The 144,179-nt window shown below is 39.0% G+C and overlaps 1 protein-coding gene across 4 annotated transcripts; it reads left to right on the forward strand.

The window, feature by feature from the left end:
- Positions 1-12,363: 12,363 nt before the first annotated feature.
- On the forward strand, positions 12,364-99,875 carry TRIQK (triple QxxK/R motif containing). 4 transcript variants are annotated; one of them, XM_042785871.1, is made up of 4 exons: positions 12,364-12,411; positions 30,645-30,725; positions 62,062-62,147; positions 98,592-99,875. In XM_042785871.1, exons 2-4 carry the CDS (start codon positions 30,665-30,667, stop codon positions 98,787-98,789), a joined length of 345 nt encoding a protein of 114 aa, XP_042641805.1. In that variant the 5' UTR covers positions 12,364-12,411; positions 30,645-30,664; the 3' UTR covers positions 98,790-99,875. The 4 variants fall into 4 exon arrangements, with proteins under 4 accessions (XP_042641805.1, XP_042641806.1, XP_032843770.1 ...); XM_042785872.1 differs by lacking the exon at positions 98,592-99,875 and adding an exon at positions 72,079-82,037; XM_032987879.2 differs by lacking the exon at positions 12,364-12,411 and adding an exon at positions 14,860-15,077.
- The last annotated feature ends 44,304 nt before the right edge of the window (positions 99,876-144,179 follow it).

Here is a 144,179-nt window from a genome sequence, read left to right on the forward strand (position 1 = left end):
TATACTAACGGTGGAAATTCCCTTTTTAGGTAATTTTAACTTATATTTAGATCATTCTGATACAAATCTCATTAAAAAAAAAAAAAATTAGAATCCATGCAGCCATTAAAGCAGGACAGCATTAAGAAGAGCCATGATATGCAGCAGCTATGATAAAACATTACAGTGCGAAGTTGCGTCATTTTGGTTCAGTATTTTCTCAGTTAACTGGAGCAGTGCCTGACAATTATTTGTAAGATTTGAGGAGGTCCAGCTTGTTACTGCTCTACTCTTATTCTACCCGTGCAAAACAAAGAAGAGAACAGAGATACTCTCTATGAATGCTGTCCACCATTATGAGTTTAAGTGTCCAAACCCTGGGTCCGATAACATTTAGATACAGTTTTCATAGGGGAGAATTAAACTCACAAAGCCATATAGCAGTCAAGGGGAATTAAGGAACTAATTACCTTATGCCTTTGGACTTCAGGCCAGCCAGGAAATACAGGTTATGTCTGTACTTGGTTAAGTGGTTTAAAAGTGCTGACAGAGAAATCACCCACACTATCCTTGAATTCAGGCTGTGTAAAAATCCCATCTGCTTCTCCTAGCAGGTGATGCCAGGATCTTTCTAGGAAGGATCCTTCTGCCTTGTGTCAATCATTACCAAAGGGAAAAGGTGTTTGGGGCGGGGGTGGGGGGGGATGAGGGGAGAACAGCTCTGCTAGGCACTGCGTGCCAGCCGCACAGAGAGGGAGCTGCTGCCCATGCAGCTGCAGAGCGCTCGCCACTACCACCACCATCTTCCCTCCCCACAGCAAAAAGGAACCAGCAGTAAATATGGTCCAGAGGACAGCCCGGAGGTTGCTCCAGCACTTCCGTGTCCTGGAGCCATGATGCATCCCATCAATTAGGAAAAAGCTGTCAAACTAAAAGACCTGCTTTCTAATTGTAAATTTGTTATTAAGCTAATTAGGAAACTTTGGCAGTCCATTTCTGTCTGTGGCAAGAAATGGTAAAGCATGACTTTCCTAATAACAAAACAACAGAGCACGCATTAAAGATATTAAGAAATAGATGGTGAACCAAAAAAGTAACTATTATTGAAGACACACTTCTGCTGAGGTTTTGCAGGGAATGACAGCAGGCCACACATGCTTTAAGTTTTTTGCCAAAGCTCCAGCCAGAAGTATAAACTTATTTTAATAAAAAATGAGAACAAAAAGTTTGGCAGGTAGTAAATAACATTGACAATGGAATTAATGTAGTGATAAGAATCTGTTGTTAATCTGGAACCATTCAACCATTTTTAAATGAAGCCAAACAAAGAATTACAAGTGATACCTACAAAGGTGGGAGGCTTTATCCTAAAAAACAATGATTTGAAACTGTTATGGTCACTAATTCTAAATGATTCAATCCAGTCTGCCAAAACTAAACTTTGACAAAGCACATGTTCAGTTGTTGGATATAAAATCATGCAATACAATAACGGTCAGGGTCAATGACATGCTTTAATTCTGAACTTGCCACTGATGGGATCATTTTTGGAATAACTCATGCACTTCTATGATCTGTATTTTTAAAAGCATTTTGAAAAATTAGATAGACCGCAGAAGACATCTGTAAAAATTATGTGAGAGCTGAAGGAAATGATTAACAGTAAGAAATACCAGTAGAACTTCCCAAATCTCACTAAGTAGAGTTTATTAAAAGGAGGGTTAGATTGTGGTCTGATTGCAGTGTATTGCACCTTCACAGTGAAAAGGTGCTAAAGACATCTTTGATTATAGATAAAGACAGAACAAGAGTCAAGAGCTGAAAGAGGAAATCAAACAGACTCAAATGAGAAATTAGGAACAACACTCTTTGGCTGTTATTTATTGTTTTTTTTGATCTTAATTATGAAGGTGATTAATTGTGGGAACAAATTGTAGCAGAAAAATTGATGCTTCTCCATCTCTGGTTTTCTATAACTTCTTTGCAGAGTGTACAATGTGTTTTCTTTGGAGTCATGTCCCTATGCTCAGCAAACCTCAGCACAACAGTGAGTGGACAAATTTTAATAGCACAGGTTATACATACCATGAGATCAGATGATCTAACCTTCCCTTTTTATGGTAAACTATGAATCGAGGGAACAAAAGCACTGTTGTACAGGTGTCCACGATGAACTATACTTTCTCTGAAATACGTGTAACCTGTCATGATGAGTGAGACAACACTGCAGGAGCCATACTTACTTCAGTCTGAATCATGTAATCATTTAATTGAATAATCTTGTTACCCATCTATGAAATATATGTAATATATAAAAGTCTAACACTGCCCACTTAAAACAACCATTAACTGAGAAGAAATCTTTCTAAGTAGCCTTAACTACTAACTATAATATAAATGCTACTCTGATGGCAGTAACCTTAAAATAACACAAACTCTTTTTTTAAAAATAGATAAATATCATATTTATCCACTTGAGATGCCAATCTATAGCTATACTGAGTTTTACCATAGAGTAAGGTGTGGAGTTTATGGCTATATTGCAAATGTACTGTCAGGAAGGAGCAAAAGCAGAGCCCCTCCACAAGGCAGGTTGGCCAGGAGCTGCCAGCGGCCACAGGGCAGGCATTGCCCTCACTCACAGGACCCAAACACATAGCGTCTGTACGTGACAAGCAAAGTCAGGGAGATAAGTGGGTCCACTGACCTTTCCAGATAAGGCAAAGCAAGGAAGCAGGTCCAGGGTCTAGCAAGGATCTCTGTTTTAAACCTGCAGCCTGATTTTTTAATTTGGTACTCTCTTTTATTTTTGGGAAGCAAATAATTGCTCCTTATTTACACCCTCTGTAAGTAATGACTTTGTGTCCCTTTCTCATGTTATCTCTTTTCCAGAATGAAGAGCTTTATTCAGTTTGATATTTCTCTTGTACAGTAGCCAAATCTTATCATCCTTGCTACCTAACTCTGTAAAGTCTTCTGGTTTTATGTGTCTCACCTTCCTGAGTCAGGGTGACGAGGTGCAGTATTCAAGATACAAACACGTTGTTGCATACTGTGGTATAATGAGGACTTCTGTTGTTGTTCTCTGTTCTTTTCTAAGCAACTCTGATTATTCTGTTCTGATTTTTTGACCTGTGCTAAGCACTAAGGTGATATTTTCAGAAAACTATGGCAGTACAATGAACTCTTCCAGAGGCTAATCCTGGGCACTTGCATTTTATCACCTGTGCTACTAAACAGCTACAACAGTCACCAACACAGTAATGGCCTATGCCAGTCAGCTCGCTCCCAAACCATTCCCAAATATGGTTCAAGTTTCTTGAAGCATGAGTCATCATCCATCAGGGAATTATTACTAACGGGTAGTCTGCGTGCAGCCACACTGTTCTAGAGGGTTAGAGGGAATAATATTATGGGCATGTGCCATGACCTCCATGTCAAAGAACAGTCCTGGGTAAATCTAAGGCACAAGTATGTTTAGGTGACAAAAGGAAGACTAGGGAAAATGTGGGTCCATTGCCCAGTGAGATGGCAACCCTGGTTACACAGGACACGGAATCATACAATGGTTAGGGTTGGAAGTCACCTTAAAGACCATCTAGTTCCAATGCCCCGGCCATGGGCAGGGACACCTTCCACCAGACCAGGTTGCTCAAAGCCCCGTCCAGCCTGGCCTTGAACCCTTCCAGGGAGGGGGCAGCCACAGCTGCTTTGGGCACCCTGGGCCAGTGTCTCACCACCCTCACAGGAAAGATTTTCTCCCTTATATCTAATCTAAATCTACCCTCTTTCAGGTTAAAACCATTACACCTTGTCTTATCACTATACTCCCTGATAAAGTCCCTCCCCATCTTCCCTGTAGCCCCCTCTAAGTACTGGAAGGCTGCTAGAAGGTCTCCCCAGAGCCTTCTCTTCTCCAGGCTGAACAACCCAAGTTGCAAGCTTCCATTCTTCTGTATTATTGGTCTCTCTCCCTTCCATGTGAGCCAGTGGGGGAGTTTTTGGCTGTCTGGCTGTGGGTCTGCTCCAGACTGCACTTGGAACCAGCTATCTAACTCTTCCTCAGCTTCCCTGATGCTATTCAGCCTTCTCACTGTCTCCTGCAGCTCAGCTGCCCACTGCAGGCGGTCCTCCTGGGCACACCTTTTGCAGGCAGGTCTGCTGCCTGTCCCTGCCCCAGGAGAAGGGTCTGGGCACTTGCTGCAGCCTGAGGCCTTCACTGCTGCCTCTGCCTTCAGCATCTCCGTCTGGGTGGAGGCATCAGCCACCGCTGGGGTAGATGGTGCAGACCGCCCAGCCGGAGCTGCGGCCTTTGCTCTCAGACACGTGCCTGGTGTCCTACTTCGATGGTCAGGGAGGAGGACTGCCCTTGGCCTGTGCAGATGGTCACAGAATGGTGCCCGGCTGCTGGGTTACGTGTACTTCAAGCATCTCCACTCGGCCAGCGGAATGCCCCTCCTTCGAAGAGGCGTCCTCCCATGCCCCCTCCCACACGCATGAACTGCGGCACGAACCGCCATGTCGTGCCCCAGCTGACATGCCACACCATTTTCCCGCCCTGTTGGCAGCTCTCCCGGTGGCTGGTGCTCCCTGGGGCTGCCTGGTGTTGGGAGTGGGTGGTGGCTGCCGTTACTCCTGACCCTGTCCACACTTCATCAGCCACTCTCTCTCAGGAGAGCTGCAAACTCCTGCCACGTCGCTGCACTCCCGTGGGGTTTCTCTGGCTCAGGAATCCCCTCCCTGGTACACCATGATCTCCTGCTCTGCTGAGGAATGTGCCTGTACCAGAGCTGATCACCTTGGCAAGTGATGAGGTGGTAAAGATTGTAAAGGCTGAGGTACTGAAGGACTTCTTCGCCTCAGCCTTTACTATCAAGATGGGCCTTCAGATTCCCAGGTCCCAGAGGGAAATGCTGGTGTGAAGATGTACCCTTGATGGAGGAGAATCAACTCAGGGAATACTTAGCAACGTGGATGTACGTACATCCATGGGCCCTGATGGGATGCACCCACAAGTATTGAGGGAGAAATCATTGCAAGGCCACTCTTGATAGTCTTTGATCAATTATGGTGTCCTGGTCTGGGCTGGAATAGTGCCTGGGAGAAATGCCTGAAGACTGCAGGAAAGCAACTGTCACTCATATCTTCAAGAAGGGTAAGAAGGAGGACACAAGGAACTACAGGCCAGCCAGCCTCACCTCAATCCCTGGGGAGGTGATGGAGCAGCTAATCCTGGAAACCATTTCCAGGCACATTAACAACAACAAAATCAACAGTAGTCAGAATGGCTTCACAAAGGGGAAGTCCAATTTGATAAACTGCTACGATGAAATGACTGGCCTGGTAGACAAGGGGAGAGCAGTGGATATTGTCTACCTGTACTTCAGTAAGGCCTTTAACATGGTCTCCCAGAAGATCCTGACAGGAAACCTGTTGATGGATGACCAGCAAGGTGGGTTGAAAACTGGCTGAACGGCTGGGACCAGAGGGTGATCATCAGAGGCACGGAGTATCGTTGGAGTCCAGTAACTAGCGGTGTAGCCCAGGGGTCAATACTGTGTTCAGTCCAGTTTTACATCTTCATTAATGACCTGGGTGATGGGGCACAGTGTACCCTCAGCAAGTTTGAAGGTGATGGTGTTCTTGTCCATCATTTGTCTGGATAGTTATTTTTCCCACAGTATATGTGCAGTTCTTATTGCTGCATTTCATCAGTCATTTTAAAATGCAGTCCCTCAATATCATGGTATGTTTCTGCTAATCTTTGAAGCCAGTTTTACTTTTCATTGCTTTTAATTATTTTGTATAATCAGAAAACCTTGTTGCTTTAGTATTGAGTAATTTAGGACTGTATTGACCATTATGGATTCCAGACAGATCATTGTGAATATGCCACTATCCCATTGGTACAAAACCAGAGCTATTATTTCTAGTTATTTGTTTTTTGGCTTTAAACAAGAGAAGCAACTTCCCTTTTATCCTATAGCAACTCAGCTGTTTTGGCTTTCTAGTTATAATATTTTGACCAGTCATCCAGTGTCACATTTTTAGGTGACTCTTTCAAAGAACACTAACAGATGCAGGAGGCATGACCTGCAAAAATTATGGGGTATCTGCCCCCATATGTGGCATCCATCCAGTTTTATTTGCTATTGTAGTTTCAACTGTTTTCCCTGGTGCAGAAGGCAGATGTGCTGGTCTGTAGTTTTCCAGCTCCTCCCAGCTGCTCTTTGTGCCTCACCTACCCATCTGTAAAACTGTGATGCTGCTACCTCTTTATCTTATAGGCATGCAATGAAGATTAATTAATTTTTGTTTCTGAATCACTCAAATATAAGTGATATGAATGACTATAAGGCATCTAAACTATTGAGAGAAGTCTACTAAGTAGCAGGTAAAAAAGGGAGAGCACACAATAAACAGCAAGAAGAAACAAAATACTGAACTACTTATTATTTGTAGTGTGCTGAGTAGAAGCATAGAGTGCAAAGCTGAGAGGGATGATTATCACCCCCTAGTTTGTTTTACAGCTTCTCGAAAGCCAGGAGACATCCTCACTGAAAAAGGTCTCCTCTTCTGGGAGCCAAAAAATCACCTATTCAGTAAAACAATGGAGAATCCAGTATAATGCTTTAGAAAAAGTGTATGTCTTCTTTCTATTCTCTCTTTGTTGAGCTTGAACTCCCAGTTACTAGCTCTTTTTATATATATGTTCTTTCTAATGGTTTATAAAGGAGTTCTTTGTTACCAGATTTTGATTGCTCATATAGCTTTTCATAGATGGTGATCAGAGCATCCAGTAAATTAAGCAGATTGAGGTTCATGCGGCTGGGGTCTTACAGAATCCCTTTGGCTGGATATGCAAAGGGACTTAGGCATCTAACTGCTGATTTAGGTGACATTCACATAAAGTCCAACATTTACTTGTCACTAGACTCTCAAGACAGTTGTTGCATCATCATGCCAGTTTCATTAGCATTATAGCATTTGGTCTGGTGGTATTTCTCAGATCACACCGTACACAGTTTTCCAAGGACAAGACTCTTCATGGAGAATAAATTCCTGTTTTACTTTGCAGTCTAGAGGAAAGGGTATTCAACTGGTGGGAATTGTTTTCAACCCCTCCTGCTAATTGATTCAAAATGAAAACTAGATTTCAGGTCCCACACTTGCTAGAAGAGGGCCCTAAGAATTCTGCTGTTGGGTAATGGGGTCTATGAGAAAAAGCTCACTGTTTCTCCTACTGATGTGTTCAACTCTGTATTAGCTCATGGAATAGTGGTGTAGAAAGGGGGACAGTGCATAATTCAGTTAAAGCACACATCTGGGATAGAAGTTCAAGTCCAGAGTTCGCTGAATGCTTTATCATTTGTCCAAAATGGAGAAGATTTCTGAGGGAAACTGAGGGGAACTTTATCAACCTAGTAATTTGGGGCACTATCCTACAACATGGATAACTTGGCTCCCAAATTATATTACAAATAATTTATAAAATTGTAAATAGGTTTTCATTTCCCAGAAGACCACACTAATATTTGGAGGCAGGGGATTTATTTATTCTGGCATGGCAAAACCCACATTCGTTCCTGGAAGCTGAGGTTTTTCTTTGATGCTATAATAGATAACTTTATGTTGATACTTAACAGGTATTTTTTTAAAATGAACCAAAATAGCATCACAGTAATTTTCAAAATATGTGATTTTACCCAATATGAGATGCATCATTGTAATTATCTAATTGAATCAGTAAATATGAAAATCTTCTCCCAGAACACAGACGGCAGTTGTTCAGGTGTAAGAACTGTATGCATTACATAGAACTGAATTTCCAAGGACCGTATTAGAAAAAATATCATATATTATAACATTATGAATTTTCAGTTGGAATCGGGATATGGACACATATATATATATAAAATTATTATTAAGATATGTGTGTATGTTAGAGTGTCCAAATTCAGTTCATAAAAACAGACAATCTCTACCATATAGGAAACCTGTTAATATTGTAGAATATAGATAAAAGGGTTTTTTTTATTCAACAAAGTCCCCAAACAAACCACAGCTTACCTCTGTCTTGTATTAGGGCCTTTTCCAAAGACCTTTGAAATTTCCAATTGACTCAACAGGCTTTGGATCTGGCCCTAACAGAGTAAAACCTTTGTTGAATGTTTATAGATAACCACTTAGTCAGTGCTGGATTAAGAAGAGAAAAAGGAAATAAATTAAATGCATCTTCCAGTGACATAAGCCTCATGAAGAATTAACTAGGATAAGCACTTATTCTAGTTGGTGCACTGTCGATCTGAACAATGCAGGCAAAAATAATAATTAAAACATAACTTCATGCTGAGATGAAACTTTCAAGAGTGTCTACTGTGTTAAGCTTATGATTTTTCTGGTTTTGTATTTGCAAGCATAATTATGTCCCAGAGGCAACAGGAGCTAGTGCTTGTCAGTCCCTATTTCCCCCTCCGACAGGAGATTAATTTCTTTACACAGAAATCCAAAAGTTGATGCCAGAGCAATAATAATAATAATAATAATAATGTAAACAAGTATTTTATTCTTTTAATCTGGAATGCATAATTTAATGGCATAGTTGTATAAATAATGAAAATACCACATCTACTTTAGACAATTAAGGGTAAACTGAAGGTAACATTTAATGTAGTATTGATTGACTGTATCAACAAAATGATGGCAGACATCTGTATGGATGATAGCAGTTAGGAAAATGCTACCAAGTCTATCAATACAGATTAAGTAGGGGTGGCGTGGAGCAGACTTGATGGCTCAGAGTACTGGTAATGGAATATGGAGCCTTTCACCTCCAGCACACTGACTCGGGCCAGCCTAGGTCAGTCTGTGACTGAAAGTCATTACCGTCAGATGGTTCTTCAGTGAAATGAGTTTGTCCTAATGGCAGGCTGCCTGTGTCACAAAATGCACCATCTATCATGACTGACCACGTGTTGAGATTTTCAGCTGGAAGGAGAGAGGATGGGCTCCACGTCCCTTCTACCCTCCATGGGGAGCAGGGGTAAGGACAGTTGTCTGGGGCTGCTCTGCTACAGGCGATGAGGAAGAGGTTTGGGGAATATCTGATTTTAGGGACAGTAGTGCTAAATATTAATCAAGCAAAGAGCAAGAGGAAGGTACCTGTACTAAAGATGTAAGACAAGACATGAACCAACAGACAGAAATAGTAAATACGGGAGAAGCACGATAGGAGTAGGCTCAGCACACCAGTGACATCCAGTTACAGTAGCTATCCTGCCATACTTGCCTTTTGGATAGATTTGAGTGTTAACAGTGTTACAAGGGGAAGGAAAAACAGGGTCTGTTAAAAAAAAAAAAAAAAAAGAAAAAAAAAAGAAAAAAAAAGAAAAAAAAAAAAGAATAAAAGTGCAGTGGAAGCCAGTATCCTAGGTTAGTCAGAGGCGAGAAGCAACATACTAAAGCTAAGGGAAAACAAGACAGGATAGGAGTAAAAGATTTCAAAATGAAGGCAAAGTCTGTAGAGAACCCATGTACAGATGGGAGACGCTGGAGAGATGCAAAGTGAGCAATGACATGGACAAAGGGATGAGCTAAGGGGATTATTTCTTTCCGCAGCAGTTCTGGTTGGATATGAGCAGAGCAAGGCTATCTGTCAAAGCCACCAGAAATTACATTGTTAGGAATGACAGGTGCATAAAGAGAGTTTTAGCTTTGTGGTTGGAAGGAGAATACTGTACTCTTTAGAAGTTCTGGAGTAAGGTATTACCTGAAAGATTTAATGATAGCACTGAATATTAGCACTGATTAAATAGCTGTTTTACTGGCAACATTCAGGTTACAGTTCTGGATGAGAGATGGGGCAAAACTCTTACCCATAGTGATGTCAAAATCAATAGAACAAAAATAATTAACATTCTTTCACGTCTTTGACATTAACCTGGTGGCTAGACATACATGAGATGACACCAGGTTAGACAGTAGACAAGTTGTTGCATTTTGGGGAGTTAGTTTTCTGTATGTTAATTTAATCTGTGCTGTCAACTTGGAACAAAGAAGTTGAGCATCATTTTCCAATCCTTTATCTACTGAACTCTAAAAGGTCAAGGACTGCACCTGAGAGCTCTGAAAAAGATAAATAAGAAAAGGAAGACTATTTTCTGTAGGCTTAAGTTCCATTAAAAAATTTTCCACAAATGCTAAAGTTGAAAACCACCGCATAGGAGGAGAACAAAAAGGGACAGATTCTTTCAAACTGTCCAAGTAAACTGAAGATCTTGTGAAGAAACAAAAAATAGGAGAAAACCCAGGAAAATGCAGTCACTAAAAACAACAGCCGATACATTTTCTTCAAAATTTTGTGAGATAATATAAAACCATGTAAGTTCAAAAAACACTTTTGGATTTTTAAATTCATATGCTCAAGGGATATGGCACCAAACCGATGGGTGTGGCAAGATCAATAAGATACTATTCTCTGATTGATATACATTTCAGTAATAGTTAGGTATTTAGTAATTGTATCCCGTGGGTATTTATACCTGTAAGAGACAGATTATAAATATCCTATGACACATATACTCCACCCAGGCTGCTTCTTATCCTACAAAACACAGTAAGACTGTCAGTAGTACTTTCTATCATCTAAATGTCAACTGCCCTTCTGACCATTCCACCAGCATTCATGTTTTCTCTGCAGAAGAAACCTCGCAATGTGAAACAAACTTTTTCCATAAAATGAAGATCAAGAATGAAGAAATTAAAGACAAACTAAAAATGGTGAAAATTTCTCAGTGGCTGTAAAGCTCCTTTTCATAACATCATAATTCCTTATGACTTCTTTATGGATTCAGTATCGAGGCTGCTGGGCATGCACAGGTTTATTACTTAGAAGAGTAACTTGGTGGTGAAATGAATACCGTGATTAGGTGAAATTAGGTGAAACTGAACTAGAACTAGATGTATTTTGCTACAAGGACTCACAAGGGCAAACTCCTCAGCAGTGGTCCAGATAACATGAAATCCTGTAGCTGGGTACACGGATTCTGATATTGCTTCATGTTTATTTATTTTGGTTGTGACTATGTGGTCAAAATCAGGTGGGAGCAGCTATTTGAATGTGATTGCTGTTTTGCACATAATACTATATTCAAATATCCATGAGCATAATCATGACTTTAGTTTAACTGAATTAAATAAAGTTTTAAAATTTTTTATATGCACATGGTTCCTGGCTTACTATTAGGAGCCTGAATGAAATAAAATATTGTTGAAAATTCTGAACACACAGAAGTTAGAAAAATCAGAGGTGGTGCCCAGAGTGGGGGTGACACCCCCTGCCCCACAGGGGCAAGATAACTGGAGGAGAAAATCTAAGGTTGTGTCCAGTGAGCTGCCATGTTCAAAAACCCCTAGTGTGAAATTTCTTGGCAGAAAATGTACAAAAAAAAGCTTTGTGTCTCATCAGTTGAAATAAGGACAGGCTGAATTTCTAAGAAAGCTGTTTCATTTCAGCCATCCATTAAGCTTGTTACAGAAATGACTGGAGAAAACTGTGGTTTGGTATGCATACCAGAAACTGATTAATCAACTTTTCTGTAGGCTTTCTTCACTCTGTATGCGTGTCATCTAGAAAGATGGGAAAGTTCAGCTGGGTACAGCTTTCACTTCCCAAGCTGCAGAGGTAAACAAATGCAAATATTTCTTTTTTGTGTATCTTTCCTTACAGGGGAGTGTTATACTTGGTTATCAACTGCCATTTTGCAGGAAGCAAAGCATGCACTTGCAATACTAATCAGTAAGATGTTCCGAGAGCGAGTGGCTCCTTGCACTGAAGCAAATTATCTGTTGAAAAGCATGTAGCATCATCTCAAGGTGGTGAAAAATTACCTGACAGGGTTAACAATTTCCCATGTGTTTTCAGGATCTTAAATGCAAGTTCCCACTGAAACGGGATTGTGACGGTGATGATGTGAAAGTGGCTAATTCCTTTTTCATTCTACATGTCCGGAGCAACAATTCTGACAGAGGTAGGCAAAAAAGTGGTAAAAACAGAGCGGAGGGGTGTGAAAGGGGCATGCCAAAATACGCCCCGACTGAACTGTCAGCCTCTCCCCAGAGCATCTCCCCCGGCAAACCCAGAGAAACACCCGAGAGGCGCGGGCAGGCGGGAGCGGTGCCGGAGGCTGGGGCCGAGGCCGCGGGCGGGCGGGGGCCGGGCAGCGCTGCCGCTGCCGCGGGGCCGGGGCAGTTTCCCACCGCGGCGGGCCCGGCGCCCCGGCCCCGCGCAGGCCGCTGCCCGGCAGGGCGGGCGGGAGCGGGAGGCGGGGCGGAGGGGACGCTCGGGCGGGAGGCGGCGGCAGCCCCGCCAGCACAGGAAGTCGCCCCGCCGAGAGAGGAGGCAGGAGGCGGAGCGCTGCCGCTCGGCCCCAGGTACCGCGCCGCTTCCCGGGGTGGGCGACGGGCCGGGGCCGGGCGGCACCGCCAGGCCCTGCGGTCGTCACGGCAACCGCCCCTCCCGCCCCCGCCTCCGCTCGGGGCGGCGGGGGGCGCGCCGCGCTGCCCCGCCGCTCCTCCGGCGCCGCCATTGGCCTGCGGGCAGGCAGCGTCCGCACTGGCGGCTCGCTCGGCCGGCCCGCTGGCCGCCGCGGGCTTCCGCTGCCATTGGCCGGGAGAAAGCGCTCGCCTCCGCGATTGGCCGGGCCGCGCTGCCAATCGGGGCGGCGCCGCGGGCGCCCGGGTGCCGCCCTCGGAACGTGGGCTGAGGGGCCGGGAGGGGTCAGCGGCTGCGGTCGGCGCCGCCATGTTGGGTGTGGGCGGGAGAGGGCCCCGCTCTCTTTCCCCCGGCAGCGGGCGTGCTGCGCGGGGGGTGAGAGCGGGCGGCTCTCCTCAGGATTGGGGCTGCCACCGCCGTTGCTTGGCCTGCTTCCCTCGTGTCCGCAGGTGCTGCCGCCAGGCTGGGCCCCTCCCCAGGCTGCAGCTGCTGGTCGATTTGGAGCGAGACAAACCCCTTACCAGGCGTTCTTCTCGCTGAGGGCTGTGTTCGAGACCTGGCCCGGGGGCTGTCAGGTTGGCTGAGCTAACAGAGGCCTGCGATGCCTCAGTGTGAGGACACCCCACGGCTTTCCCTCATGAGCTCAACTCCTTGTGTGCTGCCTGCCCGCGCAGTGTGGTTGGGCTTGTGTGTGTGTCTGTGAAGCCCCGTCTCTGGGTTTTCCGGGTGTCTGGGAGCTGGACAAGCAGCTGCTCTATGTGCGTGCGTGTACCTGTGTAGGCTGACCCCCCACATGCAGTGAGACCAGGACGTGTTAGAGCTGCTGCATGTGTGATGTGTAACAGGGCTGTATGTGGTCTGCAGGCTGTGTGTATGCAGTAAATCTGATAAAACGGGCTTGTTGAGCTGGCTGTGTTTACCTTGCAGGCATGATGTGTTCCGGGTACATTGGACTCCTTTGTGTTTTCTGCAGAGTGCACTGGTCATGCTTAGCCTGGAAAATCCTGGACAGAAATATGAGAGCTGCAACATTCCTAAATGTGAAGTGTTGGCAGGGGTTTCTGCCAGCATATTCGTGTGGCTTTCAAACTGTTCTGCCTTACATTAGCCTACATAATTACAAGGACAGAGCGTAGTACCAGAAAGCCCCTTTAAAAGAGTTTATGGTATAACTGAGCTCTATGTACAGCACACACATTCATGCACCGTAATTCAATTACATGTCACATAGGGCTCAAGTTTTTTGCTTCTGGGGACCAGGCTCATCCCTAAAGAGCTAATCAGAATGGAAGGGTACCTGTTACTGAAGACACATTGACTTTTTTCCAGCCTTTGCTACTGATGTGTGACTTACATAGTGGAAAGCTGTAGAAAGTTATGTTTAAGGGATACACAAAAATCTCTAGGTATGGGGAAAATTGAACCATTTCTGAAGTAGTGCTATTTGGCATGTGTTCCTTGGCTGAATCACTTCACCTCTTGGTACAAAATGGGCTAGGGACAAATTTTGTTGTTTGGAAAATAGCTTGTCTGCTCACTAAGGAAAAATTCGGCAGATGCGTTTGTTGACACGATTATCTTTGATCATGAATTAGTACAATTTACCCTTCTAGGACTTGTTTTCTGTCTTCATGGAAGCCGTGAAGATGTAAGCCTACTTCAGGTCAGTACTGTAAGTGTGAGCATAGAGAAAACAAAGAAATAGTGTTGTCTTTGAAATAAATTAATCACACCAATAAAAACAGTTGATAGTTGATACATTGTTTTAGGGAAGGGTAATTGCTCTTTCCTGTTTTCTTGCTTCAATATGTAAAATCTTTTTTGTAATTTATAATCTATAATTTTAGAATTTATGGATAGTGTTCTAGCTGAACCTGTTTGAGCAGGGGTAGATGAGTCCAAGTAGATGACCTCAAGAGGTCCCTTCCAACATCAACAATCCTGTAATTCTGTGAATTTGGTTTATTAATTTAACCAAGCAGAGATTACAGCAGTGTTCTACAATTGACTTCTTAGTATGTCTAAAATAGTATATTGTATCTGCAAAAGCAATATAGAAAATACCTAGTTGTTTCAGCACAGATGTGGGAGCTCTTTAAATATCTAGGCTTTAAAAGATGATTTCAAAGCAGATGACTAAAACAGAGATTCCTATTAGCATTGGTAAAACGCCTCTTATAATTAACTTTAAATCTTGTATCGGTATACATACGAACACATATATGTGTTTCTGTTAAGTTCCATAAAAACAGGACTGTTCCTTCCATTTCAGATGCAAGCAGCTAAGTTCCTGAATTCAATTACTGCATCACATTGAATGAACAGGACTTTTCCATACATCTTTTCTTAAAAACAGACTTTAGCAAAAGGTAATATGCAACAAGATACATACTTTTCTTTGTAAAATCAAGAATAAAGGCAGTGCTTTTATTACTTCCCCCCCCCCCCCCCCCCCCCCGTAAACTTGAACTATACAGTGTAAGTTTATCTGCATTGGAAGATTCTGTATGTACTTCTGCCAGTTCCCTAGCTTCATACCTCTTACTGTTACACTCTGCAGCCCCTTCAGAAAAGGAAGACAGTTTGTGTGCCAGCTTTATAGCAGGTACGGGAAATTCCTCTAACTTATTATTGGTCACAAATGCAGAAGGAAGACTAGTTGTGTAAACTAATACATTAACCTGTGGTGCTGCTCAGTGTATATCAAGGATTTACTTCGTTCAGATACTTCAGCCATATCCTGCAGCCTGGTCTTAAAGTATGGCTGAAGCTCATTGTGCTTCGTGGCAGTAGCTCCAGGAAACATCCAGTTTTAGTAGACTAGAAAAGTGAAATAGAAAACAACACGAGGGGGGTTTTTTGCAGTGCAGTGAAGACATTTTCCTTGGATTTTTCTGTGAAATTGTTTTCTTGAGACTGTAAATTAGTTTTTATTTGTTACATAGTTTTACAAATCTTTTAAGAGAAGCCAAGTACCATCAAGATTAGGTACAGTTAATCGCAGTTGGAATTTTAGTGTTTCCATGAGATTTTTCTCATAATTACGAAGTTCTTGGTTTTGTTTTTCTTTGGGATATTTCCATATAAATCTAAATTTTTCATTAGGCAAGACAAACTGAATTACAGATTAGGATATGATACTTTGAAAAGTCCTTATATGTTGCTAAGGCAGGCTAATGCTACAAAATGGGGTTACATGTAAAAAAAGCCTAAACCAGTTTAATATCTTGGAGAGCTGAATCACTCTAAGTACTTATTCTCTATAAGTAAATTGTTATGTTTATGTGTTATTAGATACATAAAGAGAATGAAACATAGGTGGTTGTAAGATGTAGACAAAATAGCTGATGACTTCCATTTACAGTAGAAGTCTCCCGCAATCCTCTGACTCTCTTAGGATACTACTGTTGCAATAGTGTTACTCCTGGGAAACAGGACTCTGAAAGTATGTTTTCCAACAAAAACTCCGCTTTAAATTTTTCTGATCTTGTAGATTTTTTTTTCATTTGCTTGCAGTTTTACTGAGGAAAAAATGCAAAGAGATTTACACAATGCATACAAGCTGATCATTTTTTAAAATAAAATATGAAGTGCTTTTCAGTGAATGGCTATCCTCATTTCAAATGAAGTCTGCAATGATTAAATATTAAAATGATCGATGGTTTAAATTAATACTAAAACTTTTCTGGAGATTATTACAAAGATTAACATTTTTAATGTTTTAATACTTCCATAGTTTATCAATCACAGGCACAATGAAACTGTTTTTAGTTACCAAGCTGATGATCTCATATATCATTGCAGTATTATGCACAACATAAACATCATGGTGTTGTTGGTAAAGGAGATGAAGAAACACAATTTATGTTACAGCTCTTTAATAATCACTTTTACTTTTGAGGCATTTTTTGACAACCAGAATAAAAAGGTAAGATTTTTTTTTTTTTTTCCCTTTGGGAGGAAGATAAGAAGGAAAGATATGGTGTTTGCCATTTGGGAAGGAACACGGTTTCATGTAATGACAAACATAGATGGTCACTAGTAGTACAACAGAAGAAGAAACAGCACTTGGATGTGTTTTCCAAGTAGAACTTGCATTACTGTGGCTTTAATATCCCCAAATTATCGGCAACAGACTATGATTCCTGATGCATTTTTATTCACTAGAATTATGTTTGAAGGTCATGGGAAAATGTCTAGGCACCCAGTGCTTTTATACCACTAGCTGCACATAGATACCCCCGTAATTCAGTGGGTTGAGTAAACATTTACTCCAGGCATTCTTGACGTGGACAGTCCTAAACCCTTTGTTTCCCACTTCTGTGTTTTTTTAGTAGCAAGGCTAAAAATCAGCATTAAGTGATTTTCAAGTTCGATTTCGCCTCTCTAACCACATATTGCAGTGATACAGTGGAGCTTTATACAGTACAGTTTATTGTGTCTCAGGGCTTTTTGCAGTGTTAAATATGATATTTCATACATCAACAAAATATTGTTTATTCATGTGTTGGGATTGTTCTTGGCATCATCCTTCATCCAATATGTTTTACCATCAAAAACAAGAGAGAGATTGAAAAGCACGGCGTGATGAATTAGCTGATGTAAACCCAATAGCAGGTGTGAAAAAGGATGGAAGATAGTCAGGAGAGGAAGAGTGTAATAGAAATCCAGGAATAGATGTTGAACTGGTGAAGTGAATAAATGGGGAAAAACACTTCTGACAGCAGAAGCTTACAGTGGAGAAGTCACACCAGAAAGGGCAAGTACGAGAGAGGGAAAGAGCAAAGGTTAGCACTAGGTTAATATTGAGAATGGTATTGGGAAGTTAAAATCCAGAGAGCAAACTGAAGCACACCATTTGTATACAAGTTTTGTGTCAACCACTAATGCTGTTACTTCTTAAGTAAGACAACAAAATAAAAGATGAGGTTACATTGCCTGTAGTTTTCTTCAGCCAGAATACCAAGTTTTTCCTCATGTATTTCCACTGAAAATAAATAAATAATGGAACAAAATAACCTTTTGTGTTATGAACTGTTTTTTATATTGGGGAAACAGATTGGGTTGGAAATGTAGTAGATTTCAAAGTTTCAATTGTTTTCTCTCCGGCTGTGCTGTGTGGTGTAAATGAAGAAAAGGTTAAGTTTACCCGTGATAATTCCCTCTCACATTTACATTATCAATCAGCCTTTGTAGCTTTTTGTGCTTTTATCTATTGTGTTTTCATTGTAATCTTTACATATGAAGTTCTCAGTTCTACAAACTCTTATGCTCAAATTTATTCACGAATGGCTGTGACAGATGTGCTCTGGAAGTCTTAGATGCTGTGGTTTAAGATGCTGCCAGCTGGTTGCCTTCTCCCCACCCCTCACATTGCAGGCTGTATGGAAGAGCCAGCAATGCCTGCACCTCAGTTTGCTTCCCTCACCTTAGCTCACGTTTATTTTTGGGTGGCTTGTGCTGATGCATAGGCTGGGAATAGGATCCCAGGGGCAGAACGTACCCCCTCTTGTTGCCTTTTTTTTACAGGCTGCTCGCCCTTGGCAGAGGTGTGATTAAACACCTGGGGTCAGCAACATCTTAAAGCCTCTTTAGATACCCAAAGCTTTTTTATGAGACTCCCTGTCTGTTTCAAGTTGAACATGTTTTAAACTTCCTATTTTGAATTAGGTATGTTTTCAAATTGATAATGTACCACGTCAGCGTGGAGGACATTTCAGTATTTGGCTTTACCATATCATCATCTCTACTTAAACTCTCACCTCATGGTTTTGTCTATTCTTAAAGGTGATCGTGCCTAAAAGCTCATATTAAAAAGCATAGATCTTTCTTTCACGTAGTATGTAAGCCATAGAAATTGTCCAGTAGGCGGTTTTAGTGTTGCACTCATTGTGTGTGGAGCTGATTATGCTGCCTCCAATTAAGATAACATCACTTAACTTTACTGCTAGACAAGTTTTGTATTACTTACCTTCTTGCCAAAAGGAAAGTTAACCTGAAGCAGTGTATTACTTGTTTGTTTTTTTTTTTTTTTTGTGTCTTGGCTGTCAAATAAAGTATATTATTTGTATAGCTAACATTTAAATTTGATTAGGTCCTTGATTTACTATTACTCAACTAAAATTAATTTAAAAATTAGGACTGTGCAGTAATAATAAAATGGTTAAGGAGCTGGTGAGCTGCCAGCACTCAGAAGTAATGGCTGGAGGCCACTGTCATTGGATGAGACCTTGTGGGGACTTTCCCCAGCATTTTTCTTGGGTGTGATGCTTTTCCCTGTTTTAGTCAGTTGTCCGTGTGTAAACATAAAAGCAATAATGACAGGGGATGGTTCAGTGATTGCTGGATTAGTGAAGAAGGGATGAAATTTAAAGCATGGTCGAGATCATGGTAACATGAGTCTGTTAAAATGCACTTTGTCTGAAGATGTGTTGAAGAAGGAGGAATGCTGGATGTGTATGCAGAATGGAATATTTTTATCTTGTAAAGCTGTGACTGTAGGAAGACTTGGGGTTTGTGAGGGAGCTCCTGTAGCCAAAGGGGTTTCAAGTGCAGGGCAGTGTCAGGAAGGTCTGGTGCTGCCTGGTAGGGGTGGGAGGGAGGGAGGAGGGTGGTTTACATCCCTGTAATAAGACCAGTGCCAGGATGTTGCATCTAGTTCTGTTTCTATGAAAAACATGTCCTGAAAAATTTGAAAGCATCATGAAGGTCCTGGAAGACACAGATGTACTTCTGTTAATGGTACTACCTTTGGTAGGTGGGCTTGAGAGTGGGTTCAAGCTTACAGTGGTGTTTCTGACCACACGTCTACCTTAGCTATCTACCAGTACCTATCTACCCCACCTGGCTGCTGCAGAGGCCCTCCTACATACATGGTGTTAAGTGTCCTAGGCAAGGCTGTGCTGCATCTGTGTGAATTTCTCATTTCTTCCCACTACAGAAGGCGTGAAAAGCATACTTTTTTGTTGTTATATATATACATCATGGAAAACTTTCTATAATATGTTTTTTCAACTTTAGACTTCGGCTTGATTAAACATAAGTATGGTTTTAATGAAACCACAAAGAATTGCAGCAGCTAATAGTTTCTTGTGATATTTTTTGTTTTTTTGGTTTTGTTTTGGTTTTTTGTTTTTTTTTTTTTTTTTGATTCTGCAATCATAAAGTGATCAGAGCAAGGATGGATATTGCTTTCTTTGGAACTTTTTTACACATGCTATTTCATTTGTGAATCTTTCTGTAATTTGGGGCAAAAGGATTAACAAAGCATTCTTAGATTGCTGATTATTTTTTTCTTCTGAAAGATAGGATGATTTGAAAGCCTGGATTATTTTGGTATCTTTCTGGGTATACAAAGCAGCAGACCAACAGGCTACATAGGAAGAGGGTATGCTGGGAAAATGATTATTATAGAGCCAAAACCTATTTAAAAAAGCTTCAAACTTTTTTCATTTTAAGTACACCAGTGGGGTTAAATAATATTAGTAACTTCTGTTAGAGTAACAGATCGTAATAATTTAAAACAAAAGGTCCCAGCGCACTTGCTAATATCCTTTATGGCTTCAGTAAAATACATCTGAAATGATTTACAAAGCAAAGCTTCTGGATGAATTCTTCCAGTTCTACATGGGAAGAGAGCCTGTTTATCTTCATGCATGTTTATATAGGCCTACGGAAATTATGATCTAAATGTGGGTACCATACTAAAACATAGCCATATATGCAGAGTAAAGAATTTGGAGCACTTGCGTTCTGTCATTTATTGCACACAAATAATGTATATTGTATAGGATCATCTCAATTCTGTATCCTGACCATAGAAGGACTCTATAGAATATGTACTGTGCCTTGAGACCTTCAAGGGGAGGGAATAATGTGTGTAGGAAAAAGCTCAGCGCAGTGGCTCTCTGACCAAACTTGCCTGTTTTTGAACCTTAAGAGAAGCACTATCAGAACTGGAAATAATGAAGAGCTGGAAAGGTGTTTCCCCTCTACTATATTGGTATAAGTTTTGATTAACTCACCTTATTTAAAAAAATAAATAAATTTAAAAATCACTGTGGGAACAACTGGGATGGCTGTAAAGCTGAGTGCATGGGGTAGAATAGTTTGGAAGTTAAAAGCAGAAGCAACTTAGCTGAAGTCCTTTTCAGCATTGACCCAGCTCTTCTTAAACTTCTTAAGCTTGAGAGGGTTGTACAGCTTTTGGTACAATAGTGCCCAGACTGAGCAATTGTAGCAAGAAGAGAACAGACCTGCAGTTTCTTGTGGTGTTGGTGTTGAATGTTTGTTCTTATGAAAACCAGTCTGAACTCATTTTACTGTATGCTCTAGCAGTTATTTTTTCTTGTTTGCAGTCTACAAGGCTAGATTTCAGGCAGTATATCCCCCGCCTGCTAATAAAACTTTATGGCAGTGCTGGAGCATGCATTCTTCTTTGACTCTAGCCAAGGGCGTGTGCAAACCCCCAGTGCTTAGAGAGATGCACTCAGGAAATTAGAGCAAGTGGAGGGGGTTGTCATCTGCCATTTTCTCTTAGGCTAGGGTTTCTGAAGAAATGCTCACAAGCTGATAGCTATTCATTAAATGATCTCTTTTAGGAGTCTCATAACTATTCCATTCCCAAGTAGTTTGAGGTGTAGGAATCTCTCATCGGAGGTATCTTTTAGGCCAGAGAAGGCCAGCCTTTTGCATGTTAGAACCCAAGATCTTAAAAATGTGCTGTCTCCAAAAGCAGCGACCCATGAAAGAGGGTTCAATTTTGTATTTCATTCATATTTTTACCGTAAATAGAATTTGTCTCGTACTGCATGACTTGAAACATCCAAGGGAGTATTTTTTTTTCAATGTGTTAGTCTCAGTTGGTGTCATCCTTTGCTTTGGCATTCTTCTGGACAGTGAACCCTGCAGGAAAATTTCTTCTTGTGACATACGGGCACTGTTCAGGATATAGATGGGGGCACAGTCTCCTCCCATCCTGTGGTTTTATGGGGAAAACCATGTAAGGAGCCCAAGCAGATGTTTGCACAAATGGTTGCATATGGGACCTTCCGATATTCATGTGACTTTCTGCTATTTCAGCTGATACATTTCTGCTGTTTGACATTTTTTCTTTTTGCTGCCTTTTCTTCCCAGCCGTACTCTGCACTTGTATCCTCTGCTTTAAAATGAGGCAAGTAAACAGTTTACCACATTTTCTGATGCCTATCAAAGCTTAATTTTTCATTTTGTGCATATAAATCCTGATTTTGATCCATTCCTTTAATGCGATTTTTGTTCAAGATTCAGATTTTTGATAGACATCAATGGTCTTATGTTTCTTTTTTGCCCAAATAGAACATAAAGCTCCTCAAGTGATGGTATCGTGTACACTATTACTTTATTCTTTATCTTAAAAATCATTGCCTCTAATGGGATCTCTAGGTAGGTTTCAGGAGAGCCAAGTCTTGAGCAATTTAGATACAATCTGCAGAGAGTGTGCTTGGCCTGTTGTTTTGAACTACTTGGAAACTACTGAGCTGATGTTATTTAAGCCGTATTAAACTCTTCACCCAATTACAGCCTAATCCTTCAAAACCAGTAGAGTAGGACTTGGTTTTGAAAATGCTGCTGCTAACATCTATGGGTCTGTTCACTAAGCCTGACTATTAATCTTGTTATTAAGCGCTGTAGGGCTGACCTTTATATTTGATATGTTAACGCTAAGTTGCCTATAGGTTTTTGCCTCAGACAATTTTAAAGAAAAATACAAAAAATTATGTAACGTGTTAAGGCTAAGGAAATGCATGTCAGCTTTATCTTCTGGTCTTTATAGGGAAGAGTAATAGGTTATTCTGTCTTTATTCAGTTACTGAAAAATAGAGGAAAACCTAAATGCCAAAACCACCAAATTAAAACTTTACACTTAGTGTTTCTTTTGCCTGGCGAATAGAATACTTATTTTTTTTTAAGCTAAGTTGCTTTCCTTGAATGTCTAATACAGCATGTGAGATGACAAAAGTGGCATAAAACTATTTTTCTTGATTCCTAGATCAGTCTATTTAATACTTACTGAGCTGCTGTAGTTTCAGAGAAAGAAAAAAGCACATTCATTCTGAACGCTGGATGGAAAGATTACCTTTTAAGTCCTTTCAAACACCAGGTTCAGTAATGGAACTAATAATTCAGATTTGCTGAAGTGTTACGATTAGCTCTACGTGTACTGAAGTGTTATTTGCTGCTGTCATTTGTATCCTGCTTTCAACTTTTGCACGCTTGCTCAAGGTAAAAAGTGAGGCAATCATTAGGCTATAAACATGGTGACCAGTTTTAGCAATTACTATAACTTGAAGTCATGTGTGATGTTACATCATATTATACTACAGTGAAATATATAACAGAAGGGCACATTTGTCTGCCTCCCAGCTTTGTGCCTGTGTGGCTTATTTGTGGCTGTTTTCTCTTCTGGTTTTCAGTTGATTGTCAAGCAGGAACGAACTAGCTGCTGCTGAGAGCTATTGTCTTCTCGAATGGTAGACAAATTTCAATGCAAATGGGCTCAGAATAGATGGGATATCAATATTAGAATTAATGGGGAAAAAAATTAGCTGAAACTTAGCCTAACATACTTTAAAAAACATTTTTTTTAAAAAACAGAGAGGAAAGGAAAAATTGCACCAGTTTCAAATTGTCTGGTTTTCATCTATGACTTCAAAGAAGCTATTTCAATTTTGAAATAATTCATTCAGAAATTTTTTAGTTTTAATAGTCCAAGATAATGTAAGCAGAAAAAAAGGCACAATAGAAACAAATAATCAGTATGGAATTATTTATTGTTCCAAAATCTTTTGTGTGTGAATAACTTTAAAAGTTACAAGATTTATTCTCACTGAAGGCCATTATCCCATTCTGCAATATTGAAAATGTTATGAAACAGACTTTCTGTCCTCTGGATGGTTGTGAAGTGTAGCTTAAGGTGGATGTGCTAAAGGAAAGTATAAATACTCCCTAAATATTTCTTCTCACGTAAGGAAGAAGTTCATTTCCATCAAAAATGAGCCTAAGCTTAAAATCTACAAATGAGGACTTAACAAGTGTAAAGCACCCGGGCTTATAGCAAGCTGTGGCTTGTGGCAGCCCCAGTGTAAAGGAATAACGGCTGGAAAAATGGAATTTTTGTCACTTCCCAAAACTAAAGAGGGGGGAGAGTAGAGGTGTTATTTTTCTGATTTAAAGAAGGGAAAGAAGTTGCTCTTCCCTTGCTGTAACACCTACTAGGGCAAAACAAAGTTTCTGAGGTTTTGGAATAAGACCTCTGAAATCGCATAGAGCTCTATAAATTCAAGAATTGTAACTTCATAACATATTAGAAGTGAAATGCTTAGGCAGACTTAGCTGATTTTGAAATTTAAGGTCTGTGACCTCTAGTTTTATACCTGTTATTTAAATTATTCCCTACTTCATCAAAGGAAATGAATGCTGAAGGTGTATGCGGTGGGGATCAAAGAGGGAATAAAACTGCCTGGATTTAACTGAACCGCAAACTGTTTGCTGCTGACACTTCAATTACTGAGATGGAACAAATAATTGTTTCTCGTCATTGCTCTTGACTCAATGAACTTTTAGCCTGTGAGGCAGAGAGCACGTCCTTTGTCTCTGTCTTGTTGCAGTGGTGGTGGTGTTCTCCGTGCTCACCCTCAGCCCGCAGAGGTGGCTGTACAGCACCTGCGGTCGCTCCTGTGGAGGATGGATCCAGCCTTGGTGGATTTGCCTCTGGGCATCGGGGTGGACGGGATCCCCGTTCTCTTCCCACCCTTTTTAGCTATGTTTTCTACCATAGTCTATTCCCCACGCCCCCCCCCCCCCCCCCCCCAAAGTTTAAACAGATTCTGTTATTTTGAAGAATGTTATTCTGAAATACTGCATATGGTGTCATTTATCGTGTAATTTTCTCTTTAGCAGAGATTACTCTTTCCTCTAGGAAATACTACATTTTGAACTGTCTGGCAAGGCAGAATCAAACCACATGTATGCTTTTTTCCTTTGTGAACTTCTTTAAGGATATTTTCCTGACGCACCAATGTCATATATTCGTAAAAATGAAAAAAAAAAAGTTTGTCTTTGAACGTTTGGAATTTTAAATTTGTTCAGCTGAAGATCTGTCTCCATATTAAAATGAATATATGTTTCACAGATGGCATAGCTCTACTCATCTCTGAAGTGAGTAGGGAATTTGTTTCTGAGGACAAATAGCAAATCCTAATACTGAAAAAGTAAATGTAAGGTGCATAGAATCGCTACAAATAAAAATACCCTTCTCCAAAATGTCACACTGTTTTTATAACAAGTATAACTTCAATTGCTAAACAGATATCTTCTGTGTAAGTAATGTTTCTATAAGTGAGTTTTGGCCTTGTACATTTTGATTCTTCTTCCCGTGGAAGTTGTAACAAGCTCTACTGGGAATGGAAGGAACCTTTGACATTTCTAATAGCCTCTTTTTGCTTAAAAAACCCCAATATTACATAAGTGTGAAGTCTTTTAAAAAAAATCTTAGGCTTTGCAATCCTTGAAATTTTCACTTTTTTCCTGGTGGTCATTAATACATTAATGATAATCTTTTAAACTTTTCAGATGTTTAAAAACATCTTAAGCTAGCAAAATCAGGCTTTTTGTTAGAGGAGCAAATGCAAATATTTGGGTTTAAATAATGCCCACAAATTTTAGGTATATAGGGGAGGTTTAGGAGCATAGCAAGAAAGCAAGATTTCCAGAGGTGATTTGGATTCCTTACCATTGCATCTCTTTCTTCATTCACTGTAAAAGGAGTGGAGATGGCCTTCTGCATGACTTGGGTGTCTCACGTACCTTCCTGAAATTAGGGGAAAGGAGTCTGGGTTGTGGCTGAAATTTATTTTTCATAATATATTGCCTTGGGATTTTGAAACATCCAGGAGTATATGCTGAGTATTCATATCAACTATTACCTGTGTACTACTTTTGCTAAATAAATTCAGAGATAATTTAATGGGGTTTGTAGGCAAAGTTTAACTAACAAAGAACAGAGCTGCTGCTTTCCCTAGAGTGCAGAGGGCACTTGCTGGAAATAACAATGTGCATTTTGTTCCTAGTGCTTACATGAAGCTATGAAACAGCCTGATATATGTCAGAACAAAAGTTGTAATTCCTAGATGGTTTTAATCTTGGGATAAGGTACAGTGTTTGTTGTCCTTGTGTAGAAAGTTAAGATTATTTTAGCAATATTTGTTCCAACTGGAGGTATGGATCCTGGTTTTTTGATTCATTTTCTCAAACTGAACTGAATTTCAATCACCTCTGCTGCTTTCAAAGTTAAATTAAGTAAAGAAAGGTTAAATTCCTTTTATTAAAAGAAAATGAAATAAATCCCCAAAGAAAGTAGAGCTAGATTCTGGAAGAAGCACCACAGGCAGGTACTCCTTTTTTCGAAACAGTAGTCTTGTCCTTTGAGAGAGACCTTCCAGAGGAATGGTGAAGACTGCTATAAGACTTATCAGTAGAACATGAACGTATTTTTTCTTTTTTTTTTTTTTATTTGTTTGTATAGGGTTTTTTTAAGTAGTAGTTGTATAGGTTTTTTTTAAGGGGTTTTAAATTCTTTCTCTTGGCTAAAGTATAGTTAAAGTATTCAGCTTCATTATTCTTGCAACTTTGGCTACAGGTTACTTCCACTGCATTTCTTCCACTGCTGTACAGACAGACCTTAGTTACTATACTTCAGCAGTACCCCAAAAAAAGCCAATTAAAATAACCAACAGCAATGCTTTCCAAAATACCTACATGCAGACAGCTTCCCACTTTAAATACAGTACTACCAGTTCTCTGGAATAACTTGATGTTTGCGGAGGACCTGTTATGCTCCATGGATTTTACCTGAGGAAGATAAAAGGCTGGTTTTGGTCTCTCCTAACTTTTAAGGGTTTTCCTATCCATTATTTATTAAACTATGAGCTTTGGAATTGACTGGTAAAAGACCAGTTCTTTCACTGACATCGGTAAGCTTTGAATCATATTAAAGAATGATTTGGGTTATGAGTTCAAATTATCAAGCTGCATTGCATGAAAAAAAAAAAAAACAACCAAAACAAAACAGATTTTTTAAGTTAGATATCCATTTGCAGTTAAGGATAAAGTACTTCTGTGTATATGCAGATAATTGTCTGTGTGTTCACCTGCATTTTCAATTACAGCTGAAGACTTGGTCCAGTACTTTTACATTCAGTAGTGGTTCTTTTCTATCCTGAAGTTTTACTTGCCTTTCTCTCAACTGAGTAACTATATTTCAGCTACAAAACCAGTCATTTCATTGAGTATTTTTATTTCTTTAATGTGGTCTCTTTTAATATATAGGCAGCTTATTGTTGAAGAATACTAACAAGTATCTAACAAATATCACTCCTAAGAAAGTTTGTGCACATGCACATATGTAGATCTTGGAGTGTTCCCTGGTTCACACTTTAGGCCTTATCACTGCTATTAATAATTTGTATTGCACCACAAATGTACAAAGTGCAATCTTTGTGCTATATAGTCCCCGTACCTGTTTTTATTAGTATTTCTAAAGTAATTTGCAGTGTGTTTCTGTTTCATTAAAGTAATTGCTTTAAATTCTTTTCTGGTTGATACAGGCTGTGTATGCATCAAGAATAGTGAGTTGGGATTTAAACACTCCTGTGGCCAGAACCTGAATGGACATTCAGGACTGGTTTTTATCTCGCAAAAAGCTATTGACAGTTGGAGGTGATAATAGGCAATTTACTGTGTGTATTAATTATTATCAGTCACGATATATGAATAAAAGAGGATGAAAAGTCATGTTCTTCTGAGGGTGTAATCCTTGAAAGGTGAATTACTAGAGGGGAAGACAAAGAGGGTGAGAAAACAATGAAGGGGACCACAAAATAAAAGATGTCTTTTCACCTTGTAGTATATCTGAAATAGCAGTAAATAAAACATCATTCCATTGGGCCTCACTTCATTTTCTTAAAGCCATCTTTTGTAAAAGCTTGAAAGTTGATCAGGGCTCATGTTGCCTTCAAATGATCTGAAATTACTCTTGAAATATTTTTAGTAGCCTGTAAAAAGAACAGTGACAAGCTCCTTTATGTGTTTTTTTAAATGGTTATGTAGTCATTAAAATTCCAGGGACCTGAAGGCTGCTCGGGGTACATGCGGCACGGTGCGCTGCCTTACCCCGTCAGTTGGGCAAGGAGGCGGGAGGAAAGGCCAGATCCTCTGCTCACTGGTGTTGGAGGCAGCTGAGCAGCCAGAGACAGCTGGGAAAGGCTTGGGTGCAAATTTCATTTACAGTAAAGATAGGATGATCAATTATTTTAGGATGACCACTGCAATTGTAAATGGGGAAAAGGCACTTCTCAAGTTGTTTCATGACTCATAAAAGTTCCAGGCTTTTCCTTTATGGAAATCTGATCAGAAAGTTATGTTGGAAACCACTCCTACATCAAGGTTCTTAAATAATAAATATTATCTCTTATTAATCCATATTTTAGTTTAACTCAGGCTCATGGCAAGTTGCTTCCTCAGGGAATGCAGGATTCCATACAAAAAGGTGATGAGCCACAGTCCCCGAGGAATTAAATTGTGAAAACAATCTTGGTTTCATACATGCTAATATAGATCTGTTATTCCCTTTCCACATCTATCACAACACATTCTAAATTGTGGCTGATCTTTTATGCAGATAGCTGTCTTATTAGACATTGTGGCTGTATGTGCTAATGTCTCCATGGGTTTCTTGGGCATTTGCTACCTAACCATCAAAGCAGTGGAAATGAATGATGATCACTGCATCCCTCTGAAGAACAAAGAGGAGTGGAGGTTCTAGATGTGGGAGTCAGTGACGCCAAGCCATGCGGGCAAATGCAGGCATCTCTGTGGCTCATATTAAGTCAGGAAACAATTTTTGCCTGTGTTTTCTTCTTGTGCTTTATTGGCACTGCTAAAACTGCAAACATCTTTCACAGCTGACGTTTTGTTACAAAACATTAGTAGGCTATTGAAATTGTGAAAGGCAAGTCAAAACAGTCTCTAACAGTGGCATAAAAAAAGGCAAAAACTAGTTTTGCAGTGTAAAAATGTATCTGTTATCTCCTCAACTAGCTGAAAGTTCAAATGGTACTTTTATGTTTTTGTTACTATGATGTGAATGTTATGTGAGAAATACAACTTGGTCTAGAGAATAACTGGGAAGCGTAACAGAGGGGAAAAACACCCCCACGTCTTACAGTTCACTGCTTCGGAGTTTAACATAAAATGAGAGTATTTGCTGACTTAAAACAAAGTAATGTATAGAAACATTAGTACATTGTAATTGAGTTTTCAGTTTCAATTAAAAACTGATGGCAGACTTTTATACCTTGTTATTATTCCTGAATACCTTTTAAAAAACTTGCTGACTTTAGAGCACCGAAGTTCATTTTAGGGCATGTCACACACTTTAAATTAAGGAACCTGGGTTTGTCACTTACCATTAAATGCCAATAATTCTTATAGAATAGATAAATACAAAAGAGGAAACTCTGTGGTTTTAAAATGCATGAGTAACTGAAGGGATCATTCCTGCAGCTGTACTTTAAACCTTGTTTGAAGCTATGAAGGAAATCATGGTGGATGTTTAAGGTTGGGATGCTGACAGTAGCCCATTTAGCAGTGCCTTGGCATGCTTTTTGGCCAATGATTTGGTATCGCAGTGCCTTCAGGGGCTGTGCTTCCCAGACAGCGTGCCTTGGCAGAGCCGGGGGAAGCCTGTCTTTCTGTAACGCAGCTGGTTATGCCTAACAGAAAAGCAGAACACTTGCAGATACTCCAAGGCCATATGTGCACAATTTGCAGATGGTTTGTGGCTACCCGGGATGGTTCAGCCAAAGTTTGCCTTTGGCTCTGTGCTCACCAAGGCCAGTTGGGAAAAGGCAAGTGTTGACTGTTGTGTGTCTTCTGCACTCGAACAGTAAATCTGACACTTGTGGAAAATGCCAGTCCTCTTGTGAGTGCAGGGGTCGATGTTGGGATGCTTGTGTCGTAGAGGCGGTCAAATGGTGGGGCTTATCACTGTGATGAGTCATGTCTTCAGCCCAGCCAAAATGGTTGAAAACCAGTGTTTTGAGCAGCAAGCATGACTATAAAAGCCAGGGTTTTTTTGACTGGGGAGAAAGAGGTGAACTGAGCACGTCTGTAGAATCTTACTGTATCTTTTGAGTGGCAGCCCTGTAAGGGGATGAATAAGAGACCATAAGGTTTTGCATATTAAATGGGTGTATTGGGAGTTTGCTAGTACACTACTCAGATGGTGCTTGTTTAGTTATGTGGATCGTGTGGGAGCACCAATGTACCAAAAAGAGCATCTTTGGATGAATGATAGTGCAGGTCCCTGTGCAATCCTGGTGTCACCTGCTTGCTCGGTGCAACGTAAGAAGCCCATTCAGGAGTCAGGATGGTTGTTACCTGAATGCACTGAAGGTGATTTAAACTCTCAGTACCTTGGCTGAGTGGTGTAAAATGGGCACAGCTCCAGCTTGCATTTTTATTCTCCACTTTCTTTTCATTCGTAGATCTCTAGAGCCCATAGCAGGAAGGTAGGAGAGTGTGGGGTTGCTGTGGTTTAGAGGTCTGTTCCTCTCTTTTGCTCAGAGTGGCTGGAGGGCTGCGACTGCAAGTGGATTTCCTGAGTGACACCTGTAGATGCACATATGCCTAGTCCTGCCTCAGGCTCCTGGGCATAGTGTAAACGTGTTTGCCAACAATAGAAGCAGCTCACAATACTACATTCACTCCCAGTTTACTAAAGAAAAAAAATTATATAGCAATGTAATTCAGTGGTACCAAATGCTGAATTACAGTGCAATCAGTTTAAATATTTGCTTTTTTTTCCTTTTTTATTCATACTAACAGGCATTCTGTAATGTTAATAACCCATGCAATGGGGAAAAAGGTATGTTTAGAATTTATCTAATAGTCTTCAGAATAGTGATGATTAACTCCAGTGTCTCATTGTACTGTGGGAAGGCTTATGTCTGTGTATAATCATGTAAATGTTCCTTGTTACAGTTTTTTCTGATGTTATAAGTCATTGATTTCCTTAGTAGCTTGTTTAGGAATAATGTTGGTTTTTTTTTTTGTTTTTTTCTGATACTGACAGCGGTTTTTGGATTGAGAACAATGGGTAGAAAAGATGCCTCTACAGCAAGGACTCCTGTTGACCAGTACAGGAAACAAATAGGTAAGAGATCTGAAGAAAAGTTTGTGTGCTTAAAAACAATCTCTCTTTTTTTCAGCCAGACCAGCTGGTGTAACAAAATATATTATTCTGCTTCAAAAACTTTGTTTTGCTTGCTAGTGGTGCAAAATAATGCACACTCCAAGGAAACATTTTTTATATGCTATTGACTAATTAATTCAGCAAAACCTTTTATGAAGACAGTTTTGAATAACTTGATAAAGTCCATGTTCTGTGTTTGGAAATACTAGTGAAATACTGCAGTGCAGAAACTCCACGATGTTTCTGAACTGTTGGAACTTTCCTGATTTTCCTGTTTGTCTCTAGTTTAGAATATAGGCGTCTCTAACAGAATACCCTTTGTGCTTCTTAATAATTCTTGATACACTGAATGATACAGACCTTTACATTGTATAACTGCATTTATTTTCACGCTAATGCAATAGATTTAACATGTCAATTATTTTCCTAGGTCGTCTTCTGTTCTTACCTGTTGTATATGTAGGTAACTTGTATACAAAGTACACACATGTGCATAAACTAATGCACACATGTATACTCACACAGATACCTACACAGCAGACTCAGACCCCTGTTTCTTTGCTTAAATGCAAAGGTAAGTGACTTATTTTCAGAATACGGATATGAGGATTCTGCCTCTCTAGGTGTTAGATAATATTATATACCAGACATAATATTTTTAAAGTACATATATAATACGAAGTACCATAATCCATACTCAGTTATTTAAGTAAATGACTTTGTTTTACAGTTGCTAAGCGCCCACATCTGTGTTTAAATATGCAGAAAAATAGCAAGCGTCTGGGAAAAAATCTCATGGTGAAAGAGCTAGGGGTATGCAAACAATCTTATTTTTTATCATGTCTTAATTTTTTTAGTGCTGCCTTATTATTTTAGTATAACTATTTTAATGTTTTTTCTTCATTTAAATTTGAAAGTAAGGGACTGTTTTGTACTTTATTTGTTTTAGGTAGCTGTGGAATGCTCTATATTTCCTAATCTTGGGCAGTTTGTGTGGCTGGCTTTCTCAGTTCATTCTCTGAGATAGTTAGAAATGTGGCTGAAAACATCAGAGTATATTTAGGGATGGGAAGGAGATATACTAGAAAAATGTTTAAATAGATGGGCTCTCCCCTTTTGTACGATTTAGGTAGAAACTTGCATAGAAAACCTCACAAGGAAACTATTACCCAGCGGAAGATGACACCACAAATATTTCAACCAAATGGTTTTGGTGAGAAGTGGGAGCTCTGCAGCTCATCTTCAGGACAACTCGTCCTGTGTAACTGGCTGTTCGGAGAGAAGATAATTGCATCAGCTTTCTGGCATTTTCTCCACATGTTTTTCATCACAGTCACTTCTTTTTTAGCCACTTCCTTTAAGGTTGCTTTTCCTCCCTTTGTGAGGCACCTCAGGTGGTCACGGTTGTAGTTGTTTTTTGAAGTCCTCTGCAAGGTGAAAGAGACTGGTGGTCTCTAGCAGGATCCCTGGAGAGCAGGTTGGCCTGCTGGAGGACCAAGGGGGCATAAAGCTGCATCTGAGTCTGAGACTCACAAAATTACCTCCTGCTCTTCCACAGCTTGGGCTATTTCTTGCACATTACTACCACGTGGCACCGTGGTTGCACATCTTGCACCTTTGAGATGCCAGGACTGATCAGCTGTGACTTGAGCAGGGGAGAGAGCTCTGCTGTAGCAAGGGGGTGAGAGTATTTGTATCTCAGGGCCCAGCACTCAGAAGGATCCTGTTATGTTGCTGACTCTCTCGTTTTGTGCTAGCGTGTTGTATGAACCATTTGGCACCTTCCCTGTTAAACAATGCAGCACTGTAATCCATAGGGTACTGCAAAATACAGTGTCTGAGGGGGCTTATAATAAGCTCATTTTCCATAGATGCGATGCACTGCTCTTACCTTGGCAAAAGCAAGTGTTAAAAATTATTGTAGGGAAGAATCTCACACCAGCAGGCAAATAAGCTATATAACCTAGGAGGTGTTTCTGTGATTGTAGTATTCCTTAGAGGACAGAGAGCAAGAACTAAAATAGACTATCCACTGCCTTTTGCTCTGATGATGGTTGTTTCAGCTCCCACTCTGGTCATTCACTGATATAGCCATAGAGTTTGCCAATGGAAATTAGTTCTCTGATCTCACCACTGAACTTAATGAATGTGAGAGGGGGGAGTTGAAAATTATGGATATAGTTTTATACTATATTATTGTAGATATGTTTGAGATTTACATATAAGCATTTGAAGGTAGCTTTAGGCCTGGTAGCTGAGCTTAATGGAGCTATCTCTCCAATCTCGTTATGCCTTTAGGTATATTATGGGACAAATAGGTGAATTATTGACAAATATTGTCCAATAAATGACTATTCTTGCCATAATGAATAGGGAAGTCTTTCATTTTTTTGCCATTTTTTCTTAATTTTTTTCTTTTTATCTAGTTTTGAGTAAGTGATGATAATCTCTTTATCACAGAATCACAGGATGGCTGAGATTGGAAGGGACCTCTGGAGGTCATCTGGTCCAACCCCCTTGCTCAAGCAGGGTCACCTACAGCCAGTTGCCCAGGACAGTGTCCAGATGGTTTTTGAATATCTTCAAGTAGGGGAACTCCACAACCTCCCTCGACAACCTGGTCCAGTGTTTGACCAACCTCAACGTTTTTTCCTGTATGTGTTTTGGTGTGTGCCTTTTGCCTCTGGTCCTGTCACTGGGCACCACTGAGAAGAGCCTGGCACTGTCCTCTTTACGCCCTCCCTTCAGGTATTTACACACATTGATGAGGTCACCCCTGAGCCTCCTCTTCTCCTGGGTAAACAGTCCCAGGTGTCTCAGCTTTTTCTCACAGGAGAGATGCTCCAGATCCTTAATTTTAACTCTTCTTGATCTAATTAATTCTTAATGATCTGGTTTAATTCAGATACTTATTAGAAATTATACAGGATGAACTTAAACTTTTTTCTTAAAATCAAATAATCTCTAGATTTGGCAGCTTAGGTACTTTTGCAGGGATGCTTTTGTGTGAGCGTGTTCAGGAGATCTCCCAGAATACGGAACGCCATCATGCTCCGAGACTCTGTAGCTTATGGGAGGGTAATTGTTTGTAGGAGAACACAAACAGAAGGCTCCTCTGTTTTGGAGATGGGTGTGTGATCACACTTTTGCAGATAGGTTATGTCTAGAAAGAGTGGGCAAAGGGAGGCTGCATGGGTCTCTCAAAAAAAAAAAAAATCTAAAACATTTGAAGTTATAAATCCATGATTGGAGTAATTGCCATCCTTCCTTTCCAGGCGTTTGATATCTATGGATTCTTGAAAATATTGTGATGGATGCTGGCTGAACAGCTATCTTTTGCTGAATAATGGTGGGGTGTTATTTTTTAGTGCACAATTTAATGTTTTCTAGCCTTGCTGAATATAAGGTAACCAGATTGAAACGTTTTTAATACCTTTTTTCTTTGATGGAAAATGGCAGTCTTCAAGGAGCAACATGTCACAAAGTCATGTCAACTTCAACACAATTTTCAGTGAGATGTTTAGTGGAGTAATTTGAAATAAAAGCAGATTTTTAATTTCATTTTGTTCCAAGCTTTCTGTTTTGTTCTGAGTTTCCATACGGCATGCCACATGTTTGCCCTGTGCCACGGTTCAAGTTCATGTTGATCACTTCAGTTCAGCCGTTTGCCTTTTTCTCTCCTCCATGAGCACAGGATCGCTCGTGTCTTGTTTGCCAGTGTGCCGTTAGTGGTTGCTGCTTGCTCCAGTAGCATTTTTGGAGGATTCACCCGACAGAGATTGATACTGCTCTTCTCTGTCAGCTGGCTTTCAGCCATCTCTCCTGCCACCAGCCAAAATTTGTCTGTACTGCCTCTCGTTCAGCAAATGCTCCAGTATCCAACAGCGGCATTGCCTTTTCTGGGGGGAGAAGAGGCAGCCTTTTAGTTATCAGACCAAACTGGCACTGTCTTTGTGAAGACTGTCTTCAAGTGGGAACAACAGCAGCGACCTTTTCAAACTGGCTTAGACTGTGCCTGGATGAGGGAGGACGGTGCTGAGGGAATCTCTCCCCACTCAGTTCCCCATGAGCAGCTGATGCTCCAGAGGAGGCACGAGGAAAAGTAATTTTAATGCTCTTTATTCAGCACTCTCTCACATACCCAAATACATACCTGTAGTGCAGCAGCAAATGCGGCAGCTCTTCTGCATAGTGTTTCCTTCTCACTGCTGCTGTTTGTGCTGCTGTGCTTAATTTGCTGGGATCGAAGGAAAGGTGTGAGGCAGTATGCATCTTTCTGCATTTATGCAGCTTTGCTCCGCAAATGCTGTGAAAATAGCAACAGGTTTTGCACCATATTTGCTTTGTTTACTGTTATGTGTGCTTTAAGTTCCCAGAACAATTCCACATGTATATTTTCCATCCTTCTTCATCTGGTGTGTCGTTTGCTCGGCATGGAAGCCACAGGATTTGTGGGTAGTGTTCATGACTCGTGTGATTGCGGGATCCTAAGCAGGCATACTGAGAGGATTATAGCATAACTAAAACCTGGTCTACAAATCAGGAATAGACATACTTTTGGCTCCCATTACTATTGTGTTGCTGTAGCATAATTTTTCATGAGGAGAGGTTGTTTGCCAATCATTCAACCTCCAATTTGTAGACTCAAAGGTCTGCTTATTGTCTGCTCTGTATCCTCTGACTGGCCTGCTTGATCCTGTAGGGGTTGGAGCTTATATAGACATAGCCCAGGAGATCTCTGGAGTAAGCAAGGCTCCTCACGTCCCCTGGGAAGGAGTAAGAGTTATGAATGAAAATAAATTCTCCTTTTGTTTTGGAAAGCACAAGGTGTTAGGCTGAGCACAATGGCTCAGTGGTGGAGGTGGTGCTTGTTGGCATAGCAGAAGTGGAGTGATGGGGCTTGAAGGGGACTGGGTGGGAGTCCTGAGACCCCAGCTGTAGCAGCACAGGAGGGGAGAGAGAACTGCCTGCCTGAACTAACAGGTATAACTCTGCGGGTAAAGTCGTCCCTTTTTAAAAACTCCTTGGTGTGGGGAACTGGTGACTAGCCCAGAAGAAAGTCACCTCATTGTGATGCCAAAGGTTACAGTTCCACTGTAGCCGTGATGAGATGGAGAAGAGCTTGTATCACAGCGTGAGCATGGTGGACAGAGGTGGGCTCTGTCGCCTCCCAGAGTAGCTCAGCTGTCAGCTGATGGAGAGCAATCCCAGTCTGCCAAACCAGGAGTCATTGGTGGAAGTACAGCTGCACTGTCAATAAGAAGGAATAGATCTTGGATGGATGGATGGATGGTTGGATGGATGGATGGGGGCTAGTGGCAGCAAGAATGACTCTGGGATTCCCACCTCCAGCTACCAGCTCATTTCTGAGCATGGACCTGTTGCCTTCCACTCTCCAGAGGGAAGCCCTTGGGTCAGATTGCCATCTACACTTGCCCTAATGCTAAAAGAAGTGTCTTTCCTCTCTACCACCACACCTTTTTCTTCATTTTCCGTTACTGTTCACCTGCTCTATTTTTTTACAGAGTTCATGTCCCTCCTTCTTCCTTATCCTGAGTTACATACTCAAATCAAACTGGCCACCAAGTGTCTTCTTTTTCAGCTCAAAAAAAGGGAAAGTGTTTTATTTTGATACTTTATTCTGAAATATATTACGTACTTTGAAGTGAATTGTGATTGTTTTGTTTTGGATCAGGAAATGTTTGTTATCAACATCAAAATTTTAGATTTCATTTCTGAAACAAGAGCTACATCAGCAACAGCAAAAAATGTTGGGACTGAATTTGTGCTTCAAATTTCAAAATCTCACCATTTGTCACAAAACAGGAATTCCTGTATCTTTTGTCTGTTAAGAAAAGGCACAAGACCAGAAGGCAGCATTTGCATCATCAAGATTGCTCTCTGCTGTCACCGTCAAAGATGTAGCAGGACTGATGTCAATGGAAAGAAAATTCTCCAATATATTCTTTTAATTCATCATCTCTTTTTTTCTGCATATCTGATGTCAGTCACTGATGTCATCTGCCTGGAATTGTGCAAAGCATTTGATGCTATCCCACATGACATCCTTGTCTCTAAATTGGAGAGACATGGATTTGATGGATGAACCACTGAGTGGATAAGGAATTGTCTGGATGGTCGCACTCAAATAGTTGCTGTGGTCAGTGGCTCAATGTCCAAGCAGAGAGCAGTGATGAGCAGCATTCCTTGGGGGTTGGTGTTGGGACTGGTACTGTTTAACATCTTTGTTGGTGACATGGATAGTGGGACTGAGTGCACTCTCAGCAAGTTTGCCGATGACACCAAGAAGCTGTGTGGTGTGGTCGATACGCTGGAGGGGAGGGATGCCATCCTGAGGGACCTGGACAGGGTTGAGAGGTGGGCCTGTGTGAACCCCATGAAGTTCAACAAGGCCAAGTGCAAGGTCCTGCACATGGGTCAAGGCAATCCCAAGCACAAATACAGGCTGGGCAGTGAGTGGATTGAGAGCAGCCCTGCTGAGAAGGACTTGGGGCTATTAGTGTATGCAAAACTGACTATGAGGCATCAGTGTACATTAGCAGCCCAGAGAGTCAACCGTGTCCTGGGCTGCATCAAGAGAAGTTTGGCCAGCAGCTTGAGGGAGGGGATTCTCCCTCTCTACTCCACTCTCATGAGACCCTACCTGGAGTCCTGTGTCCAGCTCTGGAGCTCCCAATATAAAAAGGACATGGACCTGCTCGAGTGGGTCCAGAGGAGGCCACAAAGATGATCAGAGGGGGCTGGAGCACCTCCCCTGTGAGGCCAGGCTGAGAGAGTTGGGGTTGTTCAGCCTGGAGGAGAGAAGGCTCCGGGGAGACCTTCTAGCAGCCTTCCAGTACTTAAAGGGGGCTACAGGAAGGATGGGGAGGGACTCTTTATCAGGGGGTGTAGGGATAGGGCAAGGGGTATTTAACTTTTTTAACCTGAAAGAGGGTAGATTTAGATATTAGGAAGAAATTATTTCCTGTGAGGGTGGTGAGACACTGGCACAGGGCACCCAGAGCAGCTGTGGCTGCCCCCTCCCTGGAAGGGTTCAAGGCCAGGCTGGACGGGGCTGGGAGCACCCTGGGCTGGTGGAAGGTGTCCCTGCCCGTGGCAGCACGGTTGGAACTAGATGATCTTTAAGGTCCCTTCCAATCCATCCATCTATGATCATATGATTCTATTTATTGGGGGAAAAGTAGGGAGGCAAAAGGTACAGAAACAAATACTTGCTGTTATAAGTTGAGACAAAAAGAGAAGAGGCTTCTCCTACTATTTATGTTGAGTGTACAAACAAACCAAGAAATAGGCAGTTCCAGTGCACAGCATGCCTTTTTTTTTTTTTTTTTTTTTTTTTGCCTGTGGAACATCACATTTACTCTCTTGAATTTTTCTAATAAAAATATACTATTAAGCACATAGTAAAGAGAACTAGAAAATAAACCCTCCTTTTGCTATTACGTGTGACTGTTGGCAAGTTCTGGAATCTTTTCCTATTCTGAGTTTTGTAGTTCACAGTGATATGCCACGGATACAGTGTGTAGTCCCTTTTTTGTTTGGGAGGAGGTTTTATGAAGAATTCATTTATTCGTCACAAAAATTGAACTAGATCTTTCGGTCAGTGATTGCTGTTTTGATTTCAGTTTTGTGCCAGTGGCATCGCTTCTTGGAAACTAAAGCAGGAGCAGCTGAGGAAAACACTGCTGTGAAGTGCAGCCTAGTCTGACTGTACTAATTTAATCCACATTTTGTGACAATTGGGATTTTTTAAATATGTTCTGTGAAGGCTGATGATGGATTTTAAGCACATACAGTATGTGATCACTTATTTTTTAAAGTCCAAACCAGTAGAGGTATATTTTATTGCCTTGGCTTAGAGCATAAAAGGTGATGCTAGATCTGGATATTATTTAGTTTTCCTTTGCCGTGCAGATGCAGCCCCAGCCTGAGCAGGGACGGGAGGGGTGGCTGCAGAGCCAGGGGCTGTGGAAGCATGTACACACACCGTGCAGAGATGCTAAGGAGCAAGGTGGTGTATCTAACCCTTGGCTCCCATCCCCTCTCCACAGAAAAAAACTGGAGTTTCTTTGGACTTGTTTGATTATACTACTTTTACTATACGTTTATACTACACTTGTTTAGTACTTTTATACAGATGGAGGCTCATAGTCTACTTTTATTTTAATCTCATCAACAATATCACCATTTCACTCAGTGGAGTGGCTATGATTTTTTTTATAGGTGTAAATGAGAGTGAAATTTGACACACTGTTTCCAATTGCTGAACTGCATTTTAGTGTGGTGTTATTTCAAGCACTTGCAATTCCTGTAAGTTATCTGGTGTCTACAGGGCTGTTGCAATGATACATATTTGTGCTTGTACTTACTCTCAGCTTCTCATCCCTTCTTCAGTGGATTCGTTTCTGCAGTCAAAAAAATCAACCTAAACCAACCACTTTGCATCCTTTCCAAAATCCATAAAAATTTCACTATAGACATGTAAGTATGAATATATTACATTCAGAGGCAGAGCATCTTAACAATTTTAGAAATTCTTTCACCAGGCTTTGAAAAATCTTAGCTCGTATGTGTGAAGGGTGGACTTCAAAGTTCCCATATCTCAATGTGAATCTGTAAATCTAACTTTAACCATCCATTTCTAAAAAACCTCAGACATAATTTTCTATGTACACAGTGTTCACGTGTGTGCATTCTCTGCATGTGGTACATGTGCTTGCATTTGTAGGTAATATTATGTTAATATAAATTCAAGGAGAGTTGGGCAGTGAACTACAAACCTGATTTTCTCTTATTTCATCATAAGGCAGCCGTGCAGAAGGCATAAGAATGAAATGCCCAGTGCCCATGCATCTCTCAAGATGTGCTCGATAGATGTTTAAGGTGGACATAATGCATAGTTGTAACTGCATTTTTTCAGTTCCAGTGCTATCAGATGTAGCACTGTTTTTCTGGTGCAGTTAAGTTTTGTCCAGATATTGTCCCACAATGGAAGGTGGCAGTGTGTTCCTGCACTCTCTGGACTAGCAGAAGTGAGGGCAGCAAGGAGTCTGGCAAGCATTGCAGGGGGCACTGGTCTATGAAGAAAGAGATAGAGTCCCCTTGGTTCAACTGAAGAGGTTTAACTGAAGGGATTTTTGTATTTCACATTTCAGGATGTGACCATGTGCATTATGTAGTTCAGCAGGTATTGCACCTATTTATGGCCTTAAAAAAATGTGCTAGATGCCTGTGTTCAGGGTAAGCATGACCATAGAACAGTCATCTGGCTTTCATAATGAATTTGTTCACATTGGTGATTGCCATCATGTGGTCCATTAATTGCATGTTGTCAGGGATTTCTGTAACTGGTTTGTTTTCAGTTTAAGCTTTTGCTTCTATTATGCCTTATTTTGGAAGAAAGTTAGGAACTGGCTACATTGTGGTTTTCAAGGTCTTGAACTATTTATGGGATTGTCTTCTAGGCTCTACATATTACTTGCAGGCTTTAAGTGTTGGATGGGAAACGAAGTAACAGGGCAGCAGAATGATTTAAGCTCAAACTGATAGAATGAAAATATAAAAAGCGTGTTGCTTAATTTGAATTACAGAAATGCGAGTAGCTTTTGCTTTAACTTGATCGTAAAGGCTGATTAAAAAAAATCACTATTGAAATTATTCACACATTCAAAGTTATTTTGAGATTTTTTCATTTGTGTAGCAGTTGGATCAGTACAGCAAACCACCATGAAGTGAACAAAGAGTTCTACAATAACAAGTGGAAGTCAAATACTCTGCCCTGATTCAGTGCTCTGGTTGCAGTTAATAAATTTATGGTTCATATAAGGCAAGTCACTAATCTGTTGTTTAATCTCTGAAATACTTTACTTGAAATTTGGTCCTTGTCATCGTCACAGCTGCACAGATACCCTATTTACTGTGGGACTGACTGAGTGAGTTTTGCTCTGCTAAACTATTGGTACTGTTCCAAAATAACTCAATGTTTTCAAGAGTTTTGACTGCCTGTTAAATAGGAAAGGTGGAAAAAGCCTGCCTTTTCCTTAGTTGATTTTCTATTAATATCATTATCACCATACCTGCATTAGTGCTGTAAGGCTTGTAGTAATACTGATATCCTTGATTGTGATATTTGATTTTTCATTAACAAAAAACCAATCATTTTAGAATGCATGGGGGTTTTTGTTAGAGTTGATTTTCGTATGGTACTTTAACCAAACATCTGTGGGCTTTCTTGTTCATAAGAATGCGGATTTGGATGATCTGGGTTGTGGTAGGTAAGAGGATGTGACACAGCTTGTCACTAAATCACTTTCTCAGGTTCAGCCTAGGTGATAGTCATGGGAAGATGGTAACTGCCTGGCAGATGTTGGGTGGCATTTATGATGCGATGTTTGTGCATTCAGTTCCTAGTGGAGAAGTGTTGAAAAACATCATTATTTGTTGGCAGTCAAAACAGAGAGGAGCTGGATAATGAACTAGCATATGGAGTGAAACAGTGTCTCAGCATTAGACATGGTCCCTTCAGCTCAAGGTTACAGCATACTGATAAGAGCATGTCCCAGATTCACTGAAGCTGTTGTGAGTAAGTCTGAGCTCAGAGGGTGTGTTAAATCCCTCAGCTTTGGACCTCTTGAGCATAGTGCTCGTGTTGACTGGCCTCTTAGCAGTGCTAATTAACTTGGCCACGATGCTCAATTTGTATTATGGCAATACATCTCCTGGTTTGAAGTTGGCTTGCACCTGACCCGTTCACATCACAGGCAGAATGAGTGCACAACTGTTTGTGTAGACTTGGCCTGAGGGACCTTCAGTTGCTGTCACTGAAGAGCTATCAGAAGTTTTAAGTTGAAGTAGAATACTCCTAGGAGTTTTTCAGGCACTGAGTGGGGATGTGTAAGGATCATCTCTGTAGGTTTCTGTTCTAATGGATGAAAGGTCTGAGTTTGGGCTGGTGGTTCATGTCTGCACTTGTAGGTTAAACAAGCCTGGTACTGTTTTCTGGCACAGAGGCCAGCTGGCTGAATGTCCCTCACTATACTTTTAAGCTCTTTTATTCATAAAACAGAGTGGCTACTTGCAAACTGCTTATAGAAAATTGCTCCTGGCCCATGTTAACTCTTGAGCCATGTGTAGGAATTGCTTGGGAGAGGGCTACTCTGGGCACAAACTGTGCCAGGGACTGTTGTAATATCTGGAGTGTGAAGACCATTGAATTCCAGTTCTTATTGGCATTCTACAATATGTTGGTACACCTGCAACCAGACAGTCCGAAGGTACAGTTTGACATTACAAAGTGACCGTTAGCAACACCTACTTCTCTTTACTTCTTCTTGTCCCCATGTCACAATGTATACTATACCATCCACTGGGATGGAACAACTGTTTGTGTGCCATTTTGAGCCATCTTGAAGAAAAAGATGTGCTGGGCTGTTTTTCAGTTGAATCAATTCCCTGATCTACTTCATCATCTGGCTGCATGCACAAACTGAGCTAATATGCATGGAAGAGCAGGATGGTGCACTATAGGGACTGAAGTGTGCGGCAAAACTCAGATCAGCAAGTACCATAAACTGTTGAATGTATTTAAAAGCCAAGCCACACCTCGAGTGAGTCTAGGAAGAGTCTTTATTCTGCATAACATGGAGATTGAACGGATTAGGAAGTGTAAGGATTTGCTTCCTGTGTACGCTTTCCTCATTTTCTTAGAATCATTTTTGATTTCAGTCCAGTGGCCTCTGTAGGTCAGATCAGTCCTACTGGCTGAATTTTTTATGAATAATGACTATGATAGTTTAAATCCATGTATTTTTAGAGGTATTTTGCACTGTCTGCAGTGAACAGTTATGTTGTCTTCTGTACATGTGGAAGTCACAGTAAAACCTGAATAAAGTTCTTTTTTTGACACAGCCTTTTCCATAATGTTCAGGTATAGTACAGTGTATTTTGCCTACCAGACATTAAAAAGAAATGGAGTGAAATGACTAGTGGCATTATCTCTGAAGAAACACTTTTCCAGAAAAGATAGACTGCAGTCCGCTATGTCTTTTCTGGAATAGATGGAGACTGTGCAAACTAGAATGAACTGCACAGAGAGAAACATTGAATAAATTGCAAATCAAATAGAATTGAAGGTACAATCCTTGACATACTTCATAGTGTGAAGTGTCTCAGAAAATCAACCTGTTAAGTACAATACCAGATGGAAACGATTGGTAAAGTTACAAGAAAATCAGACTCATGTCTGTAACACAGGAGGCTCTGTGTATCTTGATAGGCAGCTTGGAAAACCACAGACCGCATAGCATATATTCCGAGGAAGAGTTTCTGTCCAAATGGCTTAGTGGAAAAAGCAAATATGACCTGTTGTGTTTGTGTAGGGAAAACTATCAAATTCTAATGAGTAATTGTTGTGAAAAGGACAAAGAGGAAAGTGCTTTCATGTACCCTTCAGAAAGAGAGGATAAAATATTTTGGCTGTGGCAAAAGCAGAAAAAATGTAGTACACAGAGGATTGTCTTCCCTGTCTTACTTCTCTCACTGATGCAAAGAGAGAAATTTAAAAGTATATTTGAGTGTTAACTTTTTTCTTTATCCAGATACCTTTCAGGTAATTTTTAGTCTGAAGAGAAACACTTCCTACAGTGAAGGGGCCATGAGTAGGAAGTTTGGATTTTACAGTGGTGGAGTTTTGGGACAGCTATCACACTACTGAATTTAGCAAAGTCATTTCAGATGCTCATCCTTCTAACTGGGAGCAAAATCCAATCAATAAGTGCAAAGATAAAATGAGTAGCATTTAGATACTGGAAAGGCTTATGTTTCTCCATGATTTGTTTGTTGTCTGTTGTCAAAATTCTGTCAAAGAATTGTACATGTTGGTAACTTAGTAATAATTTTGGAAAAGTGTCATGATAAAGGAGGCTAAACACCAGTACAGGTTGCCCAGAGAAGCTGTAGAATTTCTATCTCTAGAAATTTTTTTAAACTGAGTTGTACAAAGACCTGAGCCACGTGATCTAACTTTGAAGTTAGCCTGGCCTAGCCTCTGGTTGGAGTAGGTAACCTCCAGAGGTCCCTTCCATCCTCAATTATTCTGACATTCTGTTCCATTATTCTCATTTGTTTCTGAAATACTGGAAATAGTTGCTTAGAGTGGTACCGGCATAGAGTCCTACCACAGACAGGGTTATCAGAGCTGCTCAGTAGTCCTGTGCATGGGTAGATTAAGAAACAGAAAACTAATGATGTGGTACCTGTCATACATTGCTATATAGGAATGTCAGGTTGGGTTGCATCAGCATCTTAAAACATGGCTTACATCTTTACTTCAATGACCAGCTAGCTCACAACAAATGCTGTCAATTCATCAGCTGGAAATCTTATAGAAAAGGTCCCCTTGTTTCCAGTGATCACCCATGGTCATGAAAAAAAGTGTGTTTTATCCTTGTATGTATTTAAAGGAGAGATAAGAAATATTAAAGCCATTAAATAGGACACTGGAGACAGTGCATTTGAAGTACTGAGTACTGCTTTGCACATTCATGTTTAAGAAAGTTGGATCAGAAGTGAAAGAGATGCTGAAAAAGCTGCTAGGGTGACCAAGAAGAGTCTTGTTTAGCACAGCTGAACACAAACTTGGACAAATATGGTTCCTCTCAGTGAATGTTTTGGGAATAAACACTCAGGAAAGACAATGGTTCATACATACCCAGTCTGTAACTGTGTATAAATTATCCATAAAGAAGCTGGAAATTTGAAGGCAGTTTCTTACCAATAGCGGATTGATCTTCTTGAGTAATGTCCTACTGGTAGGGCTAAAGACAAAAAAAACCCCAAAGTTCTAACTTGTTTCCCAACTGATCATTTTCTGTGATCAGTTTTGAATAAAGTATGGGTTCCTTCACTAACAGAGTACTGGATTTCCGTAGTTCACCAAGTCCTTCCTAGTCATATGTTCCATATGGACAGAGTTTCACTGTGAAGTGGAGCAGCTTTCCAAGATATTTATAGCTAGAAAATGCATTTGGAAGGATTACCATAACTTTCTGACTGTAGTTTTACTTGTGGAAAAATTAATACTGAGTATTTTCACCAAAATCAAGATTTCAGGAGAACTGAAAACATGATCTTGAATTTCATAGGCTTTTTCCTTTTTGTTGAAGAGACTATGAAATTTGCACTGAAAGTCCAGGTTGAAAGGAGAGATGAGGGAAAAGGGGCACCTTTCAACTGTATCTTTAACCTTTGTTTTTCAGAGCCTGTGCTCTCAACATAATGTGGTGAAACTGTCAAAACATTTTCACAGCATCATCTTTCCCTGTTTGTTTTGGGGGTTTTAAAATAAATTGCTGGGTATACATTTGGTGTTGCTGCTCTTTTTATTCTTTATATTACAGAAGTGCAGTACTTAACAGCCTAGTGCTAAATATGGTGTGCAATTTCTTGGAGGACCCCCAGTTGTACATCTTTGACAGGGCTTTCCTATGTCACCCCTTGGCCCTAACTGTTGCAGCATGTCCCACTGGCATGAATAGGATGTGACTCAGGCATTCTTGTAATCAAAAAATGTCAGTGGGAAACTAAAAAACAGTTCATACCAAATACTTCTAGAGATTAGCTCATGTCCAGGGGGGCAGAAAAGAGAAATGCATAGTGATTTTAGGTTGTCAAGGAACCTGGGAACATATTTCATTCACTAAATAAATAGGAAGAGTTTGGAAACAGTTTACAGCAGGTACCAAAGGTTGTGGAATAATACAGGCTCTCTCCACTGCATACTCCGCTGACCGAAGTGCTTTCTTTGGGTGGAGTTTTCCTTCTCCACCTATATATTTATTTAGTGAACAGCATATGCAAAATCAGTCATTTCCCAAGAATTATTTTAACCTAGTTTAGCACATTTTGAAAGAAATTCATGTGGGTGTGGAGCACTAAGCATTACTGGAATCTTTGCTATAAAATTGCTTTGACCTTAGAAGTGCACACCAGTATAGGGGACATTGAAAGAGCTTCATTCTCATTAAATCTTGGAATAGGTCAATATATTGGCTAGAGTGGGTTTAGCTGAGTAAATACCTGGAGTAGAAAGTGATCAAGGCACTAGTGTTTATGTGGAATATTGGTTACTAACATATCACAGGGACATATCAACTAAGATTGCCATTTGACTGTGCTGTGGGGTGCTGGCCTCGGAGAAGAATGAGGTAAGACTATTGCCATGTTTTACCTCATCAGATTTCTGCACTTTTCCTAACCCAAAAGAAGGAAGACTGTTGCCTAGGTCTGCTTGCATATTTGATGAATCAAAACATGAATGTCATGTCCAAGGTCATACACGAAATGTGACTGAGAGAGGAAAAAATACTCTGGTCCATGTCTATTACCCTAACCATAAATGCATTTGTCATCTTCCGTTGGTCCCTTGCCTCATTTACTGCACATGATGCAACTTGATCAATGAGTCTTATTGTGCATATTTAGTTACTGAAAGAGGAAGAGGCTTCTGGGCAGCATACATTATCGTAAAATGAAAAAAAATCATAAAATTCTTTATTCTGGTATAAATGTTAGGAGCAGACAACTTTATATTTATTCCTTGACTTTTCAATGCCTGCCTTTGAACTGCCTAGTATCTGTATCTGTGTTAAAAATACTGATGGGTGCCTAAAGATTTTTCCTATAATATTTCTGTGGAGAAAAACAATAAAAATAAAGCACTAGCACAACACAGAGTGAACTGTCAGTGAGTCCTCTTGCCACACTCTGTAGCCCTTTTATTTTAAGAAAAAAAATATTACTGATGGTGACATGAGCATTAAATTAGCATTGTACTTCTGCCATACCTTTGGATTTTACACCAAAGGAACTAAGAAGTAACTCAATGTAAATCGTAATTGCATACATGTTTCACTCAAATATTAGTTGCAATAATTTTGTTTTAATAATTTAGTGTCCTCTAGTCTGCGTATGGAAAATCTCTGTGCCAAATTCTTAGAACTTGGCATAATCAGATCCACTGACTTTTTCTTGGATCTAGGAAAAGTAAGAACTGCATTGGTACTGAAAGTGAAGTTGTGTCTCTTTTCTTCTGAGGATCTGAACCGTTGGAGAAGAGGCCATAGGGAGGATGTGTGGCTTTGTTTTGTTCTGTGTTTATCTATCTGTCTACCTATAAAATGAGGCTTTCAGAAAAAACAATTCACTCTGGATGTGAGACAAACCTCTAGGTTGTGAGGAACTGAAAAATTACTCTGAAAAAGAAATGCATTGACTGTTTCATTCTGCATTATATGTATAATGAATGTGTCCTTTCTGGTATGTTTAAAGAACAGAATCAATCAGAGCAAGAAATGTCAATAGAGGACTGTTCAGGTAGTTTACAAATAACCTTTCTCATCTGTCCTGAGCAATGTCTGTCCTTCCTGCTGAGAGCCCACTGCCATGGGAGGTGGGGGGTTCCCTCTGCCAATGCCTCACATCAGGACTCTCCTGCAGAAGATGCACTGGAACTAGGACCAAGTCACTAATGGTGCATGGCTGAAGTTCTGTGTTCTGTATTGCGTGTTAGACCACCCTAGATGACTCTAGACAAAGGGATTTCTTCCACAAAGGGAAGAGAGAAGGAGGTGTGGGGTTACGTAGGAGCGGTATCCACATAAACTGCTTGTAAGGAAACAAACATAGCTAAAAGTTAGTTTTCTGATTAATTCTGTTTAATTTTTTATGCCTTTAATTCCAGAAATTCAAATTGCTTTGTACGGGGGCTTATAAATATTTAACATGCACTTTTAATGAATAAGAAATTGACTTCGAGGGTCAGTAGCAGATTTGGTTACTTTTTCAGGTACTTTCTAAAATTGTTTCTCATTATATTTGTAAATGTAATTTTTAAATCTTTAAAAATAAATTAATGTAGGCCATCAGAGAATCACCTCTAATAGATAACACTCATGAGTGTTTTTCACTTTTATTATACCATTAGACCAGGATCTCAAAGTTTTTTATGCGTACCAAAGTCTTGCAAGGAAAAGAGATTTCCCAAGGTCATACAGTAATTTTATGGAAGATTCAGGAATAGAAAACAGTACCATGTTTTATCTGCTCTGATCGAATAGTTTTCCAGATGGTAGGCTATTTTCCTCAGCAGTGTCTCCAGCTACTTAAAAGATCATCCTGTGGAATAAAGTTTTGGAAAAAATGATGCTGGGATCAATCCTTGTTTCTTTGAATAAATTGCCTTAATATGTGTCTTTAAATATTTAAATTGTTTATAATATGGCCATGTTAAAAATAAAACTGTTACTGACTGACTTTATTCATGAAAATATGAACAGAGCACTGATGCTGGTGCAAATGATGAAATAAAATCAAAAGGTCTCAGATAAACTCATTACCTTCACTCTGATGGCAAAATGATTGGAAAAATAACATTTAAGTTAGCTGACAAATTTATATGCCTAAAGAGAAAATGTGAAGTAAAGCCTACCTATTCTTCATTATATACTGAGGATTGCAGTATTTGTGAATGATACCAGGCATTTGCTTGTAAGACAGCAGGTCCAGTCCTGAAGTCAGGCATAGGATGCCATTATTTTACGTGTTTTAATACACTGCATGCCCACACATGGAGTTCCTTTTCTGTGAGTCTTCAGAAAGAAAAAAGGATGAAGTAGTATGTCTGGAAAAATAAAGTTGAATTTTAAAGTTAGCCAGGCTTCTCTATCCTATTATCTTAACACAAACACAGATCTCATTGCTGACTGTAGCCTAGTTTGGCTTTTGAAGGTAAAATTGTGTCTCCTAATATGCCTTCAAGACATTATTACACCTTTACTTCTGAGGTCCATAAACCATTACTCTGGGTGCTCATAAATATGAATTTCCTTTACACTTTAAGTAAGCTGCTATTGCTGTCATTCACTTGTAGTTAAGACCTGTCAGGTGGTGGTTCTGTTGAAGGAAAGAAGTTTAAATTATGGGCGAACTGAAGATATGTAGTTCTTAGGAATGCTAAAATTATGAGTGAGTTGGAGAGATTATTCCTCACAAGTAATTTTAGGATCCCAAGGGATAATGGTAATGTGTACAAGAGATGTTCCCTTCTCCGCTAATTCCATTAAAAGCCTCTGATTTCTGCATTGCTGGAGACTCCAAAAACCTGCTTTTCCATCTTACATAATCACTTTCACAGTATCCTGTAACATCCACCTCTGCTAAGACTGTCACTGCATTGACTCCTGGAGCGACAGTGATATATAGGTCTGACAAAGCATCCTTCACAATATGCTTCATTGAAGTGAGAACTGCAAATGCTGACAGTATTACTGAAAACCTTTTACTGAGGCGGAATTAATGAATTACAACTTGTATTTTGGGATGGTCTTGTAATATACATCTGGTCCAGAATGATATGACTTAGTAAGGAATTACTGCATCTTGGCAGACAGCATCCGATTTATTTTCAATTCTGAGAAAAGCATTATCCACTGGATAAGACACTGGATCAGGAGTTAAGGCATTCAGGATCATGGTTGTGCCATGATGCCTGAGATCATGGAATTCTCTTCACCCAGATGTCTTTCTTCTTTCCCCTACTCTTATGCTTTTTAAATATGTTTGTGATCATTCAAAGGGTGTCCCCCTCAGCTCTTTCAGCTTCTCTTCTCCTAGGTGAACACCGTGAATCTCATACTTGGACTAAATCTGTAAATTTAATCTGTTACCCAGAAGTTCTAGCTCCAGTCCAGCCTTTGTTTTGTTCAGGCTTGGGAAACTTTTCTTTAGCAAGTTGTGACCTTAGGCAAATTAACAGTGAGTGAATCTGAAGAAAATAATGTTTTTAATCTTGGCAGCAAGGACGCAGGCTAACATAAAAAGGGATTTTAGATCAACAAGACAGGTGTTGGAGAGAAGTGACCCCAGCTTCTCCTGAGCTGCACTGTCTCTGAGGCTCTGTCCGTGGTTCATCATGCAACTTTGTCAATGTTCTTTGTTTGCTGCAAGGCTTTTTTTGGTTTTCATAAAATCAGATATATGATTTAATGCTGGGTGATGTACTAATACCATTCAAATACTGCCATCCTATTGTGTGTGAGAACAGAAAACTGTGAAACTGTTAGAAACTGATGCAATATAGTACCTGTAGTGGAAGTCCTGTACTCTGTTTCATATGTCCCTGTCTGTTCCCAGAGTTGCTCAGGTTTTCTGTGCCACCCACTAGACCTCTCTGTTCCAGTTGGGGAGGAGGAACCTGCAGGTGACAAGTTGTGTCCTTCCCTTCCTGGACTAGCTGTCACCATCCCTCCTCTAAGTAAAGTCCCCCAGAAGAACAGCTGGTCAGGTTCTGTTGGGGACATCTGTGGCTCCTGGGAGGGTGCTCATGGAGCAGCAGGGTCATGGGAGAAGAGATGAGTCCAGATCCATGTGGTGGCACAGTCCCACTGTGATGTCCCCCAGGGACAGGCCCTGGTCACCTAATAAGGTTGGACACATCAGGAAGTGTGAGATTAACTACAGCAGAGGGAGAGACATCCTCCTGTCCTGAAACACCACTGAGCCTTTATCCAGGTTTTATATTATTACAGTACTTGGTGATATTGTGGTGCTTATTCAGCAGCCACTGCTGTGAATGACTCGGTGATGTTGTCTGGCAGTAGCATGACATACACCGAAGTAATTTGGAATAAATTTCAAATTCCTAGTATTGAAAAGCATTTTTCAGGCAGTGGTTGTCGTGGTTTTGTTCATGTGCTCCACAGGTTGAACTTACTGCCAGAGACGTGGTCTGAAAGAGTTCCTTGCTTCTTCAGATAGACTAGGGCTGTTGAAGGGGTTTTCTTCAGTGGGGAAAGAGGAAAGGGGGTATTGCATTCCTTCTGATCGTGGTCTTAGAATCATTTACATGTGTATTGGGTTTTTTCCTTAAAAAATACCCCAGTAGGGAATCTTTGACTTCTCCTGTGACCTCAGTTGCTCCTGTTCTGTTTAAGGTCAAAAGAAAGTAATTTATGTAAGACAATGGGAGAAATTTCTAGCTATGTAGTTGGTGGGGATAAGAACAGAGATGAAGGTTTGTGGAACATCTGTTATGTGGATATACTTTATTGTGGGCAACTGAATTGGGTGACCTGGACATCAGTCCCTATGTTTTCTTTTATTGTCTGTGCTCTCAGTGGAAAACTATTAGTAGTATTTTCCTAGCTTCCTGCCTAAGCATAGGCTAGCTTTTATTGGAGCTAACCTCTGTAATTATAAAGCCAACATCACAATAACAAGCAAACAGATGGGACATATAACATTAATAAATTATTGAATGCAGCTTCCTCATCCTTCACACTAAGCTCTTCAGGACAGGGACAGGCAGTGTCTTGTAAGCACCAACAGTACAACAAGGAGGTAAGCGATAGCCAATATGATTTGTCAAATCAATTCAATTTTCTTCTCTGACAGAGTAGCAAACCTTAAGGATGGGGAAGAGGAGCAAGTGCCATATGTCTTGACCTTGTCAAAGCTTTTTGACAATGTATTCTGGTAAACAAACTAGAGACATATGAGTATGAAGCTACTGCAAGATGAACACCAAACGGGTATGAAAGCTGTTCCCAGTAGTTATTAATGGTTTATTGTCTGTTTGTAAAGGTGTAGTGATGGATCCATAGTGGTCTGTCCTGGATCTAATATTTTAATTGCAAGAGAGTTGATGAATTTAGTTTGCATATTATACCAGTGTGGGAGCCAGTGAAGAGATACGAGTTTAAGGTTAAAATTCAAACTAGATTTGAGAAATCAATGAAATGGCTTAGATAAATAGAATATAATCCAATAAGGAAAAGGGCAAGATTCTTAACTTTGGTATAAATAATCAACCTACAGACTGAATATGGGTAAGAAATGCTTTGGCAATTATTTTGAAGAAATAAACAGAGTCACAGGCAGACTGTGATTGAATGTATAAGCAGAATATATATAAAAGATACCAGTAAGGCCTTGGAAGAAGTGCTGTGATCAATTTTGTACAAAAGTCCGGAGGAGAGCAAGAGGAGCCCAGAAAACTAAGACTGAAGGACTGGGACTGAAGGACTTGTTCAATCTGGAGAGCAGAAGGCTTGAGAGATGTAATGTCAGTCATTAAATATATAAAAGCCACATGAAAAGAAGAAGCAAATAAATCGACTGTCCTCCAAGTCTGTGGTGGATATGACAAAAAGTAATGTGCTAAGAGCTTAATACAGAAGATGTGAGTTAGATATTGGACATGAGGAAACTTTTAATGATAAACCTCGTGAAGCACTGGGGGCAAGCTAGTGAAGCAATGCCATCTCCATTTTTAAGGACCTGTTTTTCTGTGACTCTGTAGTCCCTGTGTGGAACATGGTTGCTGGATATGTCCTCCAGGTCAGTGTCTGTGACAACAGTGTAATCATCTGTCTTTCTCTTGTCTTTACTACTTAGCTTCTATCTGGCAGATCGCCTCCTGTTCAGCTTTTTCCCCTATTAGGTGAGCTATTAGTACACCTTCAAATGGGTTATATTAAAAAAAGTCTGAGACCTCTAGGGACAGAGATGACAGACTGGAAGAGCACGCTCAGGACTTGTGCAGCTCTGGAACGATGGTGCTGCATGCTACCTCTGTCTTCCTAGAAAGCTCTGACCGTAAGTCTGTTTCCACTTATTTCAGGGTATATCACAAGTCCGTCTATTTGCGGCCAACAAAGTGAATAAAATGAGCATAAGCCAAATTAGAGCTGGGTACAGTCTGCCTCAGACAAGCAGAAAGACTCTTTGTATGCTGTGTCCCTCTTACCACACCTTATGCTGCCTTTTTCACACCCCTCATCATCAAAGAAATAGTTTGTCCAAAAATCATCTAATCAAATGTTTGATAAAAATACAGCTTTTAATTGCATTAGTGATGGGTACTTCATTCCTAAGCAGTAGTATTTTTGTTTTGCTTTTCTCATTTTCAGAATTTATACTAAAACATGGTTGCTTATATGAAAGCGCAACTGCTAGTAGTTGTTCCATAGCAAAGTAATAAAAATGTGCTCAAAACTACATGCGCACATCAATGCACATATATATTATGTAGGTGGAGAAGAAGATATGCGAAACACCCACCCAGTGATCTGTTTCAAATTCATTGTGTTATTTGTTTTAAAAAAAGGTATTTAAGTTGTCTGTTTGAGTAGGAAATGTTAACGAGATGGTTGGAAAGGTTAATTGAAGAACTGCCATCATGTGTGTTGAAGATACTCCTTTTACATGGAGCTATTACTTTTAAATGGCTGTAGGCATGCACCTGTTGGGCTTGAGCAAAAGATTGTAAAAGATGGTTTAGCATTGAAAGGTGTGAAAAAGGACTGCCTGTCAAATAGTATCTAGTAAACATCAATAATTTTAGTGCTGTTCTTCAGATATTTTGTTATGGTCTTGAAGTTAATTGAGTATATTCTACAGATATTGAAAACAATTAAATTACCTGACTAATTAGCTGATTTAAAGTATTGATGATATTACCTTTTGTTTTATACATTATTGATAACCAGTTTTCTGAAATTATTTTCTTAATTGCTTATATAGATTTTTAAAATATTCCTTAAAAGAAGTATCAGAAGAAATGCTAATTTAAATATGCTCTTAATTACTCATTATAATCAATATACATCTAATACAAATTTTAAATGTAAAGCATTTCTTTAATGAAATGCTGCTTTTTATGGCAGCTCATAGCAAATTCTGAGGGTTTTTCTAAGGGATTCCATCTCCAGTCAGAATATTATATTTAACAAATATTACTAGGCTTCTGTTTTGGAATCAGGAAAAGATAGCAATAATTAAATGGGTATGTTTTGGTATACTTAAGAATGCTTTAGTTTGTTTTGTTTTTTTTTGTTTGGTTTTTTTTTTTTTTTGTTTTTTTTTTGTTTGTTTTTTTGTTTTTTAAATTTTGGTTGCAGCATAGAAGGAACTTACTCATTTTAATGCATCCTTCTTGTTGGCTTAAAGCTGAAATATAGTTGCTTGAAAATTAATTTACCCCTCATGAATGACTGGTTGGATTATCTTTGTAGCATTAAATGTCAACCCTGATCTCAGAGCACATTGTGTCTACGGTAAAAAGTTGTCCCTGAGCACTTAATGTTGTGTTAAATGATGATGTGTCCTTTGCAAATGTATTATTAGTGTCAAGCTGTTCCGTCTCTCAAGACTGAAAAATGGTCAGTGATTTGAGCTGCCATTAAACCTGAATAAAATCGAGGGAGGCTGTGGGGGGTTTTCATGCCTTTTCCGAGTACAGACATACTCTTGAGTAAGTATAAGACATATCAAAATGTTTCTGTTAACCTAAGACTTCAAAAACTCCATTTGGAATAAGACCAATTAAAAATAAGAAAATCTCACTTCTGCTTCTCAGGCAAAGAATAGATATTGAATACATCTGCATGACACTAAGAGCACAAAAAACAATAACAAATGCTTGAGAGCTTGGTCTTGTTTCCATATATGTGAACTAGAGTCCTGTCACTGATTCTCAAACACAGATTATAAAACTGTTACTGATGTGGGATTTGCTGTCTGATTTTAACTGAGGTTAGGCCTGAAATTCCTGGGGAATTTTGTTTTTTTGAGGTTCCTCTAGCATCCTAAATAAATAGTGATTTCCAGTTCTAGAGTTACTGTGTTATGAATGAGTCATGCATGTTTAAGATCTGTCACATGCGAGTAGAGTTTCACTGGACTGAAATTCTGTTACTTTGTGAATATACAGTGACTGGTTTAAAATCTCTCAAAGATATTTAATCATATACTTCTGTACATGCACCTCAGAAGCAACGTGCCTAGGTAACTTTATGGATCTGGGTGACGTTACAAAAGACCTGAGAAAACACTTCTTTCCCCATGCCAGACACCTACATTTCTGGCATTAATAAAAATTCTGCTGCTGTGTATGAGATGATAGAGCCCAGTTTTGAGGAGTCCCAGGGCACGTAGGGAAAAAAACCACTTATATGCCCTGCTATCAAAAAACAAACTACTGTAAAGTTATGGAATTGTTAAAAGTACAAACTGATTTGAACTTTTCAGTCCATTGGCTTGCTGTTCATAAACACTACTGAATTCCTTTGGTGCACTTTAGTTACATTACTATAATTACATTAAGGTATTTCAGACAATGTGATTTTATGGCCAAATTTTCCCTGAGTTGTCAGCCATTTAGGTGGTTCCAGGTAAGTATTCCCTGATAATTGGAAAAAGGCAAATGCTGTGCCCATCTTCAAGAAAACTAGGAGGAGGATATGGACATACTAGAGTGAGTCCAGTGAAGGGCCAGGATGACCATCCAGAGCACAGGATGTGCAAAGAGAGGCTGAGAGAGCTGGTTTGTTCAGCTCTAAGAAGAAAAAGCTCAGCTGAGATGTTATTGCTGTCTATAAATATTGAATAGGAGGCTACAGACAGGTTGAAGCCTGACTTTTCTCAAAAGTGCACAATGGTAGGACAAGAGGCAAGCTAGAACATGGAAATTCCAATTAGGTAGGAAAAAAATGTTTTTACAAGAAGGATAGTCAAATGTTGAAAAAGGTTGCTCAAAGCAAGAGGTTGTGGAATCTCCATGTTTGGAACTACTCAAAACTCAGCTAGACAAGCTTAACTAGACAAGCTCCCTGAGCAACTGGAGCTAACTTTCAGGTTGGATTCAGTTTAGAGGTTGGCTCTGTTCTGAGGGAAGGGTTGGACCAGATCACCTCCAGAAATCCCTTCTAACCTAAACTATCCTATGAGACTGTAGCTTCAAGCTCCAGGAACCATAGCTGGTACACCAGCATGGTTCTGCAGAAGTAGTGTGGTTGTTATGGCACATCTCCACAACAGTGGCTCTGTAGCACAGACATAACTAACTGACATGGAAACCACCATAGCATAGCTGAGCAAGGGTGGAATTCAGGCTGTGATTTTAGATGCATTTTACAGTCCCTTTGTGGCTCTGTGATGTTCTCTCTATAGTACTAGTAATACTTAAGATAATTATTTCAAAGGTAATTTGGCCATGTCCACAAATGTCCCAAGTGTCCAGATAAAATCATGTAGGAGACTGGTTCTCATTATTCACTTATCCTTTAGATCTAGTTTCCTTGGCTCAGATTCATTCTGTTTAACCTTAGAGTTGAAACCAACTCCCCTGACTTGGGTGCTGAACATCTCTAGGCTCTCCCTGTTGTTGATAATGGTAAAATTTGGCACTACTAGGGAGCACATTAGGCTGTCCTAGATTTCTGTCCCTCACTCTTTGGAGAAGTCTCTCTGTGGGAATTAAAGAGACATCTAAACAAACAGTCACCTAAAACTGAAGTCGAGTGCAGTGGCTGTGACCTTCTGTGTCTTGCATGTAAGGAGGCTGTGGAGGATAGTGTGACTGATCCTTCCTCCATCTTGGACCTTCACCCCTGCCAGCAAGATCTAACTTGTCCCTTCCCTATGTTACAGCAGAGGAAGGGAGAGGATGCCTGAAGTCAGACTGTGAAAACCCTGAAAAGACCAGAGGACAGTTTTCTTGTTCTGTGTTTGTTCTGTGGGCTTTTGTGGAGGGTTCTTGGAACCTTCACTAATTCAGATCGGTAATCATAATAAGATCACTGAATTCAGCTTAACTAGGTGTGTGATTCTACACTTCCAGTTTGACAGTAAAGCTTGCTACAGTCTGTTTCTAGTTTCTAATTAGCTATGTCTACATTTTAATATCGGTTTCAGCATCAGTTACTTTAGTTAAAAGACTACTGGTAACTAAAATTTACTCAGTAGTTGTAGTTTTATTACGCCTTAAACAATACTTTAACATATGAAATGGATTGCTACGGTATGGAAAATGTCTTACTAATGTTTTGATTATGACAATAATACCAGCACAGAAAGATTCAGGACAGCAGTTTGTTGGTTGTTACAAATTATAGTGAAAGTGTTGAAAGGAATTTTAAATCTGTAATGTTGATTAGCAAATTTTACTATCTGTCAGGTTTTTTGGCATGCTGTAAATAACTCATCTTCAAATAATTTGTCTGAGTAATTAAATTTAGATTGCACATTTCTCATTTCAAATATTTTGACTCTTATCTATTTGCTTTTCCATTGTGGCTTAATTGGTGTGGTCTATATAAATGGACAATAAATTTATATACCTTTGTTATAAAGATCAGTCAGTGAATAGAACTTGGTATTCATCCCAGACAGAATTATGATTGAATGTATTTGCAAGATTAAAGCACTGAATTTACTTTTTTCTAATTAAAGGCAATTAAAGATTTGCAGACACAAATAAAAGACAATGAATTGAGGAATAAGTGTAGGAGCAAGTCCATTTGCAGGTGAAAAGAAGTGCCTTTGAAGCAGAACCAGCTGTATTTTCATTGAAAGAATAACAGTTTAGGAAGCTTTTCTGCATGTGCTTGCTTGATAGCATAATGTACTCATAAGCAGCTTACACAGTACAGTATTCAGAAAATAGCAGTGCATTAATTTTTAAAGTAGCAAATGCAGGCGAAGAGCAATGCTGCCACATGATGATAATGAAGGTGGATATGGTAAAGTCTACTGAGAGAAAGGAAAGCAGGGACCTCCCGAAATGTGAACATTTATAAAACAATAACTAGATATTCATATGATAATAAGCTTGGACAGCAGCATCAACAAAGGCCAAAGATGCAGTCCTGTTTCTGCTTAAGTCTGATGAATTGAAAAACAGAGAGGCAGTCCTTAGTCTGTTATTCAATTCCAGTAATGGGGTATTGTTAGAATGAAAGAGTAAATATCTAGAAGGGTTGGGAATCTAATTTTTTTTCTCATTATGTTATTCTATAGATTTGTTCAGGTTGTATCTTAAACAGCACCATCTTTAAACATAATCTTAAATGTAGTCAGTTTTCTTAAATATGGTGCTCAGCATGTTACATTCTCAGTTACATGTATAACAGAGCTTGGTATGTATGCAAAAGTACAGTGTTGTGCATACTACTTCGTAACGTCACAGCATTTGTGTAGTCTAAAATAAAATGATCACTCAGAACTTAATGAACTTGTCTAGCTCATATGTATTGTTTAGTTTAAGTTTTACATTAATTATGGTGTCATTGGAGGTTTAGTTGAATACTGAATATACAAGATCAGGTCATCTCTAATCTGTTATTAAAGTTATTGAATAGAAGATATATCGGATCTCAGTTTCCCTTGTGAATAGAGATAAATCACAAATTGTTGTGAAACCCATAGATTTTTAATCTTGGTTACATCAGGAGAAACAAACTCAGGCTGCATATTATATGAATCCCTAATATTTGCTCTGAGAAAGACACTTTGGCATTTTTCACAATACAGCTGTTTAGTAGCTCAAAAGTCCCTATATTTCACCTTTATCTTCACCCTTTTTTACTCCTACAGCTAGTAGAATAGTCTTCATTTCTACCTGTGGAAAGTTTTCCAAGCAGGATCCATATACAGGGCACAACTCAATTCAGCTGCTCCTGTGGTCACTTTGTCACACAAAGGAGTGGAAAAAACTGTGCAAGAAGGATGGGACTTCCTCCTGTGGGCAGAATGGGGCAGGATGAAAGGTGAGCTCTGGAGAGCTTCCAAAGGGCAAAGGCAACTTTGAGCACTGAAATGGAAGGGTGGATCATCTTTGCATCTGGTCTTGGGAGGGACTGGCATGAGGCAGGACAAGCAGAGAAATGGCAGTAGAGAAAAATTGCCTAAAGTTCTTTGGCCTTAAAAATAGAAAGAAAGTGATTAACTTGTGAAAAGTTGTGAAGAAAGAAGTGGCAATTTTTATTTTTTTTTTTAATGGAAATTGGTGTAGTTATAAACAAAAGTTCAGGAAAGCTGACACAGGAGTTTGAGAGAAGAGATGAGATAATGAATTGATAACAATAATGAGAAGTAGAAGAGGAAAGGATTTTGCTTAAGTAATAAAAAAAGTAAGATTTGGTCTGGAAATTTTCCAATTCTATCTTTTTGGCTTCTTCTTGCCTTCATATGTTCCATCGGGAAAACTCAGTGTCTTGAATAGACATTGGGTAAAGCAGACAAATGGGGCTTTGTCTGATGAGTCTGTCTTAACTGGCTTTGACGGTCACTTCCTGGGAAGAAGAAACAGCTTAAGCTGATGACTCTGACAGATAAAAGTACAAGAGAGCTTGCAGGATAAGTGAGATAAAACTAGAAGACATTGGGAGTGTGAATATACGTATTCCAACTGGTTGAATCTGCAGGCCCAGAAGAACGTAAGAAGCCTGTATTATTTATTTCTGCTTGTTTTCCAGGTGGCAATGATCAGTATTCACGTGGTAGGGGCTTTGCGTTCCATAGTTCTTTATAGTCCTGTAGTGCAGATGTCTTTCGCAAGGCCTCGGAAAGTTCAGATGTTTTTAAGAGTCTTTTAGTACAATTGCTGAATCTGGTTTTCATTACAAAGAACTGCACAGATGCCCTTTTTAAACTTTTGCACTTGGTGGACTCAGACTGTTTCCCAACCATATTTTTTTTTTTCCCTGTTGGCTATCACATTTAGCAAGGAGAGTGGTAAATTAATGGCAGGTGCATAGATTTGGAGAACTACCAGCTCTAGAGTCATTATTAAAATAGCCTATTTGTTATGTAGGAGGCTTAGTTGTTCATATCAGATTTAATACATATCTGAAAGTATTCTCTAGATAAGTAGAATCCAGTCTTAGCTATAGCCACGATACTGGAATAAACAGTAGCAGAGTGCCTGAAACCAAGGGAAAGAACACCAATAAGCTTTCCCTTTTCTAAGAATAGAGTTGGTTCTGCCAATAGATGTAGTTCACAGACGGGGTCTCCTGTGCAATATCTACCCCCTGCTCATGTCACCTTCACAGTCAAAGCTTGGAGAGGATGAGGGAGAAGGGACAATGGGAGAAAGGGGAGGTGGGTTTCAGTAGCTGACTTGTTTCGCGTTCTTAATGGGCCTTACAAAGCTTTTTAGTTTTCAGTATCTAACGCCATTGCATCACTGGGAGGGAAACCTCTGACTGTCCTGCTTTATTTACCCCAGACAGGAGAGCAGCAAACCTGACTTATGAGAAGAGAAATTGAACATAGCCCTTGTCAGTTATATACTTCTAAATAAAGGTATTTTTCATGCTTTAAACATCTCAGATGGATAAATTTCTATAGTTTGTTCACAAGTAAGTAAGAACAGCTGCATCACTTTATTGAAAGTTGGCTCCCAACAAACAAACAAAAAAAATCAAGGCTGGGGTACATCTACGCCAAATTTTAGCCTGGAGTGAATTTTTATGAGTTATAAACTCCTGCCATTTATAATGGAAATTCTGACAGCTCTTTAACTATTTCATAGCAAAAATACGACTGCAGTACTTTAGGGAGAAGAAACACATTCTCTTTCGGGCTGGCTTCATCTCATGAATTAGTCATTTTGGTGGTTCCTGCAATTATTTCCCTAACTGTTCAAAAAAAGTTACTGTACTCCTGATGCATCCTGTTATCAGATATCATTGACTTCTGAAGAATAGTGCTGCAGTGGTCCTGTCCTGCAAATCAGATACACTGACTGGATGACTATATTGGAGCATCAGACATAAATAGTCATTCTGTCTTTTCTTCACTCCATCCTTTAAGAAGGTTTGTTGGATATATGCTTTTTTTTTTTTTTTTTTTTTTTTTTTTCCCAATAGACATGGTTTCAGGTATTTTTCCTTTTGTCATTGAGTATTTTCTATGTTATTTCAGGTCTTTTATGAATCATATCTGACCAAAGGATAATACGGAAATCTTCACAATATGTAATCCCTAGGGTTGAGGAGAGATTATACAATGAAAGCAAATTTGTAATGCAAGTTCAGTATCCACAATATGGTACAGAGAGGAACTCTGTACTGACTGTGAGCAGAGTGATAGAGTAGACAAAGGCAGAGGTGTGTTTCTACGAATCCAGTGTATTACTGGAGAAGACCTGTCTTTTCCAATTCATATTTCAGAATTTCACCAGTGCACTTTAATATCCCAGTTTTGAAGGTGACCATAAAATGAGAAGATTGCACTATTGATTATGAATGTGAGATCATATCTGGTTGAGCGAATGGGAGTGTTGCATACACAAACGTACTTGGCACAGATTTAGAGGAAAAGTTAAATTATTTGAATGTAGTAATAATGAAATCTAATGTACAATTAGGCAAAATTAGTGGTTTAAAAATGGTCAAACTTTTCTCCTTAAAGCATTGTAGCTCAGCTTTGGAATAGACAAAAAGGACAAAAATGCATGTATGAAATAGGGATGAAAAAATAGGACTTTTTTGGAAAGCCAAAGCACTCTACCCCACTGAGCAGTTTCATCACAGATTCCACTTTTCCCTCTCCTCCTCTTGTGCCTGTATCCATACCTTGACTTCTCTTTACTTAAAGAAGCTGTGGTTAATGGTGCATAGTACAGCAGTGACAGGCCCTTCAAACAGCAAAAATATCCCTGAGAGATATCTAGTGTTTTATGCTTTGTTATTAAGTTGAGGTAAATGATTTATGCCATTTCTAAGTACTTGCATGTCCTCCTCTGAACTCGGTTCATATGGACTCACAGCAATCAAACACTTGGCTGCACTGTTTGTAGCCGCAAGAGAGAGTCCCTGGAATTTTTTGAGAGTCCATCAAAGACACTTCTAGAAGATTCTGTGTAACATGTTTCTACAAGCAGATGGTGTGAAGCAATAATTTTATTAGTGCTTACTTGGACTGGCCTGCCTGTCCCCGAGTTCTGATACTTGCAAATAATGTGTGGGTTCAGAATGATGAAACATTTACACTCACTGTAATGTCCTGTATTACACATTTCTATATGCAGTAGGAATGACTAACCAACAAAAATTATAATGAAAATTTCATTTTGATTGAAATGTGAGGGAAAAACGCCATCCACCTTTAATCTGCTTATTTGCTGTCTGATGCTTACTGAACAATTCAATAAACATTGTACTAGTGGATGGCTATCCGTACATGTATTTTGATGTCCCTTTGGAGTAATGGTTTCTATGCTGATTTGTCAACTTTTGCTTGTTGCTATCATTGTCTGTGTCAAGGACCATTGTTCCATGGGTCAAGCCACCATCTTACAGAGTAGCTCCTGTTTAAAGTGCTGGACTGTGGGATGTTTTCAAAATGCTAGATCTGACTTTTCAGCTGAAATAATTGCTGACATTCTTTATATTCTTTTTGCATCATTTTCATTAAATGTGCTTTTCTACTCTAGGAAAGCAAGATTATAAGAAAACCAGGCCTATGTTAAGAGCTACAAGATTAAAAGCAGAGGCCAAGAAAACTACACTAGGCGTAAAGGTAGAGATCTGTTTGATAGCTTATACCACTTTTGTGTATATGTTGTTTCTTTTCCCCATAGATGTACTGTGTGAATATTGATTTCTGAGAGATATTGTTTATGACATTTCAAAATCTAAGTGGAATGCCAGAATCTAAAATATTTATGATGGATTGCTTTTACTTAACCCTAAAATAACTAAAATAGTTGAAATGCTAAAAGATTTAAAGTAGTCCATGTCCTTGTTATGATGCATACTTACTTTAAGGTCAATAAAGAACTGTATGCTTAGAAAATTGATCTTTGCAGAAAGCCTCTCTACACACAGAACAAATGCTTTAATGATTTCCTATAGTTATAAAAATTAGAATAAACATCTTCCTTCTTCCTCTTCTTATCCTATACCCAGGAGTAATTTAAAGACTGGATTTGTTAAGTATTGTAAATTTTCAGCATTATCTCAGTCTACATCCTTGTGTACTGCCTCTGACTTGGAAAAAAGGTGTACTTAGGTAGCAGCAAAACACATGGAAAGGTACTCAACTTTGTTTTAGAAATGTCCCTTTTTCAGGCAGGTATGGAGTCTAATAATGACTATTTGATCATAGCTGTGAATATGAGCAAGGAGGACAATTAGGAGTATTTTGAGCTATCTACTACCCAGTGTGTCATCAAAACAGGATTCATCTGTATGCATGTTGTTTATTTAAGTTGCATCCAGTATTTCTTCCTCAAACTTACTTTTGAATCAAATTGATAACACAGTTATCTTAGCAGCAAGGGTAAAAACAGAGCAAAATAAAAAAGTGGATCAAATACCCGGGTATTCTAATGAAAGAAACTTCAGAAATTTAAAAAGAAGAACGTTTTCTTGTTTCTGGCAGATGAGAAATCAATTTTTTCAAGTTATAGCTTATAGCAAATGCCAAGGTATTACTACCAAGCTGTAACAGCTGTTGAGCTGCCAGATGATGTATTTGGTTGTCTTCCAGAATTTGCTATTATAATCACGAAACAGTGCTTTCTTTTTGCTCCTGATTGCTGATCTCGATCAAGCATTACCATGCGATGCAGTATGTTTTCACAACATAATCTCCTCAGTTAGTGCTGTGTGTCAGGTTTTAATGAGAAAAAGTAGATTGCCTTTTTTGTTTAAAGGATAGATTGTTAACCTTTTGAGTTCAATGTTTTTTCCTTCCTTTCTTATTAAATTTTGCTATTCATTTTACTTTCAATGAAATGACCTTTTAAAAGTGATGTTCTACTTGGAGACTTTTACTATGTAGCCTAGTTCTTTTAAAATGTTCAAGTTTTTTGCATGTCTTTCACAAGTGGGAAGAATATGAACCTTGGTCCTTCAAAACTTGTTTTGTTTCCCTATTTCATGAAGTAATTCTTACTTAAAAATGAGAGAGAATAAGATAGCATATGTGTAATCATATGTATAATAAAGAATCAAATATTAGTGAGGTAAGAAGTCAAGAACAGTTTCTTTTGTACAAATATGTTCCTGCATATTATAGCAGAACACCCGCTGACTTCTAGGTAAGAATTTTGCCATCATAGCACACACATGCTCTCCTGGTCATGGGATGTTGTGTTTCTGGGGTTCTGCTAGTTGCAGTGTGTAATGTCTCAGGTTTGCAATTCTGCCTCTACCTTAAAAAAAAAAAAAAATAAAAAAAACAACCAAACAACCAACCAAAAAAAAAGAAATTCTTTAAAATATTGTGTTCCGGCTTTAATATTTTTTGCACACCTGGACATTAAAATATGACTCTGGATCATCCCAAACAGATCACAGTCATTTGCTTTGCTTCCTAATTGCTGAGGAAAGCTGACAGAACTGAAGCAGAAGGGAAGGTAAGTTGGGCACCTTTCCCTCCGGGGATATGCTTGCAGGGGAAGGAAAGCAGAGCCTTTCTATGCATCCTTCTCACAGAGCCTGCTTAATGCCAGCAACCTCAGGCTTACTAAATGTTGCAGTACTTCTACCAGAATATGGACAATCCCTGTAGAATAAAACTCTGCAATTCTACTGACAGACCCTGCAGCGCTCAGCACAGAAGCGAGACATATTTAATGTCTCGGGGTAAACCTGCACCTCTTCCCGTCTCGCACTGGCAACCTTTCGCCCTGCTTTATCCCCCCAGCTCGGCAGAGCTTCACCATGGGTTGTGGATGCGCCTGGAGTGTCTGCAGGGAGAATGCCCTCCTTACCCCAGGAGAGGCTGCTCTAGTTGTGAAGCCCCATAACCTTTCCCAAGCCCCATAACCTCTCCCCCTCTCTCAGGCAGGGCTTGTTTTGCTCAGTCCATTGTTAAGTTCCTCCAGTCGTCCAAGAGCAGTCGTCTTACCTTCATCCTCCACACCTATCCCACATACTCCTCTGTTGTCTTCTGGATAAATTTTGAAATAATTTCTTGAAGTCTTCTGCTTAGTGTGACAGCAGGGTGTTAAACCGCTCCACATGTCTGTGGCTGTCAGGACAATCAGCAGAGCTGAGGTCCCATCAGGTTACGTTCATTTGTGAAACTATTTTGAGGCTTGAGTGTGCATTCCTTTAATTGTTTCCTAATATTCCAAGCTTCTGAGTGTGCCTGAGCTCTTTCTTTGGGAAGGTATCATCACAGTTGTCACTTCATATTAACAAAGTTTTCTGATTATAAGTAACAAGATTCACCTTCCAAAGGCTGGGATTTTAATTTTTTTATATGATGTAAGGCCCTGATTCTGTGCTGTGACAGTTGATTAACTTCAATCTGTGCTGGAAAAAAAAAAAAACAGAACAGTGGGGTAACTACAGTGCAATGTAATAAGTAGGCAGCACTTTAAATAGAAATGTCTGAAGTTCTTATAAATCTTTGAGAAAACACTTACATATGTGTATTTACCATATATTTTATTTGTTTATCCAGGTTCCAGTAGATGATGCAGTATGCAGCATTTCAAAATGTATTAACATTTTCTTATAAAAAGCTAAGTTGCACTTAAAAATATTGTAGAGGAAGGATATCCATATCAGACATGTAAAAGCACAAGCTCTCTGGGAAAGAGGAATATTTTTATGATTCTGTGAAATACCTAACACAGTACCATGCTACATACTAACAAGTACCATACTACCACTTAATATGATAGGGTTTTTAAAGCTCATTGATAACTCTAGAGTTGTTTTGCACTAGTGTCCTGAAGAGCTTGTATTCCTGACTGTAAACAAAGACTTGGTGTAATATTTAGGGGGGGGAAAAAAAGAGGACTGGAAAATAATGAAGGGACTTTAGTCCTTAATTTCTATGAAGATAATGAAATTCAACTGTTGTGTATTTCACCATGAGAACAGACAACATTCGCTTGGAAAAAAGGCCCTATAAATGACATAAAACTTTTCAGAACCAATCCCCTGGAGATCCTTCACATTTCATTGATGGCATACTAATTAGCTTGTTTTGTCAAACTTTGATTGCCGTGTCATTTTAATGCAAGATTTAAAGTAACAAAGTTTCTTTCAGTCACTGGCATTTAGTACTTTTTCATTTCCCAGAGAGAGATTTTATCCATGTTGATAATTTCAGAGAATCAGCTAAGCATTAATAACTATCAAGTTAGTTCAAGCAGGGTGACCATGCTAGTATTTGGTGTGTAATATTTGCTCTTTAAACATGTTTAAAAATTAAATATTGTAACAGAGCTATTGTGCTGGCTCTGTGTGTCCATGTGACACTAAAGCAGACAGTGCCAAAATATATGGTGTCTCTTGGAAAAGCAGGACCCCTGTCTCGAGAAACAACTCGGAGATAAAGCGGAACGCTGTATGTCTCCTGGTGTTTGGATAAGAGAAAATTCTTTGTAGCAGTACCAAAAAGGGAGCCTCTGAACCTTCTCTGTGTGGTTGTTTTGTTGTCCCTGGCGGGGGGCTCATGCTGGTGGAAGCCCGCCGGTTCGTCCTTACCAGGTGGAGCAGCAAGGGCTCTGCACCACTGGTGCTAACGCTGCTCTCAGTGCGTGAGGATGAGGTGCCAGCAGGAGGGTGGCAAGCAGAAAATGGTGTGGGGAATGTGGCAGCTCAGCCCCGGATAGCTGGGGTTTGATATGCAGAGGCCGAAAGTAATGGGAGTTCTTGGGCGTGAGATTTTTTTTCACTGGCTGCAAGAATGAATCAGTGGTCCGTGGGATAGATGATAAAGTTTTCTCTCTTGTTGAAAGGTAGACACAAATCTGAACAGTAGTGTTTTACACCCACTTGAAAATACATAATCGACTGCAGAATACCACTCCATAGAGAATTACTAGCAATGTAGTACATCGATTGAGCTAAGGAAAAAATGTTTCCTAAAAAAGTGAGAGCTTACTGCTTGTCATTCTTTTGCATATCTACTTAATCTATTGTGTAGCTAGCTAGCTCACTATTAAGAGTTTATCTCATCTGGAACAAGTTATGTATGAATAGATAACAAGACATTCCTAGTGTATTTTGGCAAAGTGTATTCTCTGATTTCATGCTGTTCATAATCTTCTAAGTTAGTGAACTCCATTTGCCAAGATAAGTTGGGAATATAGTTTCATAGTTTTGCAGAAATTAAGGCCACAAGGGACTATTGGATCATTTGATCTGGCTTTCTATATGTTACAGATCATAAAATTTCATCCAATACTTTCTAGGAAGTTCAAGCACTTTATAACAGCTAAAATACTGGGTCTTCAAACCAGCTTATGTGTCTCACATAAAGAGCAGGGCAGCTTAATGTGCCACCAATGAACAAAGTGTGATATTCCCAGTGATCGCAGTAGTCAGATTTTGATCCCTGACCTTAAAATGGAAGGGAGAGGAAAAAACCTGTACAAAGAGAAAAATAAAATCAGATTGTTCCCATCTGACCCTGGCCTGACCTGTACATGTAAGTACAGTAATCATGGTGGTTCAAGCATGTGAACAAGATGCACCAAGCAGGAGCTTAGGAGGATTTTTTGTACCATCTCGGAGCAGTAGCCCATCATTCTCAGGCTTTGGTCTCTACTTATGGTGAATCTTTAACACTTCAAAGGATAGTTGACAACAAATCGTCAAATCCCAGAAATTAAATCAATACAACCGGAGGAAAGTTTCCTGAAAAAGAAGGAAACTTCATTTGATCCTGTATAGAGAAGTCTGAAGCACTGAAGCATGCGGTGCCATGCTTTTAAGAATCTGGTGCTTCAGGGGGTTCAGAATATAGCACTGACCATGTAAGCAATCCCAGTTTTCCCAGGGCCCTGAATGAGGGAAGGAGTGTGGAGGGCTGAGTTCACCAACTCCAAGGCTGGCAGCCAGGACCTCCTTTTCACACAAGCCCAAGTTGAAGCATTCTTCTCAATAGCTAAATAAAAATACACTTTTTTTGAGAGATCTGAACATAAAAGACTCACAGCCACGGAAGTCCAAATTTTCCCCAAGAGGTAACTGCAATGTTCAATCATTCTTGCTCCTAGAAAATGGCATCTTATTTCAAGACTGAGCTTATCTAGCCACAGCTGGACCTTGAGAGGTTCTTGTAAACAAGATAGAAGGACCCCACACTGTGAAGCGCCTTTTTTAAATACAGGTGTATGGCATATATAGTTATATGCTGTAACCAAACTACCTCTTATTCTTCTTTATGGTAAAATAAATGCCAGTCATCTCCCTACTGGAAGTCCCTCCACTTTGGTACATCCAGAGATCACACTGAGGGAGTGGTTACTGCTTAAATCCAAAGATCTTTTTAGAGTGACAGGTTTTCAAGGCGAAGTCCTTCACTTTGTAAGTCCTGTCTATGTTTTTGATACCTGTATATGTTGTCTTGCATTTAGCTATATTAAAATGAATCCTGTTGCTTTGTGATCATATAGCCAGGCCTCTTAGATGACTGTAATATTACCTTGCTGTCATTATTTGAGACAATAATGATATTTGTTCCGTCTGCAATTTTTACAGTAAAAAACCTATAACATAAAAATTACTGATAAGTTAATACATTAATTTTCTTACCTTGTGTTAGATGTAGAATGTCCTGCATTAAGGAAGTAAACATCCATTTTTAAACATGATTTTGTATGAAACTCTAAAAAATGGTCACGGTGAACATCCAGGTATAGTCTTCCACTTAGAAATTATATGGAATAAAAAGGCTGATTGTCAAGTCCATGTATGTTTCTTTCATTTCTACAGGTATCCTTGGTCAGCATGATTTTCTTTTAATCTCTTTTCAGAAATAACTAGGGATGGTTTAGAATTTCAAAGACAGCAATTTGTGGTACTCTTTCACCTAGTTTTAAGCTGGTTTCAGATAAAAAAAGTACAGTTCTCTTTGGAGGACAACAAAAAAGATTTTAAAAACACTAAATTTCCTGAAAGTGTGATATTTCCCTATATGTGCAGGATATGATGCTGCCATACACAGTGTCCAGATTTGTGTTGTTGTAGCCAACATTTTTTCCTCACCCCTATTTTTTCAGCTCCTGATTAATCTTGTTTAGATCCCAACTCTGCAACGTGCTCCATCAGGGTTAATCTGAGGACATTATCCAAGTATTTTGGCATGAGAGACATAAAACTGACAAAAAATGATAGGAGAATTAAGTCTACATTATACCATAATGGCATGTGTTTCCTTTATGGAAAAGTTTCTGAAAAACCTAACCAAGCTGAAATTAGTAGGGCTCTACAGACATTATTCTACATATATGAGAATATAATAGAAAATTATTTTCCTTTTAAAGTCTTCTTTGACTGTATTTTGGGATTTGAGAGCAGGGATGATATTTCTTAGCATTCTGTGCCATGTTACAAAAGAAAAAAAAAAAAAAAAAGAGAAAAAGCCCTGTGATCATTTTAAGTTTATTTCTATGCGACTTTTTCTATATTAGTTAATTATTCATGGTGAAATCCTCTGAGTAAATGGATTTTGCCGAGGGATGATGGGGATGATCCATAAAGTGCAAGAGAAAGGGAGCTATATATGCCGAGTGGGCAGTATTTTAACATTTCATTTCTATGCATGGCTTAAAATACAAATAGCAAAGCCTGATAAGTGTAAAACAAATTAAAATGACAATATATACTGTTGTTGCAAAGACTCTATGGTAGTGTAGCATCTCATTTGCTATTTACATTGCAAAATTTATGTTTATAAAAGTTCATAAACTGGATGCAGTTCTTAAGAGACTGCATATCCCTAGCTGAGAGCCAGGTGTCCTTTGTTAGGCCATTTATTTCAGATTTTTGTTACTCTGCCTTCTTCGGTAACTCAAAATTAGGTTCTTGCGTAATTCTCAAACCTGGAATTTCAATAAGGTTTTTCATTCCCAGGGTTAATAAATACTGATCCAGCCACTCATTTCCTAATGCCTGTGTAAGGAAAGGAGTATTGTTATCTCAGTGTTATTCACTGCAAAACATAGGCAGAGAAATTAAAGAACTATTCCCATCAAAGCAGTTACTGGGCAGCCTGAGAACAAAAATCAAGATTTTCCCATTTCCACTTCTTAGAAAACAAACCTTTAGTGCAGACATTCCCCAAAATTTTGCTGCTGCTACCACAGCATTTCATAAGGGCGACTGGGGAGAAGGGAGAGGAAAGGTGAACCTACTGTCAAACAGAGAGCGTGGCAAGCGTGGCATCCAAACAAGGGAAAAAACTTTTTAACACTGGAATGAATTTGCTCTCTGTGTCAAGTGTGAACGGTGCCTGCATTGTACGGTTTTGTTGTCCACTCTCCTGAGCAGATGGAGCTTGCAGTTGTATGTTACTTGTTTATTACATCCTCTTAAGATTAGTAGCTGTGTGGCCAGATGGGTCTGGGAGCACAGCTGTGGATACAAGGAAATAAATGAAACCTGTCTGATGCTGCCATGCCCTTTTGTGAGATACTGACGTGTTGCAACTGCAACAAAGCAAAAATCACTTTCCTTTAATATATTAGTGAATTAGATGTACTTTCTTTTTTTTTTAATCAAATCATATGAAATCAGGAGGATGAGGTTCACAGGATGGTACTATTCTAAGAGGAGAATGTAGTTGAAATCTGTAGCAAACAGCCTCAGCAAATTTACAGGAGCAATTTTAATGTGGTAAAATAAATTTAAAGTACATCTCAATTGATCATCCATATAAAATTTAAAGCAAAGGTTTCTACAGAACAAAGACTCCTATAGAGCACATGCCAACTAGGCAGTAGTATTTCAAAGTTTATTAGATGGCATATGTTGAATTATTGATCCAACATTCTGATAAACTATATAATACATTCATGTAAATGCAAATGAAATGCTGTTCTATAGAAGAACGCCAGATTATGGGCTAGACTTTAAAAAATGAAGCTAACACAGTTTTAACTCCTTCGTGGCAGTGGACACACAAAGCTGGTTACAAAGCCACCACCAATCTAGAGATACTGGATGGAATTCATCCTACAGTGCAGGTCTTCACACCAGAGACAGCATCTCCCCTCCCCTTCCAGACTAACGGGAGAAATAGGCATTTTTAGGAGGATACACCTGACCTCTTTTAGAGGGTACAATGAATCTTACACCAAAGAGGGTCAGATACTCCACTTGGATGATAAAGGGTGTCTGATTGTCTAGGTTTGGCATAGGCATCTCCTCTCAGTCCCACTGGCAGAATAGATTTGTTGTGGCATCTTCTGTACCATTTCAGATCAGTTGTTATAAAGTCACCAGACTGTTTTTCTTCTCTCTTTTTAAGTATACAGCTGCATTGTTCAGTTGCAGATAGTTTGTATGTTAACATGAAGCTGAGATTTGGAGGGGAGGTTACTGCTTCTTTTAGTAGAGGGCAAATGGTTTTGGAGGGCACAAACTAACCTGTTGCTTTTGATCACCTCAGTGCATGATTTTAAAAATACATCATGATAATAAGGAATGAAACAGTGCATGTTGTTAGTTGTGGAAGTGGCGCTTTCTGTGAGCTGAAGGAACACAAGGGTTTTTTTCAAATTTCTACTTCTTCTTCCATTGTCTAGCAAAATGAGAGTCAACACTACAGGAAGTGTGCTGTGCTTCCCAGGAAAATAAAAACTTAAAAATGTGAAATACTGTGACTTTGAAAGTAGTGGTGTTATAAAGAAGATGATCATACTATCTTTTATTATATCTGAGATCTAAAGTTGGAGCTTAACAGAGTCCAGCCTTAAGATAGAATATGATGATAGGCAGTCACATAATGAGTATGATGTGTAGTACAAAAACATTTTTCTGCTTCTGAAAGCTGCTATAAATCATGTATACTTTGGAAGACTCCTTTATGTTAATTAAGGAAGATGCAGCAAGTTGCAATATTTCATGGGAAGAGAGGCAAGTGCAAGTGCAAATTGTTGTGCTTTTTCCCTTACTGCAGAGGGGAAGGAAGAAAAGTTTCGTCCAATTCTGAAGGATTTTATAGCTCCATATTGTAACGCATGCCAGGAGGTTGGGAGGTAGAGGTAGCAATTTTCATTGACTTCCACCATACTGTGTTTGCTTCATTAAAAAATTACAAATTTGTTGGCAAAAAGCAGTAACATATTGCTAGAAAACATCAAAATTCACAGTGTAAATTCATAACTTAAATTTGTGTTCAAAACTGTGGTTTACGAATTCTGTCTTTTCTTTTAAAAAAGAAGGAATAGTATAATAAAAGGACGTAAAGCTCCTATTTCTAGGTCAGACCATAGATCTTTAAGCCAAATATCCTATTTCTGGCAGTATATCAGACTCACCAGAATCTTTATTAAGTAAATGGATTTTATAACATTCTGAAATGGTAATCACAAAGAAGAAATCATTAAAGTATCAATGCCTTATGCAATTACATATGTTTGATGTTATTTTGATATGCATTATAGAATGGAAAGAATATTTATTCCTGATTTATCTGAAAACACGGTACTATTTCTAATAGGTTTTGGTTTATTTTTTTTCTCTTATTTCTACAGGAAGTTGCCCTTGTCCTTGCAGCTATACTGGTATTTTTGTTGGCTTTCTATGCGTTCTTTTATCTTAACATTTCCAGTGAAGTTGACCTTGATCTGGATCCAGATGAAAACTAGCAGATGCAATGAATCTATCATCAAGATTTCTTCAACTTGAACAAGACTACGTAGGAACACACAGTCCCTTCACTGTGAGACAGTAAATGATGCCATTTCTTGCAGTCCAAATTCATAAGAAAGTTTTGCAATACATCAGTCACTTTTACATTCCAGATCTCCAAAATAAGAGAAAACTCATGCCTGGCAAGTGTATTTGGTTAACACCAAAGCCAGGAGCAACAGTACAATACATGAAGTTTATTGTTTACATTATTTTTTTCTCAGGCAGAGAACTTTGATGTCAAAAGACAGGTGCTATTATTATCATGAGTATTGATGCTGACTTCACAGGAGGAGAGTCTGCCTTGACTAAATTTAGGAATCAAAGCTTCCTAATAGCCAAATTAGGTTCCTTTTCCTTTCCCAAAAGAAAGCAGAAATACCAAACAAAAAGTCTTTTCTTGATTCATATTTAAAATATATCAAAACTCCCTCATCCTTTCTCTCCCTTTTAATCTTTCTTGTGCATGTGTGCACACACGCGCGCATGAAGATGGAAGAAATTGTAGGAAAAAAATATCTTTTTAGAGGCAGTCTGTCACCTCCTATATGGACTTAATTTTATGTCATCCCAGATTCTGTGTGCCCATATATCTGCAGTAATCTTTTTCATTCTTTTGCCAACTGTTCAGCACACATGTGTTCTGTCAGAAATGGCACCTGGATGACAGAAGCTCTAACATTCGCATATGCCTCTGAAACACAGTTCTTTGCCTCCTGTGCTGTCTGAACTAGTGTAAATAGAAAGTTCAGTCGATGTTGGTTTTAATTAGTGTATTGCTCTATTATTAATATAAAGTCAAAATCATATTTTAATTATACTCTTCTTGCTGGCTGTGGTATCAACTTGCTCTACCTGTCAGGGGGATATTGTAAAAAAAAATGCTCTCCAGTTATACAATCATTTTAATCATCAAACTAATGTGAGAATTTGTAAGTATTAAGAAACCTTTTTTTTCATGCGTACTAATAATTGGGAAAATCTTGGCTCTGTGACATTCTTCAGTTCTTGCAAAGCACCTTTCAGAATATGCACTGTAGATAACATTTCTGATCCCTTTGATAACCACAAGCTACTTGAAGAAGCTGGTATGTCAAAGCAGCTGCAGGGAGCTGTAAAATTCTGGCTTTATCCTGTTCTGCTTCAACTTTGGCTTGTAACTGAGCTTGTGGTTGTAAAGTTTCGGTTTTGATCCTTTTAAAAATGTGGTCAGTCTTCCTCTAGTTCGGGTTCACTTTGATACCAAGAAAAGCATAGAGCCATTGATACTGAATGTGGCAAGGAAGTTAAGCAGATTGACTTCCAAAAAAGAATTATCATAATTCTGGAATTGTATTAGCAAACTATCTTGGGTTTATCTTTTATATCAATTTCAGGGCTGAATGTTAGGTTTAGTTGCAATGGAGATATTTACTGACTTGTTCCAGAAATGCCTCACTAAGGTTTCTTATAGTGATTTTGAAGACAAAAGGATACAAATCATAGCAAATATTATAATGAAAAATATATTTATTTTAAATTGACACAGTCCTATTATCACCACTTAAGGAACTTAGATCAATATAGTTAATTTTTAAACCATATGGTAACTATGACCATATACATTATGAGTCTCTAAGGATCCAGTTCTTATCTGTCATACTACTCATTCACTTTATGCAATGCAAAACAACTCCTCTAGAAATTCAGAGTACAAGTCTTCCGAGAAGATATGAAAGAGAAGCATAAACATATATGTGCAGATATTTCTCATTTTCTAATTATGACTGTTACAGACACAACCTTAACTTTTATGCATTCATATGACTTACAGTCTACTAATACTTGCACACATGACCAAACGCTTAGCAACATGTTGCATTTATGGTGAAGCATTATCTGACACATGGCCCGACTTTCAGTGGAGGGAAAAAGCATATCACAAGCTGTCTCCTTGGATGTGACATGCCTTTCACTTCACTGGTGCCACACCACATGTCACAGAAGCTGCAGACCTCTCCTGTTACTTTGCATGAGAAATTTTCTTCTTCTGTAAAATGCTGGAAGGATTGCTTTCTTAATGTCTGCACGTAGGTCTCTGGGTGATGTGTGTTCTGAGAATGATGTGTAGTTATCCCCTTCACACAGGTTGTCTTGTAACTTGCTTTCTGAATCAGTTACATAAAAAAGCAAGCTATTCTTCCTATCAAATTTATGAAATTCCTAGAATAGAAAGATTGCATTTCCCATAATTATGGCTCATAGACAAAATCTGAAACGCATATATGTGTGATTGAAGCAGCTTCCCTGATTTGTGGCTTATCAGTCCATACCGCCCGTAAGTGCCATAGTTCGCAGTTTGTCTGTTGGCTTCATTTAGGTTAGGCCTTTTCATTCACATGAAAGATGATATTCTCATGTAACAAGAAAATACCCTTTTGTTTAGATAAACTGGATAGACCTCTGTTCAGTGTACGCAGAAATACATGGCAAATATTGCAGTAAATACACTTTTTCTCTTATCAGTACAATAATTTCCAATGGGACTATGTCAGTAGTTTCTTACAGCTAAAGACTCCCATTTATCATCAAATTATTCATCCTTGGTTTTCTAAAAGACACAAGCACAACGTATTAGCGATGAGGTCTGATTCTGATCTTACTAATTTATGATTCCCCTGAGTTCACTGATACTACAACTGATTTACTCCAAGGGAAAATCAGAATCTGACCTGAAGTTATTTCTGCTTTCTGGAGCGCTACATTGTCCATGACTGATATTTTAAAGTAGAGACCAATTTTAATCTTGCAAACATGTGGCTTATCTTGCCCTTAATTATATCTGAGATCGAATGCCTCTTGGTTTTTGGACCACCTATCTTTGTATGAGTTGCTCAGTGTCTATTTTAATAATAAATGTATTTTTACTATTTTTGTGCTCTTATTAATGTTGGATGTGTCACACTGAATTATATATATATACGTTTGAAAGGACATTAAAGCAATCCAGCACAACGTTCAAATGTGAGCAGTGATACTCACCAGTTTTAGAATATCTGTATTATTCTAGGCATTCCTAGCCCCTAAGCTCCTATTAAAACTAAGTGTAGCCTATGAATACTTAAAAGATGATAAAGAGAACTTCCCTTGGCGTTCTACTCAATACCAATAGAGCACATCTCTTTCTGTGGACAACATTTTTCCGTGTAGCTCCATGAACTTCAGATTGACTTTATTGTAGAAGTAATACTTTTATACACTTGTTTCAAAGAAAGATTGCTGATCAAACCATTTACACAGCAGCACTAGCTTAATGCAGCAGTTTTTGTCAAGGATATTCACCTCTGGGGAAAGGGTAGATGTCAGTATTGTTGCCCTCTGCTTGTGGAGTAAACTGAATTTCTTTCCAGCAGAGGTTGTGGAGGAGATGCCTGTACTGAGTCCTCACGCTGTGGGTGGGAGTAGGTGTCCCATCTGGAAGACTCTCTGGCTAGGAAGGCACAACAGCCTTCCAGTAGTGATTTTGCTCAGTAAATCTTTCCTCTGCAGTTTTCCTTTTCCCTTTGATCCTACAGAAGCAGAATCAGCATGTAGACCGTCTCAGGACAGAAGCCTCAATATAGTAGTTTTACTAGTGCTGCTGGTGAACATTGCCAAGGAAGGGCTTTCAGTCTATTTCCTAGAGTCCATAAATATATTTTACTGGAAGCTTAGGAGGCATGTTAAGCATTTCCCTAATGGACCTTAGGCATATATTTAAACTTTTCTTGAAGAACGCTTTATTTAAAGTTCACTGTTGCGTATCATATAGACATCATGTGATTCAGGATCTGTCATAGCTCCTTCTGTGCGTCAGACCAGCTGTAGCAGGGACGACACGTAGACTGTGAGATTATGCTGCATCACATAACTGCGAACATACGCAACATGAGCAAACTCATCTGTTTAGGTGTCATCTAGAGTAGTTGACCTAACAAGTTGTGTTTGAAAACAAACGCTTTTTAAACAACCCTACTAAATGAAGGCACAGTGAAAGGCCCACAAAACCGCTCATCCCATTTCCGTGAAAATTGCTACCATGAAGAGGCTTATCTGCTGCCTTGGGGCCAAGTTTTGAATGCTGCCCTTTCAGGAAGGAAAATGTTGCTAGCAGCTCCCAGTAGAGTAATGATTCATTTTGCTTTGGTACAGGATTGTGCCTATAAGGCACAACTGAGCCAGTTGGTAAAGGTCACATGCATTCAGGACGGTTCTCCATAAAGGACTGTACTTGAAATGCAGACTAGGCAAGTTAGAGTGCCAACAAACAGAACACTACAGATCTTGATCGCATTTCAAGTTTTACTTACAGTAGCATAATAATTAGTGGTGCTTATGACTAAGAAAATAACAATATGGCACATCAATAAGACAGCAGAAATGTGATGTTGGAACTGCTTCTTAAAAGATTTTGTAGTGGATTATGCCTGCACTTTGGGAAATGAATCCATGAGATGAATAAACTGGCAAAGATTGTCTGTGATCTTATGCTTACAATATTTTTCCCTGAAAGAGCGGATGGAGATATTTTGCAACACTTTCCCCCTCATCCTCTTAGTTTGCTGTAATACATTCTTTTGTAGATGTATTTCTACACTTTTCCAAGAGTGGAAAAAATTTTTCTGTAGTTCATCAATGCATTTAATTGACAGAATCCTCTACTTTTCCTTTTATCCCCCTTAATCACAACCAAATTGGTGGAGAGACAGCCAAAATGTTAGGTACTAGTGTCTCTCAAGCAGATGTCACACCACTATTTTTTAGCTCGTTTAAATGAATAAACATGTTAAACTGTGAAGTATTACATTTTAGATTTTTTCATTAAAAAAAAATGGGACAATCTGTTTACTGTCCTTAATTGAGACAACAATCCTGGTGGTTGCCAGTTTTGGCAGTTGTAATGATGAACTATAAATATTGGGACAAATCAACTAACTGGTGATTGTGAAGGATAGTTCAAGTGGAAGCCTCATTCTGCATGAATACTTTTTTTCAGTGCTATATTTTTTCTAACTTCTATAATTGTTATACTGGTTTTGCATGTTAAAACCACAAATAAATACATGACTAGTCAAACAGTAGGCTTGATTCTGTTGTCTTATTCTGAATCACTAAAGAAAATGATAAAAGCTGACAGCCCTGCAGCAGAGTTCATGCCTTGCCCAAATTCTCCCTAAAAGGTGCTTGTTCAGGTCAGTTATAAATGTAAGCTATGAAGAGCTTCATTTTGCTGAACCTTGGAAAAACTGAGCAGCACGTAGATCTTTGGGAGTTTGCCATTTCACAAAGAGATTGTAGGAATTTTAAAGAGTGAAGCCACAGAAGGTGAGTATGGTGTTTGGTGACAAACTGATGTCATTCTCCTATTGCCGTTCCTCTGGGAATGAGAGTGGAAGAAAATCAAAGTGAAATGGCCAGTTCTACCAGGAGACAACCACCTCACAACTCACCTTGTTGCTCAAAAAGAAGAGAATAGAAGCAAAGCTAATTCTGTTATCAAATCAGAGTTTTCTCAACTTCTTATTTTTCACAGGGCAAAATAAGGTCCAGGAGGACATAAAGATGTCTGAAACAAAGCAGCTTCTTACTGGATCAAAGGTTCATTTATTTAAGTAATGGTGTTTGAGGGATTTACACAAAGCATGAGTCAGGCTAATTGCCGCTGCCTTCGTGTATAAAAAAGAGTCACATTGTGCCAAGCTAGAGTAGCTTTGTGTGTCTGTTATTGAGCTAATTGTAAATGTACTGATACTGGCAATGTCCCTGTTTCTCTAGAGACACCTTTGTCTCCTGTGATACTATCAGCAGAGAGGAGGGACAGGGAAAGGACTGGCAGGGGAGCCCTTTTGCTGATTCTGCACTCCTAAAGTATCGCCCCTGCTCAGCAGGGAGCTGCTGGTGTTTGGAGTAGAACTGCGGTCCTGGATTGCTTTGGACAGGCTACAAAAGAGAACAGAGCAGAGCTTAACCTAGAGGGCGAGTCTCCTACCATCACTGGTGCCTGATCTGTTACCACAAATAAATAGAAGCTGAGATGTTCAGGCTCTTTACTTTTATTTATTAGGTTCTCAGGGAGGTGCCAGAAAAATTGTCTTTTGTTGTCCTTTTGAAACTTTTGGTAGGAAAGCTTATCCTTTTCCAAGGAGGGGCTGAGAAGCGACCTGCCATCTCCCCTGCTCTCGCCTGGCTGAAGCTGAAGAGGCCTCAAGTAGCTATTGCTGTGTACTATAGTAAGACTTGCTCTGGTTTGGGAAGGACAACAAATTCTGAATTCAGGGCAGCTTTATGCAGCCTTTCCTACCTGAGGAGCCTTCAGGGCAGTGGGCATGTTGAAAGTCAGGTTTTTGATGGCTTCCCTTTTGATGGCTTCAGCTTCTTCTCATTTAAAAGATGAGCTAAGGTGCTATGATTGTCTAGTTAAAGCACAGCTGTTTTAACAACAGTGTCATGGGTTCTCCCTGCCCTAATGAGCTTGTGACTGTTCCTTCTTAAAAGACAGACAATCATATTTGTGTTTATCTGTTCATTAATTGTAGCCATTCTCAAGCTGGTCTTCCCAGGCAGTACTTTACCTTTATGCCACTGTGTCTCTGCTGCTCCAGTAATAATGGGATGTGCTGAACAAAGAGAAGAGTAGAGTGGCTTCTTCAGATCATTACCAAAGCCACAAATTCATTTAAAGTTAGACAATATATGTTGGGGGAATTTTCCCAGTGCATTATATAGATTTTTGACACCTGCTCAGTTCTTGTGAATGCCATTTTACAGTCCTTGCCCTTATACATGAAAGCATGTGAGTTCACGTTAAAATAAGCAAGTTACAAACATGATTGTGTTATTCATGAGAATATGTCAGGTTTTCTTTTTCTCATTAAATCATTCATCAGCTGTTTTTAATTAATAGAAAAGTGGCTTTGTTTGTGGGTGATACACTTTGGTCAAATGTAGCTTCTCATCTGAAATGTTACAGAATGATAATTACCTCCCTTTGGTTAAGGGTTGCCTCAAAATAGGAATTACCTGTAATATGTATGACTATTTCTCAAGACTGTGATGCTGAAATTCGGTAAATTCTCCACAGAAATATCAGCTCTATGACTCTAACAAGAGCAATGGTTTTGAAATTTTTCCTTGTCAACAAGTTTTACCTTTTGTATTAGGAAATTTTCAAGCTGATATCATGATGGAGTGGGTAATGCCTGAAGGACAGCTGAAAAGAACAAAATAAGTGCTTCAGAGACTCTTCACGTGCATTATTCAACCCCTCGTATACACACTGCTGTGACTGGACTATGTCAGTGTTACGGGGTGATGGAGAAACAACACATGAGACAATCTAATTTGCTTGTGATTGTTGCACCCTCAAACTCACAGGGGCAAGTGTTTCTGCTACAGTATGTTATGCTTATACACAGAAGAGATGTATCTTATGAAATAAATTTCTATGTAGAGAAGTTGTTAACTTTATTTTGTACATCTTCATGTACAATATACGGATAGAAGAAAGAACAAAATGCTCCCTGTGAGCAAGGGCATTTGGAAACAAGAATCATTCCTGCAGCACAGGAGTTGTGCATAGTCATAAAACATGTTAAGTTTAAAAGATAATACAAATACAGAAGGAAAGTTTTCATTACACTGATGATTTATAAAGGATAAAAGCAAGCCTCACTCCTGTCATATATTCATCGTTCCTTACAGTACAGATCTCTAGAGTAGTTTCCACAAAGCTGTTATTCCCCCTCTTCCACCACTAGTGTGGGGATCATCATTGCCAGCTCAGAATGAAAAATGATCTTGTATTTCCCATAACTTAAGAAAATTAAAGTATCCTTGTTAAGCATTGAGTTATTCAGTAGCTTTGAAAGGGCCTGCCAGAGGGTATGTATAATAAAGTATAATGCAAAGTGATGTAGAAAAACAGAAAAAAATATAACTGACTTTCAGCCAATCAGCTAACTATGGAGCTGGCCTGTGGGTCTTCAGCATTTCCTTGCTGATTCCTTGCAAAGCCTTGAGGAACAGATCTGTCATATCCACTCATCAACATTAGTTACCATCTTAGTTTTCACGTCTGTTGTAAAGAATTAAAACTTCAGGGTCATTGGTCTGGAGAAGGCTGGTTTTGATCTTTGCACCTAGATCATGGCTTCCAGCTTGCTCCGATCAAGGCTCTTTGGCAGATTCCTTCCAGACAGCCGTGAGCATTTTGAAAAGAGACTGCATACTTTTCTATCAGGTTAGCAATGAGATAAGATGAAGACACTGAAAAAGTGACTCATCCACCCTTGGAGAGAGAAGTATTTGCTGAGGTTGTCTGGCAGTGGGGTACCAGATATGTCAAGCTCCGTATGAAGGGAGGAGTGAGCCCGGGCAGACAGATTCTCAGGATGTCAGCAGGGACTAGATGCAGATGTACTGCCAGATGCTTCTTCTTATGCACTCCCTTCTCCAATGGCACAAACCCAAGAAAACTTATGAGAGGACCCCAGTGCAGTCTTGCTCTTCAGGAGTAAGAGTCGAGATCATGAGAAGTATCTCTCATGCTGAAAAGTTGGTCAATTCATTAACAACTCAGGATTATAGGAACTGCAAGTGCTAAAATAAAGCTTCCTTAACCTAACAGCAGAGGTTCATTTGTAAATGTACCTTCACGGAAGTCTAGGCACACTATGGATAACCAAAGTTTAATACTTGTAATGGGGAAATCTGTGCATCTGACTGAGAGAAAAAAAAATAAAAAAAAAACAAAACAAAAAAAACATTTAAATGAGAAATACATTTATTCTATTCCAGTGGAACTACAGAGGCCCTAGCTCTGATGGGGTCTGAGGAAGGAGTCATGTACACTAATGATGTCTGCTTCCTTTCATCATGTGCTAGTAACAGGGTAGCACTTCTTTCTACCCAGCCAACAGGAATACTTCAATTAAGTAAAACAGGATTACAAAGCACCAGGGCACCAGGCTACCTAACTACCTCAGTTTAGAGAGGTGGAGAAATAAAGCTCGCAGTTCATTAAATTATAATGTAAATAGATACCCCACTATTACGTGCTTCACAGCCAAATACCGAAAACAGATCCACCAGCAACATGTTCACGCACTGTCAAGTTCTGTGTCTCAGAAACCTTGAGGAATACAGAGACTGTCACATGTGTGAGAGATTTTGTGTTATGTTGCTCCTCTCAGGTGTTCCTTGACCTTAGCATAGGTTGGAGTTGGTAGGCTAATGCGGAGGAAGATGGATATTCTGTAAAACCTCTACTATATGCCAGTTTTAATCATTTAGAAGCAGACATCACAGCCGTCCTTGGAGGTGGAACTGGAATAAAGTACTCTGGGAAAGACAATGTTGTTTTTTGGAAAGAACAGTGGAAAAAACTTTGGGCAGTCAATGTCCCAGCGGAGAAATAATCAGGGATGTGGAAGGCTGAATAGCTGGTCCTGAAATGAGGACAGCAACCACAACAGAGCAGCCCCTTCCTCCAAAGCCTCAAATCCAGAGCAGTGCCGTGGCCCAAGGGAGCAGCGCTGCCTCTTCACCCGAAGCCTAAGCCTTTGGCCAGCTCGCTCTGCCTAGGAGCTTGGGAAGAACAAACCTTGTATGACCCTTCAACAGCAATTACACAAGATGTGTCTTCAAGAATGAAAATTTGCTCATAGGAGAAAAGAGCTTGTAAATCTCTGTGTAATACTATCACCCACCAACACCCACTATTTGTGAATTATATCACTGGCTTTCATCCCTCTGAAAAATAAAGTTGATTTGACTAACACTGTAATTTTCATGATGACTTGGGTTTTGGATAAATGGCAGCTGCATTTTTAGCAAAAAGCCCACTCAAGACAGTGGCTTGATGCACTGCAGCTGGCACAGGTCACCCTTGCTCACAGAGATGGGGGCAGCATTTCTGGCCGTTTGCACTGGAGGAGGCAGGAGTCTGTGCATGGTTATGCCCTCGCGAGCATCTCTCCCAGTGGTATTGCCTGCTCTGGGGGTCCCTCTGAGTCCCTGCAGGGTCAGGGCGGCTGATGGTGTTCCCTGCTGCTGCATCAGCCTTCCGAGCAGTTTAGGTATTGGCAGGGCTTATCTGTGCAGTAGACTGGAGCAAGCAATGCCCTGGAGGCAAAATCAAGGCAGGAATGCGCGTGGGAGGATGAGCAGAAGCCCCAGGGGACACAGAGCCTATATGCTAAATTGTCAGGAGGTATCTAAATCCAGCTCCAGTCAGGAATTAAGGGAATTTAGAGGTTGGTTTGGTTTAGGGTTGATTCTCCGCTGATCCTGAAGGTACAGTGAACAACTGCCCACGCCAGGAATCTCTGGCGAGCAGAAGGCAGTTGGGAGTTGTGGATGTGTGAACATGCCTCCGAAGGGCTGCAGCCCTCCAGGCTGTCTGCTCCCTGTCCACAGTGGGACCACAAGTGACTTCTGCAACAACCTATCTGGTAACCCACTGACCCATGGCAATATTAAATTTACTTCTGGGCGTGCTTGGGTGTGTGGGCCCATGATCTCTGAAGAGCTGTCCCCAGCTGCTCCCAGGAGAGCCCATGTTCGTGGCCTGTATGAAGGGTGAATATGCACAAATATGCATTAATATTGCTTTGAGAAAGACTCTGTGGGCACATACAAAGTAATTCAACTTTTGGTGCAAAGGTTCCAAATTTGCTCTGGCATAATTATATCCTTTTTGTTTATGACTTGTGACTTGGGGTTTTTTTGATGTTTCTCACACATCTGTATCTCTAACCACCACTGAGATTTTAGCAGAGCTTTAGGAGACTGTATCACTTTCTGTCTCCCACACATATGTGTGTTTTCTTATGCTGCATTAAATAAGATGTTTTGCACTCCCTGTATTTTGCAGGAAGCCAGTATGGCAGAGTTGTGACTTCTGAATAGTTCTGAATTGAAAATTGAAAATATAGGGAAAATCTAGACCCTCATTTCCAAAAAAATAAATTGAGTAGTTGTATGCATTATTTAGTCATGGATTAAAATACTTATGTCTAATTATTAAATCATTAATAATTTCAATACTTTAAATATTTTAATTAAATCTACCACTCTGAATAATGCCAAATTCATTAAGATAAAAGCAGTAGGTTGGGATGAAAATAGACGTCTTAGAAAGCTGTTCACTTTGCTCACTGTGTGATGCCAGGAGGCTTCATCCTGAGACTTTCTCAGAACAAGTTTCGCAGCCATTGGGAAGCTGCAGTGCTGGCCCGATTTTTCCTTCCTCCAGTATGGTGCTGGGATAGCTGTACAGCTCAAGATTTTCCCATTAGGATGAGGCAAATCTCAAAAACCTAGTAATTACTAAACACCCCATAAAACTTTTCTCCAAAGCTAAGGGGTTTTAGCTGTGGTTTTCCTACAAACCTCGGTACAAATAATTTCCCTTTCATTATAGTTAGTTGTAGCGCTTCTCCCTTATCCTGATCCTAATCTATCACACAGCATTGACATTAACCGTGTTTAAGCAGATGTTGTGATCCACTCCAGAGATGGCTGCATTTCAGTAACTGGTTAAAGTGGTCCCACTGCATTATTTTGAAAAGTTTGTAGAATGATTTGAGGGGAAACATTCTATTTAAATGTAAATTATTTTACTATTATCATTATTATTATCAGCAGCAGCTACTAGGGGTGAATAATAACAATCTATTTTATCCACATTGAGTAGAAAGAAGCACACAGAGGAATACAGCAGAGGTATTTGTCTACTTATTGCTTAATGTGAATGGACTCATAGTTTATTATCAGCCTTGTATTTTTTGCCTTGACTCAGCTAGCACTAAATGTAATGAAAACAGTTTGGAGGTATTTGTCTGAATTCAGTAAACAAATTGTTTTAAACGGTTTTGAACATGAATTTCACATTATGGCTTCGTTTTCCTGGCAGGCTTTATTATTCCATTGTAGGACATCATTACGCTGACCATGTGAAGCACTTAGAGAAATGGTTTACAGATGCATCTCACCTGTTGCTTATTGTGACAAGATTCATACCATTAAGAGAATGGCTGTAATATGTTCTACATGGAAATCTGCTACATGATTATCTAAACATGGTGCATATAATTAATTCCTAATAAAATCTGGATCAGTCTTGTTACCATTGCCTGTTCTCCAACAGTGGGGAAAAAATCTGTCATTTGTACCTCTGAAGTGTGCTGGCTGATGGCAGAAAAATATTTGGAGGTTCCCAAATACAAACCCCAGGCTTTAAGAGAATTCAAGAACAATGAAGGTTTTACCCATCACAACACTCTACCATTACAGTATGCAATTTCTCAGTCCCTGATCCTTAACTGGGTGCCCAGGGTCCATGACCAGCACATGGAGGTGCCCGAGGGTGAAGCGTGCTGCCTCGCCTTGATCACAGGACACGGACATGTGGAAGTCAGGAGCCTGTCTGAAATCCCATGTCCTTCCCCAGTTTTGATTGTCTTTTTAATAGGCTTTTGAATGTCTGTGCCATCATGAAGACTTATCCCTTTACCTACCATCTGAATGGTCTCTGGATGGTAAGTGGCATAAATCATCTCTGTCAAAGGTGGGTGTTGCGGATGAAAGTATTAACACAGTAATAATTTAACAACAAATCAAGATTTATTATTAACTAACAGGACTTGATCATTAACCAGTTTAAAGATGTACAAAATAATTCAGAAAAAATATGTTATAATTAAAATAGCAACTTATCTACAGATTCTAAGATTACAAGATTCACTCTAGCTGACTATATGGTATCTTAAATCAATACATATATGCACACGCATACACAGATACAAAACGTACAAACACACACAGAGACAAAAGTATTCGGATCCAGTAGAATGAAGTATGTACCCACACACAACAATAAGCAGAGAAAGAGTAAGAGAAGCTAGCTCAAAGGAAAAGTTCCCCCCTCTCGAGTTTAGAGTGAATACTCACAATGCCTTGGCATTCCTCAGTGGGCGATAGTAGAGTTGACTTTGCCCTGGCCTTCCGTCAGCTCTGACAGCAGATGACACCTTGAGGTTTTTAATACCTGAGAGGTGTTCCACCTCAGGGGAGATTCTGGTCACAGGCTAATACTGCAGTAGCTTAGAAAAAGGGAAGACTCCAGTGGCCATATTTCAAAAGAAATTGATAGCTGCTGTTGTGTTTTATGTAAAATCCAGTTTTGGAGCTGTTTGGTAGTAATTTTCGGAGTGCTCAAACCAGCCCTGGGGGAAGATAAACAGAGGAACATATTTTTGGGGTCCTAACTAAGCTGGTGTCTGAACTGGAAGTTGGTCAACTTGACCTTTTTAAGACCAAAGAGCTCTTGAGTACGACCAGAATTCAGGATGTCTGGGGAACTTTTGTACTGTCAGCTGAAGTCAGGGAGAGATTGGAAGCCTCCTGAAGTAGACAGCAGAATCTGTGTTTTGTACGTGAGCACATAAATTCCACCTCTGTCAGGTTTTAAGTGTCTAAATCCTTTTCTGAGTATGAAGATGTGACAAATATATGACCACCCTTTAATATGAATGCCAAGTGGCTTTTTCCTACTTATTGCACAACCCAGGAAGTTTCTATACCTTAATTTATACCCAGTGTATGTTGAAAAGCACTTTAATCCTGAATTTTCCTTCCACCATTTCTTGCTAAACTAGCATGCAGTGGGCATGAAAACACATGAGGGGTTTCTATAACAACAATGTGAAATAATAAATAGCACAAAGCAACTCTGCAATCTCCAAATAATGTAAATGTTTTTTTCATTTAATTACTATCCACATTTCTGTCCAGCTTCAGAATAATACAGCTGCAGAAGTAATTAATTAATATAGGAATGCAGTTTAATAACAGCACAAGGGTTCTGTGCTCACCCGTTGGTTACGGGCACTAGCTAGCATGCTGATAACAGGTTGTTGCCATTGTTGTCACCTCATTAGAAAATTAGCATTTAATTACCTTAGGAAGATATGGAACAATTTTGATATGGGAAATATTTGTACACATTGTCTATTGGAATTGAAAGCTCCCATCCAGCAAAAAGCACAGCAGCCTCTACAGCTGGTGGCTGTTGGCCCACAGAAACTAAACAGACTCGCCGGTCTGTGCAGCTGCAGTCGCTGCCTTTGATTTGGAGGGGAAAGGGAAGCTGTGAGCCGCACTCGTCTCTGAGGCATCAGATGAAAGGAGCGATCCAGCAGTGGCGTTGGCGCTCGCCTTGCAGGCACTGTAGCAAGTCCCCGGCAGCCTTAATGCGTGGCCAGTGCCAGCCCTATGAACTGTCAAGTAAAAGTTCTGAAGGGAAGATGGCTCTGCTTCAACCCGGGCCTGATGCAGCCTCCCCTGAAGCCAGTGGGAGTCTTTCCACTGACGTCAGTGGGCTCTGGACGGCCCCGCTAGGGTTTCCTGGCCCGAGAGCCCCGGTGCTGCCAGGAGCCAGATGCAGGGAGAGGCAGATCAAGCTGAGCAAAGGTTAACCACTGCTGGTCTGGGGCGGGGAGAGGGTGGGGAGGAGAAGGGGACGGCAAGAAAGGGGAGGGGGCTGCCAAAACCCAACTGGATTTTCCTGCTGTTTCTTTCTTGCTGTTGACACTGGCTGAATGGTCTCGGGTTTGATTTAGATGCTCTTGTGGATGAGAAGATCCTCTTCAAACTGCAGTGTTGAAAAACAGCCTTAAATCTCCCGCTAGCAAACACAAAATAGAAAAAAATCCCTGGTTCCTAGGGTGATTTGTTATTGCGACCGAATACTTTTATTTAGGTTGATGCAAAACCAGAGGAACAGTCAGATGAAGTTGAGCCTCGCTCCTGCGGGGTGAGGAATTCACACCTCCGTGTGCCAGCGCTGCCATGTGCATCCGCGGGGGATTCCCCCAAGCAGGGGGTAAATGGCTGTATCGCCTCTGTCATCCCTCTGCACGTGTTTAACGTTGCACATGCAAAGCTGTGGAGTTGTGCCAGCATCCCACAAGTTTCTCCCGCTGACGTCCCCGCGGCTGCAGCTGCGGCAGCAGGATCCGTCCTAACCCCGGGCTGAACCAGCCCTCTGCAGCAGCCAGCCCACCTCGCCCACGCTCACAGCCCTGCTCCAGTGTCTCCAAGTACTTCTGAGAGAGATGTCACTGCCCCTGCCAGCAAAAACACTGCTCCCAGCTCTTTGCTTGCCCTTCCCGGCCCTGCCGAGCAGATTGCCACCCGCCAGGAGCGCTGCAGCAGGACATTAGGCTCTCCCTGAATAGGATGGGTGGGCTGTATTGTGTAAAGCTGTCTCCCTTGAGGGGTTCTCACTTCTGTCAGTGCGGTGGGCTGACAGGTAGGGACCGACAGCACCCATCAATCACACCTTTAACAGTCTGAAATGCTGCCATTTCTCTTGTGGAGAGCAGCAGCCAAGCCGACGGGCTGCGTGGGGCTGTCAGTGAGGCAAACGTCCTCAGTGACAGAGCTGCTCCTGAGGGGATCTCCCACAGTCGTTTGTGTTCATCCCAAGTAACTGCCCCCTATTCTTCCTCCTGGCGTGAGGTGAACAAATATCAGAGCCGGAGGGATTAGGAATAATTGTGTTGTGATCGGTGCAGATGCTTTTTAAGGCAGACACTGAAGTGCATGGCACTGCTGTGAGTCAGGGCGTGAGGCAGGCAGATAAAATGCAATGGTATTCCTTTAGCAGAGGACAGCCAGACCCAGTACTGCAGGGACAAGGTGTGTATGCCTGCGTTACATGCCTTTAATTGGTGGCAGCAGTTAAAGGCTGTTTGTGCATGTGAAGCAAGCGATGTAGATGAACATAGGGACCCAGGCTTTGCCATTTCTTGAGAGGGAAACAATCCTGGCCTTGAGAACTGCAGCAGCATTTTATCACCCAAAAATTGTCCTGTGCGCTCAGAGTAAGATCAGCGCTGAAGGTCAAATGCAGAAATAATGTAGCCCAGAGGCCTTTCAGTGCCCAACAGCAACGGTTAAACACCTGAAAGGAGAGGCAAATAAGTGAAGAAGCAAAGCAAAAAAGCAGCAAACAAGATAACATTAAAATATCACTCTGTGTCAGTCTTATGTTTTCTTGCAACTGGTTCAGAACTGGCTGCTCTCACATAACCCCACAAACCTGTTGTAAGGAGCACAGGCTGGTCCCTTATTGACAAGAGACTGTTGCTGTGCATGTGGCTCCATAGGAAGCCATAAGGACAGAGCTCTGTCTGGTGGGGCCTGATGAACCAGTGTATAATGCAGACTGACTTAGACCAGAGCCATCGGAAGAAAACACCACATAGTCATACAGTTTTGCACTGGCCTTTCCATTTACATTTTCCTATGTTTATGCATTGCTCTCACTGCCAATAATTTATCTTTGGTGAGATTCAGACCATCTACTTTGGTGCTAAAATACAAGAATATGGTTTAAAAACCTACAGGCCAACACAGCTTATCCCTAGAGACACCTACATCCATTTTTGACTTCAGAGCTCCCAGGAGCAAACACCTCTCCTTCTCAGAAACCTTTGGGCATTTATAGGGGCTGTAATGGGAGCACAAAGCCATCACCCTGTGCTTGCGTGAGGCAGCCAAGAGGCAACTGAAGCATGGTTGGGCTCTCTGACCCATGAGACTGTGTCGGCTCGGGGCCCAGTGTCAGCAGCAGGACTGTTGCATCCTTGCTCCATATACTTTACTTCCCTCAGGTTACCCCATGCCCTGGAGGACACCTGTGGGACACATCTCTACTAGCAAGCCAGAACACGGTTGTGTCTCCCGCTGTTGTCTGAACTGTTTCTTCATCAGGTTTCTCCCCAGCAAGATTTGGGCCTGAGCCCACCTGCTATGGCCAGTCATGGTCTGGTCAAGATCTGAGATGCTATGTCCATGCCTGCCCATCCTTTACGTAACAGCCACTTCTGATGTCTCTGGGCACAGACCTGCAGCAGTTGAATCCTTACAGCCCATCCACCCCCTGCTCTCAGAAAACGTAACGACAGTTACGCTGTTGAACGCTGATGAAATTTCAGGTAGCGCTAAGTTCTCCCCACTCCATGCTACCTACATTCTGGCATTTCACTAATTTGAATTGCTGATCTATTTAAAATGTAAATTGCTGATCTATTTAAAAGGCTACAGCAGGAGCACAGTTTACATGGAGATCCAGCTGGGATGGAGGGTCAACATTCAAGTTCAGTGTTTTCTTTCTAAATAACTTGGCTGCTAGAACAACACCTCAAGGATTTGAATTTAGTAGATCAAATTTTCTTCCTAGTACATCCCCACTGACACCACTTAGGTCAATGGACCAGCTTGTGATCTCAGTTAAATCAGCATGTATTGGGAGTAACATTACAAAAACTAGTGGAACTATTCCAGATTTATATTGGTGCTAATGAGACCAAAATCTGGTCCAGTGTATTTGCAGAGATAGAACTGAGAGCAAAGTGTTCATTTCAGTCCTCAAGTAAAATATACCACCCTGCAGACTTTTCAAAATATTTGAACACAAGTCTGTGTGCAACAATAAGAACAGAGTGAACACTAAGAGAATAACAGATTAAAATTTATCCACTAACCTATACTAAAACTAGTACAACCTGTGAGTGTTCCTGGGTAAATGCAAAAATATTGATCATATCAGATAAGCTACATGAATGCTCAAGTTAGGAGTTAGCAATTATTTTTCAAATGCTCTAGTTTAACATAGTATTTTGAGATGAGAAGAATAATTCAAGGTTTCAACCTTGCAAAGTCTGGGGTACACTGCTTTTGTTAGTAGTCCCATCATCCTATTTACTTTATTGCTGTTTTATTAATCACCCATATGAATCTTTGTGCTTCTATTCCCAAACAACTGCCAATTCCTTCCTTTTTACTCCTTCCACCTTCTTTGTGACTTGTCAGCTTTTTCAGAGAATATTTCAGAAAGCAAAATTTTTTTCATTATACATAAAAACTACATGAAAATTTTATAGTTGGTATGAGAATGATTACCAAAATCAGAAAACATTGGTTGAAGTTCTTTTTGAATGCTTATTATGATAGAAGATATCTCCCTCCTTTTAGCTCATTGGAAACATCTGAATGCTTCCTTTTTGGATGATGAAAAACTGATAACTAGCAGTCTGATAGACAAGCTCTCAGTATTAATACATGTGTGATGCAGTTGTAGAAACCAATATGCCATCAAAAATAGAAGTATGAACTGGAGAACAACCAGAACAGCTCTGGCTCCTCCAGCTTTAGCAAAGCTCAAAAGGCCCTGCCCATTTGGGCAGGGGAGCAGAAACCTCTATAAATTGCCTTCCACCAAATTGGTTCCTTTTCCCAAGTGTGCAGAATGATGGTCTGGAAGTGTGGAACAAAAAACAGCAGGGAAGATTTTTCATAAAATGGAAAACAGAGGAAGAGAGAGATATAGCAAACATATATATCTAAGGTGTCCTGACCCTTTCCTTTCAAATTAGATGAGAACAGGGAAAGGGGGAGGCAGCAGGAGGGGACAAGATTAGGGCAGGTTAATAGGGGAAAGCTAAAGAAAGGTTTTAATCCCTTGAGGATCCCTCTGAAGGAGGCTGTTTCCTGTCTCCCTGCTCTGGGAGTCCCATTTCTTGGGTCTTGCTTTCTTTTTTTCCTTTTTACTTTCTTCCTTTTACAGTTATATCTACATAGACTGGGATTCGGTATAGAAGAATGTATATACACATGCCGGAGGCTCAGCTGTGTAAACCACTACAGTTTTTATGGGAATCAGTGGAGCTGTGCTGATTTACATGACAAGTGGATCACACCTTTCTACCTGGTATTTAAACTGAAATAGCAAACTATTGGTGGCATAATTTCTACAAGGTTTGTATTTCTGTTTTAACCAGTTTCTGATAGGGAAAAAAAGCACACTGAGATCTTTATTATCATCTCTAATAAGAATCTGAGCTCCAAACTTGATAGTATGTGACTGTGCATAAAATTAACTAAATGTGTCTGTTAGCAGATCTGGCTGAAGTTGCGCATGATTATATTCTGCATACATATTTGTTTTCAGTCATATTTACAGGGGTACCTCTATCCTGATGCTTCAGTTAACTGTTACTTTGAGGAAATAAACAGAGGTGAGGGTCCAGTCACCTTCAGCTGTTGGAAGTTAATAAGGTGTTAATGAAACATTGGCAAATAGCAGCAGTTTAGCACTTGGTTGACACTTGATTTTTAAAAGAGACAGAGTGTAAATAAGCTGTGTTTGCAGTGAAAATTAAAAAAGTGGGAGGTGGGGGAACAAATAACACTCTCACAGCTTATTGGTTTTAAGAAGGAAACACTTGATAGACCACATCAGGGAGAGTAACTTGCGTGCCGCAGTCACTGGCAGCAAACAATGCATGATGGCAGTGGGGTCTGTTTTCATACACGCCTTTTTAAGATACTCTTCTAGTATAAGGCCATCCAATGCACATAATCAGTACAAGAGGACACTAGGCACATATGCCTCCAACCCCTGGAAGTGCTCTGTGGGACCATCTGACCTGTTTCAGACCATAAATCCAATGAACCCTTGTGGTTGTTCATATGGGATGGTCAATCCCCTTCTACAGGGCACCTAAAGCTATCAGGCAGTATGAGCTCTGTTGTTCCTGCTGCATTAAGGACAAAAGCTACAACCTGAGAAATGGTAGTACTCTGAATATTTATTAACTTCTGTGTCCTGTAAACAGGGCTGTGGAAGTGATCTCTGGAATGCAGGGAGCCAGTAATTTAGGCTTGATATGTGTCAGGCAGCTCTACATGAGATAGTACAGCATCATCCTGAGTGAATCTTTCCTTTTTTTACCACTCACAGTATAGAAGTGGGTCCTGGAGATGGTACAGCAAGGTTATACGCGGTATCCTTCTTCTAGATCTGAAGGAAGAAGAGGAGAATGGTGATGGAGCAGGAGATTCCTTGGCATGGGAGTGGAATTAAACAAAGGTAGTTTAGCAGGATAGCGCTTTAGAGAGATCTGGGAGGAGCATTCGCAGCTTTGTTTCGGAGTGGCTTCTTGGAACAGGTATCATTGACATCAACACCTGGAATAGATCTAGACTCAATAGAAAGATGTTAATTTGTAACTGATGCACTGAGGATTTTCTGTTTATGCAATATATACAGAAAGATTTCTTGATAAAATGTCTACAACAGAAAAACTAAGGCAATTAAAAAAAGGACATACCCCGAGGGACATCACTTTTTCTGCAGTTACAAAGACATTATTTGCTTTGCAGGTGAGTATTGTGTCAGTGATGTTTCCTTACCAGGCTGGAGGGATTGGTGGGTTCTAGCAGATTATCAATCAGCCACATCAGAAATTACTTTATCTTATAGTTAGTAACCTGAGTTACTTGATTTATTTTTACCCTCATTCTCGTGTGTCGCATTCATTCACAGCAGCCCTTACTATAGTGTACCTTACTAGCATAAGGCAGTTCCTTTGGCACACATACTGTATAATAATCTCTTACAGTACATTACAATTGCAAATTAGAGTTAGCTTTAATTTAAAATGTAAAGATTTCATTTTCCTGAGGTAAGGATTGTCAGAGGAATAAACCTGTGGGTGTAATATACCCATGTGTATTAGCAATTCTGAAGTGTTGTATAAATGAAAGACACAAAGCCTATATTTTTGTGTAGGGTAAATAATGCCACACATAAATATTGAAGTATTGAACATAAAACAGTCTATGCAAAAATATAGACTTTGTTTGCTTGATTCTCCCTGATGTGTTAGAAAAGCTTTAACCCAAGGGGGACTGTAAGTGCTGTCTTTAAAATGAATTCAAGTGTTGTATGTTGTCTATAAATTTATCTATTGAATTACTGTCTTATCTTCAGTTTGAGGCAATATATTGTTTTGTTTATGAAGACTACAGCATAGTGGGTATCTTTTTGGTATCAACACACTGTGAGATAAACATCTTGCAATTTGTTTGAAAGAATCTGCAAATTCACACCTCCCAAGTGAGACAGAATCCCACATTCTTGAATGTACTTCCCAGTAGCATTGGAGTTTGGCCGCAGTCAGAGTCGGGACGTTGGGCAGGGCACACGGGGTGTCCCGAGTTGCCTGTGAAGCAGCTTGGGTACCCGGCTGCTCACACACTGGGGACTTGGGGTCAGGATTTCCCCTGGCCAGGCTGGCAAAGAACACTGAGAGCCCTTTTTCTGCCTTTGTAGTGTATGGTCCATTTCCTAGGATAATCCATTTCTTCACTAGCTGCTATTATGAGGACATAAGACACCAGGAGGTGCACTTTGACCTCTCCTGTTCTCTTCTGTCATACACAGAGTATTTGAAGCTTTTGGCCTTTTATACTAAAGGTCCAGTTTTGTTGTAGGATGTCAAGGCTCCTTTTGTATGGGGCACACAGCATAATTCCTATGATGCTTTTGTCACAACAGTGTATTTGTTTTAACGACAACTAAGCCACCTTTAGCAAAAGCAATTGACCCTGGGTAATGGGCTGACTTGCTTGCCATCAGAGCATAGAACATTTGTTTTTACATTAATACAATAATACCAGTGCTGCTATTTACTCTGAGTATTTTGCTCTGACTGTGCATCCAAAATTTGTGAATGCAAAAAATGCATGTTCATTAGTTAGAATATAGAAATCTGAGTGAAGAATATTTTGCAAATAAATTTTCATTCCTTTTTCCTTGTTTAGCATTTAAAATAAAAAATACAAGGTGTGTTTTCTTCAGTTGCAGGTCAGTGCAACAGAAGACAGTATAACCACATATAAAAGGAGTCATTTGAGGCTATGAAACAAGGAGGCAGAGAAGATAAAGCAAAAGCGCTATCATTTATGGTGTAGCAGAAAGTAAAGAGGGGACTGGGATGAATAGAAAGAATGAAGAAAAGAACACTAGTATTTCTATAAAGAAATTATTTCTTCTGGGATATTTTAAAGAAAAAAAAAAAAAAAAAAAAAAGTAATAGGAGTTTATCATCTGAGGAAGATCTGCTCTATGATTGTGCTGTGAGTTGCTCTTTGCTCATAAAGGTTGAAAATCTGAAAATGACCAATTTGGATTAGTCAGGAACTAAAAAATTACTGCACAGACTTCTGCTTGATTGCAGATCTTGGGGAAGATTATTCCAGGTGTAGCTTCTCCCCAACCCATGAAGACAGTATTTTCCTAGGCTGGGATAGAAGTTCAGGGCGGGATTCAATCTCAGATTCAGGCATGCATATTTGAATACCTAAATGTAAGTGTTTTAATCTAAACCAAGTCTAAACAGTCTGACACTGGTTATTCCAGAGTAATGTTTAATTTCATTTATACCCACTGAACAGGAATTGTCCTCTTCAGAGGAAATAACATCCCAGACTGTGGTCAGGACTGCAGGATAGGTGGGACAAACCTCCTGGATATGCCCAGGTGACTAATTTGGATTAGTAAATTTGATTAAGATGACTTCTACCTCTAGCCTTTAAAATTCACTTTTCAGCTATTCCAGATTCCTGTCAGTCCTCAGGAGAGCATATCTGAAAAACAGGTTGTTCTGTGTTGGCATACATATTTTTCATACCACAAAGGCACTGGTGGTTTACAGAGTCATTTGAGAGGCAGGATGGCACACTCTCCCAGGGTCAGATTATAACCTGTGAACAGCAGTGTGCTGGACATGTCAGAATCTCAACTTCTGGTTCGGGCAGCCCTGGCGGAACTTATGGCCTTACCTTGCTGAACTGCTACCAGTTGGTTTACAGTGTACAATGGAGAGTGGTTGTTTACCATGATCTTAGAGGGATTTTTTTTTTTTTTTTTTCTGTTTTGCTGCCCTTCTACACTCTCTGTGGAAATAGATTTTGAGCACTTGGTGTGGTCTGTTTATACATCAGGGTTGTTGCTTGCTGTGGCATGTGGCTTACAAATATAGATGCATTCAGGTTGCAGAGTGCCAAGCACTGATTACAAGCTACTAACTTCTGGATAGCTTGCTTTGGGCTCATAAATGTCTTACACAGGTTCAGCATGCCCATGCTGAACATGGCATGGAAGGCAGGTAGATCTGGACAAATAGGCCAAGTTCTTAAACCAGCAGTGAAGTAAAAAATGTTGAAACTTTTCTGCCGCATGTAATAATACCTTGTGATTTCTCTCTTTGTGGCCAGTTTGAAGTTTACACAGGTGATGTCCTGATGGATAACTGTTAGGGTTCTCTGATCCCAAGCATCTGGACCACTATAGTTGGAAGCTCTGTTTAACTGCATTCTCCATGCCCAGATCAATAGTCATTCTGTTATGAAGCAACAAGCATGACTGTGCACAAAAGCTTGAGTCCTTTTCAATTAGGTGCTCCCATGATGATTATTTTCCTGGCATACAAAAAAAGAAAATTAACCTATGTGTAGTTTGCCTCCAAGCACTCTTCAAGGGTTTCATTTAATTTGTCAGTGATACAGAAAGAGGAGTAATTTCTTAGTAGATATTTATCTGGAGGGAAGAAGGTGGTAAATAGTTACCCAGGCCTGTGAAGTGCAGGTGTTCATTAAGTGTACCCTGACATAAACCTGCTCCTTTTTCTTTGGTCTCTTCTGTTTGTTTGCTCTCTCCTGTTTTATTCAAGAGCAGCCGAGTGTTACCCAGCAGGGATATCCACCTGTGGTCACTGGGGTGGATATGTCATAAATGTTCCTGGAAGCTAATTAAAATAAAACTAACTCTTAAGCAAATTTTGTTTGCTTTTGAACGTTCTCTTAAGAAACTCTACAGCCAGCATTTTATTACATCAAGATATGTCTTTTTTTCATAGAGTTGTCTTTTATGTAATTTTAAAAATAACTGGTTGTGCTCTTTTTTAAAAAGTGACAGAATTTAATCTATAATTACAGCAAGCCCATACTTCCTTAGTAAGTTACCACTAGAGCCTTTAAATAAATAAATAAATAAAAGACAAAACCCAAAACAAACTAAAACCCAAAACTTCAGAAAGCTTGAAACTTTGCTCTGCAGTTTCTAACTGCAGTTTTCTAACTGGTCGTTACAAACACTGACCATATAAAACACCTCTTTTACTCTTTCACTTTTTTTCTCAGTCTGACTGTCTACTTCTGTTTTTCTGTGACAAATTTTTTATACTTATACCCCTTAAATCATTGGGAAAAGTTACAGCAAAAGCATGTTCAAGTCAAAAGGGCCTTGAATACGATGTCATATTTCAAAATAGGTGCACTTTGCATTTTTCTGACCTGTTTCTAGGAGTTGATTTCACAGCTTCCCTCTTTTCACTTCAAATATTTTACCTCTACATTTCACAAGCCTTCATTATGGCCACAGTCATTTACAGTGAGCGTTAGCACATAGAACTGAAGCTATCTTTGTGGGTTTTGAGCTGAAAGCAGTTAGTAATATGGCAATGACTTTATCTGTTGTCTTCTTTGAAGGTTAGAATCAAGACACTGACCTCATGCAGTTAGATTGGGAATTAGATATGAGTTTGGAGCACACAAAACCCCCAGCCTTATATTGCTTTTCTCTTGGTTAAAATGATAATTCCCGTATTTCTATGCAAGTTAAAGTATAATTTAGAATTCCTGGTAGATGCATTAAGATTTACCAAAACAGATTTGTTAAAAATCAAAGTTACTATCTAATAAAAAAATAATTTTCCTGGTTTATTAAGATTGTTGTCATGTGCAATATAGTAATAAAATCCAAATTATTCAAACTGAAAGCTCAAAGTGTTTCTTTGTCATGTTTAAGTTTGTAGAAAGGTTTTATTCATGGGTTGAATGCCATTAATTTTAAAGCTTTTTGGCATGTGGTCAGAAGAGAATAATGATGATTTTGTTTAAATATAGATGGTTGTATCTATATTTAATTGGAAAATAATACTAAAGAGAAGAATAGAGGCACTAAGCATTAAAACTCAGGGCAGATTTATGACCAATTCTGAGAGAAATTGCTCAAGATGGCTCTCAAAGGCAAGCAAATGAAAAGGGAAGATTCTTGGCTTCATGAAGAAGACCGCAGAGAACAAGAGGGTGGCAGCAGTTAGGTCTGGGCATGATGAACATTATCAAACACATCCTGGAGATAGGATTCTGCAAGGCCTGAAGGCCCAGTGAGGTCTAGTGGTGGACATTGCCCTTCCAGCTGGAGAAACCTAGGCAATGATGTCAAATGGAAATCAGCTGCTCTTGCAGTTATATAGTCTGAAGGGTTTCTGTATTCAAGCCACAACATAACATCCAACATGTAGTGCAGATCTGGCTGTATGGCCAGTCCAAACCATAAATTAGTCTTTGTCTGTGTTATGTCATTGCTCTTTTCTTCCTATAATAGGCAACTTCCCTAACCATGCTTAATTCATAATGGAACGTTCAGTCAGCACACAGATATTGGAAAAAAATATTTGTCATTTAGATATTCAAATAATTAATTTTCAGCATATGCTATATTCCAGTGGTGAATAACAGCCTGGTGTGTTTGGGGATGAATGCTTAAAACATTTGGGAACTGTTTGAAAATAATTTCAGAAATAAGATGCCTAGTGTATATAAAGTGGGCTTTCAATTATAATAGAAAAGAAATTCTTCAGAAATCATTTGTAAGATAACTTATTTCTTGAGTGTGTCTTGGCAGGGTTTCAAATAATGTATCAGATAGCGATCACATATTATGTGATGGGATTACAACTAACCCAACACATTATACAGGCTCAGCTACAGCAGTTGAGCTTCCATCCAAAGTTAATGGTGTGTTGAGAAGGTTTTGGAAGAGTTCAGTCTGTATTCAGGTACTTTTGTGTGTAAGATATTATGATATTGCATCAGAGGTGGAGAAGCATACTGTTACACTGAACCAAAAAATCCTATCCAAAGCAGGTTGATAGGATGGCCTCCAAGAGGAACGTGAGAAGCACTTACTCCCCTTTGCAGGAATGTGGCTGCATGGTGCAGGATGTGATCTGTTATGTCCAGATTTGAGCTGGATCACAAATGAATATGTGAACATTTTTGATGAGTTAATCAAAGCATGAAATAAAAAGTTTACACTTCATGTTTTTATGCTGACTTTACTCTTCCTCTAGCAGGACAAAGAATATAGCATTAATGTTGTGAGAAAGTTTTGTCAGAACTTTTGAAATAATTGAGACTGGGCTTCAGTTGTTGCCCCACCAGGATTTACTGGAACAGGTTTGCCCATATTCTGTTTAGCAAGCTCTCTGATCTGGTGGTAAAGCTCATGCTGTCACCAGTGCTCATGCCTGTGGGGAGACCTGGTGCTGCTGTTTTCTTTACTCAGGGTGTCAGCAACTGGAGTACAACCCTAAGGGAAAAGGGTCTTGGGTTTAACTTCCTCCTTGTTCATTTGCAGGGATATGACACTGCCAGCAGACTCCCAGGAGACAGCTGTAAGTGCCAGCCCTTATGGGATCTGGAGGTGAGATGTTGGCAGTTACTGGGACGAAAGAACGAGGAAACTCAGTGGCATCATCCAGGGAAGAAATACCAGATTCCCCAAGTTCCAAACCATGTTGCAATGCATATTTTGGTGTTGCATACGCTATCATAATTGTAGCAAAGGGTGAACTTTCTACTGAGCGCAGGAGGCCCGCACTCTGTATGTCTGGCCTCTTGCTATGAATATTTCATTAATGCTTACAAAGAATCATAGAATCATTTAAGCTGGAAAAGACCTTTAAGATCATCAAGTCCAACTGTTAGCCTAACACTGCTAAATCCACCACTAAAACACATCCTTAAGCACCACATCAACACATCTTCTTTTAAGTACCTCCAGCGATAGTGACTGCACCACTTCCCCGGGAAGATAGGAGGAATTCAGAAGATGTCACCTTAGATTACAATCTGTTGATTAAGGTGTGTTCTCAAGAAGATCAAGGTGAAAAGGAAGATACTTTGGATTTGGTATGTGCGATACTGCTCATTGACTGTGAAAAGGTGCAAGGTTGTGTACCATGGTTGGTTGTATATCATAATTGCATGCCCACCACCTTGGAAGGATAACCCTACTTATTAGAGAATCATAGAACAGCTGAAGTTGGAAGGTGCCTGGAGATCATCTAGTCCACCCTGCCTCCATCCCCAATTTGGGGAATAGCTTTACAGAGCAGGGCGTGAGTCCCACCTAATATAAAGACGTGATGCTTTTGAAACCTCTAAAGCTATGACAGTCTAGACTGTATCTATACCTTTGTATATTATACATTGAAAGTAATTACACTAAAATTTCTACTGTAAAATGTACATGTTTCTTTATAATTTTCCCTGTGGCTTACAAACTAGTGTAAATTTTGCAGTTTCTGTAAACTGTCCTTTGCAAACAGCTGCTTTTCTTCAACTGTGAATCTCAAGCTGTATACAAAGCCAAGGGTATAGCCCACAGTTTGCATAAAGTACCATTTGATTAGGTGGTAATAACATTAATTGACACCCAGAATCAGTTGGCTGTAGGTGATCTAAAGAGATAATGCACTAGAGCTGCTAACATTCTGTTTTAAGACAAAATGCTCCCTCAGCCTGGGGAAAGATGCAGGTGTTTGGGATAAAAGAGTGTTTAGTAAATGAAGGACTCTGAACACTGTGATTCCACTTCATTACACTTCTGCTGTTGCTTAATGTAAAATTATTACTCTATTACCACTTTTCTCTGTGTTTTAAAAGTATTAGAAAATTAAACAACAAACCTTAAAGATAAAATCTCATCCAAATTTTTTTTTGAGAAAATAATTTAAAAACAAAGAAGAAGAAGGATATCGAATAACTATGAAATAATTTAGAAACATTACTGATTCAAAACAGTGTGCCTATTACTAAAGTATCTAATTATAAATGGCCAGTTCTTGATTATCCTGCTTGCCTTTGTAACGATGAACCCCTCAAAATGTTGGCCTTCCCTGAAAGATTGTTTCAGCTTTGTGGATTAGGGTCTTCATGGAGAATATATGTATGCAGCTGGCAAAACAAGTGTCTTACTGAATGGTAATTGTTCCCCAATTCCCACAAATCCTTTCATAAAATACAGGCCTCATTCTTTTTTTAGGGATCTTTCTTACATTTCATTAACAACTGAGCCATTGCTGAATTATACTTGATATACTCAGGAGTTAAACTTTAGCAAAGATTGTACTCAGCAATGCCAGCTGAGGGAGTCTTAGTGCTCTAGTAATTTTGCACCCTTGAGAAAAGGAAAAAAAAACATAAGCAAAAAATGATGAAAGCCTCTAAAATTGAAGTATACCATATATGGCCATGTAGAATATAGGCGTAAAATACTACTTGACTATGTTGTGAAATTACAGGTGTGCATTTCATAGCTTATTACCTTCTCTGAAAACTTCCTTGTCCTTTATTTTTCAAGGGCCAGGACCATGAAGCTCTGAGAAATGCCCCGTTATCAGCACGTCTGCAGTAGCAAAGCCAGAGCAACCCTGGCAAGACCAGGGAGGTCTTCTGCAACTAGAGACCACAGCATTTAGTCCCTGCCCCAGGAGCCTGTCTTACAGCTTCAGGGAGAGTCCGGGATGGGGTAATGAGGCAGTAAAGCAGGGGATATGGCTGTAGTGCCTCCAACCGGCTTGTGCGGGAGTGCAGCTCATGTTGTACCAGTGGACAACACTCCTCCTAGGAGATGGAGGCGAGTTGTATGATCTGTAGCAATAAGCACATTCCTCCTCTTTTAAACATATACACTGTATTTGCCTATGGTCAAAATGATTCTTGCGGGTAAGTTTGAGCAAGCCTTTGGTGTCTTTAGGTGTACCCAAGATTAAATTTAGTTTCCTTTATTTTTAAATAACAGGGAAGAACAAATATAATTAATGAAAACAAATACAGTGGGTAAAGATGTGCGTGAAATAAAGCAGTATTTAGACATGTAGATCAGTATTTCTTAAGTTATGCTACTGGTACATCCATGTGTATTCTATGGGCAAATCATTTGTATAAAACACATAAGAGAAATGTGTAGCATAAACAAAACAAAGATCTGATTCTTTTATTAAGGACTATTATGCAGTTTACATAGCTTGCAATTCACAAACAAAGAGGGGGTTTGTCAGACAGGGAACAATGTGCATTGCTGCAGGCATGAGAAAGGAGAACTGCATTTGGAAAGTATTACAATTATAATAGGAGTAGATTACGAAGCAGATAATTAATGGTAGGGATACAGGATCTTCCCTTCCCACTGGGATTCATTCTCACTCTGTTGGTGTAACTTATAGCCCTGAGGAACACTTTTTAGTTTCAAGGCTCTCTTTTCTAATCTCTAGGTCTTTTAGTGTTTTATTGCATTGGTCACAAAGGTTCAAGGAGGTCACTCCAGAAGATATTCTCTCCAAGGGATTAAATTGACTCAGAGGAACAAAGTAATTTGGAAGAGTTTTTGCAGAAGCCTTCTTCCACCTTTAAACTACAAAAAGTCTCCTCTTTCATTCCTGCAAGACCATTTAAAAAGTGCATCAGTCTTCTGATTTGTATCATTCTTCATTCAGGAAAAGCAGAAAAGAGTATGTAATTCTAAATTGACTTCATAGTTACATCTGAACAATGGAAGTGGTATATTAAAAAATGTATATGCTTGGAAGATTATTCTGAATGTTGAAATTGGTTATTTATATTATTATTGATTAATATAGCATTACTCTTTCTTTTCAATGACATTAAATAATATAATTTTCTCTTCTGAATTATCTTTTGTTATAAAAAATAAGCTTTCTGAATGGTAAAAACTAATATACAAAAGAAGATGCTTCCACTAATGTTTTTTAAAGTCATTCCAGTAGAATAGGAAGGATCAGAGGGCTGGTATGAGATTTATTCCTGAAACACTTTGAAAAGTTGTTGAACACAATTATTCACACATACTTAATAAAGCAACACAAACATTGCAAACAGAGAAATAATTCTTAAATTTCAAAGCATTAATCTGGCTGGTCAACTATATAAACAATTGAACAAGAAGCATAGGTTAGTATATTCTTTAGATTACCCAGTACAGATTGTTGTTCACTTAGTGCCTGACCTGTAAATAGAAATCTTCCAATTCATATGCTAAGCACATATATAAGAACAAGAGAGGACTTGTAAGTGGGATGCAGCATCACCTTGAAGTGCTTCAAAGTTATATGGAGTCATCAAAACAGTAACTCAAAGCACCGTCAAAGCAGTAAGCATCATAGCCTCCATATAGCAATATGTAAATAATTAGAGAAGAGCCATCTGTAATGCATTATGAACAAGTGTGTTCTGGATATTGATCTATTAACACACACATATATTAATGCATTTAATGTGTTGAGATATGCCATACTATACATAATGCTGAAGTAAAAGAAAGCTATTTTTAAAGCATTTTATTTTTTTTTCTCTGGGTACTCAAGCATTTCTGCATTTTTGTCTCAAATAATAATATTAAATTTAGTCTTTATTGATCTTATTTATGTGAAGAGATTTAAGTCTTTCAGTAGGCCAGTTGATATAGGTAAAAAAGGCTTTAATCTAGTCGCTCAACACCTTTTGGTTAAACATGCATGGAAATTGTCTATCCAATTAATGTATTTCAGTGTAGAGTTAAAAAAAATATTTAAATTTTTTATAATTGCTGAGCTTGCTGGAAGAAAAGGTATATATATTCATGAAGTGGGCCCTGTAGTTTGCTATTTTGCATAATATAAACCCTAGAACATCACCAAAAGAGAGCCCTGCTTAGAGAAAAATCGCAACTATATTGTTTAATAGGAAAATAGAAAATATTACTGATTTTATAGTAAAATTATATATGCAGACTTACTTAAGATTGAATCATGTTTCATCCATATCTGCTTCTATTTATTTTGGAGAAGGTTTTGAGCAGTTCAGTATTACTGAAAACAATAGTACTTGTACAGAGTCAAGCCTAGAACGTGTCATATGGTAAGGTTGGATAGTGTTGAAATATATAGGTAATATCTTGATGTACATACTATTTGTATTTTATAATGAACAAATAGCTATAGTTTCATTAAGCCCTCAAACAGTGTTTTACTTTACCAATGCTAATAGATTTTTTTTTTTTAATCAATATCACTTTAAAATTTTGTATTTCAGATTTCTTTAACCTACACAACCTACACCTCATGGCCTTTTTTTTTTTTTTTTTTATGAAAAGGAAATGAAACTCCATTTTGGTAATGATAGAGATAGAAAATCCATAGTAGGATATAAACTCTACGTAACAGGCATTAAGGAGAGCAGCTCCTGTTCCAGTGCTTCCGTGGATAAAGGTGAATAAAGAAGATGGGGAGACAGGAAGAGAAACATCTATAAGTATCATCATATCATATATGGGAAAATGACATGGAAGAGAAATTGGCTAGTACACAGTTATTCAGGGAGACTTCAACATAGTCAAGAAGCAAATCATGTGTCTGGTCCCAGGTCCTATTAGAAGTTTTTAACCACAAGACTAGTCTTCCTTCTTCAATTACAAATTAATAATAGCATTCTGAAATTATAATTTCACTCAGCTTTGTTTCCTGTTGTGCTGGCTGGTGGTTTTCCGTGTATCTGGTATCTTACCTCTTATTTTTCATTAATTGGTTAGCATTTGATTAGCCACCAGCATCCTGAACAACAGGGAATTTTGTATTTGAGCAAGCTGAGGTGAGAATTGAGTCCAATATAAGTCATTTGAGTGCAGCTGAGCTGGAGATTCAAGGTGTTAAGTACTTACTGAAGACCGTTCTTATAAATCAGGTCAGTATGTGTATATACAACTATGTAATCTGAATTAATACACTTATGTATGTTGTGTATTTTAATAGAGCTGGACAAAGGAGGTACAGTAAGGAACTAAGTAACTTACTGAAAACCTAACTGCTCTAAAGCCAATGCATTAAATATCTGCATATTCACCTACAGTGTGGCCAGACTGTTGGGTTTTTTCTGTTGCACGTTCATTTACCCTGAATGTGAAAATGGAGACATGAGGTAATGTGGGACATTTGGTTTGTTGCTGTGCTTTTGCGTCTGTTCAGCAACTATCATCTTGCTTCTCTCTCTCAGACAAAATAGAGTTGAGGACGCCTTGTAAGAAAAAAAGTTCTACAAATGCCTGCCCTGTTCCCTAAAGAAATATTTTTTTGTAAGTTTTCTTTTCTTCATATATATAGTAGAGCAAAGTGCTCCAGTTCACTTCTGGCTAGTGTTGAAAAGGGCTTGCTATGGTCTGTCTCTTTTTATGTTTTGTACCCTCTGCAGTGCCCTTTTACCACCTGAAAATTTACTACATGGCAGAGGAACACAGATCCTGTAAATGTGAAACACAGAGTTTGCAATGTTTTGGAATAAAAATACTTTAGCACAAAAGCTTCCTGTTTTTCTAGCATTATAGGAATGAGAAGGGTCCATAAATTTGTAAAGCAAGTCATTAGCTTAAATGTCACATGTGTTGTACTTGTCATGCAAATTTAAAAACTGATTTACAGACTTAAAATGTTATCAATTGAGCTAGAGTATTATGTAATACCTGAAGTAAAGGCTCACCCTGAATTATTCAGAAGCACGTATTTATTAAAGAAAAACAAATTGAGCTCAAGTTTTTTTGTGTTAAATTTAAAAAGGGGAGCAAACTGACAACTAATCAGCCATAGCTTGTAAAAATGATTTGTGACTATAAAAGGGAAGGAAGGAGAAAAAAAAGAAGAGAAGGGGTGAGAGGTAAATGTTGTACTGTGCAGATTGGTTGTGCTTTATTCTGGACCAAACTTGTCCAAATGAATTATAAATGTAGTAGCTCAATAATAAATGGGGAGCAGGAGGGTACAAGCAATAAAATTAGGTGAATGCATAGAGTGCTCTGTATTTTAGTTAAGTGGGTGGTGTAATGTGGTAATAGAAATGTGTTACCAATGTACCCTGTTTTAATGAACATTGCTTCGTTATACTGCTGTAGTGAATGTTTCTCATTTCCAAGAAGATAAGAGAGTATGTTACTATGGGAAAAAGATATATTCATTAAACTACAAGGTTGCCAGCATGCCGTTCTGGATATATACATATACACACACACATGCGTATATATGTATATAAAGCATAAAATGATTAAAATGTTCCTGAACCCATGCATACAATTTCATTTTTGTAATATTCATTTCATCTATTCTAGAGAAATGCTGTTTAATTTGAATGAGACTGTGAATTTTGCAAAATGAGGAGGTAATAACATTTTACGTAAACTTATGGCATCTCTGTTCATATTGTATGGTTCAGGAACAGTTTCTTCATAATTAAAGTGTCAAAAAAACGCATTTGAGTCAAGAATGATGAAATTTGTTCAGGATGATTTGCTAAAGAAAGTAACTTTAAACTTTCTTCCTTTAAACAGGATTGTTTAGGGCTCTCTCATCAGCTGTCCAGGGTCCTCTTATTTCCTTTTCTTGTTACCCTTGGAAATGAACATTTCTCTTACAATATTTCCATTATTTCCATGTGATCTGCATATTATATACATTTTATGGGTCAATTATCGGAGGCTGTTGTACCAGTACTTTATATGAATATTGGTAAATATTTTTTAAAGCTACATTGAGTCAACAAGAAGATGTAACATGTTACACTTCCGGTACAAAGAGTAAAATCAGTGGAAGTCCAGATTTTTACAGTAATGTGGAGACTTCCAGGAATCCAAGTTGAGAAATGTGAATTTGTCAACATGCTGAACTTGACTCCACAGTATTTGGTTTTCTAGTTCACTGCTGGTCCCAGAATGGTAGCTCTGGCCTTGATTCAGCAGTCTTTACACAAATGAGTAGGTGCCCTGCTGAATCGGGGCCAGACAAGTGCAGTGCCTGTACAGGGCAGGTTGGGTGAAACAAAATGTTGACCGCAGGGATCTGGCTTCTTCCTTATAGGAAAACCAATCTGGAATAAATCAGGAGAATTATGTGCATACAGAAACAATATCAAGAAAGAAGATGGACCAAAACCTCTTACCTAAAAGTAACTTTGTGTATTTAGTACAATAGTTCTTGTTCGGTAAGATGGAAAAGACTTGCCTCATCTTCATTATTTTTCTGTTTTGTTTTGTTTTGTTGTTTTTTTTTGTTTTTTTTTTTTGTTTTTTTTTTTTTTATTTAATTACTCACTGAGGTCATATATAATAAGGGTGGGATTTGCTGCACCTTAATGGCTATCTGAAAACTGTCTAGTCTGAGCTTCTTTATGTGGAAATAGACAGGCTCTTTCTAGGAGCTGATTTATCCCATTCTAGGGTACATGTGGTGAATTACTCCCAGAGATGCCACTGTGTGGAGGGAAACTAGGGGACTCTCTTTGATAAGATGGAAGTTAGGTGAGATGAAGATGATGTTACCTGACTAACTATAAAAAAACCCTTATTTCACAGGTGTCTGTCTTGTCTCTTGCCCAGCAGAGTTAAGACATGAAATTAAGGGAAGAAATTAAGTTCACAATTTACCCCTGTGCCTGTGTGAAACAGGTGTCTGAATGCGAGCCAAATAGCCAGCCCTTGGATCCAGCTTAATTTCTGGAGAATTACTTCTGCAGAAAAAGCTCCCAGTGTTCCTCACATTGACCTAGTTTTCAGTGTTACCTAGTGACTCTGTGCTAATGTGACCCAGTATTTCTTTGCTGTTAGCTGCCTGGTCTGTTTAGATATTTTCCTTTTTGTTTACCATTGGTGTCTGTATTCACCAGGCACCTAATCCTGAAAAGTGCTGAGTCCCACCTGGGAGGTATCAGCTATTCTCTTTTCTCATCTATCAGGAGTCAGGCTGTCCCATTTCTCCCAAGATTAGACTGGATAAGAGACAGGTAACCATAAACAGCATTGTAGCTGGTTTTAGGATTGTACCCCGGCAAAGGTCAAGCATAATGGTGCAGTGAAAATAAAGCATTCTGAGTCATTTATTCCTTTAAAAAGGTTTGTATCATCCATGCAGCTGCAAAGTCATAATGCTTTCATTAAAAGTCACATCTGTGCTGAATTAAAACAGGAGCCTTTTCCAGCCAAGGAGTATTTGTCAGGTTGAAAGTTTTTCTCTTAGCTCCTGAAGCTTTTTTCCAAAATCCAAGGGCTAAGACAGAGACCAGACCTTGTCACGAGCTGGTACTGAGGTTTAAGTACATTCCTGCTATGTTATTCACCGTCTGGCTCCAATTTGGATGTACATCTCCCTTGTGTTCATTTTATTAACCTACATATGACTGGCTCTTTTGTTTAATGTGGAAATGAAAAAATAGACGCTGGGCCCAAGAAAAGTAATCTGAAAACATCTTTTTCCAGATTTTATGCTCCTTGTGGCACATTAGCCACTTGCATGGAAAATCTGGTGGATAAAATATCTTTTAAAAGATGTTTTTGGAGAGTAGGCACTTTTAGTTTTATGTGAAAAGACTTAGGCAATCATGACATCTTAGTCCTCCCTCCCCCCAATAACTTTTTTGAGCCCATTTACCAATTTCTACCAAAATTGACTTCAAATATAAGAATCTACTAAACCTATGAAAATCACCAAGCAGATAGAATAGGATAGCCAAAATTAATACTTCCACTGAGGGTGTGTCTGGAGCACGATCCCAGCGGCTGTGTATTGTGTAGCCAACCAGCCAAATAACAGATGTGTATTCCTCAACTAGTTGCTGCATTACTATTTCACAAAAAAAACATCATATAGGCTACTTCTGGTTTGTCCATCTGATGAGTATGGGACCTGGTAATAAGTGGGAGGACTTGAATGAGGAACTGGAGGTATTGTGGGAAGATCTGTGGGGGTTATGAGTGTAAGTGTGGGTTGTTGGACATGTGTGTTTAGGACAAAAGGTTTTGCTAGTTCTGCTGCTCATGGGCCAGCTCACTTAGAGAAATGTTTACTTCAGAAGGGGTAGAAAGCTTCAGTACTTGTCTTTGTTGTCTCTTCAGTTTGACCACTTTGGTTAAAAAAGGACAATAAGCAGCTGTCTGTATGACAACCATAAACGGAGACCCCAATGGAGTTGGATTTGTAAATTGTTGAAAATTATCATCATGAGTTCAATGAATACTTTTTATTTAAATGCAGGAGAAGCAAAGCTTTGAGAACTAGGAGGAAAAGGATGGACATGACTTTATGAATACAAATGACAGAAAAAAATGCAATGGAACAAAAAGAGTAAGCTACCTTTTATACCACTGTACTGCCCAGGAGTCCCTAGTACTCCTTGTGCTAAAACACATGACTGAGAAGAAAAGTCCCTGCTTTCTAGGATCTTAGTCTAATTTTCCTAGGTAAAATAAACAAACTGCCACAATTATTTAGGCTTTTAATACCTACCTTATGAAATATATTTGTATGAATTATCTATCTATCTATCTATCTATCTATCTATCTATCTATCTATCTATCTATCTATCTATCTATCTATCTATCTAAATGTACATATATAAAAAACCCTGAGTGCTTCCTCAGTTCTTTCTACAAAAGGCGACAAGCAGAGAGATCAGTTTTTATGTTGGAAACTAGGTATTTCCCTTCCCCACTGTGATATCCCACATTACTGATATTAAGGTCTTTCCCAGTCACAGAATTATACTCCCTTATTTTTCCCAGTAAGGACTGTCATCTCAGAGGGAAAGTTATACCAGGATTTCCTCCAGGTTTTTGGCTGAGATATTTCATGAGGGAAATATTTTGTTTGAAGAAGATATTTGGATGTATTACAAACAGTGTGAAGAGCTTCCCTCAACTGTGGAAGAGAAGGGGGAAACCACCTCCAACTCTTTTTTTTTTTCATGAGAAGTGGCAGATTTTCAGGATGTGTTTAACAATGTTGTGCTGGATCTCATGTCTTTGGGAGAAGTTCTGGCTCAGTAGAAGCTCACATCTATGCTCCTGACAGCTCCTGCAAGGCCAGGTGGAGACAGGACTCGCGGGAGCAGGGAGAGGCTCATTTCTTCCTCGGTGCTCCGGCATGAGGTTTGGTGGGGGTTCCCTCTGAAGCCTGCATCATGCCGGGTCTCTGAGCACATACAGCCACAGCTCTCCCTTCCTCTATGTTGCAGAATAGATATTTTGTTTCCATTGTATATTTTTATGGAAATAAATTTAAGGAAAATACCCCTGAAGGTAACCTTAGATTTAGGTGTTCTCTCAGGGTTGGTCACTTAACCTTCTCCTTTTTACAATTGTTTAAAAGGAGAAGAGGATGGAGATAAATGTGAGGGAAAGTAGTATTGTTCTAAGCAAAACAAAATGAACTAAAAAAAAATGTTGTTAAAAGAGAATTTCTGACACAGTCCAAGCTGTCTTTGCAGTCCCGTACTTTCCCTTATCCTGTAAGGTTTCACTGACCCATATCACTTAGGATCAGGGTAGGAGATGGGCAGACTTTGCCCGTATTTCCTCCGATAGATATTCTTGGGATGGTGGTGGGGATCGATATTGAAGATATTGAAGAGGATGAAGGGATTTCATTATTACCAGGTTGCAATATTGTTCAGAACCTGCTGTCTCTGGAGAATGACTGGGCTCTTGTTCCTGGTTCCTCGCAAATTAAGGAGGGCTTCACTGGTCTCCTCTGCTACCTGAATTTTGCCAGCTGAGACCAGGCACGTAGAAAATTAAAGAGAAGTAACATGAGTTAAATACCCTGACATCTGTAAACTTACAGCAGTGGAAAATTGTATGCTGAAAAGCTGTTAATTCATTGTTTGTCTTATCTTAATGTTTATTTCCATTTTCAATATATTTAACCTTTTGAGCCTTTTGCCCCAGGAAGAGGTCATTATTTATTTAACAAGAAAATTATTTTGTTTGTGGTCGTCTTTCTCCTAGCTCCTCTTATCACACAAGTGGGGTGGGGTGGTGGAGCAGGGGTATCGCTGTAACTATCGCTTCACAGAAGAGGAAATGCAAATGATCTCCTGGAGCTGTTCATCATTACTCATTGCCTTGACTTACTAGCCTTTGAGAATAGATGCCTATGGCTGGGCAGGGCAGGGCTGCAGGGAGCTGAAGACCAGCCCTGCTGCGTTGTCACTGAAACCGGGGTTGATGGTCCTGGGAGACTGAAACAGGGTCCCGGGCCATGGGTAGTGTCGTGGTTTGAGCCTGGTCAGCAGCCAACCACACCTCAGCCACTCACCCACCCTTTCCCCCCCACACCTGGGAACAGGGGAGGGAATTGGAGGGGTAGAGGGAGACTCACCAGTTGAGATAGAAACAGTTTAATAATGGTAATAAAATGAAAACAATAACAGCAGTAGAAAATGTAAACAGGCAATGCACAATGCAATTGCTCACCACCCACTGACCAATACCCAGCCCGTTCCCAGCTAGTGATCCCGAAATACCAAGATCCCGCAATCGCAATCCTGGAAGAGAAAGAGAGAGAGAGAGATATAGCCCCTTCCCAACCACCCCTCCTCTATATAATGAGCATGACATTACATTATATGGAATATTTCATTGGCTAATTTGGGTCTGGTGCTCTCTCCGTGCTCCCTCCCAGCTTCCTGTGCCCTTGCACACCGGCGGGACATAGGGAGTCAGAGAGTCCTTGAAATCTCAGTAGCAGCTGAAAACCTCAGTGTGCTATCAGCATTCTTCTCATATCAAACCCAATGCTGAATCTAAAACACAGCATTATTCTAGTTACCAAAAAAGAGCATGAACTCTATTCCAGCCCAAACCAGGACAGGTAGGATGGGGGGAAGGCCAGGGGGCTGGGCAGGGACAGGAAAGCCCATTAGTGCCCAGGACACTGGCAGTGTTTTGGTTAGTTAGCCAGGAGGTCAAACAGAAAGAAGAACCCATGAGCTTGAATCCCAGTTTTCTTTTAGGCGGGGATGTTTGTTCAGGTCTCTTTTCTCTGTCAAGTCAACAGCTTCTAGGTGGAACTTCATATATTTGAGACCATTGGTTATCAGTTAAAAATGGTTGAAAATGGTCAGGTTAAAACTTACTTGGCAGCAAAGGTGGACAAGTGCTTCTGAGATGGAGGTTAGTTGGTTTTAAATGCTGATAGTGCTTGGGCAGGGTTTATGGGATTGCTATTTTGAACAACAGCATCTAGACTTGCTGATACATTTGGGGTTTGAACCTGACTACAAAAGCACTTGGTTCTCAAGACAGTACGTGTTTTCCCTGCATCTCCAAGTACAGACACAGATTCCTCATACAGAAATGCAATGATGCATCCACTTGCTTTACAGTTCTCCTTAGCTGTTATCTTCTAAAAATGACCCTTGCTGTTTGTATGTATGTCAGACAACTGCATCGCATGATCAGGGTTTATGTTTCTAGACAGTACTCAGGATGCAGTTCTCTGTACATTTCCATATCTGTAGGCTGTAGGCTGTACTTTACCACTGGTTTCTCATAAGAATGGATTTGACCTCCATTTAGTTTTCCTTGTGATGAATTTTTATCTCAAATTACTGTATAACTAACAGTTTCCAGTAGCCTGCTTTTTTTTTAAAAAAAAAAAAGGAAAAAAAAAATCCAACCTAACAACAAAGTAACTCCAACAATAATAATAAAAAACCCAGTTCTTACTAGGTTGCAATCTCAAACCAATCCACTTTGACTGTAGCCGTGGCAAATTGCTGTCTGAAAATAACTGCCCTATTCATCTGTTAATATTGTTAGAAAGCAAGCTACAACTGTACCTATCAGTGTAACTAAATTAGAGCAGGTTCACATAAGGCAGGCACACATAAAAATGTACTTATGAAACAGATGTATCCCTCAACAGGAAAATGACAGCAATTCTGATAAAATGCTTTTATTATTTACTTTCAACAAGTATCTATAGCTGAAGCTTGACTATTGTTGAATCATTTCAATAATCTTGTTATAGGCCTGGCAATAAAAGGAAAAGCACTTCAGTGCAGTGAAATGGCCTAGCTCCTGACATGTTCAGTGGCATGTCAGTGATACCGTGGTATTTTTTTAAGCTGTCGAAACAAACAGCGGCATTGTTTATCCAGGCGGTGAACAGCCTGGAAGGAGAGCACACCCCTTGTGTGGGAGGTGGCTGGCGCGGGATGAGCCCTTCCCATAGGGATGGATGGATGGATGGATGGATGGCCGCTGTGCAAGGGCAGGCTCGGGTCTCCTGGGTACAGGACTTGCACTCGGGTCTCTTGGAGGTAAAGACAGCAGTGTGAGGGATTACACTTGGAAATTAAAAAAGAATTTTGGCCTTAAGCTGCGCAAGTGCAGGTATCTCCAGGCTTCTGCATATTGTATACCAAAAAGTATATGGTCTGCTTACAAGTTCCTCTAAAACTAGTGCCCAGAGCATCTCCTATTCCAAACCTAAAGTTTTTTGGACATAGACTGTGGGCACTTTGAAAATGAATACAAAAGGAAATGGGTAGTTAACATTTTTGTATTCACTGCCTTTCCAGGTTTTTGTAGTTTTCAGAAGAACTGTGAGATGGTAACTAACTATATACACAAAACATTACAGCTGACAAGTATAGAAGTATTTTTTGCTATCTATAGGAACATAGGAAAACAGACTCAGTGGCTTGAATATAGTCATGTACGAAGTTTGTGGCAAAGTAAGGAATATCTTTAGAGTATTTAATTTTAATCTGTTACAAAATAACATTGATCCCACTTCCAAAATGTGGAACAACTTATTTTTATTTGTTCTCAAACTTCCAGAAATACTCACATCTGAGCAGAGAATGAAGCTCAGAGCATTTCAGAACAGGAGCTGAAAATGTCTAAAAATATTAAATAGTGGACAGAATCTGTGAGAAGTGATATGAAATGAAAAATCTAATGTGACAAAACTGTATTGATTCTTCTGATAATTGTTCTAGGTGGATATAAATCTTATTATTTATCAGAATATGTTAAATTACATGTTCTGGTAATAAAAGAGTTAAGGTTTCTGTAGCAGCATTGTTTTACTCTTATATTGTATATATTATTATATTTAGTAAAAACTTTATTTTAAAGTTTCTGAATGTTCAGTGTAAGAATATTCTGTGACTGAAGTTTTAAACTTTTTAACCTTTACCGTATTTTGAGGATCTTGTAGTGAAATTGGCTGCATGACTCTTGCTTTTTATGATTGCTTAAATTTATATTTTCTCTGTTATCTATTTTTAATAACTTTATTTTTACACTTTGTTTTAGTATCTATTGATTGAGGGACAAATAACTATATTTGAAAACTATTTCTGTTTAGAATTTGTAAGTCTGAAACTTTCTCCCATTGCTCTGAAACACACTGTGATTAGATTCCACCCAAAGGAGAATAATTATTCTGAAAATTAGAAATAAATCCCATATTCCTTTTCTTTTTGTTTTAATTTCAGACAATGGGAAGCAAAAGAGTGTCCCATATGTTAAAACTGTAAAATGTTAATCTCTGCTATTCCAAGAAACACGATAAAATGTTGAATTTTGGGCCATTGCCTTCAGTGAGGACCACGTACTTGTATAGTTTGAGCAGAAGTTAACAATCATAAACATCTTAGGCAGTTGACTAATCTCTTCCCATTCATTCTCAATGAGTTTCTGCCAAAAAATATTTCAGGCAGCAAATGAAATTGCTTCCCATTTGAGAGCTCTCATTGCCTAGTTGCCCTGCTCAGCGTGAGACCCCCAAAGGGGTTGTTTGAATGGGGAGATTATGAATATCTCGGCAGTACAGACGTAACACTTACTGTGAAAAGATGGTGGTAGAAGGACGGAGGGAGACAGGAAATTGGGGATTTTGCAGGGAAAGGTGTTTTTTCCATAGGGAATTTCCTTTTAGCAGGTGCCCAGCTAGTTCTGACTCAGCTTAACCAGGGTTTCCATCTACATCTCCTTTTCTAAAGCACATATAAACTTCATCTTCAATTTTACCTGACTGATAGTTCAAAATATTTTGAGTACAATAAAGATGTTTTCTTTTAGTGACATGAAAATTGATTTCTGGTCAAACCAAATACTCTGAAATGCCTGTCCAAAGCTTATAAATGGAGAAGCCGATATTGTATCAGTGAAGTCTGGCAAGCATGGGGAAAAAAGGTTTATTCATTCTGCCTACAAGAGCTATGTAAACAAAAACAAAACATTCTTTCAGGAGAGAACATGAAGAACTGGCAAGGAAACAAAAGTGTAATGGAGAAGATTTCTAGGCCACCCAGCTGCCTAATTACTGGCAGCATCTCTGGATTTTTACAGCACATCTCCCTAACACAGTCCTTTGGAAAACAAAATGCCATATTATTGCAAAATAGTTACAAATCTAAAGCATTTTGTGTCCTGTGGACTTCAGCTTTTACCTATAGTGGGGTTTTTAAGAGACTTGTTTGGCATGATTGAACTAAATAGAGCAACATACTGTTATCTTTTTGTAACATATTAAAATTTAATTTACCAAGATGAGCGAACTGAAAGTCTAGTTTCATTTTCCAACTTGATCTGGAGGACAGTGGTAGCATTATTCACAATTTCCTAGGGGCAATAATGAAAACGCTGGCTTTTGTACAGCTTTGCACTTATAGTGTCCATACTGTGCTGTTGTGGGATGATTTAGCCATTCCTATGAGTATTCTCAGCAATGTTTTATATCTGATTTTTTTAACAGTATTATTAAGTCTTCATGGAATGGAACTAGACTATTTTTGAGCTCTGCTAGCAAACTCTATTAAGATGTACCAGCATTTGAAAAAACTAAAAAATAAATTCCAAAAAAACCCCAAAACAAACCTTCAGGAACAATAAATAGGTTTTACTCAGCTTCCTGAGACTATGGCCCTGCTTGCTTACAGACAGAAAAGACCTTTTCTTGTTCTAATAATGCATTCCTAATCATAAACATCTGTATAAAATAATGCAGATGTATGTAACTATAAAAGTATTTAAAGCTTATTTAAGATTTCTGGTTTTGAATCTTAGCAGTCTTTCTGGATTTAGAAAGCAATGCTGAAAAGTCATTTCTTTATTAAGAAAAATCTTTTCTTTCCAGATCTGAACAAAAAAGCATTACTTTATTTTTCTTTGAGTTACTGCTCTCCCATGATGCATCATTGATGCTGTTAATACTTTTTCTATGTATTAAACTTTGTTATCACAGTATTACTGGGGGAGTAATTGCAATCCATTTAGCACAAGCAAAAAAAAAAAAAAAGGTGAGTTAGTTACTGCTGTCTCCAGTGACTAGTGTTAATTAACTCTGGCTTCATCTGCACTATAAAAATGAGCACTTTTTAAATGGTTGTGAAATAATCTTGTGGCTGAACTATATTTATAAAATGTATTTCCATTTTTATTCCAAGAAACTATCCAGCAGTTTGGACATCTTGCCGATCATACCAGTTAAGAAAAAAATAATATTAGTCAGGTACGTTACATGTAATTCTGTTTACAAGAAAGTATCAATATCCTGTGCCACGAACACAGGAGGATCAAATGACTCCAGATTGTTTGGGGGGTTTAGTTTGTCTTCTCTTACTCGTATCTTTAAGCTTGTCCCAGACAGCACCTTCTGCCCTAAATAGGCTTTTCTGCAGAGCTGCACTGCAATCCTAATTCTGGCTCTAACCAAAGCTGCCTCCTCTGCCTCCAAGCATGTTCTTTCTCTCTCTCATCCTCAGCCACTCCTACACACAGGGGTCAGCAAAGCTTTGGAATCCATGTAAGTTAAATTCCTGAGGGTATCTGCATATTTCTGTATTTTGGGTTAGGAAGCTGTTTTAGTGATTACCTGTTTGCCCAAGTATGCTTCTTCCCTCCTCCCAAACATCTGAACGTCAGGGAAGCCATAACATATGTCAGTCTTAACAGTGCTTATTCCAAACTCTAATGGTTTGTTGTTTTTTTTTCTTTTTTCATTGACAGGTAATACCACTTTTATTCCTGTTTATAAAACCATATTTAAATATTTTTAAATATCTAGTGTCTGTGCATAACAACTATATGTCAAAGTTTGCAAAATGGTTGTCATCTGTTTCCCATCCAATGCAACTATGTTAGTTCAGCATGGGAAAAAATCTCTTGTAAAGAAGAAAAAAAGAAAGTAGTCAAGTTACACTCTGTGGTAGGACACTGAATTATCCTGCTAGTATGAAGTGTCTTGTTGTGTATAATTTTTAGATACAAAGCACAAAAGCAGGCCACTAGCAGTGTGCACTCTGTGGTGAACATCCTAATATATTGACAAGCTGAACTCTGTCCTGGCAGATGCTGTCATCCCCAGAATATCAGAGATTTCAGGGCTCAAGATAAATTCAGCAGGATGAAAGTTTAGTATTTTGGCTGATGATACTCTTTTTTTTTTTTTTTTTTTTCCTGTGCTTGATTGCCTAAATACATTATCCTACCAAGGTCACGGCATAGTAATCACTGCATATTTCAGAGAGGGCACTCTGAACTCATTGTCTCTGGTGACTAAAAATGTCATTTTACTCTGCATGCACATATTGATTGGTTATTCTCACCAACTCCAATTACAACTAGTACTGCTGTGGTGGATGCCAGATAAACATATCCTAAGGTGATTCTCAGCCTTTAGCCTATTAATCCAAGATCTGACCCACTTGAGATATGATAGATACATCATTTGTTACCCAGACGTCTCATACATATGTTCAGTTAGATCAAATGTGAATAAGTGCATGGTGACATACAGCAAACCTGTGAACTACATGGTTATGTATGCTGTTCATACCTTTGCAATGCTGTAATTGTAGACCATAGTTATTTTAAACCTTTGGAATGTAATGGAGAAAAATGCTTGCTTGCAGTAAGTAATATTGGTTTGCTAATTGCTACTCACTGTGTTAAATCTCTAGTATATGTGGATTGCTTACATAGAGCGGGGAGCTGTATTCTGTCTCATTCAAAAACAAAACCCATAAAATATTACATTGTTGCCCTACAGTACTTGTATTATCTTGGGTTGCTATGACATTGCCACACATAATACAACATAATGACAACAGAAAGCAAAAAAGCATTCTGGCCTGTGAGAGTGTTGATGTAAATAGATAATGAAGCTTTCTATTGTATACCATGATAATAGCATAGGAACAGAAACAGATCTTTATACGATAGTAGTTTTGATTTATACATTTACTGGGATTTATACAAGGCATTCATCATGATTCTGTCCTCCTGCACAAATAATTACATATAAATTCTTCATTCCAAGATATCAGAGCCACTATCTACAGCAAGATCTTTTTCACTTGTCCAACCCATTTACCCACTGAATAGTGTAAGACTTTTTTAACCACAAACTTGCTCATGATCCTAAACCTTTTGGGATGCTGACTTTTGGGTCCTTTTTTAGTCAATCGAGGGGATAATTTCATTCAGGATCTTTACATCACAAGTACTCTGTCTTTTCATGTGAAAATTACTGGTGGGCATCCTAGAAGCTGTATGCTTCGTGGTAGACTTGATGCAGCTGTATGACACCAAGAGAGAGCTACCTTCCTTTGGGACTCAAGTTTGGGTCAAGTTGAGACTAATTTTAGCCCACACCAGCCAACTAGCACCACAGTCACCCAGCTGGCATGAGCTCTGGTTGCAGCATCAACCATGCACTGAAGACTCCATGGATGATAGGAACATGCTGAGTGAGAGATGTGCTTTTTTTCTGCAGGAGGATGAGAACTGACATGATCCTCTAGGCTCAGACATGCAAAAGCAATACCACAAGTTCTCCTTCTTGACTTCTGGCAGCTCTGCATCTGTCACCTCTGTCTGCTATCTATAAGTCAGTGACATGCAGACTGATTCCTGTAAGCTTCCTATGGCATGAAAGAACCTGAGTTATACTTCAAGGTTACCTTTTAGAGCTCAGAACTGCAATGTGGGCAACTTTGCTGAAGGCTATAGGGCACGGTATAGATGGAGTTCTGTGTTAAGGGAGCTGTAAAGTTGAACCTATATGTTGGAGTAGAAACCATCTAAGTCTGCCATCAGTTGAAGTCAGAGGGGCTTGACAGTATGTTAAGTCTCCACAGGGAGTAAAAAGGTTGAAATAATTTGAATTGGGAGTCCTCCTCCTCCCTAACCAGTTACAATCTTAAATAGTTTATGGCTCAATAGAGCAATAGGAATGTTTTGCATGGGCCTCCAAAACAAACTGTAAGCTGGTGCAACCTGAGAAGCTCTGCTGTGAGTATATTCCCTGGCTGCCGCAGCAAATGCGTACATGGGTATTCTGCTCCAAGAAAGGAAGTTTCACATTCAGTAAGAGTTCTCCCCACCCCTACCGGTAAAAATCTGGGAATAATATAGTCAATGAGATGAGGAGAAAAGGGGTACAACCCCCTCCCACCACCGTTCTAAAATTACTTTTTCCCTGAACATCCCCTTCTCCTACATTCACTTTGGCCACTGGACTGAAAATCTATTATTTGATAAATTCAGATTAGAAGCAAAGAAAAAGGTGTCATATCAGCTGTCACGTGCATGGGACTTCAGGAGTGCTATGTTACTGGGAATATCTTATTTGTGTCTGCTGCAGCTGGACTATGTCTTTCCAGAAACATTTTATATGTTAGACTTGAGAAAATAAATTGATGCTTTAAGATGTCTTCTCAATTCATTTGACATAGGTCATCCAAAAAAATAAGGTGACTGAGAAGAATGATACAGAAAGGAAGAAGGTGATGGCTGATGATAAGGATAGTCAAAAGCCAAAGCTCTTGGTAACATCCAGCTGGACCTTGGCAGTGCCCTGGGACTCTCTCAGGAGGTATGAACCTCATAAGTACCTCTGATCTCCTGTACCAAAAAGAAAAAAAGTGTATGGGTTCTCCAGGAGCTGTAAGAATAGTTTTACTCCACCACTCTTCAACAGTGTTTAATTATATAGCCTAATAAAAAAATGCAGATAGTAAAAGAAATGAGAAAGAGTTATCCCTTACAAGCTTAAAAATGTTAATATATATATTTTCAGCCCTCATAGTCAGTCCTTATATTCTACATGTTAATATGTATCTTTGAGTGATATTAAAAATAGCATTCTGATCATATGACAAACCAGTTGCTATAGTAACTACATTTTTGCTGTAGAACAGCAAAGTAATAATGTGTAAAATGTGTAAATTATCAGTGTGTAAGAGCAACTGGTGCATCTTCGCTCTGCTATTCTGCTTTAAAATGACTCTTTCTATGAATATACATATCTCATTCATGTATTCTCATGACACTCTTGTTGCTGGCTCCATCTCTTCACTTGGCCACCCTTGTAGCGCTTAAGTGAGACGTGACATTTCAGCCAAAAGAAAAAGGAGCGGGAAAAGCAGAGATAATGGACTCGATCCAAAGAATAAAGGCTTATACTGATTTCAATGGACTTTGCCTTGGGCCTTATGCAAACAAAGGTGATTTATGCGGGATAGCATAAAAAGGCAGAGTTCACTCATTTTTGCGTGCCTGTTACCACATTCTCCTGCTGAAATCTGAAGAGAGGTTGCACTTGACATTGGGGAGAGGTAGGATCAAGCACTAACATGTTGGAGATTCCCATAGCAGGCTGAGAATATCTCGGTGAATGTGGAACCAATTTTCAAGAGCTCGTCTTCCTTCACCCCAGATTCTAAGCTTCTAGATTTACATGCCTGTCAAATGGGCTTTTATGCCATTGAATTTTCTTAGGATAGATAAGATAAGTGTTACTAAAATTTAAGAGTGGGTGAAACACATGAAATGGAGTCCTGACTTAGCTGAAATCAATAGCAAAACTCTCATTGACAGTATTTCACCTTTTCTGTTTAGTGTCACACTGAAGAGGGCAGTGACCTACTGGCCTGGAGGAGATTGTAACCCCCCAGAAAGCAAAAGAGAGATTTATTTTTGACTCCAAAGAGAGGAGCAATGTGTGTAACAGTGCTGGCTACAGATCAGATATATTCCCGTCCACAGGGAATTAAACAGTTAACCAGCAAATAATTTGGCTCACTCGCTTTAATTACACTAGGTGACTGTGATAGTTTATTTTATTGGGCTTTCTAGTGTTGCTGTAGTCCACATTTTAAAACAAGTTGGTTGAACCTGAAGTCATTCCTAATTTTAAGGTTTCAAGGCACTGCGTTTTTGTTGTTGCAACCACAGCATAGATGAAATTATAATCTTCTTTGTGACAGTACCTGCCTATGTAGAACAGTTAGTTATTTACTAACACTCCAGGAGGGAGTTCAGACCCAAGGAGATCCTCTGTGTCTCTGAGCTCATGGGTAGCCCAGTACTAAAACACGATTCCAAATTTACTGTGGCTGAACATGATACAACCCTCCTCTTGTTCTGTATAACAAGGCAAAGGATTTTTGTTTAAACAAGACAAAACTCATTTTTGAAGCAAATGCATGTTCCGAAATAGAAAGTGATAGTTTAAAATCATTTAAAGTTTATTATCTTAAATAATTAACAAGAGCTTCTACCTTTCCCTTGGAACATTTGACAAACAGCACTGCTGCCCTAAATTCTGCTGTAAAATTATATTGTGGAACTCTAATACTTGTCCAACCAAGAGTTCTGGTATTGTAGTCTTTTGGATCAAAGCTTTTTATAAAGTTCAGCTCTGAAATCTTCACATGGAAGCCAACAGACTTTGTATCAGACTTGGTGTGTGAAAAATATTGTTGTTAATAGTTTCATGTGACATTGAACTAACACTTTTCCTGTTTCCCGTGTCATTGTTGCAGTATCAGCTCTATCATTCAAAGTCACATTTTTGTATTTATAATACCAAATTGTGAAACAAGAATTTTGTTGCAGGTTAATTTTCTTTGTAGTGGAAAATTTCGACTTTTGTCATATATCAGAAACTCTTTGGTTGGAAATGATGTTTTGGTATCTTCATCTCTCTTTTTGCTCTATGGACTTGATGATCACATGGACTCTCATGAGGCACTGTAGAGGTAGCAAGAGCTACCTGAGGTGGCCCAGGCTCCAGAAAAAGGGTGGGACTTCCTCTGGGTAATATGCTATAAATTTTAATTTACTCCTACGTTAATCTTGCTTAGGTATTTCTATTCTGTCCTACAATATATGCCTGCTTTCTTATCTGTAGCATGGTGGAGGCAAATATGGTGATAGAGATTCCAGACCAAACAAAAGTTTGGAATCATGAGGTGTCAGACTACAGTTCTTATAATGTGCTGCAGTGGCATTTCAAAAGCGAAAACCGCTGGTTGTTTTGTTTTGTTTTGTTTTGTTTTTTAAAAAAAAAGCCTGGGAGTAAGGGATTTGTGTTCACCTGGCAAGATTTTAATTTGAAACTTGAGATATTTAGGTGGAAAAAGAAAATCTTACTTTCTCTTGTTTTTTTTTCAAACAAGAACCCCAAAAGAGAACAGCTTAAAGGAGCTATTCTATGAGAAGTATTACAAGCCAAAAATGCAGCAATAACCAACAAAATAAATATTTTCTAAATTATTTGTGGCAAGAAATAGTTAGGAAAGGTAAATTCTGCAAAATGGTGACCGAGTGCAATATTGTTCACATTCCCACATTTTTGTTATATCCTCAAAGACTTTTCCACTGAAAATAAAGGATTAAGAAATATATTTCTTTGCCTTTTTAAAGCAGAATGGTAAAGTGTATTCTGCTATATGTCTTCCTACACTTCCTAGATATTAAAGTTATAGCCCTTATTAACAAGCCACCTTTAACTTCATGAGTCATCTTGTGGAATCATAATTGAGTCATTTAAACCACTAGTCCTTCCAGTAGTATCATCATTGCTGATGGTTATGAAATAAAACTTATAATTAGGAGCTGGTGAGGAATTTCCTGACAAAATAATTTTGTCAGAAAACAATTCATTGATCTCGAAGTTATGAAAATATGAACTGGTTTATTCAGAAAATATTTCTTTGACTCAGTCTGGGATGCCTGTGCTAAATAAAGACATCTGGGGCTACTTTTAAGTGATCTCCTTCCCTCCTACAGTTGTGTCCATTTTGTAAGAGGGATCACAATTTAGCTCGGTGGTTAAGGCATTTCTTGACAATCCCTGGGATATTGTAAGTACACCACATTTTTTGCTTTTCTTCCCCTTTACTATTTCTTCCTCAAAGCCACACAAACTAATTCTGAGCCATCATGGATTCATGTCAGCATGAAAGAGATCTTCTTTTAATGGAGAAAATATTTCTGAGATTGGAAAGACAGTTCAATACTTTCATTTTTATTCCAAGGTTCAACCATCTGCATCAGCTTTGCAGGTATGGGACACTTTATTTTTCAAATGGGGAGTAGACAGGTCCTGGTTACATCCATTTTGTTATAAAACCCTTCACCTTCACATGTAGCTTACATATGGTAGCTTAAGTTATGCGAAGCTGTAGAAATCTATAGGAATATTTGGGGAATAGTTCACAATTCAAAGAAGGTAAAGACAGCAGAATCTAACATTCAATTTTCCAAATATTATGGACAGAGCCAGAAGTCCATTTACATATAAATATATAATTTATAACGTGGAAATGCTTCAAGGCCTTGCATGCAAATACTTTGGATTTTTTCTGAAAAAAAAAAAAAAAGTTTCTTTTCATCCTCTTGTCTTTTGTTTCAATTAAATCATGTTTCTTGTTGCATGCATTACAATAAATTAAGAGGGCAACCTTTTCTCTCTTTGCATACAACTGGCATATAAATGACACTTCCTGCATGACATGAAAACTCAGATAATTGTTTTATAATTAATTTACCTAAATTAATTTAATAGAGAAAAAAATGCATGATTTTATTATAAATGTGTCCAATTCATTTAGCGAAAATAAACAGAATATAGTTTCTAACTCCAATCTCTTTCTTCAAAATCCTCCTGAACAGATTAGATGCTGGGTTTTTTTAGCTACTGAATTTTTTTTTCTTATTACTGTTTCTGAGTGTCAGTGCATTCTGAATGTTGTCTGGATAAAAAGAGATAAATATAAAAATATCAGATCTGAGAAAATGCTTCTGAAAATATTTTCAATATTTATAATTTTTTAACTAAAACTTTAGTTTTTGTTTATGCTCAGCTACTGTTCTAGTGTATTTGGTTTGCTGGCAAAACTAATGACAGATAACTAACTCATCTGAGGAAAACATTCTGGCTTTGGAGCAAGAGCTTCTGATCACAAGAATTCATTTTTCAGACTATGGAAATGAATCAAATGTAGAGATGTTTTACAATAAATCGTGTTATAGTCATTTATTTGAAAACAAAAGTCATTCAGCAAATACTTTGATGAATGGATACAAAAGAAAACAGTTTTGCTGGTGGATCAACCCCAACTAAGAAAAAAAATCCCAACAGCTTTTGCCATTTATACAAATACAAAAATAAAACCCCTTCTCATGGGCATACAGGTCTCTTGAAAGTCTAGATTAAGAAATACCAAATTTTAGAATGGACACTAAGAAGAAAAGAAGCATTTATGCAGATGAAATAGCTGAGAGACAATACAGTACTGTTTATTTGGCTAGGAAAATATATGCCTTTTATGAGGAATAAGTATTTGACCATAAATGCAGGTACCTGGGAAGGAACCTTGAGAAATACATTTTCCTGGCACAGATTGTGAAAACAGACAATACTGAAATAAAGGAAACCTGGTCAAAGAGAACCTGACTTGGAATGTGATAATCCATGGGAGTGGAAAATTATAAAATAAAAATAAAGATAGTTCAAAGCTTTGAGTACTAACAGTGTATTAAACTGTTGGGAAATAATAGAGCACACAAAATATCACATTTGGAATAAAAATGTTTTTGAGAAGGCTAATAAACACTGCATTTTCCATGTGGCAGTAAAAGTAAAGGTGTTAATCAGCACACTTAGATTCAGGATGGACAAACAGCTTACTGAATAGACCAAGCGTTGCTTGGAACCATAGTGCTGTGACATTAAAGGAGACTTCAGCCGCAGCTGAAGGAGCCAGCCTAACATGGACAGTTTGCCTGGTGCAGCTCCTTCTGGATGTGGTAGCTGCCTGATTGATCACTGGACCAACAAGGAGCTATGAATTGGTGTGAGTAATGAGAATATTACAAAAACTATGGTCTTGGAGAATAATCTTCTATCTGGATCAGCAGTGGTTTCTTTTTAAATTAAATGGAAGCTAAATAAAAACAGGTGCTCAAGTAAGGTTTCTTTACTGTTTAAGACATTAAGGAACTCAATTAGTGGAGTCAGCTGGATCAAGAAGTTCAGTGTCTTGAATATGGATGAGCTCTGGAACATTTTAAAATCAAAACTGCAAAATCTCTCTAAAAATTTGAAGGAGAGAAGTGTTGAAAGGATATCAGGTCCAAATAAACGGAAAGCAAAAAAAGATTCAAAAAGGACATAAGGAATGAACATCAAACCTATAGAGAATGGAAAAAGGTATTGATCAAGAAAACAAGCTACTTGAAAGTTGAAAAACTGTGGGGAAACAGGGAGAACTACCTTAAGTTAGACTGAATTAGGCTTGCAGAAAAAATTAAAAAAAAAAAAAAAAACAAAACAGAAGGTTTATTGGTAGCAAAACTAACAAAAGAACAATTAAGGAAGACAAGCTTCTATGCAGGGGGCTCAGGTTAAGATTTAGCCATTGCTCAAAAATAAAATCAATTTTATTTTATTTTTCAGATTTTGCCAAGGGTGAAGATGTTGAGCAATGGTTTGTCTTGCTAAACAGATCAAGATATCCAAGGGAAAATAAGAGAATATGAAATCTCCACATTTGAGATAGAATCAAAATCCAAACAATTGAATATAATCATGCACAGAGAGAAAACATGCACATAATCATCGGTGCAGCATGAAATAATTAGAGTCTATTAGCTATTATTTTTATATATTCATTTAAAAGGTGTAGAACATGACTGGAGAATAAGAAGTATAAACCTGTATTAAGAAAGGAGAAAAAGTGTTCTGGACAATTACCAGTTCATGAGTTTTACTTCAACAGTGCATTTAGTTTGGAATAAATTTGGAAGGAAAGTATAAACAAAGATATGAAGTTAAATGAGCTAAAATGCAATCCATATTTACCAGAACTAACTTGATATCATTATTCAGTAAAATAACTGGCTTACTTAACTAGGAAGTAAGGTAGGTCAAATCTGCTTGGACTTCAGTAGGGCATCTAATGTAGTACTCCACTAGAATTTACTAATTGCAATAGAGAGGATGGGGATTAGCAGGGAAGCTATAAAATAGGTAGAGAGCCGACTGAGGGCAAGATAATCATGCAATGGCTTGTGCTTAAAGGGGATCATCAGCCTCGAAGGAAGTACCCTGAAGTCTTGAGGGATCATTAGGGACTGATTAAGGAGACCTAATCAATTGTCATGACTTTCATGGGCTAGAGTGTGAGTTTACAGCTTAAGTGCAGTAGCTATTTCTCTGAACACACTTACCCCTCAGTACCCCGTGATAAATAGGAGACAGCTCCTCTCTTTCACTAAAGGTAGGAGAGTGCACATGGGCAGTTGCTACACAGTAAATGATGTGTTCTGGCTTTCCCTCTGGTAACCAGTTCCTCCGACCATACCTTTCCTTAATAGCTTTAGTAATGACAAAGGCATAAAAAGTGGCAGTGTGGTAATGAGACAAAATTGGAGGTTTTGTCAATATGGAGAGGATGGAAGCATAATGCAGGAAGATCTGTGTTACTTAGAGGACTGAAATAGTAGAAAAGAACTGTAATTCAGTAGCTAAATGTGGAAAGTTGGTCACTTAGAGGGGCAACTAGAAAGAATTTCCCTGATAAGCTCAATGGCAGGAAATGGCAGAGGAGGGGAGGAATCAAGGTACCCCCATCAGTTTCAGGACACATTGGAGCCATCCAAGGGACAATTCCAAGAAGGTGTCAAGCCCAGTTTTCAGATATATCAGCGGAGCCTCATGTCTCAGCCTAAAGATATTAAAATGAGCATACAGAGAGGTTTTGCAGCTCTGATCACCTACATTAAAAAATGTGAATTCAATCTGGAATAATGGTTGTTGGGGGAAAGAAAGAATTGTTTTTATGAGAAGAGATTAGAAGGTCTTGGTGTGTTTACCTCATGAGGAAAAAAGATTGGGGGGATAACATGTTACTGTCTAGCAGGGGAATGAAAAAGCAGGAAGTTATAGGTCTTTTTGGGAATATGACAAAACCTGTAAAGGCTAATAATTATGAGCAGACCAGGCCTTACATGAAGGTAGAACTGGGAATTAAAAGTTGTCAGATAATTACAGAATAAAGTCTTGAAATTTACTGGGACTTGATAGTCTTTATGGAAGTATAAGATTAAAAAACAAACAAACAAACAAACAAACAAACAAAAACACACCAACCAACCAACCAACCAACCAGTTTTCTTTTTAAAAAGTTTTCAAGATTTTCAAAAAGTTTTGGATGTTTTAAAATCACTTTATATGACATAGTTCCAGTCATAGCAGTTGGTAAGACCTGATGACTTGATAAGATGTGTTACAGACTTACAGAAGGTTTTTTAGCACTGACTAAATGTAGAGAATGGTTTGGCATGATAGACCCAAGGTCTTGTGCAGAGTGAGTATCTCCTGGTTTGTTTTTGTTGTTCTGTTATGTTGGATCTGAACCCAAATATCCGTTCCTGTTCACCAAAATACTTTGCAATGGCCTATAGTTAATTGTGTACTAATGTGCTGTGCTTAGCGTGGAAGGGCTAAAGGACATGCTGAAATAGTTTGCAGAATTAAGACCACAGAGAAGTCTGGGCTACTATTTTAGTTGTGCTAAACTATCTAATTTTTGTGGTAATTTTGTTCTGCCCTGTCATCTTGAGATGCAAAACAGAATATTTTAATGCTGTATTTTTATATGATGCATTTGAAATTTTGTTGTTGTGGTTTACAGAGTTCAGCATAAAAGTCAGGAAGCTGTAAGTCCTCTATGTGGTGCGACTATAGTTCTTTTCAGTTTCTGGCAGCACTGTCAAATCTCCTTTAATTATGAGCAGATTAAATGTGTTGGACCTGTATCTTCAACTCATAATATATAGATATTCTTGATGTGTAATTAGTGTAGGCATATCTTTGTCCACTTTAGGTGTATTACTCAATGGAAATTATTATTCTGAATTTTTAATGCTTCTAGCCTTACAGTGAATGAAAACCGTATGGACTTCCAACTGTAGCCAGAAGTAAAAATCCCATTAACTCAAGTAGATTCACAGTCCACTGGAACCTATCAATAATTTATAATCTTGAATATTTGGAAATATACTTCTTTCCTTTCATCTTAAGGTTAGTGCCAAAACATCCTTGATGACTTCAACTGAAAGTTGCACAAATGCAATGAGAAGTTAAATATGAGATTTGAAAAAAAAAAAAAAAAAAAAAATTAAATGCATTTTCATGGCTAGTAGCCCTGAAATTCCAATGAAATCTCATGGATAATACAAGATTTCAGTGGGAGTCACCTGTGCAGAAATGCAAATGCAGTGGAGCAGGTTGAATGTAATTATATAGTTGAGGACTTCAAGGTGTCTCATTGCCATAGAACCCAATGATAAATTTCAGAAATTGGATATGTGAAGATTAAAAAAAAAAAAATAAAAATCTGAAACACTGGAAATTATGTGTAAATAATAGGTCACATTGCATAGAGGCTGAGAATGTGGCTTTCATCAGACAAGAGCAACAAGACTAAAACTATACAGTGATCCCTGGGTAAAAGTATATTATTGACTTCCATGTGAAACAGTCTGAAGGTGCAGAGCTGCCCCCATGTCTTAGGTAAGTGTAGCATAGACCAAGAGGTTAAGGGACAGCAGGAACTGCAGGAGAGGCACAGTTTATAATAAGGAGTAATTTGACAGAATGGAATGCTGGTAAGTGATGGGAGGAATTAGATTTGTTGATGTAGGAAATAAGTTATTTGGAAGGATCCTTTAACTGGAAAATATTGCTTTTCAGTGAAAACAAGAAGTTAAAAATGTGCAGTTGTAAAATTTCAGGGGGTTTGTGTAACTTAATCTCCTCTTCAGATGTCTAAAGTGGCATCCAATCTGCTTAGTTTAGTTATCAAAATTATGCCTAGGTTTTTGATATCACATAGAGCACCACTTCTGAAATAAACACCTAAATTACTGCTAAACCACAGCTACTACATTTAGGGCAGTAAGGATGCAGTGGACATCAGAAAAGACCCCAAATAGAAATAAGTGAGTCCCTTTCAAAAACACTAGAAAAGTCTTAGTGGCCTGTCCCATCAAGAGGGTTAGGAAAGTTGGGCCCTTGGGGGATAGTTGAGCTGAAGAGCTTTGGGAACAAGAAGAGGTGGGAGGTGACAAACAGCAGATCTCGACCTGGCATGAGGCCATTTAGATCAGGATGGAATTGGTGGTGGGCCGGGGTGAAGAGCTCTGGTGCAGCTTGGGTGCATTGCAAAGATACCAGACGTTGCAGAGGACTCTTTTCACCCACCTTTCTACCCAGGACTGCACCTCCCAGACACCATAAATCCCTGCTCACACTGTGCCCTCTCTGCTGTCAGGAACAGGGTAGCTATGCTCTCATCCATCTGCAGGAAGCATTGCAGTATGCAGCCTGTGGGGATGCTTGCCAACTAGAAGTGGATGAAATCCACTGACCCCAAGTTCTTCTGACAAAGTGAGTATTTACATTCATTGCCCTTAATACACAAAACTATTTTAAGCTTCCATGTGAATAAAGCTATTTTTGCTAGATGCGTTGAGTGTTTGCCATTATTCTATGTACCTTGTCACATTTAGTGAGTAAAAATACTCTCAATGGAAATACCTGGATCAAAACCAATGAGGAAACTGCACACATACTCCAAACACCTGCATATCACACAAATTTAACAGTGCCAGCACCAAATAGTTCTGCTTTATCTCAGAAGAATGTTTGCAGCTAATCCTCTCTTGTGGACATAGATAAACATATTGCAGCTAATACATACTTATCATAATTCAGCGGAGACATTTCAGAGTGCACCACTTAACTGCTTTTCAATTCCTTTTCCTGTTTTGTCATTATCATTGTTGATTTTGGTTTTTGGTTTTCAGTTTGTTTATTTATTTATTTATTTATTTTTAAAAACCATTTACAGGTGATTGTTTGGCCCTGTCTTGGAACTACACCTGCAGAATACTTCAACTTTCTTTTTCTCTCACTGCTGCTTCTCTTTGGATATGAATCTACAGAGCTGTGGGAGCAGTTCACACAGAGCACCTAGCTGCATTGCAGGTTTCTCAGGCCCTGTACTGGAAATGCTTGAGTCACTTTAGGATTTGAAATTTAAATTGCAGATTTGTGATTTATATTTATTCTTCTGTGGGACACTTGGATTTTTCATTCAGATTTCAATTTTAATTTCCTGAGTATTATATTTTCATTCAAACCAATGAAATGCTATTTATTCTTCGCCTTTCTTTTAGATGTATTATCAAGTTCAAATCCAGAGTTGGTATAGATCAAGGCAGATTTACCAATGTACTGGTCTGCACTAGCTGGGCCAGTACTTTCCCATCCTTGTGTTCCTGCTCTAACTTCAACCGTGCCTTTCATCAATTCTCCTTTTTAAGATGGTAGGCTTCTCCTGTATGGCTCTCCTGAATTTCTGTTCCACAGACCTCAGCTTGACCTAAATGGTGTTGACTCTCTGCTGATGTATGTTGTGTCCCAGACTTTTCATCTGCTCAGTCATGTGGTTGTACTCTCACTGATATGAAGCTTCTGCTGTGAGGAACAGAAACTTTGTCTCCTGCATCTTTCTCAGAATCATACTGTAAGAGTGTTAATGCAGACCTCCAGGTAGGTAGATAGGACATAAAGCGGTATTTTGGTGTCATTCCCCTAATGGGCCAACCAGTGCAATTGCAGAGGTGGGTAAAAGAGAGTATGTTTGCCCACAGGTTTAGCCTACTTGAGTTTCCTTATCATCTGGAGACCTCTGAGACATGATTGTCTTGCTGTGCTTCCACAGCGTGTCCTCTCCTTGCATTGAACAAACTCTTACATGCAATGTAGAGACTTTTCCTTGTCTCTGTGTTCTTTGAGACTACCCTGGAGTTCCAAAGTTGGGAAAGAAAAAAGCAATAAAAAAGGGCTTTCATTTTTCAGTATAGCAAACTTCTGATCTGAGGAAAAAAAGAATTATTGATTCCACTTCTATAATGTGGAGCTCTTTGGTCTGGTCTGTCTCCACTGCTGTGGTTTATCTCACATGTTTCAGGATGCATGCTAACTGGATATTATTAATCTTTGATTCCATCTTTTGAGCTAAGAGCATATTTGCAGCCCAGGGGTGTGTAGGATAATAGACCAGCTAGTCCTTGCTACCATGGAAGTATTACTACTGTGCAGCAGTGGTTTTGAAGGTGCAGCAGGATGGTTTCCTTTCACTTGCTTAACCAAAGGTCATGAGGATGTAGCTTGCAGGAAAAGAGGGAGTGTTATTTTGTCACAATACTTCAACCATCTCCAGCAGAACCCTATCTCACTGTTTCTCAGCCCATATCTTTCCCTGTTCATGCATACTAGAAATTGGTCATTTGCCTCTGTGCAAAATCCTTCTACTGACAGGCCTGACCTTTGCGTATTTACTCATGTGCCTCCATCTTCAAAGTTAGCTGCAAAACCTAGTCCAATGTGTGCTGCATGTGAGGTCAGGAATTAAATGCAAGCTTTTGTGTATTGTTCTTTGAAACATGTGCATTTGGGAGAATGGGAATCTACCTTGTATATAAATTTGTTCAGTCTGTGCTTTTCAGTGATTGTCTATAATTGTTTGGCAGTTCAACTGCACTTCAAAAACTCTACTTTCTTTGTGAGATGCTTTCCTCATGCCAAATAAATATTTTTCTGCTAATATTTTTGTTCCCAGGACAGTTTGGTAGCCGTTATTCTTTTGGGCTGGGGACAGAAAGGACGCCAGTGTGAGGCATGGTTATGAGCTGAATAAACAGGGTCTGGTTTTACCAACTAGGAATGATATAACAGTGTAATCACACACTCTGGTAAGATTAATATATACCTGGTTGTCTAAAAATTAACAGTGGTTAAACATCTCATGTGGTAGGACACTACAGCCTCTCCTGGTTTTCTGGTACTCTATTGGCTCTATCTTCCTTTTGCCTTTTGATTTGCAATCCCAGAATAAATCCTTTGAGAACAGAGATTATATATTTCTACAGTGGTTGACAACTGATCCCATTCAGAGCTGGAATTCTACTCAATAAAAATAAAGACTATACTTTAGATGCTGGTGGGTGTTCCTTCACAGATAGGCATAGCATGTAATATCTGAAAGAGGGCGTGTATATATGATTTTGCATATAAAGTGGGTTTGAATCATTCATAGGCTTTAGGGAAGTGCCTGTAAGCCTATTTCACCACCATGGTAGCCCCGGAGCAAATGCTAATACTCCTGCTTAGTGATTTTAAATAGTTTGTAAGCTGCTGTAAAAAATGTGTTGTCAAACTCTGCAACTAATTTACTTCTTCCAGTCTATAAAACAAGGAAAGGAAACATCTGTTTAAATGGGAATGTAATGGCAGTGGGGATTATACATTTCTTGTTTCTGTTGTTGTTCATTGTGTTTAATCGGTTTAAACATACAAAAATGAATGTCACTGATTAATAAGTAGCAATATTTATTAGAGCTTGAGACCCTGTAAAAGCCTGTGTCGATGAACATTTTTGTGACACTGCTGGCATTTCTGAAATAAATTAAGCAGATGTGGGAACATTCCAGACATTGCTGAAGACATAGTTCACCGTACATGGATGAAGTTATGGCAGAGTTAGCACAGATGACTGGAGCTATCAACAAAACTTCTTTGTCCATAAATTCTCTGCAGAAAGGGTTAACAAGTTGAAAACAGCGTATCCTGCATGGGAATTTTCATATTCCTCTGTGTGATTCATTTATTTATATGTGCTCTGTGTCTGTCTCTCAGATTATTCAGCCCCTGGTACGCCAGAATAAATGCTTTAGAAAGGTCAGCCCTGCTTGCAGGGACCCAGCCTCACTATCTTCCAAACTTGCAAAACCCAGGGACCATTTCTTGCATGTGCTTTATAAAGACCCTGAAGAAAATGAACTACAACAGCATGCAGTGGAGTGTGAAAAACACTAAAGGGTTTTACCCTGGCCATTGTTTACTGTGAAATGGCAGTCTGGTGCTCTAGCACAGCTTGGGCTGAGGGGCTTTTCCTTGTCTGCTCTAGTTTACTTGGTTTCTATGGGTTTTTTTCGTTTATAAACTAAGACAATCCAAGGTTAAGCTATTACTGACAGAAAATAAATAAATAAATTGATATGAATGTTTTGACATAGTCAAGTGAGATGAACAAAAATGCTGGGGGCATGTTTTATTGATCATTTCTTACTCTGGAGCATGATGTGGTCTGTTACTGAGCCTTGAGGACCCTGGAAGCAAATTGGCCAAGCCACCGGTGTTAATTTATAGGTTTAGATATAGATTAGTATTTGGATGGTGTAGATATGTATGAACAAAATAGTGCATGAAAGCTTTTTATTGATTCAAGCACTTCAGCGGTATGTGTAAAAGCATCCAGAAGAAAGATCAGGAGCAACCTCAGTAGAACAAAGAACAGAGACACCTCTCTAGAAAAAAACAACAGTTTGTTGGTGCCCAAAGTAAAATACACTGGAGTGCAATGAGAGGAGTGTGAGACATACTTAAACCAAAACAATAAATAAAAATATCTTTGGGGAAAAAAACAAACGTTTGAGGAGATGTCCAGTAAATAGCAATGAGCAATCAGTAGGAAGAGTTGGCAGCAGTTTGTGTTGGAGCTCCTTGAAGCATGAACAGAAACTTTGGCAGGATCTAGGTCTTAGAGTGACATGTAAGGCTGGGATCCTCCAGAGACATGGTCTGTTGTAGCTCAGGGTAGAGGCTCTCTACTGACTGTGCAATAGTGCATGTACATTTCATGTGGTAATTATTAGAAACATAAGAGAATCCATGTGTATTTATGTTTTTGGTCTCCACATAGAAATGCATAAGTGATCACGGTTCCTTTCAATTTGCCTCAGGTAGCTGGAGAGGGCAACCAGAGCTCTGTAAAATTGCATAAATAGATCAAAGCTTGGTTATTTGATTTCCTTAACTAGTTTTTTTCTCTAACCAACATTTTGTCTTCATCAAAACTGTGTGCTTCACCATTCCTAATACTTGATTTGTGAAGTGTTATTCCTCTTCCATAGTGACTGACAGAACAAAATCAGTGGTGGAGCATGTCTAGTGGGCAGGGAGATAAACAATGAGTAACACACTAATGGTAAACTCTCAGTGAAACATCTGGACATCAAATTTAAGACTTAAATCTGCACAAGGCACACCTAGAAGCCTAATTAACATTTTTGTGAAAAAAAAAAATAAGTTAAGAGATATGGTTGGATATTTGTGAACTTGGATTTTCTGAATGAGGACTCAGGTGATACCTCTTGGGGTTAAAATGGATTTACTAAGGCCAGCATCTCTTTTGGGCTAAGCAGAAAAAGAGACCTTAACAGCCCTATAAAAAATGGATTGTGTACTTCCTTTTTATTTTTTAGATATTTGTATGCATTTTAATCAGTCTTCTGGAAAGTCTAAGGCAGTTGCTGTATTGTTAACCTCATAATGTCCAGAAGCTACCATTGGTCATTGGGTGAAATTCAAGGATGAAGGGATTTATGTAAAAAAAAATTTTTTTTTTAACTCAGTGGAAAAAGGAACTTTGATGTTTTTGTTTTAAACTCTATTTCCTTGAAGACTTGCCAACCTATGCAATTTTAAAATATTGTCTTATCAACTGGGAAAGGACAAACAAATATGTCCTTTTAAATATGTCCTCTTCACATGAGTAATGAAATGAAATATGAAGTTCAGCATATGCAATGCCTCACCAGGAGATGAATGAGCCTTTTTCTAATGTCTCTGAAAGGCAACCATAACTTTTACAAGAGCAAATAATGGAAAGGCTTAAAAATCCTGTATGCGGGCTATTTGTAACACTTGAACAATGTCAGTCAGAAAGATTTGAACCAGTGGAAAATGATTCCATCGGTTTTCTAGCTTTGATCACAAGAGGGAGTAATTGCAAGTAATCTTTCCTTGTAAAAACAAAAATGCTGCTTAACAGTACAAGCAGTGGATTTGGGCATTTAACTGTTTTTTGCAATGCACCAGTGGCATCCATAGCAAGCTTGCAACAAGAGCGAATTTTTTCTTGTTTGTCTGTTTGTGGGAGTGCACATGATGAGGAGACCTTCAGAAAATTCATGTATATTGTATACCAATCATGGTGAAATGTTTTAGAGGAAGAAATTGTAGTCTAACACTCAGAGCCAGATTATTATGGCATAAATTCTTTGTTAATGTACCAAAGGAATAAATAAATTTTTCTTCTACTCGTATCTTTCTGCACAAAAAGACTAGTCTTTCCATAAAGGAATTTTTAATCTCTAGTAGTTATAATCTTTAGTTATAATTTTTTGGAAGATAGAATGTCAAAGAAAAGAACATGTGGAGTGTAAAAATAATTAAAAAAAGGCAGTTTTGTACTAGTGTGATTTAAAGGTCACAGTTTAAAGCTATCTGCAAGTTCATAACAGCAACAAAAAAGTCCACATTCATTACCAGTGACATGACTTGCAGCTGTGTTTGGTGCTGATCAGTTATCTTACACTAAATAAAGGGAGGACAACCTGGCTGGTAGAATTAAAATTTTTAAAAGTAGTATTGGCATAGTTTGTTACATGTTCTACCCAAACATTTTGAACATAAGCCATGAATTAATGAAGATTCATTACTTTCCTGCAAATTAAGAATGATTTTTGCCTCCTCTTTGACCTATAAGCAGAATTTGACCAAGAGTAGCCTATATTGTTCATGCAGCAGGAAGGCAATGACACTGAGGGGGAGGGAGGGAGCAGCCCATATTATTGGAGGAACAGAGAATTACCTAAGGTTTCAAAGGAAAATGGTAGCAGGCTTCATAATTCCCAAATAGCTGGGTTAACCTTTTCCTTATTTAAAAAAGTTGCAGAACTATTTGGGGATCAGAGGAGCATGGAGCAAGGGAAGAAGGATTTGCTTTAAAGCCACACAGTAAGGTAGGGTTATGCTATATGTAAATGTGAGTTTTTTGAAGACTGCTAGATGGATCGAATATTTCTGTGAAATCAAATGTGGAAAATTATTCCAGTGAAAAAATCCCTTTTGTTTGTATTTAACCTTTCCTCTGCAGCGTCTGCAATCCAAAGAAAGCGGCTTTGTTCAAACTCTTCAGTGCAATTTTTTCTGGCCTTCTGTGAGAGCGATTAATCATTTTGCAGTAAGGAGAGCTGTTCTTTGTGGTCAACATGTACTTTTCCTGACCGCACAGAGGTGTTTTGATGATGGTTGGCAGAGCAGCGTGTCAGGATCTTGCTTACTGATGCTGGTGATAGGTGGTAATGTATCAGAGGCAGTGGGAATGTCTCAGCGGCCAAATTATGAAGGAGTGGAAAATGCCAAGCCAATGTTCAGAGGTGTGAGCAAGGATCGTGCCTCTCTGCCCTTCCTCTTCAAACTGGCAAGGAGGAGGCATCGGCTGGCCATGGTCTCATCTACTACCCCGTCCTTGCACTTGGAAGGAGGTATTGCTGCTCTGTAACAAAGAGAAGCTTAAATTGGAGAGCATGAAGTGAGTTTTAATAGCTCTGCATTTACCCATCATTGCACATAGGTTTATCATTTCATCCCCTACTCCATGTTAGTAGCCATTCTACTTAATACCTGGAAATAGCACCAAAGTAGCTGGAGCCAGCCTATACCTACCCTGTCCCTCTGAAATGTACTCTTCTTCATGGTACCACTTCATGGAGAAGAGGTGATAGGGCAGCACCTGCTCCTGCCAAATAGAAGTGTCTATGTCTTGGGGTGACTGCTGGGAAATGAACCCACTTCATAGCCCCAAGAGCCAAGATAGAGTGATTTTTTGGCTTTAACTACACTGGGGAAGCTTTCAGGAAATGAGATCAGAGGGTTTCCACAAAATCATCATTTTTTTTCCCAACTGTTACTTGATTTCTCCCAGTTTCTATGCCTGATTTCTAAACTGCTTCCTCTTTAAAAGCTACATGTTCCCTTCCTCCCGCAGTTGCCCTTAAGAACAGGAGCTCAGAGGAGGAGAATATCCCTTCAGTTTGATGTGAATTGCAAAGCAGGGCTCTCTTCTTCCATTCTTAAACACGAAGGGTGGTACGAGTAGCAATGCTGACAGTGTACATTTGCAGATGCCACCATATGGGTCTTGAAAAACTAGTTGCACCGATGATTCCCTGCACATGTAGGAGACAGTTTGCATTGTTGGCATCGTCCCTGCACAGAAACAAGCACAGCTTAGCAAAGCTAAGCAGATGGCACTAGATCTGGTGCCAGGGAAGCACTGAATTAAAGGTTATACCCACCAGGTTTGATGCAGTGCCAGTTTGAATTGGTACAGAAGCTTCGGCCCACCTGCTTATTGGCCCCGTGACATCTGGCATCTTTTTTTTTTTTTTTTTTTTTCCCCTTGGACTAAGCTAAATGCAGCAAGGAAAAATGTCATTTTAAAAGCTAGTTACCAATAAATGGGATTAAAATTCTCTAAGAAAAAAGAAAGCTTTACAAATACATTGTGTTTAACACTGCTATATTAGAGATTTGGGGACAGCTTTGGGAAGATTATATAGTAGAAAATAAGGGTCTGGGTAAAACCACATTTTATGGAACCACTTAATGGTCAGGGCAGCATACTAATGAACATGCATAGCTGTTAGGAGTTTATGGCTATCGGCAGCCTGCACATAACGGCTCACTGTCTCAGACTGTCACTGTACATATGTTGTCACTCAGAGCAGGAAAGATATTTTATGCTACGCCACCTGAGTGTTGCTGGGGTAGGTGCCTAACGATGCAGTGCACCCTGCTAAACTTATTGCCCTGCTCCACTTACATTTCTCCTTCACTCATTTCTGTTGTCCTACATGTTGCACCATTCACCTTGTGAAGATTATTATTATTTTTTAAACCAGTCCCTCCTTCTTATCCACACGTTCACATGCTGTATACACGATATGCTGCCATGGGGACTGTGCTTGTTGCAGAGACTAAAACTGTTTATATGTCTTCTCCATTAGGGATTTAATCCTTGCTCCCTTGGTGTGAAATGAAAGCGTGCAGCTGTATGGCACTCTGGAGATGATTACCATTAGAGCTAAGCCTGAGTTTATACACACCATGAGCCAGATTAATCAACAATTTATTGACTCAAAATTGAATCCATACAGCATTGGTTTTGACTTTTTTTTTTTTTATTTTTTTTTTTTAAAGAGAGACTCGGGCTGCCTGAATAATTTTGGTGGAGCATTGTCAGAAAATCATTGAACCAGATTTATTAAATATCTGAAAAATAGTGGCAGGCATTGTGTGATTTCTAAGGCTCCATTGTAGAATGGCAGGGAAGTCGATTTGCTTATAAACTGTAGACATACATTTTTAAATCATCAGTGCTGGTTTGGAGTCTTCATTACAAAAAGAAAGAAAAAATGATCAGCTTTGGAAACTGCCTTGAATTTTCTTGGCTTCTGTATAGTCAGCACCAATGTTTAGAAAAAACAAATGAAAAGCTGATAGGAATGGATAAATAAGGCAATATATAACTGAAGAAATAAATGTACTGCAGAACCAGTTCTAATGTAAGTGCATTTCACAGCAAAAGGCCGCTGGTCTCCTCCACAAAGTAACAAGAAAAAGCACTGTATGCATGGATATCTTTAACTTGAGAATACTGGAAAAAAAAAAAAAAAAAAAGAAAAAAGATACTAATATTTAACATCCAAATTTTCCACTGCTAACCTTTCAGATAGAAAGTGTTTGCAAGGGACCTGATCCAAAACCCCCTGAAGTCAGTGGAAAGACGTTGGCTCATGCCTGTCTATTCTTGACCCTGTTGCTGGTATCTCTGCATCTCACTCCCCAGCGTAGACAACTGCATGGTGCTCTCCACTGCAGGAGTCTGCCTCACAAGTCCTTTCCCAGCACAGATATGCACTGAGTTTCAAGCTGACCACTGGCTTTTTAAACTTTCCTACAGCACAGCTTTGGGATGTGCCTTGGCTATTGATTTCCAGGGGCAGAAATTCACAGTTTTCACTTCTAACCTTCTATGTTTGCTGCTTGTAGACAACAGCCTCATCGCAGTAAGTGAAGACACAAGAGCTGGAACCCTTCTGGCAAGGTATCAGTGAGGATCAAAGCCTTGGAGCTAACTTTCTTCTCCAGCTGCCTCTGAAGCAGCCTGATCTGTGAACAATTCTATAATTCTCCAGATATTCATATTTTCAGAGATGGAGGTGTGCAAGAGCAGCTTTGTTAGTTTTGAGGTTGAGTGGGGAGAGCCAGGCTGGCTTGCTTTTTTTGTGTTTCACTTTAAGTGTTGCCAAAGCAATATTTGGGTTATTTTCTTGGGTTTTGCTGAACGTCAACACTGAAATAAATACAACGGGACAGACTTTGAACCTTTTTTTCATAACACATCCTCCTCCTTGTCTTCTCTGAGCTTGGGGAATTTGTCATTCAGTCCAGGAGAAGTATGAATTGAAAAGTGGTTTGTTTGTTGTTGGCTTTTTTTTTTTTTTTTTTATATCATTTGACAAATGTTCTATTTACATAACAGATTGGTAAATGGTTTGGAGAGAAATTGCTTTCTCTAGCTCCTCAGATTTCCTCATCAAATACTGCTTTCTCAGAATATTGTCTATTAAAATTGTTTCCTAACATTTTCAAGTTATAGAAAATATCTTGTATTACCCAGGGAAAATGATGCTGAATTTCAAATAACATCCCTAAAGAAAAAGGTTATAAACAAACAAGTTTATTACATAGCTGTAACCAACATGCAATAAGGAATAGAAACTTTTCACTAATGATTTGCCTGAATTTAGTCTATTTTATTCTCTTATGGTTTACTACTACTGCTGTTTAGATTTTTCATATGACACCATCATTTCTGTCACTGTCATTCACTCTCTTTACCGTCTTCAATTCCTTCTCCACCTTTAGTGTGTTCACCACTCTCAGCTGCTTCTTTGAACTCAAATCTTCATTGGCTCCTTTCATGGAATCTGAAATATAGTATTTTCTAAACCATTCAGTGACTACTTCTGGATGTATCTGATCCCACGCTGTCTTAATCCAATGGCAAAGCAGTGCTGCACTAGGACTTCTTTATCTTCTCTGTAGGAGTTACAACAGGATCCCCTGCCAAGAGCCATAAGGGCTACAAACACTCTTGAAAGGGCTTGTTCTCTACTACATCAGGCACCTGCAGTTGTAACATTCCTCCTGATACAACTGCAAGAGCAGCACTCATTTCGCCAATGAAATTGCTGGTGTTAGACACCCTTTGAATGTACCTAGGACAAGCATTCTCCTTTTGCATACCAGCACACCTGGTCTCCTGTTTCAAACGATGTTCAGCCAATCCTTCATTAAGTCTGTAGACATCCATCCTTGGTTTTGACACCTAACAATTATTCCAGTAGGCAGCTGGTCCTTCAGCATTGTTTTCCGCTTCAAGATCACATACGGTGGCAATTTTATACCATCTGCTAACTCTGCCAGCATTACTGTAATGCACATTTTTTCATTCCCTAAAGTTTTGATGATGACGGATTTTGTGAGTATTTCTTCAATGATGTTATTGGATGGCTCATCAAAGGAAACTGGTGTCTCATCTGCATTTCCCATTTGGCTCAACAGTTAATCGTGACCTTGATGCGATCCAATCACTTATTGCTGGAATGCAATGAATTTTTTGGTGAAGTTGGAAGGTAGATGTTGGCAAAGCAAAGTCTTTCTCTATAGGCAAAAGCCATTATGACACATCATCTGTATGCACCAGCCATTACTGGTCTTGAATTTTTGCCATGTATTTTGTCATGCTCATGCTATTCCTTGAGATTTCCATTTAACGATTTCCTGTGTAACGAGGGTTTTATCCTTTTTTTTTTTTTTTTTTTTTTTTTTTTTTTTTTTTTTTTAGTGCACACATTCTGCAACTTATCCTTCTGCTTGAGCAGGAGGGTTGGACTAGATGACCTCCAGAGGTCCCTTTTAACCTCAACTATTCTGTGGTTCTGCGATTCTGTGATGGTTCATAGAAATGTCCTTTTTCAGGCACTGAAAAATTTCTGCATTGAGTTAGTGCTTAACAGCTTCTGTTTTGATTATTTCCATCTTGGCACGTTTGCCTCAGTAACATTATATTTCCTCTTGGACTCACAATTGTTAGTTTCTTCTGCATACAGTACCATCATGAGTTTGAAATCTGCACTGTAGCTCCTACTTATACCTCTTGGTAAGTTCCCTCTTGCACTTGTCCCTCTCATCTCCAGATGTTTTGTTATTTCACAATTCACCTAAAATTATAAAAAAAAAAATCACAGTGGAATTCTCATATCCACCCCATGTTTTTTCTCTAGTGAGTGAGAAAACCAACAGTAAGTTGGTTGTCTTGTTCAAACTTCAGGCTGCTTTGGGTCTATTTGTGCACATAACTAAGGAACATTCCACAGTGCACAGTCATGGTATCATAATGATGCAAAGGGAAGAAATTCTCCATTTTGTAACTTAGATTTCTGGACAAAACCCCCTAATCTTGCTTTTGGGTCAGTGGAGTGTTGTTTTATGTTGCTGGAATTGTGGTCAGATTTAGTCATCAGTTTTTGGTAGTCAGGAAATCATCAATACAGTCTGTGTATCCACTCAAGGATAGCTAATTTTATTTATTAAACTATTTAAACCAGGTGTGCATAGCACATGACCTGTGAAAACATTTATTCTGGCCAGCTAGTGCCACAGACACAGTGTGTGTGCTCTGGCATGGGCAGAGGTTGGCTGATCAATGACCCTCAGCTCTGGGCAGTCTTGATGCCCCATTGGTGCATACATGCCTCTGGTGTGCTGGACAGCCATCCATTTAGTGTTTGTGCACCTAGGGAGAGATATCAGGTCTCTTGCCTGATGTTTCTGTGCTGTAGACAGTTATACTGGCCCTCAACATAGACATTTCACCTGAGTAATATACAATAAATACTGAATACACCAATCATGTAATGCTAGATGATAAGCAAAATACTGTTCATAACAACCCAAAGGCAACGTATTTTCCATGCATAAAGGAAACTATTCAGAAATAACATTTTAACAACGAAAATATACTGACTTGAAATATTTTGCCATATTTTTATATTCTGAAATACATAAAAGAAATACAATTAAATGATCTGCATTAACAAAAAAATCCAAACAAGCAACATCTTGTCTTTGCATATAATTGCTTGAAACTAATCACTAGCATGGTTTAAAAATAACAACAAAATAAATTGTAGCATCCTACACTTCTACTACCTTAATCCATAACAGTAGGCATTGAACTTAAATTTTTTTTTCACCCAGTGACTAATTCCGGATAATAAATTGTGTGTTGTCTGAAATGCCTCATAGCAATGGAATGTATTTAACTTCTTTAATTAAGCTACAACCGGATCTATTTTTAAAAGAACGTTGTTCCTTCATTATTTTGGTGAGTTGGATTTAACTTCACAAGTTACAGAGTAGAACTATTTTATAGACTTTCTTTATTATTTGAACGGTAGACAAATAAAAGTGGACATAAAAAAGGTCGTTTGTTTTTGAAAGTTTTATTGCTCCAGTTACAGATAGTACATATAAGTGTAAAAAGACTGTGGCCCATATTAGTTCCGCTATATATTTCTGGTTTTGCTCTTTAAATTAAAAAAGTGTGACGGCATGAAAAACAGATGCTTTCAACCCATTTTCCTCCAAAGTGAGAAAAAATATATGTTTGTTTTGAGGTGTTAGGAAAATTATGTATATGGATGGATCATTCCGAAAAGATTCTCTACTTCCTAAACAATTTATTTGAAGTTGGCATAGACCACATTGCAGTTTATGGGCTCAGGTCTGAATTTTGGAGATGAGTGTTTCATGCCTAAGAAAACATAGGTTTTGTTTGGTGCAAAATCTGCCCCACAATGTAAAACCTCAAAACAAGACTGTATGTACATCTGTTGCATGTTGCTTTCTGGGAAAAATCTTGAAGCTGGAGGCCACTGAGTGGATGCAGATCTGCTCCACGCTGCATACTTCTGCAGCGTAAGAATGCACTGTGCTGTGAAGAGGGAAATGACTGGAAGCTTTCCTTTGGCAGGTCTGCATAATCTGGCTGCTTATGATTTTAGTCATATAGCCGTACAAGTAGATTTTAGATTTTTGTGTTCATTTAAAATCAGATATTATCTATACAGTCATAATAATGAAATAAACCTAGGACAGCTTGCAAACTTCTCTGTGGGTGTTCAGATTCTTCTTCTTGATTAGCGTCCTATTCATTTATATTAATATAATCTCTTTTCTGTGGGATAATTTGCTAGTTTTCCCCTGGTTATTTCTTTAAATGTTAATTCTTATTGGTTCTTTTCTAATTTGACTTTGCACTAAGATTATTTAATTTTCAATTTTATTTCCTTTTCAATTTTATTTCAAGAGATTTTAGTAATGCACTGCTGAAAATGAGTAGAAGTGTTAAGGGTATCAATTAGAGTAAACGTTAGATTATCAACAGAACATCAGGCTTCTTCTTTAATGTGGTTTTGCACTGGCACATTATATACATATGTCATTTTTAAGCACTGGCACAAATAGGCATTCTATAAATTATCCAGCTACAAAACCTATTTGGTTTGTGCTGGATTTGCATGTAAAAATGGGATTTTGCATGTAAAAATACCCTAGTTTTCATACAACTGACATTGTCATAGCCAAATCTGATCCCTGTCAAAATCAGAGGGATCATAATTTTAAAATTTGGGCTTCAATGTCAAGTTCAGCAAGATCCATATTACCTCCACTGTTATCAGTGGTGGTGTTTCTGAGGACATCTTTTGTCTTTGTATTTCATAAAGCTTTAATACAATTTGCAGTATGTTCTTTGTTTTGAAAACAAGAACGTTTTAGTGGGGGATACATTCAGGGAGAGAACTTAAAGAGCTGCATCATAAATATACCAGGTGAATAATTAGAAGATAATGCCACAATGCAACATACAGGAAAGAGAATATAGCAGCCTGTATTAAAAATCAGTATCCCTCCCAGAAGAGTCATACTATGGTATAACATCCACTGTGGTGAGCTTCTGATTTGAGTATACAGAAACCTGTACCCTGAGGAGGATCAGCACTTGACTTTGAAACAATTTAAAGCAAACAAAAAGCTGTTTGGGAAATCAAGATGGAAAAAATTTTGAAATGAACAAAATTTAAGTAATGGGTTAGCTATAGTTATGGTTTATAAGAAAGATGTTAAAATAAAAGACCTACAGTATTTTTTTTTCTCATGTCTTACAATTCAAAAAGAAACATAAAATTGTCTTCAGCAAAGGTTCCCCACAGCTAAGAAGAGATTATTCAGCTATATCCAACTGAGTACTTGAAGGGAAGTACCAGCGCTTACAATGTGTAGGATGTGTAATGAAGTCCAACTGTAGAGCTGGGAACCTGGGACAAGGGCCAGTCTTCATATAACAAGTCAAAAGATTATTTGGACAGGAATATGGAACACTTACTCACAGAATCAATAGTTCATTACAGTATCAAAGACAGACAAAGAAAATCATTTGGGAGTGGGTGATTTTTTTATTATTATTTCTTCTGCACTGGGAAATTCTATGTAATTAGGGAAGGGACTTGTATTGATTACCTGGTCCTGGGGTGAAATGACTTCAAGATGATGAGTTTCGATGCAGATTTGCATTAGGACAGAATTTCCTTGCTGGTGTGCAGTTATGGAGATTTAGGGAAAAGCAGCTTTTGTAATATTCAGATAAATATGCAGTAATAGCAATACTGCAAAATCTCCATTGATATAAATGTTTAAACTCTCTCACTTAGACCAT

Source organism: Tyto alba, unplaced genomic scaffold, assembly GCF_018691265.1.
Source record: "Tyto alba isolate M040663 unplaced genomic scaffold, T.alba_DEE_v4.0 Super-Scaffold_9, whole genome shotgun sequence".
Lineage (NCBI taxonomy): Eukaryota > Metazoa > Chordata > Aves > Strigiformes > Tytonidae > Tyto > Tyto alba.

Coding starts and splice junctions, on each gene's coding strand:
- TRIQK (XM_042785871.1), top strand. CDS start 30,665: ATGGGTAGAAAAGATGCCTCTACAGCAAGGACTCCTGTTGACCAGTAC. Junction 30,726..62,061: donor CCAGTACAGGAAACAAATAG/GTAAGAGATCTG, acceptor TTTCTACTCTAG/GAAAGCAAGATTATAAGAAA. Junction 62,148..98,591: donor AAACTACACTAGGCGTAAAG/GTAGAGATCTGT, acceptor GTTCATTTGCAG/GGATATGACACTGCCAGCAG.